The sequence below is a fragment of the Scleropages formosus genome, chromosome 11, assembly GCF_900964775.1.
Source record: "Scleropages formosus chromosome 11, fSclFor1.1, whole genome shotgun sequence".
In the NCBI taxonomy this organism is placed as follows: Eukaryota; Metazoa; Chordata; class Actinopteri; order Osteoglossiformes; family Osteoglossidae; genus Scleropages; species Scleropages formosus.
Genome location: NC_041816.1, coordinates 3238891 through 3383069, shown reverse-complemented (window position 1 = coordinate 3383069; position 144179 = coordinate 3238891). Strand labels below are relative to the sequence as shown.

At 45.3% G+C, this 144179-nt stretch overlaps 3 protein-coding genes across 10 annotated transcripts; 1 reads left to right on the top strand and 2 right to left on the bottom strand.

Annotated features, from left to right (window-relative positions):
• Positions 1-33504: 33504 nt before the first annotated feature.
• Positions 33505-60937, top strand: LOC108934704 (homeobox protein aristaless-like 4). The gene is made up of 5 exons (XM_018752751.2): positions 33505-33751; positions 33938-34288; positions 47536-47849; positions 56210-56338; positions 57886-60937. The coding sequence occupies exons 2-5, from the start codon at positions 33940-33942 to the stop codon at positions 58201-58203; spliced, it is 1110 nt and encodes a 369-aa protein (XP_018608267.2). The 5' UTR covers positions 33505-33751; positions 33938-33939; the 3' UTR covers positions 58204-60937.
• Positions 60938-62869: 1932 nt separating this feature from the next.
• ext2 (exostosin glycosyltransferase 2) lies at positions 62870-86236 on the bottom strand. 3 transcript variants are annotated; one of them, XM_029256368.1, is made up of 15 exons: positions 86033-86236; positions 83609-83950; positions 82594-82817; positions 82129-82218; positions 80495-80611; positions 79731-79926; positions 78976-79115; positions 78720-78813; positions 72326-72457; positions 68863-69052; positions 67802-67968; positions 66422-66565; positions 66170-66298; positions 65181-65263; positions 62870-64247 (listed from the first exon to the last, which is right to left on the bottom strand). In XM_029256368.1, exons 1-15 carry the CDS (start codon positions 86105-86107, stop codon positions 64109-64111), a joined length of 2262 nt encoding a protein of 753 aa, XP_029112201.1. In that variant the 5' UTR covers positions 86108-86236; the 3' UTR covers positions 62870-64108. The 3 variants fall into 3 exon arrangements, with proteins under 3 accessions (XP_029112201.1, XP_018608226.1, XP_029112202.1); XM_018752710.2 differs by having other exon boundaries at positions 85991-86115; XM_029256369.1 differs by having other exon boundaries at positions 86009-86115.
• A 1073-nt stretch (positions 86237-87309) lies between these two features.
• Positions 87310-125262, bottom strand: LOC108934526 (tetraspanin-18-like). 6 transcript variants are annotated; one of them, XM_029256042.1, is made up of 11 exons: positions 124944-125262; positions 117954-118044; positions 116701-116764; positions 104444-104540; positions 95475-95570; positions 93448-93642; positions 93167-93241; positions 92989-93087; positions 92580-92762; positions 88356-88439; positions 87310-87971 (listed from the first exon to the last, which is right to left on the bottom strand). In XM_029256042.1, the coding sequence occupies exons 4-11, from the start codon at positions 104444-104446 to the stop codon at positions 87924-87926; spliced, it is 783 nt and encodes a 260-aa protein (XP_029111875.1). In that variant the 5' UTR covers positions 104447-104540; positions 116701-116764; positions 117954-118044; positions 124944-125262; the 3' UTR covers positions 87310-87923. The 6 variants fall into 6 exon arrangements, with proteins under 6 accessions (XP_029111875.1, XP_018607940.1, XP_029111876.1 ...); XM_018752424.2 differs by lacking the exons at positions 116701-116764; positions 117954-118044; XM_029256043.1 differs by lacking the exons at positions 117954-118044; positions 124944-125262 and having other exon boundaries at positions 116701-116859.
• Between the last annotated feature and the right edge of the window lie 18917 nt (positions 125263-144179).

Genomic DNA, 144179 nt, shown 5'->3' with positions numbered 1-144179 from the left:
AGAGCCCCCCCTCCCGTACGGCCGCTTTCGCTCGGCCTTTGACTGTAAACACAGTAAAAAAATCCCGTTTGCCACTACGTGATAATTGTTTTCTCTCCGGGTGCAAATGTAGTAAATTATGGCACCAAAACTCATTTAAAATATTTTCAACAGCTATTAGCTTGGAAACAAAGTCTCTGCAGAGAGAAAGCAGAAACTGATTTATCGCTGGACAGATGAGAACGGGGGAAGTCGGAATAGGAATTTTTCCGTAGCATTAATAAAGTAATGAAATCGGCTCGTTGAGCTGGTTAAGGAAGTGAACCTACGAGAAGACGCGAAGCGGCTGAAGCACCACGCCCCTTCGAACAAGTCGGCAGATCAACGGCCTGGCACATCAACGAGGCGCCCAGGTGTGCCACATCCGTACCCTCCACTTGTATATGAAGGTGCTATATTCAGGGTGACCTCGCGGTGTCTGGCCCTGCCAGAATTCTTTCCACAAGATGTTTCTTGGAAAAAATAAAACACAGCTCTCATTATTCAGGACCGGTTCCCCGTGTGATTTTAATTAAGCAATTAGGAGGTAATTCAATCAGCAATCGTGGGGCAGAGCGCATGAATTTGAGGCACCAAGTACAAAAGTGTTGTTGTGCACTATCTCCTGCCATCCCCAACCTCAGCAATGGTCTCCACCTTTAAGCGAGTGTCATGGTCACAAGCCTTGACTGGCAGGTGGCCAGAGATTCAGTGGACCACAGTCCTGGCGGTCAGCCTGTGCACATGTCCTTTGACTCTTATCCACTTAATATCCCTCTTTCGTTCCTCAGCGCGGTTCACGTGCCGCACATGTCCCATCTGGGTCCGCGACTCTAGCCGTGCTGCAGAGCCAAGGGCATCGAAGGCCAGTTTTGGAGGTGGCACGGAGTTAGTGCTTCTTCAGACTCCCTTGATGTTTGATGGGGGTCATTTATAAAAGTGTGACGCAGCTCGGTTTCAGCAGCTCCTGGAGTGTGATGCGAGATACGCGTACGGAATATGTAGTAGTGCAGAATAAAGAATATAAATCAATGCGCATATTAGTGCAGCACAGATGAGTCAGGGTCCCGTGTCAAATGTCAGGCTTGCACCAGAGTCAGATGCCCAACTTTTCATAGTTTCATCTGGAGGGACAGTAGGGACATAGAAAAGTGGAAATTGAATTACCGTGTACCGATAAATCTCAGAGGGCAAACCGTCATTGGTCGATGTTCTTTTTTAGCAGATGGCTGAGATCATACTCTCAGAACATGTGTCTGATCTGTTTGCTATAGTCTGTTCTCACTTTTAACAACTGCACTGTAAAGTATGGCATCACAGCAGGCGGCACTGATGCACCTCCCAGGCTTCAGGTTTACATGGGTTCGAATCCGCTTCTGCTCGTATGTTTACCCAGTGTTCACATGGTTCCCCCAGGTGCTCTGGTTTCCTCCTGCAGTCCCGAGACACGTTTTCCAAGTGAAGTGGTATTTCCAAATTGTCGGTGGTGTGTATGTGTGATTGAATGAGTGTGCGAGGACCACTACGTCAGGACCGCTGCAATCCGGAACGGGACAAGCGGTTGCTGAAAACGGAGTGATGGACGGATTTTAAGGTATGCTCCGTGTGTTGGAATATAGGAGAAAAGGGCCTGTTTTGCATGGCTTCAGATTTTAAGAATTTTCAGTGTTGATTTTTCTCCAACCTTGCAACAAACACCCGGCAGGAAAGTCCTCAGAAAATCCCAGCTCGATCGGTTGAACCCGGGGCTTGAGGCCAACAGGACGATCCGGACCCTGCAGATGCGGACAAACGCAGTCCCTGAATCCACACAAAGCAGCTCCTCACACGGCTCTAACCAAACATGCTAACGTGCTCGAGCGAACGGCGATGCACCAAAACGAATTAAGGCCTGTTAATATTTTAATTCAATCAAGTCCTCAAGCTGTGCTAACAATCCAGAAGGAATGTGACCTTTCCACACAACCACTTGACCACTTGCTACCGCCCCAAACTGCTGGCATTTGACTTGGCGTTCGCTGCCATGTCCGGTCTTGGCTGCGCTGTCATGTGACACCCTTGTCACACTAGGCCTCTGTGTGTTTTCTGTCCTTTCGGATGTGAGGGCATACAGTCCTGCAGGCCTTCTCGCGGGGCCGTTCTTCCGTCGACCCCTCTTCTTACTTATGGCCACGTGAGACAGGCCATCCCAGGTGAGCTTTTGCTGGGGTCCGCATGTCCGGTCCTGTTTTCAATACGCCGCGTCCCACGAGGACGAACACAACTGAAATCAAATATCCGGGACAAAGCTCTATTTTGCATTTTAAAGTGTCGCCAAGAAGTATGTTTTTTTGTTTCGATTACGCAACTTTCACTTTCAGGCCCTGCTATGAGGGAGCGCATCTCACTTCTACAGCCAGGCACAAAGCAGAAAAAAAGATTCAGGGCCTTAACATGAATTTTATATGCTGCGTTTATCACTTTTGATGCCATTTTTATATGCAGTTAATTGCATGAAGTCCAAATTATACCTGATTATTTAAAGAAGTGGTGGATTTCTTTAGTATTGCCTTTAATTTTCCCGAAACGAACTGCAATTTGGTGAAGAAGGCTTTGCTTCAGTCGGCCATCGTTTGTTCACATTTTTTTAGGCGATGCTTTGCTCCAAAGCAATTTACAGTTATTTACCTATTTATACAGCCGGGGAATTTTACAGAACCAATTAAGGGTAGGTGCCTTGCTACTGTGTACTACAGCTGGAGGAAGGGTTTGAACCAGCAACCTCTGGGTGCAAAGGGAGCAGCCCCATCCACTAGGCTTCCAGCTGCTTCCTTGCCATGTTTTATTTGCCAGTATCATTTAATTTTTGTAGCTATTGTTACCATTTTCATTACCTGACCTATCTTTATGTGTACCTTCTTATAAAGCTGGATATTTACTGGAATAATCTTCACGCAGTTCCAGTTCCAGGAGAAGTGTCTTGCTGGGGGTCCTACCGCAGGGGCGTTCCTGTAACATGAACCACCAGCCTTCAGGCTGTGTCCTCAACCATCGTTCTACACATGACCCTACATGACGGCAACAGTTCTACGCATGAAAGGCAGCACCAGAACAGGAGCTGACGCGGAACCTTGTTCAGCCTTGTTACTTGCGACCTCCTTACGTCTTCTCTGATCCCTAAGCCCTTTCCCATTCCCGAGACCCTACTCCTTTGTCCTTATGCCTCCTTATGATCATCGACCTCGTGCCTGTGTATCGACCTTGTTTTTTGGATTGCCCCTTTAACGATGTTTGCGCCTCGAAGACCTTTTGCCTGTCCTGTGACGAAGTCTCTTGGATTTCCCATAATAAAGCATTTGTTCCGCTCTACACTTGGGTCCGTCACTTCCTTCTGGGACCAACCATGACAAATAATAATAATAATAATAAGACAATGGTAAGTCAAAAAAGTATCTTCAGCAAGGTTTATATAACAGTTTATAAAAAAGTTATGGTTCTAAACACATAGTTGCAAATACTTTTTGACTTACTTGGAAATAAGGAAATAATAATCAGCGTGGGGGGGGGGGGCTGGTGGTGTGGTGGTGCAGTGGGTTTGCCTGGGTCCTGCTTTCTGGTGGGCCTGGGGTTCAAGTCCTGCTTGGGGTGCCTTGTGATGGACTGGTGTCCCGTCCTGGGTGTGTCCTCTTCCCCTCCAGCCTTATGCCCTGTGTTGCCAGGTGAGGCTCCAGCACCCCTGCATGGGACCAGCGGTTTCAGACAGTGTGTGTGTGTAATCATGGAGAGGTCAGTTGGATGGCGTCCTTGTGTACAGCCATTGCAATGTAAGCATGGGGTGAAACATCTTGCCACGTGTATCTTGAATTATTATGGATAATAATGTTGCTGCAGGAATTCTTTATCGCAGCTTCGTTATTTTATTGCACTGACTTTGACATTATTTGCGGTTCTCTAAGTACTTCACAGTGCGGCATTTTGACACATGCGCTTCTGGGCCAGCAAAATGTTGTAGAGAGCAACAAACCGGCCTGGCAGTCATGAATCACATGAATTATAATGTTCATGTCAATACGTTCATTGTCCAGAAGCAGGTGCATTGCCAACAATTAGCGATGGAAATTACGATGCAGTCAAGGAGAACAGCGTTAACAGGGACATTATTCAGTTCCTATATTCTGGTCGTGAGCACGCGTGCAAAAACTGCTCTTTAACCCTTGTGTGCTGTACAAATGGTGCTAATGGAATCTAAGCTTTGTAAATTGTCCTCGGAGAAGGGTGTCTATTAGACACTTTCATGCGACAGTCGCTATCAATGCTCCAGATGGATGCTATGATACTATCATCATGGTTTATTTTGGCCTGGTGTTGGGGGGGCTGGAGAGGGGTCACACTGAGGTTCGTTGTTCTTCCTGCCCTCCCTACACCGGCAGCACCCCTCATTTTCCTTTCAGTTCACGGAAGCTGCAGCCTGCCACAGAGAATCGATTTCTCCCGCCTTTTTCGCTGCTCGACCCCTTGGCGGTTTGCTCGGCTGTCGCAGTGTTTACGATCTTGGAGCACGCCGGGTGTGTGTTTTCATTTCCAGCAAGGAGGATGTGGGCTGGGAGCGCTCTGTCTTTTTCCGAGCGCAGGGGTGAAAGGGCACACGGATGAAGTCAGAGACCCTTTCGAGAATTTTTTTCTATTTTCCTTATAGGATGTGGTCATCTTTAGTTATCGCACAGCCATCAATTGTATTTCAGTAAATCTTTAAAGAGTCTCCCCAGGGAATTTCAGTGCGGTTAAAAAGAAAGACCTCTCTTAGTTAGCTATGAAAAATAGCTCTAAAAAAATCTTGATGGCTGAGTAATTTCAGAATGGGAAAGGCTGAATGACTGCAGTCCAAAACGGGAAAGCGCAGTATGACATAATTGTGTAAATGATAACTGAAAATGACCTTCATGGGTGGTGGTGGGGTAAACACCACATATGAATTATTATTACTTCACAATTATTTCACAATAAGTATGTACTGAGGGCCAGAAACCATCAGTCACCATTTTCATCATACTGTTATATACGGCACATTTTGCATTTTTGGTGTAAAAAGCTTGGAAATGCAGAAACTACCCCTCTTAAAAAATTCAGAGCATACTTTGGACAGAATCTCCATGTTGTCAATTTCGAAAGTCAAGTTTTTAAAATCTTTCAGTACTTAACTTCCCAGCTCGTAGCTCCAAAAAAGAAAATATTTCTGACTGTTTTAAATGCATTGACAATAGTGATCGTAGACATGATACGGTAAAAACATTTTTTCCACCAGAAAAAGCCCAGGGAAACAGACCCAGAGACCTGTTTGTTACTTTGATGATCAGAACCCCTGTCCTCCTGACCTCTGCCACAGCAAACACAGCACACAGCAGTAATTGAAGTCACTTGCACCTCAGTGGGATGATGAACGCAGCTTTGTTTTCACTGCCTGGGTACATGCCCTTCATACCAGGCTACGTCCTCGGACCCATACTTTTCCCAGTGATTCGGTCTATAGGAGAGTTTGAGTGAATCAGAAGTAACTTTACAAATGCTAATTAAAGCAATAATGGCATAAGAGTATCTACACTGTGCTGCTACTTGCCCGAAGAATTAACAAAAGATCCAGTTTGAACAGCAAAAATCACTGTAGTGATTTAGTGTCCAAAAAGGTTTAGGTTAAAGCCACCCACCAAAGAAAGGTTCCTAATGAATCCATTCATTTTCATTAACCACTTGTCCTCTTCAGGGTCACGGTGATCCGAAGCTTGTCCCGGAATCACTGGGCTGAGGGGTACAACCTCGAGAAGACGCCAGTCGTTCGCCGGGTAAACGTTCCTAATTCAAAATGTATTCAGTTCAAAACCATTAGCTAATATATCTAGGCTTTACTTTTCTCTTTTTGTAAACCTTTTAATTGGACTAATGTTCAGTTGAATTAGAAAGTATCGCACATTACACCAATTCCTATTTGCATTATGTATCTCACCACCTCATTTCTCTCCATTGGCTCTCTGTAGCTGCCTGTATCGAGTTCAAGACTTTGGTTACACCCTACAGGGCCATCGGTGGACCTGCTCTTCGATGCCTGCTGGACCTGTTCACTTGCTATGCCCCAACCACACTGATATACTCCAGCTCTAGCTGCTTGGTGTTCCCAAGTACAAGAGATTCAAAATCAAAAGCACGAAGGTTCTCGGTTCCACATCCAGTTTGATCTCCCTCTGTCCCTCAAAACTGCTGAATCCCTCTCACCATTGAAGAAGGGTCTCAAAACACCTCTTTTGGACTCAGTTCTATCTCTCATCTCTCATTTGCTCCATAAACTTGCAAGACATGATCTGTTTTTTTTAAAAAAAAATTGTACTCTGTACCAATTCTGTAAGGAGCTACTTCTGTGCTGTATGCTGGTTAAACAGTGGTATTGGACTAACCGACTGCACTTTGAGAATCGCATGTTTGCATATATGGCGAAATGTGATGTAAGTCGCTTTGGAGAAAAGCATCTGCTAAATGAATAAATGTGAATGTACATATAAATGTGTTATTGATGCTGTTGCACCTCACTATCTTATTCAATCTTCAATGTGTGTATAAATTTGAGCGGGAGACTGTCACATGAAGCTACAATACACGCTGAGCAGTTAGTTTTGCTTTCTGACATCCTTAAATAAGTTCATCAACAGAGGGTGAAGGGGGGGGGGGGGGGGGGGGGGGGGGGGGGGGGAATCAAATCTGTCACAACCGTGGGGGCAATTAGACCAAAGTGGGGTTAAATAGACGAGACCAATAAGGAAACAACGGCCTGTGCCTGTATTCTGCCCCTTGGAGCCCTTTGAATGAAAGCGCTGTGAAGATCCTGCTTCTCCTTTCGATCTGCTGCCCTCCCAAATCGAATGAGGAACATGACTCTTATTAGAGGCTAATTGAAAGGCCTCCTTTCTTGTCTGTTCCAGGACATTCCGAGTCATTAAGCGAATGAGTGGAGGTCTCTGTTCCTTCCTCCCAGCTGCCGCAGCCCTGGAGGTCAACACTGCCGCAATACCTGAGGGTGCTGTTTTGACGTAGGTGGGGAGCTCTCCCACCCACCATCTGCAAGGAGCGGCAGATATATCTGGGACTGGGTGCCTGAAATAGAGCTCTGTGGAATGCCGGTCCCAAATCCGCCATTGCTCTGCTAGTCTGACAGGTTTCTCACTTCTGACTCTTAAAACTCTTCCCTTTTAGTCTCTCTTCTCCCATGATCCCACTCATGTGATGAACATTGGTTCATAAGGTGGAAAGTAACTAATCAACTGTATTTTAGAATCACACATCTGCATCACAGTCTCTCTTTATCTTTATGTAATGCACACATTGTATTTTCTATGAGATGTACATCACTTTTATATTTATTCATTTAGCTGACAGGGGTGTGGTGGCACAGCAGGTTGGACCAGGTCCTGCTCTCCAGTGGGTCTGGGGTTCAAGTCCCACTTGGGGTGCCTTGTAACAGACTGGCAACCCATCCTGGGTGTTTCCCCTCCTCCAGCTTTTCACCCTGTGTTGCCAGGTCAGGCTCCAGCTCCCCATGACCCCATATGGGGCAAGCAATTGCTCAGAGAGTGTATTTAGCTGACACTTTTCTCCAAAACAACTTACAACATTAAGGTCACAGTTATTACATGCTTACAATCATTTACCCAGCTGGGTAATTTTTTTTTTACTGAAGCAGTTCAAGGTAAGTACCTTGCTCAAGGGTACTACAGCCAGAGGTGAGGATCACACCTGCCACCTTGGGGTCCAAAGGCAGTAGCTCTAACCACTACGCTACCATCTCCTAAATGAATACATGTAAATGTAAATGCTGCCCCAGCACAACTGTTACGACTGTCAGTCTCTAAGGAACTGATTTCACCATTAGTGACTGTACTTAAAGAAACAGTACAGTTTGACTCAATGTAAAATGCAATGTTGTTGGTGCTTTATTTGTTTCCATGCTTTGTAATATAAGAACATTGATAACTGCTGCTTGAACACTGTGACTCTAGGCGTTTTTAGGACTCATTTGGGCACCATAAAGAATGGGATTTTACAGCCATGTCAACTGGATCTTCTCTCTAAATTGTGTTCCTTCTTTGGAATTGATCAATGCTTGGAGAAAACCACCAACCTACCCTCCAAACACATTTCTGCACAAAGAAAATATCTCCAGAAAACTGCTGTCTTATGCAAAAATTCTTTTCTGTTCGTGGGGCTCTTGTTTCACAGAAACTGAACAGAGCAAAGCCTGGTGTGCCTGACAGGTGAAGCCCACCAGAGCGGTGCTACAACACCCGCCACCCCCTCGGGGACAGCACCGGGCAGCCTACTGAGTCATAGAACCAGATGAAAAGTCTCCCACAAAGCCGAGATGGAAGCAGAATCCCCACAAGGGGCAGGAAGCGGCACTGAAGGGCTGCTGACAGGCCTGGAGCCCCTGGAGGAGAGTCTGCTGTCAGAGAGTTTCCTGCACGAAGAGCCCAGGTTCAAGTGACGTCTGATGCGTGCAGACGGTTCAAAAGAGCTCCTTCTGCTCTGAGCTCACGGATGCAAAGAAAGAAAGAAGCAGATCTGTTTGTGATGTTGGGGATGTTGTTTTCTCAGATGTCACTGTTTAATCACTGAGGGACAAACGCCACTGCGGAGCATAAAAAGGTAGACATTTTCATGACACCACCACAGACCAAATTCCGGATATTGCTGTTTGACCCTAAAAAGCCAAAACCACAAAGGAAGAAAGAAGGTTTTCTCTTGCTGGTTGGGATAACATTTTGTGCTGGGCTGCTGTTTGCGCCCTACACTTAGGGAGGTAATTACAAGCTCCTCAGCCAATAAACAGATGCACTGCAAATGACAGAGATCTCTGTGACCTCCGGTTTCCATCTAGATCCCGTCTGTGGACTTGTTGTGGCCGTGGAGTCGACGGACACACAAAAAAGGAATCTTTTCCCAGATAAGATTCGGGCTGAAACAAAAAACTCCTTGGGAAGTTTCAGTCACTGTCTCCTGTTTTTACAAACAAACCCTCTGGTCCCATACGGCTCTTTTATAAATAAACAGTCCGGCTCCGTAAAGCTGGCTTATTTACAGACGAGTCCCATACAGATGTTTGATAAATTGTCCTACAGCCTTATACAGCTGTTTTGCAATCAGTTGGTCCAGTACTGTAGAGCAGTGACAAACACAAAAATTAGGTCCCATACAGCTGTTTTAAAGGGCCGGTCTGGTCCCATACAGCTGTTTCACAAGGACTGGTCGGGTCCCATAGAGCTGGTTCACGAGGACTGGTCTGGTCCCATGCAGCTGTTTTACAAGGACTGGTCTGATCCCATACAGCTGGTTCACGAGGACTGGTCTGGTCCCATGCAGCTGTTTCACAAGGACTGGTCGGGTCCCATGCAGCTGTTTCACAAGGACTGGTCTGGTCCCATACAGCTGTTTCACAAGGACTGGTCTTGTCCCATACAACTGTTTCACAAGGACTGGTTGAGTCCCATACAGCTGTTTCACAAGGACTGGTCTTGTCCCATGCAGCTGTTTCACAAGGACTGGTCTGATCCCATACAGCTGGTTCACAAGGACTGGTCTGGTCCCATGCAGCTGTTTCACAAGGACTGGTCGGGTCCCATACAGCTGTTTCACAAGGACTGGTTGAGTCCCATACAGCTGTTTCACAAGGACTGGTCGGGTCCCATAGAGCTGGTTCACGAGGACTGGTCTGGTCCCATGCAGCTGTTTTACAAGGACTGGTCTGGTCCCATGCAGCTGTTTCACAAGGACTGGTCTGGTCCCATACAGCTGTTTCACGAGGACTGGTCTGGTCCCATACAACTGTTTCACAAGGACTGGTCTTGTCCCATGCAGCTGTTTCACAAGGACTGGTCTGATCCCATACAGCTGGTTCACGAGGACTGGTCTGGTCCCATGCAGCTGTTTCACACAGACTGGTTGAGTCCCATACAACTGTTTCACAAGGACTGGTTGAGTCCCATACAGCTGTTTCACAAGGACTGGTCTGGTCCCATAGAGCTGTTTCACAAGGACTGGGCTGGTCTGGTCCCGGTGGGGCACGGTGGCGCAACAGGCTTGGCTGAGTCTTGCTCCCAGGTGGGTCTGGGGTTAGAGTCCCGCTTGGGGTGTCTTGTGACAGGCTGGCATCCCATTCTGGGTGTGTCCCCTCCTCCTCCAACCCTCTGCCCTGTGCTGCTGGGCTAGGCCCTGGCTCACTGCAACCCCGCTTGGGAGAAGCAGCTTCAGCCAGTGTGTATGTGTATGTGTGGTCTGGTCCCATTCAGCTGTTATGCAAGGACTGATCTGGTCCCCTACAGCTGTTTTACAAGGAATGGTCTGGTTGTATACAGTTGTTTGACAAAGAAACGGCCTGGTTGCATACAACTATTTTACAAATACACTGTATAGTTCCGTATAGCTGTTTGCAAAACAAATTATCTGGGCCCACTCAGCTGTTTAAAAAGAAATGATCAGGTCCCATATAGCTTTTTTAAAACAAAGTCTGGTCCCATACAGTTGTTCTACAAGAAATAGACTGGCTCTATGCAGTTGTTTGCGAAACAAATGATCTCCAGTCCCATACAGCAATTTTACAAACAAATCACTGGATTCCATACAGCTATTTACAAAAAAATATCTGGTGCCATACAGCTGCTTGATAAACAATCTGGTCCCTTACAGCAACTTTCCAAACAAATGGTCTGGTCCCATACAGTCGTTTCACAAAAGAAACTACACAGTCCCATTGTATCTCCTTGTCTTGAGCAACTGATGTTTTTTTTAACTTACAGAAAATTATCAATTTTCTAAATTTGCTGCATTTCCGTGATCATTTTGTGTTTGAAGGAAAAACCACTAAACATGCCAAACATGATTTTTTGACAACACTCACGCAGTTCTCCAACAAGAGCTATGACGAAAAGATCTTGCTGCGGCAGATCAGGGAAAATATAATTTGTACATTTGTAGCTCACATATCTTTAATGTACTGTATTGTGTTACAGTTAAAGTTTATAGTCTTTCTTCAAAGCCACTGAGCCAATGAAGCTCTTATTGGCTCTTTCGCACATGAGGCCTCCCCCAGTGTGTTTTACTGCAGTGCAGTGTATAATGTGGAAACCAATGTAAAACAAGAATGTTAATGAAACTGTCCCTCTTTTTCCAAATAAACTGCCACAGCTTCTTGTGGCTTTGGTTATTTTCCATGAAGGACTGAAACTCAACTTGGAGAGGGATGCGCAGAGGTCTATGATGAGGTTGAGGAGAAGGACAATTCTGGCCTATTCCACTTCACCACAGGCAGAAGCTCAGCTCTCATTTTTGGCTGAGTAGTAATCATCTATGGCATTGTTTAGCAGAAATGTGCATTTTACCCTTTCTGTGTAAGGATCACTAGCTCTTGGGCTTCCGTCTCAACATGTGCCTCATTACATACAGATGGATGTCTTCTTCACCTTTTGTGGAAAAATGAGTTCAAAGTACGCATAGAAGCGTAACGACACTGATTTGGCCTTCGCATGGAGTTGAACCACTTTACATTTTTATTTTTAGATTTCAGGCAGAACAATTATCTGTTTGATTAAGTTCAATTGATTCCATGGCGAAGGCTGGAAGAAAAGCCTGCACGCTGTTTTGATCACCAGGCCAAGCGCTGGCACCCGCGGCCGTGGAGTATTAAAAACAGAGTATTAAAGGGCAAAATGGCAGCACAACGAGGGTAATTGCTGTGATAATTAAATGTTGATGTCGATCACTTTAGAAAAAGGATGGCTTCACACAATATTTGTTTCTGAAAGCTGGATAAATCTGGCTGTTCTTGGTATTGTGTTTAATCCTGATACAAAGACAACCGCAAAGATCTTGCAGTGTCCAAATCGCTGGTGTCTCATCATTAGGATAGAATGTTTGTGGGAAAACTGTTCATTACCATGTGAACTGGCCTAAATTCGCTCGTGAGCGGAAGGTTGTCTGCTCGAGTCAGCTGTAGTTCTGTAGCAGCAGCTGTAGTATCCTTGAGCAAGGTACTTACGCTAAAATTGCTCCAGTCAAATTGCCCAAGGGGGTGTGGTGGGTTGGACCGGGTCCTGCTCTCCGGTGGGTCTGGGGCTCAAGTCCTGCTTGGGGTGCCTTGCAATGGACTGGCGTCCCATCCTGGGTGTGTCCCCTCCCCCTCCAGCCTTACGCCCTGTATTGCCGGGTTAGGCTCCGGCTCCTGTGTGTGTAAAATTGCCCAACTATATAAATGGGCAAATAACTGTAAGTATCTTAACACCGTAAGTTGCTCTGGAGAAAAGTGCCAGCTAAATGACTAAATGTAAAAACAAATCCCAGCAAGAGCCTTTGAGAAAAGTTTCGAACTTTAATCGCTGCTGCAAAATATCCATTTGCGTACATGGGTGAAAATGTAAGTCTATGGAAGAAGGAGCGAGACAAGCGGTGAAACAACAGCAGCCGTCAGGACTGAGGAACACAGAGCCGACAAGGCAGAGGTTTTCTGCAGAAGGAATCAACCGAACGGTTTAGTGCGACGGTGCGCTTTTGTTTTTGTTCCGATTCCAAGCTGTCAGGACACGCTCACGGCTCACCTCCCGAGAAGACTAATTTTAGCTTCAAATTAAAGACATTCCTTTTCCAGTTTGCACACCCCCTTGATTTTCAGATCTAAGTATACGGAGTACAACACAAGGCTATTAAGTATCATCTAATTGGTTTCTTGTTCTCATTAACGGGGGAAAACGCAGCCACAGCCCAATGGGGCACGTGAATGAAATGGATTTACAGAGCCATTTAAACATCCCTGAAAGTAACTTAAAAAAGGAGCACAGAGACAAACTGTCGCACAAACATAAGACAAAAAAAAAACTTTCTGGGACATGCATAATCCTCTTGGTTTCTTTCACTGCAGGGTATATGTAATTTTGCCAAAAGGATTTCTTTAAAACCAGTCTTCATTTCTGTTAGGTCCAAAAAGCACAAAGAGTAATCAAGTGCAGAATGCTGACACTGAAACATATTTCCAGCAACTGACTCTCCACGAGACCCAAACGATGTCCATTATTTATCATATAATAATAATCAGTCCTCATTTCACTCCATCACATTATAGAGTGAGATACCTAAAGAGAGACAACTGATATGGCTCATAATTGGGTCACATAAGAAGATAGTGTTCTCTGCTGGGACATTCTGACCAGCCAATGGCTTCCTGCTGGATCTCCCCTAAGAAAATGCGTAATTGAATTACTGTCGTGTGGTCTGGACGTGACAGGATAACATGCTGACCCCCACCAATGAGGAGGGGGCTGGGGGTGTTTCCACTTGTGGTGGAATGTGGGAGGTGCGTGTTGTGGCGATGAATTCTGAGGGCAAGGAGAGGGCGACGGCAGTGTGAGACACTGAAATCTTGCTTGCGCACCAGCCCGAGGGCAAAATCTCCGACCCGGGGTTCACAGGAGATGATGGACACCATATTTGAGGATGGGGGGGGTCCACATTGCGATTGGATGTGTCACCGCTGATGTGGTGAGGCCAATGTGGGGGATGAGACTGGAATGGTGATGGCAAAAGATGATCTGAGAAATGATGTAGAGCTCATGACCATTGTTGGTAGAGACAGAGGTTACTCTCCCTTCAAAACCAACCTTCTGATCTCTCCTTGTCCAGCTTCCAACAAATGTCAAAATGGACTTGCAAGGTTTTTGTGATCAGATTATAGGCTTCCACCCTTTGAGTGTGGTCTTCCCCAACTATATCCTGTTAGTCTGTGCAGATATTGTTGGTTGTCGGAATTGCTTTGCTTCTCATCAAAAGTCCCTTCATCTTTTTTTTTTTTAATTGATTAACGGAACAGCTCTGGGTCACAGAGCACCGAGACAGAAACAGTACATCGAGAAAATGCAAATGCATGCACACACGCACAAAACAAGGGTAAGAGGTTTCCATAGTTCAAAGGTGTGATCGCATACCACTAAGCTAAGAGGATCTGAAAAGGTGTCAAGTGAAGGCGTTCTGAAATTTGACTGAATTATCCACAATAATCAGATGTTTATTTTTCTAGAGGAAACAGCCACATATTGTCTTTATGGAGGGAGCATCACGTATGGACTACGACAATAAAATACATTCCTTTGCCAAGTACGTAAAAGTAATTTGTCTCCTTTAAACGTGTAACTCATCACTATAACACCCAATCAGTCACCATAATGAAATCTGATGTATACACGCTGGCAAATGAGATTATGGTTGACATTAATCTTATTAAACGTGTCATACTGGGCCTCGACTCGTGTAATTACAGACGGTACAATGCAGCCAGTCCCCTAGAGATCCGAAAAGGAAAGCAGAAAGTAAAACCTTGTAAAATAAGATGAAAAGGTGTCATTGACTTTCTTGCATGCGGACATGCCCACACCCCTTGACCTTTGACTCCGGTGAGTGTCTCTGGGAGATCAGGCCCATCTTTCTTCTCCGTCGGCCCCCATTTCAGCAGCCTTCACTGAAGAAGCCCCGGGGATGGGTGCTGGGGCAAAGTCAGAGGTCACCCCAATAGCAGCATGAGGCACAACCAAAACACAGGAGGGGTGAGGGGTGGGGACGGGCCAGCCTGCCCGGTTTGCCCCAGCTGTCCCCCCTGCGATCCCCCAAGATAAAAAGCTCAGGGTCTGCTCTTTCCTTGGAAAAACACGGCCAGGGCCGCGGGTCAACCTGCGAGATCCCCACGCACTTTCATCCCAGCCAAGCTTATTTACAGGGCATGTAGCTTCAAGCTGACGGGGAAGGCACAGTCTGTTTGCCGACACCAAAGCCAGGTCTCAGGCATGTACACCTCAGCCCCTGCTTGTTTTCTTACTCCCAGCCTTCCTAACACACGTCCAGCCCAATACACGCCAGCTCAAAACCCCGTGATGGTTTCCCTTACAGTCCAAACACCGAGAGGAATAAGAGGGTATTTTCCCTCAGCGTTTCTCTCTGGAGCCCTCGTGCAATTGCTGCGTGTGTTTGGTTTCCCATTAAATGGAAACGATTACTTGTCTCTGCTTAAGACAACTGTGAACCGTCCCAGGATTCAAAGTAGAATTTGAGGCTGGTGAGAAGTCTGCGGCGAGGAATTTAATGGGACATTTGAGAGACCCCTTTTACTGCTGTATTTTATGGTTTTGGGAGCAAAGTAAAAAGGCAGCGATGCGAAGGGGAGCGGAGCAAAGAGCAACTGTGAACTTCGTACGAAGTTTGCAAACTCCCGACTTCGCAGCGCAGTTTGAAATGGAAACCACCCAGAGAAAGATGCTTTTTTTACGACCCACATGGCGAAGCTGTGCATGCCGCTTGGAGCCAGAGAATGTGGGGCAAAACAATAAATCAACAAAAATATTCCTTGAGTGTACTTCAGTATTCAAAAGACTACGATAAAATATAGCTGTGCACAAAGTGAGAGTGTTTCAGTGGGGGCCAAAATTTCTAGCGCTGTACTGTTCAATCACTATTTCAATCACAGAGTATAAATCAAACCGATGTACTAGAACTGCCCGACTTCGAGCGGCTGAGTACGTTGAAAAAGTTCTTTAGTTGCATCTCTAAGCAGCTAAGAAGTTGCAAGATCAGCCTTCAGCTTCACAATTATTAATCATCATAACGCCTTAAGGAAGTCTCAACTCATTCTTGGGTTTTTAGACATCTTTGTTCGATGAACCACGCAGTGATTGTACTGGGAGAGGTTCTTCAGATCCGAGGTGGTCAGCAGAGAGGTGAAATGAACCTGGGGTGATGGGACGGTTGTGGAGCGCTGGTCTTCGTAAGCCCTGCTCGGGGGAACACGAGAGGGATGTGCTGCGGTCTGCCTTTTAACGCTGCATGTGAAAAGGCGTGGTGAGCAGTCAGGAAGCTGTGGGTTTGGAGCTGGGACTTCCCATGGTTGTCAGTCTGATCCCAATGTGATCTGGACACATGCAGCATAAGTCTCAAGGCCTGGGGAGAAATAAGGAAGTGTCCAACCTCAAGACGTAGGAGAAACTGCTAAACATGTGGAGGCCTCAGAGTCAACATTATAATCATCAGTATTATCACAGTCGGCGCAATTTGCTTTTGATTTAAAAGTGGGCACATGAGCTAATGTAACTGGGTGATTTTGCTTAAGTAAATCAGGTTAAGTCCCATAGCAATGTGTGCAACAGCAAGCCCCCCTTGTGGAACTTAAATCCACAAACAATTGGTAACACGTCCTGGTTCTTTACGGCTATTCCTCCACCATCCCCGAAGGAAACTGAAATGTCTGAAATGCACAACATAGATAAAACCAGGGGAGGGGAGGGCGAAGCTCATGTGGGATTATACTTCAGTCTTAGGGTTATGATGAAGCATTATGGCTATCCAATAACAGATGAAAAATGTCCACTATCAATAGGGATTGTCTTATAGATGGGAAATGGGACAGTTTTGCACAGAAAGTGAGGAACACACAGACACGCACTGTCTGAAACCACCTGTCCCGAGCGGGGTCACGGCAAACCAGAGCCCAACACAGGGAGCAAGGCTGGAGGCGGAGTGGACACACCCAGGGCGGGATGCCAGTCCATCACAGGGCACGCCAAGCAGGACTCAAACCCCAGACCCACCAGAGAGCAGGATGAGGAATACACTCACACACACTTTCTGAACCGCTTTGTCCCATACAGGGTCGCGGGGAACCGGAGCCCAACCCGGCAACTCAGGGCGCAAGGCTGGAGGGGGAGGGGACACACCCAGGACAAGACACCAGTCTGTCACAAGGCACCCCAAGTGGGACTCAAACCCTGGACCCACCGGAGAGCAGGACCTGGTCCAACCCACTGCGCCACCGCGCCACCACACCCCCCGATGAGGAACACTGCTTTTATAATTTGTCTTCCACGTGCAAATGTTAATCATTTCAGTTTAAGCACGGCTCTGCTACGGTGCCTTCGGTGACAGGCAAGTGCGTTTTTAGAGCAAGGACTACACAGAATATCAAACACTTGGGATTTTGGGAAATCATACATTAAATAAGCACACAAGAACAGTAAATGTGGTGCCATAGCTGAAACTTCAGACAATAAACACGGCTTACTATATGCTATCATTTCCTTTTCTTGGGATGAAAAAGTGACCTGAAAATGGTTAACAGATGACGATGCAATTACGTTAATCTGAGCATAACAGCCACAGTTAAATTCACAAATATTCGGTGCGCTTTATAGGCAATATAGATCAAGGCAGTCTAATTCAAATGAGACACCAATGATAGTCAGGCCAAATAAGGCATCAAAAACATTTTTATTTCAAACTTATTGTCCTTTAAAAGAAGGGGAAAAAAAGAGACTCCATATGGCTGTCAGCTGCAGCTCAAATTAAATGTACGCATTTTGCACCGTCCCCTTTGTCCGTGGTAACCGTAAATGTGCAACGATTGAGAAAAATTACAGGCCGTGCAACCAGTCACATTGTTCAAGTTGATATACAAAAGCAGCGCTATTGTGGAAGAGCAGCTTCGTTCTCGAGCAAATCCGCAGAGTGAACTTATTTTTCTGCGCGGCTTTTTCTGAACTTCGGTTAAGTTTAATTGGACCATTACGCTGTATAAATGATTTGTATTGAATTAAAAGTAGCGATTTTTTTTTTTTCCAGCGGAAGACGAAAATTGTGATTAACTTGATGGTTGTCAAATCAATTTTAAATTCAGGTGTTGCATATTTCTATTTCCTCGGAGGAAACCAAAATAATGGCCAACTGTCTCCAGTTGTGTTTGGGATGGGGCCTGGCATAGTGAGACATGTGTGTGTTTACTTTAAACATTTCGAGCAAGGCTTCAACCTATGATTACTCCTTGATCAGATTACACTCCTAATTTCCACTTATATTAAAGCACTTCTGTCGCATATTTGAGTATTTAGATGGAAATTTCATTAAAGCCATTATCTAATAAACAGGAAGCCTGTCTTTTTTTCTTCACTTGTGATTCGAGTGTCGCTGTTGTGATGAAAAACCATTTAGTCACCTGTTACCTGGCAAGTTGGCACAACCTACACTTTGGTTCCTAATTTATTAATGTATTTTTTTTCCAGTAAAAAAAAAGATTTAACCCCTTTGTTAAAACAATGCTTTTCTGAATACTTTTCCCTCAAGACAAGCTAATTATTATAATAGCAGATTTGTTAATATGAACATAACAGATCAACAAGTAGAAAACGGTCATTCTAAATTACTGTTTCATACCAGTTACCAACAGTTACATTTTTGAGCATAATGAGAGGAATATAAAGGAAGTAATGTTTAATATTTGTATTAAAGGCTAGATATTGATTGTCTTTATTTACATTTACATTAAATTTCCGTTTATTCATTTCACCAATGCTTTTCTACAAAGTGACTTACAATGTTAAGGTATTTCACCACATCTAATGAACTAATAACGCATTCTAAAAATGTATTTTCAGAGGTTGTTATCATAAAGATTTAAAGACTAAAATAAAAGACATTTTATAGTGTAAACAGGTTTTTGCATAAACCTTAAACGTTTTAAATACTACACAGAATCGATTGTGTTAAGAACACCAAAATGCTGTGAAAATTCTAGCAATCTGTGCTATTACACAATGGCTGCACTTCCTTTCCCTACTTTCTTCATCGCTTGACCTGTGTATCCTAGGTCATAAGTCCCTTAAACCTTGTAGCATGATAAGGGATTTCATGAAATGCAATTAAATACTGTTTTTTTGGAAAAACATAACTAAAATATGACAATTCAACAGAGGAGAAAAAAGGGAATGTGCATAATTATGAATGAACTTCAGATAATGCTTGCATTAAATGGAGCAATGGAGATTATCAGTCAGAGGTAAGAGGAAGACCCAAACTGACTACAATGGGTACTTTTCATCACTCAGACATTCATTTCAAACTGGCAGGTCAAACAGATCCCTGTGTACTGTATTGCAAGCATCTGGCTTCCAATTAGATGTCCTTCAGTGTGAATCTGTGTTTAAAAATAGGAGTCAAAACACTGGCTGCTCTGCTGTTACCATCTATCTACTGACCCTTCCTACCCTACATTCAGGCTATTTTACATCTTTAAGAAGCCTAATTTCAGTTGTTCTCAGAAGACAATCTTAGGACACTTTCCTTTCTCCATAGGGACTAACGCCTTGGTTCAAAGTCTTTATGACAAGCACCATTGGACCTAGAGGTTTTGAACTAGTTACTTGGAACAAGCTCCTTAGGACTTGATTGTTTGGAACCAGTTTTTTTGATGCTAATTCCTTTAAACTAGCTCCCTGGGAGAAGTTCCTTTGGGATTAGCTCCTTTGGGACAAGTTTGTGTGAAGCAGCTCCTAGGGACTAGCTCCTTTGGGACTAGTACCTTCAGGATACATTCATTTGAGGCAAGCTTCTTTGTACTAGTTCATTTGGGCGAGCTTCTTTGGAACTAGGTCCTCTGGTATAAATTTATTTGAATTAGCTCCTTTCAGGACTAGTTCTTTTGAGACAAGCTCATTTGAACTAGCTCCTTGGGACTGGAACCAGCTCTGTTGAATTAGTTCTTTCTGACCAGCTCATTTGGGGCTAGTTGTTTTGGACTAACTCCTTGATGTGAAGCTCCACTAAAAGTAGTTTCTTTGATTTGCAAATCCCCATATCCCTCTTCCCACATCCATAAAAGTAATTCTACCAAAGACTCTGCAAAATATCAGTACTGAATATGCAAAATAAATCCTGTACATCTGGCTTTTTCCAACAGTTGAAAAGTATGAATGGATTACAAGGAATCCGTGCAACTTAGGGTACTGTTCTGATTGGTATCTGCAAGGAATTTGCACAATATACACAGTGTGAGGCATATGACAATTGGGCTCCTGAGAATCCTCAGCCTGGTGAGGTGGCACTGGAGCAATGGTTCTGCATGGATACATGTTTCCCAGAGTGCGCAAAACTCCCAGATTGAAGTTACTCTGTAGCTGGTGAATCGAGTGCTTGTTAAGCATGATTGTAACAAGCACATCTACATAGGAGGGGACATCGTAGAGAGGGTCAATAGCTTCAAATTCCTCAGGGTCACCCTCACTGCCAAACTCACATGGACTGAGCACACAGCATCAACTATCAAAAAGGCCCATCAACGCCTCCACTTCCTCGCGTGTCTGAAGAAAGCCAGGATGCCCACTACAGTCCTCACCACTTTTTACAGGTGTACTGTGGAGTCCGTCCTCACAGGGTGTATTACGTCCTGGGGTGGCAGCTGCTCCATACAGGACAAGAAAGCCCTACAGAGGGTGGTCAAAACAGCTCAGGGAATCATCGGCAAACAGGTACCAGCAGTCGAGGACACCTAGACCACACGCTGCCTCAGAAAGACGATGCGCATCATGAGAAATCACAGTCACCCCACACGGGCACTTTTCTCTTCCCTGCCATCTGCAAAATGGCTTAGGTCTATTCGAACCCGCACAGCTAGGTACAGGAACAGCTTTTACCCCACTGCTGTAAGAGTATACAACACTAACCAATGTGCCGCCTTTAGTAACTAGAGTTGGACTGCTCCACCCAAGCACATTGGTAAATTACACTGCCACTTTAAGCATTCTCATTCTCTCGTTCTGAGTTCTCTGACTGTCAACTGGCATTATTATTACTACTGTTACCATTATTTATTGCTATTGCTGTTGCACTACTCACTGTCATTGTCACTGTGTGGTTTGTGCAGTATTTCCATTGTCTCTGTCTTTGTCCATAGACTCTGGAGAAGCATTCAGGAAGATTTTCATGCTACGTGTACATGGTACTTGTATCTATGACAATAAACTTGAAGCTACATGAGGACAGTGGCCCAAATGGATTTGAAAGGTTCAGGGAACATTCCAGCATTTTTGTATAAGAAGCAACAAATGATTTGCATAATTCCTAACACTTGTACTTTAAGCATAATGAAGGCACACAGATCAAGTAGAACTATCTTTATTAGACAATTGGATAGATCTCAAGCTAAGTGCCTGGGTGGTGCGAGAGGACGTGGGTTTGATCCCCGCTGAGTCTATGTGGAGTTTACATGTTCTCCCTGTGTCTGTGTTGGTTTCCTAGAGGGTGCTCTGGCTTCTTCCCACAGTCCAAAGACATGCTCTTCAGGTTCCCCCATAGTGTGTTAGTGACAGAGAGAGAGAGTGTGTTCTACTGATGTATGGATGAGTGACCCAGTGTAAGTAGTGTATCTAGCAGTGTAAGTCACCACGGTGAACAAGGTGTGTGGGCTCATAACACTACACAGAGTTCATTGGAAGTCACTTTGGAGAAGATATGTAAATGTGTTGCATCATATATAAACTTCACTTAAACTTACAAATTATGACTTTCTCCAAGGATCTCAGTTAACTTGTAAGGCCTCCTCAGAAGAACCATACTAAACATGATACCCACTTTAAGAAGAAAATCACAGAGTGAAAAACCACTCTGCATATATAGCTGCCAAAACGTGTGAAATATTAGTAATTTTCATACCAGTGGCTGGTTGGGGAGAAACAACTGACACTATACTCTAACTCATTCTGTTTAATATGAATCCCATTCCCAAGATGTAAATTAGGGCAAGTGGGAGGGCATTGGTGAAATCAATAAGATGTTACCGCTGCAGATATGTATCACTGGTATTCTTACCTAAACTTCACTGACGACACTGCAAGTTCATCCCATTCTTTAAAACCATATGAACCTGAAAGGAAGCCATTGGCATTATTTTCTCACATAGTCTACAACCTGGAGATGGTTTAGCAACTGTGGGTGTTGTGCGGTGGGGGAACATTGCTTCTCCTCAGCCCAATCGCTCCTCCAGAATGCTGGAAAGCCCTCCGGCATGCTCCATCTTCCCATACCCACCTTCCACTGAGGCCTGGACAGAACGTGCTCGGAATCTGATGAAGTGGGATAATTTGGCCCACCGATTGTATCACTAAAAACGAAGAATCCTCAGATCAAGGCCTGATTCTGAAACCACTTGCATATGGGACACATTTCCACTGATCCCAATAAACTTTCATCTGCCGATTAGGGCACCCAGCCCAAGCCCCCTAAACAAGTTCCCAAGATCACAACACAAGGGTTTTGGCACAGTGTCTGAGGAATATTGAGTCAAAATTACGACCAAGGACCAGCAGGTTGTCAAACTCAATACACACCGTCACATGCCAGCCAACAGTAATACTCCATGGTACCCACTTGCTGCTCTAAGAGACAAATTAGTCTCTGTACTGAGCAACCTAAGAAGTTGGTTACCCATCATTGTAACATCAGTTAATGTCGGCTATTCATGGTTATTTTTCCACTCCGCGACGAAGGGTTAAAGTGCTTCTGAGCAAAAAAAGAGAGAAAGAGGCAGAAGATGAGTTTTGGTCTCCATGCTTGGTCCTGTTTATTGCATTAAAGATCAGTGGAACCACTGCCTTTTTTCCCCCTCTTGGTTTAATTTGATCAGAAAATCTGCTGACACACATTGCCCCCTGCTCATGTGAAACCAATTTCAGCTACACATAAAAATGTAGGATTAAAGAGGACAGATGGGGCAGTAAGCTTAACCTTGTTTTTGGGGACTGGCGGTATTCGCTTGCGGACAGGGGCAGGTACTGGATACATGAAACCTGGATTGATCCAAGCTGAAATGAGTAGAATTGACGGCATGGCGCAGTCAACAGCAAAGAGAAGCAACCAAACCAAAGTGTAGCACACAACAGTTATTTTTCAAAACGAACGCGTTTGCGGTGAATACTGTGCTTCATGCGTCATACAGCTAGGGCCGCAGTGTCTTCGTGGTGGAACCCTGCCATTGTTTGCGTCACTTCACTCAGTCTCCTTCTGTTCACCATTCGACCCATTCTGGCGAATGGTATTTTGCTTTAAATGCAAGCTATAAAACATTTTTAAAAATTAATAAGAAGAAAAAAACATGCTACAGTAAAGGTCTTTAAAAGGCTCATTTATGCTGTAGATAATTTGCATATTACATTTCTCTTTATTTGAGACAAGGGTGGAAACAGCTCACGGTTTTTCTAAAAGTACCAGCTAATGTTTAAATGGAAACCTGCTGGGTCTGACCACATGGCTCACAGAGACAGCTGCCTTGTTGAAAAGAGGGCAGAAGGATGAAGGCAAAAAGAGTGGCAGCTGCGCACAGCAATCCGAACGGCATCATCGAGAAGCCTTATTAGGCTCTATCCCCGAGGGTCCGCAACAGTGAGAGGCAGCGGAACGAATCGGTGACAACATGTGCAATAAGAAAAAAAAAAAAAGTGGAGACAAAGTCATGGACTCATGACAAGTCAAGTCATGTAGCACTTGACACGCTTTCATGTTGACAAAGCGATATGGAAATGAATGGCATCTCTTCCTCTCCCTTCGGCCCGATGACCAGCCTGCATCCTCCGCTATAACCCCCAAGACAATCCAAACCCTTGTTCCACCATCGAATTGCAATGTCCCCAGGCCACAGCATACAGCTAACAACTCAGAGCCTACGGCTACGAACCGTCTCCTCCATATCCTTGTTTTTTATAACTAAGCACACAAATAGCTGACCCCCAGATCTTCTGGAGTTAGGCATTTCACGAAGATGTTTTTTTTTTCTCCAGAGCCGCCTGGAGCGATTTTGCTAGGGGTATATCCGCCGGTTCAGATGACCTTCTCTTCCTGTTGTCTTGTGACAACATGAAATTAAAAATATGAAAGAAAACCAGAAACTTGTTTGTTCACAGCGAAAGGAATATAAAAATACATTCAATTCAATTCAATCTATTTTTATAGAGCTCTCGTTGCAGCAGGCTGGTGCAGAGCATAAAGGGAAAGCAGTTGTCGGTTCAATCCCCAAATATCCCAAACTAACCCCAAAACACCAAGATCCACTAAAATATAGAGAAAAACAAATATAGTTCTCATTATATCATGCAGTTCTTAATTCCGCGATTCCTATTTTGCGTATAAAGCCACAATATTATTGTGGTCAAGGGTCAGGGTTGTTTTTCTACTGATGAAGTAAAGTGAAAGTATACAGATATGAATGTATATACACACACACACACACACACACATTTTCAGAACCGCTTGTCCCTTACGGGGTCACGGGGAACCAGAGCCTACCCGGCAACACAGGGCGGAAGGCCAGAGGGGGAAGGGGACACACCCAGGACGGGAATGTATATACAGATATACAGAATTATGTATCCATACATATATAGAAATATATATATGGAATGATATTTACAATGTACAAATGCCAAAGTATTACTATTATTATTACCATTATTATAAAAGTACAAAAGCAGGTGCACCCAGGGTACTTGGACCTAAAACTCACTTAGCGAAAGTTATGTTCTCATGGTCTACTATCTGCTGCTTCAACATGCCAACCACTTCCCTCTGTGGAACTATACACCTAAAATGCCTGAAATACAATTTATTGCAGCCATTCTTCTCATGCTATATTTGTCACTTTTTCACAGGGACAAGATTACATATTAGAAATAAATTTTTGAGTTTTTAAGAGAAAGAGATGCCCCTTCTTCAGGTGTTTTATGGATTTTGGGTTAGCTTTCATTACTTTATGTCGGGGTGTGGTGGCGCAGAGGGTTTGGCCAAGTCCTGCTCTTTGGTGGGTCTGGGGTTTGAGCCCATTTGGTGTGCCTGGTGATGGCCTGGCATCCTGTCCTGCATGTGTTGCCTCCTTTCCAGCCCTGCGCCCTGTGTTGCCAGGTTAGGCTCCAGCTCACTGCAACCGCAGCTTCAGTTAGTGTGTGTGTGTGTGTGTGTGTGTGTGTGTGTGTGTGTGTGTGTGTGTGTGTGTGTGTGTGTGTGTTTTCAGTATTTTGTTTCTTGAACTTGACTTGAATGCTTCTGATGAGGTAATAAGAAAGAACTGACTGACATCAAGGTTTGCTCTCTAGTTTACAGGTCTGGGAGGATGTGAAAGCTGTAGAGGGACTTTGAAGAACTTTGGAAATTAATAGCCCACATCTGCCAAAAAGCTGCCAGAGGAAAATAGAAAAAATGTTCATTTCATTCTCCCTAAATCATTGAGGGAACAACTCTTCTAAGATAGAGAGGCTTCAGTATATTCACTCTGTTGAAATGATTTTATTTATTTTTTACAAAACTTTGTGACAGGTGGCGTCAAATCTGTCAAATCTGTCAAATCAAGTTCACTGGAAAAACGACTATTCAGTTTTCTCTTTTAAATGTGAAAGAAAACCGGTTGTAAACTGATTTAAAACTGATAAATTGTCTCTGTGAATGGGTTGGACCGGGTCCTGCTCTCCGGTGGGTCTGGGGTTCGAGTCCCGCTTGGGGTGCCTTGCGACGGACTGGCATCCCGTCCTGGGTGTGTTCCCTCCCCCTCCGGCCTTACGCCCTGTGTTGCCGGGTTAGGCTCCGGCTCCCCGCGACCCCGTATGGGACAAGCGGTTTAGAAAATGTGTGTGTGTGTGTGTGTGTGTCTCTGTGAAAGTGGCTGAAAAGTGAGGAACTGAAAATGATAACAGTAAAAGAACAGGCCTGACAGTGTCTTTTCCTAATCGCCTATTTTCTTAATTAAATATTTACATTACCCAAGTAGCTGCATGAAAGTTTATCCGTTATTCAACAGTATTGATCTCAAAGTTAAAGAGCAAGAACATTCACACCTTACATGAACTTAAGAGATGATGAGCAAAGTGAGTCTGGAAGAGGTGAGTTTTCAGGTCCTTTTCAAATGTGGACAAAGATTCAGCAGCTCTGAGTGAGAGGGGGAGGTCGTTCCACCACAATGGAATCAGAACCGAGAACCTCCATGCTTTACCTTTTGTGCGTGGGACCACCAAGTGGGCAGAAGTAGAAGAGCGTACCAGTCTGGTTGGGGTGTAGCGAATGATCAAGTCTTGTAAGTATCTGGGAGCAGTTCCATTGATGCATTTGGAGGCAATAACCAGGGTCTTGAATTTGATCTGGGCAGCTACAGGAAGCCAGTGCAGAGAAACAAGTAGAGATTTGATGGCAGTAGCTTAATCCCTGACAGAACAGAGCTGCAGTAGTCCAGACCAGATGGGATGTCACCATGGCCTGGACCAGGAGCTGCGTGGAGTCTGTTGTTAGATAGGGACGGATCCTGCGCATGTTATGCAGGATGTATCTGCAGGCCTGAGTGGTGGCTTCAATGCGCTGAGAGAAAGACAGACTTGAGTCAATCATTACTCCTGGAGTCCTAGCCGAGAAGGGAGGTAAAATCAGTGACTTGTCCAGTTTGATAGAGAAAAAGAGACTGACAATGACAAGGTTGTATTTAGGGTTGTACTGATGTATGGATGAGTGACTCAGTGTAACTGGTGTATCTAGCAGTGTAAGTCACTGAGGCGAATAAGGTGTGTGGGCTGATAACACTACACAGAGTTCATTGGAAGTCGCTTTGGAGAAAAGTGTCTGCTAAATAAATAAATGTAAGCTTACAATTATTACAGTTACATGCTTTTTCTACCCATTTATAAGCTGGGTAATTTTTCCTAGAGCAATGTATGGTAAGTACCTTGCTCACGGGTACTACAGCAGGAGGTGGGGATCAAATCTGCTACCTTTGGATGCAAAGGCAGTAACTCCAGCCACTACGCTACCAACCGTCCCATGTATCTTGATAAATGATGTAAGGTGAAAGGTCAATATACTGTACATCTGCGCCATTCAGAATGGATTGCAGGGAAACCACACCCTAGTCTAAATGCATCTTTTCTATACATTTACAGACATACATGGCATAAAATATTTAAATAAAAAAGCTGTTAAACTCTTTAAATGTGTACCATGGGAGTGGGCATAGCTGTAGATTTCTAATAAAAGGGTTCTTAGAAAAAAAAAACTTTTATCTTCATAAATTTCAGAACTATGCCGTAATGAAACTGCGATCTGCCGATTTTCCTCTTTTCTCCTTCTGAGTTTGCAGCAAAAAACTAGAATGAGTTATGAAAAACTACACACTGGGTTATCATATACAGTTAAAAACTATTAAACACAAATAAATATAGGTATAAACACCTTTTATGAAGCACTTTATACTTGAAAGGCCTTGTGATGTATTTTTAATATATTTTATCACTTTTTACTGCAGTAAATGTATGCAATTCTGGTACATTTTAAGATACAAGTTTGCTTCTATTTAAGACTCATAGAAATCTGAAGACATAAATATGTGAGACAACTTAAATGCCTAACCCTAGAGAACACCAATATTCAATCCTAACTCACTGACGACACATTCCAACGGTCGTCTTCACATTGCAATGATTCTAATGATGCGCAAACTTGTCGATATACTGTTCATAAAAAAACAAATCATTATGCACAATTTAAGCAGTCTACAGGGTGCTACAGTTAGGGGTTGATGATTTCACTGCAATCCATTCTGAACAGCGCAGATACATAGTAAACTGACCTTTAACCTTACACGAATGGTTTCTTGCAACGACAGTTACGTGAGAAAAAGTCGTCGTGATTTCTCTGAGCAGAAATGGAAATTTACTCCTCGCTTGGTGACTGTAAAGTTCCTGCTCCGTCTTATAAACGCAGTGCTTATGGCCGATGCAGTACATTTTACACCGGTTATACCAATAGCTTCTTATGCCAAGTTTTTATGCGGTGTTTGTTTAATAAAATACTTGACTCAATAAATTTGGACCCATTATTGGAACCAGGTGGGACTGCGGTTGGAAGGAAGCTTTCAATAACCTGCCAGGAACGAGACACGTGAACCGCATTCAGCAGGCCAGGCAGCGAGTTGAGTCCACTGCACCTGCAGAACATCTATTCTGAGCTCCAGTATGAGGACCACAGAGCAGCTGCGTGGTTCTTGTAATAAAACAATTACTCCACTGGAACTCCATTCCACCCGAAAGTAAAATGAGCTGGAATCAGGCCTGCGGCAGAAGGAGAACCGCACTCTTGAGCCTGGCGGTGAGAATACAAACCATATACAGTTTTCCTTCTATATGCTTAAAGCTGTGCAGTGTGTTGTTCTAAGGCTTAGTGTGTTTACAGACCTTCCGCAGACCTTCACGGGCTCTACTGCAGAAGAGATTGGCTCATGCCTTCGAGATGCAATTCCTCGTTGGAAGTCAGCGGGCTCCCAGCCATGCTGTACCCTGCCTCATACCCCACGTTTCCGGGATAGGGTCTGAGCCACCATGAAACAACACTGCGCAAGCAGGCATTGACAACAGATGGATAGATTAGAAGTCATTCAAACAACGGCTCTTGGTCAATAGAAGGTTGCTGAGATCGCTCTAAGGTGTCCATGGTAGACGTGTCCATTTGTTCCACAGTTCAGACCCAACCGTTCTGAAAGGGGAGCAGGTACATAGTAGCTAAGGGTCAAGATGAGTCGCCTTAAAGGTGCCCGGCTCTAGTCGGTGAGGCTATGGCACTTAAACCAAAGTGACCTCGCAATCTACCAGCTGTGTAAACGGGTCGAAAATGAAGCTGCTGGATGCATGACGGGCTGCTGCCGCTTCCAAGTTCTGCATCCAGCTGCCCGCACGGGAATTACGGAGCCAAACTATCTCACGCCACACACGTAGCGAGAGTACCTGGCATCCAGGGGGTGTGGCACGTGCCTCTCTGGAGACATTGTCCATCGCCACCCAGTCCTGCTCTATGTAGGCCACCGGCCAGGACCGCCAGGAGTGTGGTATCAATTGTGAGGTCAGGGCCTCAATGTCTGCTCCTGAACGTCTTGGCTCGTCCCCCCCGGGGCAACTGGGAGCAGCTGTGAGAGTGCCTCTCTATGGGAGCGGGGTCAGTCAGTAACAGGTAATCCCTGCCTTGTTTCAGCACTAGGCCTCTTGTCTTCGTCCTGGTTCTGACACCTCTGCGGTCTCGTCTGGGATGACTTATCCTTTGAAAGCATAACAGCAAACACACAGCTCACCCCCAACTGTTGAGAGGAGCACAGGGCTTTCTCTTGATTTTTTTTTTTTTTTTTTTTCCTGCTTCCTGACAGTCACTGAAATGTTGTTCATGTGCTTTTTTTAAAAATCTTGTTCCCTAATTCATTTGCAGTTCCAAAACTGGGTCCTGTCATCGACAAGAGGATGTTTATCAAATCAGGTGATTCGGATATATTTCTCAATCTAACGGTTCTCCAGCAGTTTCTTCAAAAGAAAAATGATTCCTTTAGCCGAAGCTATTACCTCATACCAGCGACCAAATAAGAGCGATGCTACCATTTACTGCTCTCTGTCCATTTCCTGTTAATTGTATCTCACTCAGTAGGATATCAAGTAGGTGCAGGGTTTTTTCGTTCATTTTGTTTCTTCCCCATCTGGATCCGCAACCTATGTTTTCAACTGGAAATTTTATGCAGGTGCGGGCGTAGTAAATACAGCAACTCTGCACGTTCAGGCGGCTACCAGCAAATAATCGTCCGAAATCTCAGCTGTCATAGAAGAGAGGAGGTCTGACTTGTGTGAGGCGAGGCCTGGTTTTACCAAAAATCACGAAGGCTGATGTAAGGAGACAGGCCCCTTTGGCGCCAGGAGAAAGTACCGGCGCGCGACCGCAGTCCCTGCGCTTGACCGCCCCGATCCCCCCAATATCCACCTCACGGCCACGCAAGCCCTCCAAGCGGGTCTCCTGTGTTACCGTGTCGCTGCCCGCCTGAAGCGCTCTTCAATTCGCCATCTATTTCAACCCTCATGACACCACAGGTCTTCTGTAGCTGTTTTCCAAAGCAGTTATTTCACTTGGTTTTATTTTCACATTTTCTTCCACATTTTTCATTTCACTGCTAGGCAGTGTTTCTAACCGCTGCGCTACCTGCTGCCCTTGCCTATTATTAAACTTTCAACTGTTCACTTACAATTTTTCTTTTTTTAAAAAAAAAACAATTTCCAAAGCCTTTTTCTGCAGGCTTTGCAGCGGGACTTTCGGAATATCGGCAGAATGGTGAGAACTGTCCAAATGCAGGGTTGTAGGATGTTTATCAGGGGAAGGCAGTTTGTGCCACATCATGTCCAAGGAGGTAAACACCGTGGGCACATCCGGCAGGAGACCACCAAAAAAAAAAAAAAAATTGAAAAAATAAATAGAAAAAAAAAAAACAGGTGTAAACCGGATTTTGGGTAAACTGTGTGAACGGTCTAAATAAGCGTTGTTCCTTCAGGAATATCTGAAATAAGGGACAGGGCAGAGAGAGGAAGAGATGATGTGTGAGCATGACATGATGAGAAGTCCTGCGAATTGCCAGAGTCTCCGTCCTGGAGGGATGACACTTGTGAGCGAACTGAAAACGTGGTGGTGCCGCCTGTCCCTCATATGTCGGATATTATTGCAAAATAAGGCCCAAAAAATTAATTCCTTTCTTGCCTTTTGCGTTTTTTTGCTCTGCCAGTTCCACATGTCGACAATCTGTTAACCTGCCGAAGAAAGACAAGGAACTTCACCCACTTTCGTGAACGTCTCTCTGTCTTTTCATTTTAGAAGTGGGAGCCGTGCGCACATTACGCGCGTTTCTGCGCGTTTCTGCGCGCGTTTCTGCGGCACCAAGTGACTGAATCCTGACTTGAAGAGAAACTGGCAAATTGCACCGAACACATAAAACGACCTATTGTATTCATACCATCTGCGCCATCGCTTCCATATATACAACATTTTTTACACAATTTCTGCAATCGGGTTTAAACTTAATTCATTTAAGGAAATCGGAAATCATATCCCGTTTAAACGTGATTAAATTTAGGAAATGTGAAAGCGAATGGAAGTATTCCAAATACATTTCTGTGGTACCATATATATACTTCGCTACTGCAGTTAATAATAATAATAATAATAATAATAATAATAATAATAATAATGCAAAAGAATGAGCGTATTTGTTTGAACGTTGATGAGTATTTTCACCACAGTATTTTTATATCCGTCACCTTGATCTTCGATATGACACAATAAAAACTGGGAAAAAAAATAAAATTAATAAAATTTCTGTGTGATAAAACTGATCTTTTGCGCAAATGTAATGCAAAATTGTTAGTCATTTTACCCCCCCGCTTAAACGCAGTGTTACCGAAATTATAATGCACACATTTGTATATTTAATAATGTTTTATGAATAAATGTTAAAATCATAGAAATGTTACCCGAATACTACAACAGCAGCAACAACAACAACAACAACAACAACAACAATAATAATAATAATAATAATAATAATAATAATAAGGACCATACAAACGCAAGAATAATGATTGTCCGGTGTTTGTCTCATACATGCTACAGAAATTAATTAATGCATAGTTAATTTTTATGTTTGTTATCAAAAAAGTCACAAATCCTTAAACCCTCAAACTAAATGAGTCTTTAAATACTTACAAAATTAATTACTTTTTAAAATGAGAAATATACCATAAATAAATTAAACCACGCATTTTTTTTTTACCAGCAGTCCAGAATATATTTTGTAACACATCGGATTTTTTTTTCAGAGACGACAGGAATTTACTTTTCTTATTTTCACAAGCTGCATTTGCTCTGCAACTCTTTTATCAAAAGTGGCTAAAATTAATTCTTCCGCCTCTTTAAACACTGTATAATTTAGTGCAGGAATATTACTGCTCCCCTTACGCTTCTTGAACCTGCAACCCTGCGGTTACAAGTCCCATTTATTGACCATGAAAGCACCGCTACCCACAAAAATTTGATTGATAAATCTTAAGTAGAAAAACTGGCCGCTTACACTGCTTTCATATTTAGTAGAAAATAAGAGAAATGATTTAAATGAATAAGAGTTTTAAATATTCTCGTCCCTGAACAGGTTACACTCCATGGTAATTAGTATGCGCTGCATTCACTGTTTTTTTTTTTTTTTTTTTTTTTTCAGAGACAAATGGTAAAAGACGTGCGGGAAAATAGCACAATGATAAACGTGTCATTATAATAAGGGTAAAAAATTCATTATAGGTGAACATAAGAGAGGCGTGATTGGTAAGAGTGAAGGCAGTGGGAATAAACACAGCGGGTACAGTGGTTTCACTTTTTGGTTGATTTATAAGCAGTTCTTCCACTAGAGCAACACATGGGGATGTCGGACTGTCTTATTAATATTAACTGCAGATGAACACATGCACTTTGCCTCCGTAGGCTTCTCATTCATGTCTCATTTATTTCATTACATTCTGGATGAAACACAATCGGGGGGGAGCGGGGTCGGGGTGGGGGGCTCACAATAAATCTCAGCAGTCACGTGTACTGAGGGACTATTTATTATTAGGTTCACCTTCACGGCTCTGCCCCCTCCGGGGGGTGTCAACTCATCTCCAGCAAGCCCTTCACACACCTTCGAGACACATTTAACACACACAGCAGCTCAGCGCTGACGTTTACTGGCCGCATCTATACTGTATGCAGCAATATTATATTCATAAGAATTGTTCGGTACAAATGATGGAGCTGCCAGGGCCATTATGTTCAACTTCCAACAGACAAAAACTTCAGCCATTCTTCAGATGCACACTTGTACTTATTAAATAGTAAAAAAAAAAAAGTGATGCCTCAATAAAAGCGGTGGATATTATTTTTCCGCGTGACACAAGTACAGCAAATAAAACAATATTACTGCTGATTCATATTTATATTCATATTTACATTTATCCATGGAGCAGATACTTTTCCCCAAAGCGACGCACATCTCAGAGAACAGCGCAAAAAGTTATGAACAGAAGGAGAGATTTGGACTCGCGATTCTACACTTAAGTCCATTTGTCTCTTACCACAGTATAAACCAGAGTACGTCACGCGAGCAGCTGCATAAAGGTTCATCCATTACTGAAGAGAAATTGCTATTAAAAATTATTAAACACTCACACGTTTGTGGAGTACTTACGAGGTCAGGGGAGAAGTGGGTCCGAAAGAGGTGAGTTTGAGATCCTTCTAAAATCTAGAGAGGGATTCATATATATATATATGGTAGATTTCATAATTAATATATTCTGTAATATAATCGCATTTTTGAAAATTGGTGTTATAACCGAGTCCTCATTTGGGATCAAGTGCTGTATCATAGACACACACGTGTAAATCAGGGGGGAGAAAAGTAAAAACACACGTACAGGTACAGGTGTTTGGTCATTATTGTATAACCCCCCCGCCCCCCCACGGACTGCACAAAAGTGATTTAATGGAAATAACGGTTTTTGCAGAGGATCTCCAGGCAGCAGCGGTCACTGAGAGAGAAATCACTAAAATGGGATTAGATGTTATTTCTCAGCAGCCTCCCCCCGCCCCCCGCCCACCACTTTATGCACCACTGCGAATCAACCGTTAAATTGTCCCTTTTGTGTTGCCCTTCACATAAAATCGGTTATATATTCATATCCTAATTACATTAATGTCATGTGTTACTCACCCCCTCCCCCCCCACCCCACATATTTACAGCTAAAGAGATTTTTTTTTCGTTTAAAGTGGAGGACTGGCCTCATCCCTTCATCCCCATCTACAAAAGTGGTCAGAAGGTCCCGACAAACATCCGTCTCACACACTTCACTTCTCAGCTCCGTCCTCCGAAGAGAAGCAGGGAACCTTTCGGTTACTCCTCTGAAAACCTTAAGAATTTTCCGCAAAAAAAAAAAAAAAAAAAAAAAAAAAAAGAACGTTTTTGGTCAGGCTGCACTTTCTGGAAAACATCTGAATCATTTCTAACGAGCCCCAGCTGCCGACCCGGTGTGTGCGAGAGGGTGTGTGAGAGTGTGCGTGTGTCCCTAATCTGCGTGCGGAACTGGGCAGAGTGTGAGAGCGACTCTCTTCTCCACTCGAAGGAGGAAAGGAAAAAAAAAGAACGGGACCTTTTTTCTTTCCCCTGAACATTTTTTTTTTTCTTTTTTTCTTTTTTTTTTTTTTCCCGCTTAGGAATGAACGCCGAGACGTGCGTCTCATACTGCGACATGACATCCATGGATTCGTACTACGGCGCAGGGGCGGCCGCGCAGGGCAGGGAGCACCAGGCGATCCCCTTCAGGACTTTCCCGCCCGGCGACTCCAAGTACAGCCCCACGTTCCTCTCCAACAAGCCTGGGCAGCCTTTCGGCGAGAAGTCCCGGAGCCCCTTCCAGCAGGATTGCCCCTCTCTGGATGCCTCCTCTGGAGAGGGCACCTTCAACAAATACCACCTCTTCATGCAGAGATCCTGCAAAACCCCCCCGGAGGAGAGCAAAGTCCACCCGGAAAGCGCGCACACGGGAGCGCTCATCTCTTGCTATGGTGAGCGCGCTAGATCAGCGGCACCTTCCGTTCTCTCTGTGCGCGTGTGCGCGTGTGTGTGCGCGCGCGCGCGCGCGCGCCTGTTTGTTTTTGATACATTTACATACTGAGCGCTGCTAAGTTGTGTGTGCGCATGGGATGGGGACCGCACATCCAAATGTCCTCAGAGCTCCTCTGTGCGGATGTGCCTCTAGGATCTTGGTTGGTTGGTTGGCTGGTTGTCCCGCTCTTCTGCTCGCAGCTGCTCATCATCATGTCTTCTGTGCCGAAAGTCCGAGCTGAACGTGTCTGCTGAGGACACGTGCGGATAGACGCACTAAGTGGCGCGTTTAAGAGCAGATCTGGTTTCTGGTGAGGGAGTCCTTAAGTTTATTGCAAAAAATGTCTAAGGAAATATAGCTGAAGGACTTGTTGCTTCCAGAGGTCATCTTCAGACAACAACGCAAATGAAACTCCTGTCTCTTGTCCCTCTTTAACCCTAACCCTAAACCTCACCTTAACCCTAACCCTAACCCAGTTACAACACGAGGACTAGTAGTAACCCAGCAGTAATCCAAACACACCTACGCAAACACATGAGCAGCGTATCTCTCGAGTACTTTGCTGCTCCAACTCTGGATGTTTGCACTTAAAAGTTAAAGTGTGTGCTGGACTTCGCAACCCCGCTGCCTGTGTAATATTGCAACCGCAGCTAGCATCACCCAGGCAAAAGCATAGCCTCGCTGCCCATTAAACCTCATCTTTAAACAGGGAATTCAATCATGTGTAATGCGATAATATGCTGTGTGTTAATACTGGAGTCCAATCGGCCAATTAAATTAACAGGTTTGCAGATAGCAGTAATAAACAGAGCATACCAAACCTAATTGTTCAATGAAATTTACACATAGACCAGGGATTCCCTTAATAATTGTGATAAATGAGCAGGATCGCAGAAAGCACTAGGAAACATGGGCTTTCTTTAAGATGGTACTGTTTAATCAAGTTCACACACACTGCTATCATATGTGAGTTTACTCATATTGCGGTTGACACCTTTCATTACGTTTACACCAATACTTCTCAGTTAACATAAAGGACCCTAATAATTCGGACAGTGTTATGTGACAGCTGAGCAGTAGAGTACAGTTGCGTGAGGACTACAAACCCTTACTAGGAATGCTGCAGTGAATTACCAGGTTTTATAAAAAGTTCAGGCTGAGTCGGATTGAAACTCATCTTTTGACAATGGCACGTGAAATGTTTGGTAAAGTGGCTCTTTACTGTCAAAAGATGAGTTTCAAACTGCTTAATGTTCCGGTTAATGAAAAACCATGCACATTAAAATCTGATGATGAATATGAAAAGATAAACACTGTTCATACACCTGTGACGTTTTACATTCTAGATTTAAATAAACTGAATGGCTGGTATTTTTTTTTTACTGATATTCAGCCACATTTTACTACGTTTAAAACTGTACGACTGCAATATGCAGGCTGACAAAAAACAAACTAAATGCAGTAATGATAATTCTCCACCCGGGACCACATCTGTTCATTCATCTCATAAATACTGTAAGGTTAAAGATGCTGAAGTACCATGGTATTTAAATGTTTATATGACACTTTGCCAATTATATGCACCAATTGTTCATATACATATATAAATGAACATAACTGTAAATCTATATCTTGTTTGTGATGAATTAAGCATTTTGTGCAGAACAGGCCCATTTGTTTAAAGTGCAATGCTAGAATGTTTACAATAACCTGCAGTACACAGAAAGTCAGCAAATCAGGTAAAGTTAGGTAAACATAAATGTGACCGAAACAGTGCTGGAATAATACGAAGTACCGCTTCTTCATAACACCGAAATGTGAGAATAATCGGTTTCATTGTATGTCCCGCACGATCACATGGTGACCTGTCAAACTGTAACACTGTGCATTGACATTTAAAAAATATAATATGTTCTTCACAGTGGAGTCTTTTCAAAAATGAGGTGGCACACAGTAACAGCAATAACCCATTTTACCACAATAACAGTGACTCAGTTCCAAAAACTGTAACCCACGGGGTCTCAGCTTGCTCTTTGGTTAAACGTTTTAATGTGCCCGTAAAACTTTTCAGTAAATGTTTATTTTCTTTGCTTTTTAAATTGCAAAAAGGGGAGGCATTGAGACTTTCGGTCCTCCCGGATGGAACATTCACAACTTTTTACGTCTTTTACTGGCTGTTTAATATATACTTACATTTACATCCTCATATCTTAGCGTTAGTCTCATTTTTAACATTATTTTTTCCTTCATTTACTGTTTACTGTAGGGCTGCTTACAACTGACGCACATCTACAATAAACGTTTCTGAAGAACGGAGAAAAGGCATCTTCGGTGACATACAGTATATACAATACATATAAGATTAAGGCATGAATATCAAAATGATTATGACTAGCAGAGATCCTCAGGACGGTCTGGAAGGCGCTTGAATTTTGTATGAAATTTTCGGCGAGCGTGAGAAACAACAAACTGGCCTTTCAGAACGGCAACCTTTGCTATGAAGAAGGAGTTATGAATATGCATATTTACAGGTGTTATGGTGAAATGGCAGGTGACTGTCTCACACACACACACACACACACACACACACACACACACACACACACCTATATGTTCTTCTGTGTGTGACCTTCAGGGCCCAACCGAGGAACCTTGAGTGAGACAATGGAGCAGGACAACAGCAGTAACAATAATTACTAAGGCAACAGTTTTTTTTTTTTTTTTTTGGATCTATATATAGATATAGATATATTCTTATTCTTATTTAAGGCCAGAACTTGTTGATGAAGCCCGAAAGGTGACCATACACGGACTAGAGACAAACAGAGGCCGCCCTTTCACCCTTTCCAGGTGGAAACATGAACGGAAAGCCTGGAGGTGTCAGTGAATTCGGTGTAAAAACTGCAAAGCGGCGCCACCGACTTTACCACACACACAAGGTAAATTGTTGGTCAATCCATTTCGTCGTTTCGCTGCCGCTGGTGCCTAAGCTAAAATTGTATCTTTAATTAGACGTGAAAGAGTTTGGTCATTTATTTTATTCCCTGTGTGCCGCGGACGGAGCTTCGCTGTTACTCTAGAGTGTTAGGGCCGCGTGTAGCGCACATGGTACGGAACAGGGTAAAAACGCGTCCAGGCTCGAGCGGCGACGCTGCAGCACTGTGGTGTGTGTTGGCTTTCAGTCTCAGCTTGGAAACATAACACACACACACACACACAAGACAAGAGCGGATCGGACAAAAGGGAGGTTCTACAAGCACAGGCAGTGTGTGTGTTTGTAAACATGGTAATACTGCTCTCTCTGTTAGGGCGGATGATGTAAATGTTCTTTTTTATGAAGAATCATTAGAAATATTTTAAAGGAGCAATTTAGTATATCCAACTGTCATTTTTAGACCCGGGGTAATAAATAGACTTGGAAATTTTTAATAAGGCCCTCTTCATTACAATTTTTCAGACTGTAGGTTATTTAAGTGTGCGGAATTTAGGGTTATTTCAGCAGTTACGGCCCGGGAATTAATAAAAATAAAAAAAATTCTAAAGACAATATTATACAATAAACAATGCTCTTTTAAATAGCATTTCGAATTTTGTTCGCTTCATTAAAAGCGAACGAAAAATCCAACGGCGCATCTGCACGGATTGAACAAAAATTACAGTATTAAAATCTTTCAATATTCATTTTGAAATATCGTGGCGGTTGAAGGCAGGTTAGAAAATTATGCATTTTATCGCTGTGATTATATACTTTCATGTCATCCCTCATAGGAAAAAACGTGAAGTAGAATTAATGACCACAATTTTTATAACTGTGATCAATTTTAGCCGCTCATGATTAGTATAAATTCATTTAATAACCCATGTATGACTCAGTAATTAATAATCAATGTATAAAGTTTCCCTCGCAATTCCGAAAACCTTCAGTTAATTTAGTCATGGAACCGAAATTTAAAGAAACAAACAAAAAAAAGAGAAAATTTTGTGAGTGTGATGTATGTATGAGCAAACACTTTTACTAAGTACCGTTTCTTGTAAATAATCAATAATAATAATACTTAATACTTAACACAAAAACCTCTGAGATGTTTCTGCACTGTGGTACCGTACAGTTACCGAGTCTTACCGTACATTTTACTCCGCATTTCCCTAATAAATATCCGCAGTGACGTATCGGATTTTAAAAATAATTTAGAAATGACGACACGGGACGGGATATTAAACAGAATTTAAACACATAAAGTGTAAACGGACTTTTAAGTGAGCGGCGAACAGCCAAATCTCGGAATTAATATAATTCCGCCACTTCGTATCACGATTTTTGCCATTTCTGTCGTACCAAGAAAAAGAGAAAATACTGAAAAATGTTTGCCACTTCTAGCTAAGAAGCACTGCAGTGATTTTGCAGTAAAAATGTACTCATTTTCACAGTGACTCTTTATGCGTTATTTTGCGCCGCTCCAGTTTTGCGCTCTTTTCAATCCGCCCCACTCGTGGTGTAAAAAAGCGCTCAAACAATATATCATTTGTGCTCAAAAGTACAGGTCAGGAGCAGGACAGAAAAGTACATCTTATTCCCTCTAGTATTTTTTTTTTTTTTTTTTTTCATACCTGATAATAAGGTAAATAGGTCGGGTTGTGGGCGGAAAAATCACATCATCAAACATCAAGCTCATGTCATTCTTAGCTACCTTTGATGACTGTATTGATGTTGAATAACTGAATACTACGGAGTTATTAAATGAGAAATCACAGCCGACCTAGCTGTAAAAAGTCTTATTTTTTTTTTAGTTTTCATGTAAAATTGAAATACTTCATAAAATATATTTGTTTTAATGACCCACATGGGTTATTATTATTATTATTATTATTATTATTAAGCGTAAGGACACTGAGGTGGTTAAATTACTAATGTTCAGGTGGTGAATGAAAATTCTCCTTGTTCTGAACTTCTGGACAAGGACCAGAGACAAACTCTGAGAAGTGTTCATTTGCCAGCTCTTCCAGGAGATGCCAAAATATTCCCATAAAACAGTGGGATTTTCGTGACTCTCGGCAATGTGGGTCTGGCCTTCATTCTCAGGGTTGCAGAGCTTCTCCCCCATGGCTGCATAAATGTTGAACCCCCATTGCCCCGTGGATGCATTAATGTCCAACCCCCCTCCTTTTTTTTTGTGCCAGATGAGGACAGAGAGCTGGAAACATGGCAAAGAAGCAATTAACTGAAATGTAAAATAATAAATTGCCACCCCCCGCAGAGGTACGATTTTGTACAGTGCAAACGTAGAGCCTATATGTGGGTGCGACCCGTCATCCGGCTCCAAGTGAAATGCTAGTCATGTTTTACACACATAAAACATCTTATATGAACTCATCTGGGTCACATGGCTTAGCATCTACTTTTTACTTTTTAACACTGCGAGTTTCTTCTGCACTCCTGCTGAGGAGAGAATGCGTTTTCCCTCCCTGTCATTCGCCCGTGTGTCTGACAACGGGCTGTGCATGAACGCTCTGGTTACACACACAAAGGAAAGAAAAGTCAACAAACCAGACCTGATCCCGTAACGGCTCAGCTAACGGCTGTCCAAGAGGGGGAAGCCATTCCCCCGATCCCCCCCAAAAAAGAAATGTCTTTCTGACATTTCAGATGAAGAACTTGTTTTCTAAAGTCAGACGGTTTCTGCTGAACAGTGTTCCTGTCTCCATTTCTTTACAGATAAAGGTTGGGACACTCAAGGGAAAAAAAAAAAAAAAAACAAATATAAAACAGATACGGATAACAGGGATGAAATATGTCCACGCGATCGATTAGGAGAGAAAATGAAGGAGCTACTCATCTACACCAGCGGAAATCCAAGCGTAATAATACAAAACAAAATCCACTTTAAAAAATGAGAATAACTAATGCCGCACCAGTTGGGTTTTACAGCCTCCGCGCAGGTAGGAGGACCGCGGTGCTGAAACTAAGGCTCCCTGATTGATTGAGTGTTAAAGAGACGGCAGGAATGCGCCGACACCACAGGGGACCTCTTGCATTAATACAAGGCAGATGCACACCACCGGTTGCCGAGTTATTTTTCATACTTTAAAAGACAGCCCCCAAAACCGTAGGGAGTCCTTGAAAAGACAAGAGGTGGCTGGTTTGAATAACCTAATTTTACCAATGCCCCGTACAAATATACTGCAGCTCAGCGATACGCCGCGTTATGAATGACCGAAGGCATCCATGTGCGTCTATGTGGACGCACGGGGAGTAAACTACAGCTGTTGTAGCGTGTGTGAGTGCTGACATAAATCTCTCCTCGCGGAGCAGATCTCCCCAACGCGCTGTAGCTGTCTATAACTGGGGAGGGCAACCTCAGCCTTGACTTTGATGAAGTTAACGCCGTGTGTCTCGCAGACCCTGCTGAGAGAGAAAAGTGATATTATAGCGATATGCCAGAAGGCACATCTATATGTCGAAGACCATCCCGTTACAATAAATCTGCTCTCTAGTCGTGTGAAATGAGCTGTTTTGCGTAACCAAGCTACCAAACCAAGAGTACGCCAGTCAAGTACTGTCAGGGCCCATGCGGGCTCTCTGGATGAGTCCCGGGCCACATGTGATGGGCCACATGCCTCCCGTTGGGAAACGGGGGACGAGGGAAACGGCCTTCTCTCGTTGCCAACGCCGCAGGCGGCTTCGCGGCAACCGAGGGCGGGGGCTCCGCCGAGCTCCGAGACGTTCGGATACCGTGGGGCTGCCGGCCCACGATCGGCGTCCTCTCCCGCTAAAAGCAGGATATTCTGAGCCCTGGATCTAGAAGTTTCTGGGAGTCAGCCCAAGACCGTTATACTAATGCAAAAAGAGTGGTGTCTGCTTCTTTGTCCCACACAAAGCTTGGAGGCCCCGGAGGGAGGTTTTCTCTTTCTAAAATGATTCTCTTTGACATAAAAATGTAACTAGCACCAGTTGCAAAAAGGCGAGCGATAAAACTCTCCATGGGTATCCTATAAAATCCTAAAATATGTCCTTTCCCATTGTTCGAAGGTTTTTACAAACTCACCCTATCATCTTTTTCTCCCCATGTACAAGCTTCTAGAGGAGAGCGTTGGGAAGAACCACAGGCCTCGCAGAAGTTAAATACCTTCTTCACCCTGTTATTGCAAAGTTGAGAACAAGGCATGGTGATGGACCGGCTCTCCACGCAGCCCTCACACCCCGTGCCTCCAGAATAGGCTCCAAATCACCGTGACCCTACGCTGGACTACTGCTTATTGATGATGTATATTGGAATAGATAAGGATGCGTTACAGACCCCTCAGCTTACACGTGCAAGTTATTCCTTAGCATCAACGTCCGCTCATCTGGCAGCGGTCCCACCTCAACTTTTTTGCCATTAGATCATTCAAGTGCAGAACAAAACAGGGGCTTTAATTTTAATTAAAACTTCCCCCTGCTATTTATGCAGAAACAATTCACAGGATTTAATTAACAGTTCTCTTAAAGCAGGGAAATCTGAATGTGTCTTTTACCACACGTCAAGCAGAGAGGCAACCGGATGCATCACAGTGCTGGATACACGCTGGTGGCCGATTATGAAATTCCACCGTTTTTTTCCCTCCCTATTGTTTCACATAAGACTCCATTAAAGCTTCGCTGCGGTTTGAAGCGCCAACGTCGAGAGCAACTCCTTCGCAAGAAGAGAAAGATGTGCGAGTGGCCATTGTTGAACAAATAGAAATCATTCCTACTCTCACAGGGTCACGAAACATTGTGGCGGTGAAGAGAATGGAACAGAACACTCAACTTTCCTCGAAATTTACATTGCATTGAAATGTATCATCAGTGAACGAGCTTCAACGGGAACGCGTATCTAAAAGTCCGTATATTGTCTGACATGAAAAGAGCATTTATGTTTTTATTGCAGTACGCTACCCTTATTATAGATATATCTAAAACTTATATAAGTTATATATATATATATATATATATATATACACACACACGTTTTAGATATATCTATAATAAGGGTAACTAAAAGTATAATTGTAGAGAAGAATCGGGTAAATGTAAATTGTTGTAATTGTGCATCTAATTAAATCTAAACCCTTTTGTTCCAGAAGCAAAGTGCCACATGGAGGACATTGGAACTGTCTTTTTACGTCGCAACGGGCAAATAAAAATTCACAGTTAATTTATAGCACGAAACACCCGTTGGTCAGAAAAAAACTCGATGTTCATCCTTGTCGTTAACTATCGTGGTACAGCTTGGTCATATGTCATCATTGGCTCAAATGGTAGGAAATAACAGACGATGGCTATAGTCACATTTAAAACACGTTTTTGATTCAGTGCTGCGAAAAGCATCCCTGTGCAACTGAAACCTGAATGACATCTTTGGAAACATCCACGAAAAGCACCAAAGTGCCCAGCCGTCAGTTTGGAATCTGAAGTTGCCTGGAAATACGCTCATCGCTCCCATCGCGCGAGGCCTTTGTGCGTTCGCTGCCGGGACGTAGGAAATAATCTCAAACAGGTGTCTCGGGTTCGCCGTCAGCCTGCCGGCAGGATAACCTGCTCGAGCATCTACTGTGCTCGTTTGGCCCGGCTTTGGCTCTTTTTCCACTCTCTCGAGCAGTTGCCGTTTCGTTTTTTTTTTTACGTAACTGTAAATACGCGGTGAGGTTTATGTGTTGGCTTGGGTGGGTCCATTACCGTTCCAGTGTCTGTTTTCCATACATGAATTTAAAGGGGGGAAAAAAGCGTAACGGTGATGCTTCCAGTTGACCTTGGCTTCTAATAGCCGGGGTGTGTTTGTACCGGTGTGGTTTGGTGAAGGTTGCAACGCACACCGAGAGCCCTGGAGCCAAAATGTTTCCATTTCCCTCACCGCCACTGGTACTTGTGCCTTTGGATATGTGATTGTTTATGGTTATGCAAACAGCACTGCGTGGATCTGCGGTAGGAAGCTTTGTAATGACACCCCCCTCCGCAGATGTCTACACAAAGGACCTCTGTCAGTGCTCCCACTCATTGTGAAATCGGGGCAAGAGTCGAAAATTCTGCCCGTCAGTCAAACGGGGCCCAAACCCCCGTCCAGGTGTTAAATCCAGCAAGATGTTTTTGTCACGGGCAGCAAAGTTCACAGTGTCGCCCCGAACCATCAGTGATCAGACATGTGGTTGCTTTCAATTAAATAAGTTTCTATTAAATGAGTGTTTGAAATGGAAAATGGAAAAAGATGCGGAAAAATAAAATACTTTTCGTATTTCTTTTTTTTGGGATTTAACTTAGTCTCTCATTTTCACATATGGGTCTATGAAAAAAAAATGTATGTACACAATCTTCAGTTTATGCAACTTAATTAGCTTTCTGATATGTTTTTTCCACCATTCTGAAATATTTCCAGATCAATATTTCCTTAACTTCTAGTGTTTTTACCCTTGCTGACCTTACCTGTAACATGCTTTCAGAGAGAGCTGAGCTGATGTCCTGCCACTTTACCGCTACTTGAACAGCACTTTGATGTTTCCTCCTTGTGTCTCGAAGGCCGGAGCTGGAGAACGTCTCACCGGTTCTGATTTACGGAGTCTGGTGAGCAGAGCCAGCGTCCATCCGTTAGTCCACGGTGTCGATCACCGAACCGTACACTGAAAACATGCTAAACGTGAGAAAATGATGAGATCTTTGATTGTTCTCCTGTTGTCCATGGCTAAAACAAAGACCCTTGGGGAATGCTAGCGGAACTTTTTGCCGTTGTCGTGGAAGATATTCCTCGTTTCAACACGATGATGCCCTATCGCTGTCCTCCGAGAGGTTCCCTTGGTAATCCTAAAGCCACTTAAGGTTTACAAGCCCCTCTTGTGCTTTGCAGGAAGGTGCAAATGCACTTAGGTTAAACTACCAATTAGTCTTTCTTTCCCGTTCTCACCCCCTGGGGACCTCAAGCTTTGAAAGGCCTTTTTAAAACATCACTTACTTCATCCCTGCCGTAATTCTGAATGTTCACTAGAACCATTCAGTCACATCAGTTAAATTGTAGGCTGTTTAATATTATTACGACTCTTAACCGTACCTAAATCAGTGTCACCTTTGAAAGCACAGCTGGGTTCTTGTAGACGTCCGCATGCTGTCCCTCTGCAGGCCTTAGCTGCCTTGCAATTACTGACTGATTTACACCCGGAGCTCCAGGTGTCTTACTGGCGTTTCACTATCCCAGTAATGACTTCAAGAACGAACCTAAAGAAGGAGCACAGCTCTACCTGACAACTCTCAAAGAGCAGCGTTGGCCTGTCCTGTCCTTAGGTGTATAATATCAGAAAATTACGCTATTTGTCAGTCTACCGGCTTGATTTGATGTTGTAGAACCTTGGCACACAGGTACAGAGTCCAAAACACCACCAGAGACCAGAATCAGCTAAAAGAGAAACACACAAGAATGCCGGGAGAAGAAGTGCAGATACTTCTGAATGTTGACGATTCGTGGTTCGAATGGTGTTGGTATGAAGCAACGTAAATGACAAGTGGGGATGGGTACAAGTTTGGTCATAGTGTTTAATGATGACCTCTCCAACTGCTGTACAGTAACATGGGCTGGCTGCTCTGCTGCAAGGCACCATATGTCTTGACTCTGCCAGTGTGTCTATCAGCGACTGCGTTTTATTCACAAAAATGTTGTGTTTACAGAATGTTTTCTTTCTCATTCTGTTGACGTATATTATTGCTACTATTAATGTGGTAGAATGATCTCCCTTTCTCGCATTTCAGACTGACTTCCCTCCAGATCTTCTATTCCCTCCTTTGTATTTCTTTTGAATTATATATGCTGCTACTCATGTAATTGTACTCTTAGTGTTATCTGTTGTAATATTTTGTACTCTCTACCAATTCTATACGCAGCCACCCATCTAAAGCGTGTTGGTTTAAATGGTGACAGACGATCTGACCGTACTTTGAGATCTGTGTCTACATCTGTGTCTCTTCTTCTGTTGGGGAAACACACTTTGGTTTTTCGCCAAGCTCTACATTACTTTGGATGAAAGTGTCTGCTAAATGGATAAATGTAAAAGTATTCTGTATTGGGGGATGTGGTGGTGCAGGAGGTTTGGCTGGTGGTCGCTATGTGGTGGGTCTGGGGTTCGAGCCCTGCTCGGGGCGCTTTGCGGGAGACTGGCATCCCATGCAGGGTGTGTCCCCTCCCCCCTTGGCCTTGCACCCTCCGTTACCCCGCACGGGACCAGTGGTTGTAGCAATTGCAAAAAAAAAAAATGGATTAGTACTATTTTAACATGAATAAAGTGTAAAATTAGTGAAAAAAAATAACAAAACCCCTCTTATACAACATAGATGGTAATTGTTTATATATCCTTATGGTTATGTGACTTATGACAGCGTCGACTTACAACGAGGCGCCCGGATCAGAGCGGTGCCATAAGTGGAGGACCAGGTGTATTTAAACACCTTGGAGTAAACAGTGACCATCCTAAAAGAGAGAGCGAGTCCAATACGCATGAGTGTTAGCTCACCCTCTTACTAGAGGATAAAAATGAAACGTCAGCTCTAAATACTGTGCGGCAACTCACTTATCAAGATGCACAAAGGTAAATGCGTGCGATTGAGTAAAAGCTTGACAGATTTAAATTGGGGTTGCAAAACCATTTCCCAGTTACGTGTCTCGGGCAAACAATGGCCCGAGTGTTTGGCCGCAGCGTTGCTCGGCTGCGTTCGCCCGCTTGGCTCCCCAGCTCGTCGCCGTTCTGACAGACGCAATTTGCACTGAGGCCTTTATAAATGGCAGACTCTATTATCCGTCCACATGGCCGGTCTCTGGTGACAGCCCGCTGCTGGTGTGCCGGACAACCTGAAAGCCAGGTCCAATTACACGTGCCACACGTCAGCAATGGTCCCACTGCCCCCAACGCCAAAACCTATCAAGGATCAGGGAACTTAAACTGGAGACTTTGATCGGTGATTTTGGACGGCTGGAGAACCTTCTCTCCTGAAGGCACCAGGCGTAGAGGCTCTTGAGGGAATTGTTTTGGTCCTATTCACATAGCAGGACATGTTAGTCCTGGACAGCAGGCAATGTGTGACCCATTATACCTCCATCTTTGGTCTTCTCCCGTCAAGCGTTGCGCTCAGCTCTGGAAGTTGGGTTAGAGTGTGTGGGTGGGAGAGTGGGTGCTGCCCGGCGCACAGCCGGGTACTCTTCACCAATCCATCACAAAGCTTCTTTATTCCACTTCGCCCAAATCCAGGATGGCTGGTATGGTTCTACATTCACAAGACCGCCCACTCCAGAAACAATATTTAAGATAGCTCAGTGCTGGCGCTGGCATGTGCTTCCCAGTTATAAAAAGTTCTTTGCCAATGTCTCAAAAAAGCAAGAAGAAATCTGAACCAGGTCTCAAAGCAGAACAAAGGCTTAATATACAGTAGCTCTTGACCTCAGAGGGCTGTGACTCTCAGATGCTTGTGGCACCTCTAGACTGAGTTTAAGGGGACATCCAGTGCTTGATACTTCTTTTTTAAATATTACTTTTATTTGTATGAGACTTTAGCTGTTGTACCCTAGAGGTAGGTGGTGGCAAAATGGTATGTAACATTTGTACGATGAGTAAACTCCTGCTGAAGTTTAAATAACACTGGAACATGTAAAAAAAAATGGAATTGGGTTTCTCAGGTGGCACTTTGGGTGTAAGAGTAGCTCAACATGGGAAATGACTTGAGGTTTATACTTTGCTAAATATTGGGTAAACCTGTCATTTTTTTCAGTTTGCAATTAGGTCTGGAAGTAGCTTTTTCTCATGATAGCTTAATTATGGGGGGATTGACTTCTGTAAAAGGGGGTGGTCCTGTATCAGCTGAGCTTTCAGACACAACTTCTAACACACTTTTTAGACTGGTACATGAGGACTGGTACATGAGCCACGAGAGAACTCTGAGGGTGTTTTCATGAAGACAAGTTGTGTTGTCATGGAAAAGGATTCCGATGAAACCTTACAGGAAGCTCTCCTTGTTTCTAATTACGGTACCGGTTTGTTGAAAGATCCCCCGAGTCAGGTCCGTTGGTTTGCATGGGTCTTCTGCTGCCAGAGTACAGCGGACTGAAGAGAACCAGTTCTTCTGCTTTATTGTCTCACCAGTAGGATCAGCTCTGAAGGTTGAAGTTGTATGGCTCATGCAGTAGATTTCAGGTGTTGATTCCTTCTTTCTCCTTCCTCCAGCCAAAGACAGCACCGGTCTCACAGAGTCTGAATTGCCCCCGAACGCTGACACTGCAGGGATGGAAGCCAGCTACGTCAGCGTGAAGGAACCGGGAGCCAAAGGACCGCAGGAGCGACCAGGCCCCGAGCTGGCCGGGCCCCTGGATAAGGTCGAAGGCGAAAGCAACAAGGGCAAGAAAAGACGCAACCGCACCACCTTCACCAGCTACCAGCTAGAGGAGCTAGAGAAGGTGTTCCAGAAGACGCACTACCCAGACGTGTACGCCCGCGAGCAACTGGCTCTGCGCACGGACCTGACCGAGGCTCGCGTGCAGGTAGGCGCCCATCAGTCTCTAACGCTCTCTTAGCTGCGTCTCATAGTTTTACACAACTGCATTGTCCAAGACTTTGGTTTCTCAAATGCATGCAACTATTTTCATCAGTATCTGAAGGACAGATATCACAAGTATTTTGACTGCAAATAATTTTACAGATTCATTCATACCCACTCTGTTTTTTTATGCCTGTATGCCACTGCAGTATAGAGTGCAGCGTAAGCATCGTTGCTTAACACCCCCAACAAATATAGCCACGAAACGAAGGGGAACATGACAGGCAATCATAAACACACTGATGGTGGGTAACCAAACACTGTGGGCAAAAACACAAAACAACCCATCTCAGTAACACAACAATCATCACCACTGTGAACCTTAACAAAACACTATAGGATAGCTCATAAACCTTGCTGAAACTTAAAAAAAAAAAAAAACACTGTGCAACAAGGGATGATGGGAAGGCTCCCCCCACCACAGAACATTATATTGTAATGCAATTCTGTTAGATCACTGATAATCAACTCCTAAAATATACTGTAGGACTGCACAAATATGAAAGGCATAAAGCAATGTGTATTTTAGACATAACATCATATACCACCATGTTCTGTTTGCTTCGTAGCATCGTAACAGCGCTATAACATGACCAAGCGTGACCTGTTTTGGCATGCAAATAGGACTTTGTTACAGAATGGAATAAAATTCTTCTGCTTGTCTATCTGAGCTCCGTGATTCCGCTTTCCTACATCTGAGGCTCTGTGGATCTGTGGGGTTTGCAGTATAGAGACCCTGTGGGCCCATGTCTTTGGTGCTCAAGGGAGTTACATTCAGCTGTTCAGAGACTGCAAGAAAAACTCAACTGGAGTTCCTGGCAGGAGAGCCTCAACTCAGCCTCGGAGTTTAGTTCGATCACCACGTGCGTGGAGGTGCTTTCATCCGCCGCTTCCTGCTCCCGAGGCCCTGAGCTCAACCCACGCCTCCCAGCCCACGATCTGGGATGCCACCTCTCCCTGACCTACTGATCTGATGATGATCTGCCCGCATGATAACAGCTGAATTCCAGCGCTGATGGACAGACAGAAAGACCCCCTTCTCAAGCTTTCCCAAGAGCCCCTGGATTTGTACTGTTTGTTTTTCATTAATAGCGGCACACGGGGAGCAGCGCGTCCCTCGCAAGGCAGGTGCCGCACGCCGCAGTCACATCGACACCGTAAATCCACCAGCTGCAAGGAATCATCCCGAAGTATGAATTCTCAACGGCAGGAAAGATATTTTAAATCAAATCCAAACAAAAAGTGACATATTCCAACGCGTAATGTTCCCTTTGCGATACCCTTCCTCATAACCATTTAAAACATAGCTCTAAAAACCAACATGGTTTATTACAATCAGAACATTTACAGTATCTGATCAATCACAAGGTTTTTTTTTCAAATTTTTCATGAAATATGGAATTCAAATTAATGAAATGGAACTTTTTTTTTTTAAACAATTTCACTTATTTTGTCATTTTTTTTAACGGCTGGTCATTTACTGTTATTATTCCGGTCACAGTTTTCCACTTATGCGGATGAAAATTACGAGTACTTAAGGAAAGTACGGAAAGAAAAGGCCTGAATTGTACTTTTTTGCTTTCAGGATGCAAATGGTTTAGACGGAGTTTAAGACCAATGAGTCCACATTTCGATCGTGATGAAAGCCCAGTGTCGGGGCACTCCGTCAACGTGCTCGACACGACTGTCACATTACTGTCCTCCTGCGCAGCTCAGGAGCAAGACGACAGTCACGCTTTGGGGCGCTTCGGTGTTCCAGACGCTGCTCCGAGTTTTTCAAAACTTCCTGCCATCTCACAGAAGGACTTGCCGTGCAGCTCCAGCAAAACAGACCTGCATCATAATGGGCCGACCTGGGAATTCAGAACATTTTTACAAGTCACTTCCAATTCTGAAATCCGTTCCGAGACGCTTTCAGGACAGAGTTCCTCAGAAATCACAGCAAAGTCCCTTGATTCATTACGAATGTAAATGGAGACCTTTGTTCCTCCAGATGAAGTCTGTTGAAGGTCCACTTTAACAGCACCGCAATATTTTAGCGTTTGCCGCTTTTCTCTCCTCCTAACTAAAAAATTAAAAAGTGCACAGCATCTAAATGGAGAAAACAAAGTTGTTATTAACTGGTACGTTCAGTGTAATTTTACATTCTAATACATTTCTTTACCCGTTGCTGTTTGTATTTAGAATACGCATTTCTTTTTGTAAAGAGGCAAAAAATATATTTCATTAACTAGCAAGACGGACCACTCCTTCGAAGATCTGTTCTTAGCTGGAAAAAAGTTTGTCCCAAAGTCCTGCAGTTCTAAATGGGTTATTTCAGTTTATCGTACTCAGGTACATCACCTGCAAAAAAAAAAAAAATTAAAAAAAAAAATCTACATACAATTCGGTTTTTAACCTTCAAAACCAGTTTACTGTGGTCAGGCTTTCTCGCTCACTAAATCGGTGTTGGTCGCGGCATTATTTGCGCGATCGGTTGCGCTTTGGCTTCCTGCCGCCGATGTGAACGACGGTCACGGCCGACAGCAAAAGCGGACCGACCGTCCTTAGGCCGAGAGGAATTCGGTCAAGGGGCTCGACTTCAAAGCCTCCTTTTCCCGGCTGGCGCTGCGGGGCCGAGTTTAGTACGTCTGCCCCGTTTCTCACTGTGCTGGAACATAAATAAAGACCTTTAATAGGCCCGCAGGCTGCTCTAGCTGTCAACGTCTTGACCAATTATGGGGTCACCGCCACGTGTGTAAAACACAGCTACGTGTCCCAGTGAGCCGCTTTCCCCTGCGGTGGTTTGCAGAGTAAAATTACTCTTGACCGATGCAACTTGCAGTTTAACCCATTTAAAGACTTTGATGCAGTAGCGGAGTCCTGCACGTTTGGTTCAGTGGACGTCAGCGCTCAGAGCGGGTCGCTCTGTAATTCCGCGAGTTTGAGTCTCTCCTCCCGTAGTACTGCTGATCGAGGTAACTAGCCTGATTTCATACAGTAACGTATACCCTGCTCTTGTACCCTTCAGCAGAGTACAACTACTCACCTTTATCTGGTTCAAATTTCTTTCTGAAAAAGAGACAGAATATTAAAAAAAAAACTGAATAAGGTAATTACTTATTCCATTATTTCTTACAGGGAGAAGTTTCAAATAGTTCCAACCCCGTTCCAAGTTCACCATAAAAAAAAAAAAGTCACCCTAAATGATTTCTAATACCGTGAGGAAAAGTTTTATAACATATTCAAATAGTTAATAAACACTAGTAAGAACATTATGCATTAAATGTATAAAAAAAAAAAAAAAAAAAAAAGTTTCATAAAGGAAATTTACCGTAGTAGTGTACGTGGACAGGCTGGAGGAAAAGGAAGGCTACATGTCACATTTAAATAAACAAAACAGAAAGCAAACACAAATATGTGAGTAACCAAAGTAGATTGTAGAGCACCAGAATGCAACCGAGAGCACGGGTACACAGTTCCCACAATGCAGTGCGTCTCAAAGTCCCTCTTACGGTGCCGCTTGGCGCAATTTTCAAATGCTGTCTCAGCTCACCGCGCTCTGCCAAATGTTACAGAGCAGATGAACGAAAATCTGGGCTGATTGACGATAAACGGTATTAATAATTGCTGGCTGGACACGTGAAAAACCAAATATTGTGAGAGTGAGTAATAAGGAAGAAACCCTGAATTCTTCAGTAAAAATTCCCAGCTGTATAAATGGGGTTATCATCATAAGTGCCTTACTATACGGGCAAAACCTTTCAAGCTGCCTTAGAAAAGAGCATCAATTAAGACAAATTCAAATTTCAAATTTTATTTATCACATACACAACCATACACAGTACGACGCGCAGTGAAATGCTTTATACAACCGTCCGACATAACAGTTTAAAAAATAAATAAATAACAAGTAGTAAAAAGTAAAAAAGTCAATAAAATCTATTTATGCATATGCAAAAGCAAAATATATAAATATCTATAAACATGTGCAATGAATGATAATTTGTGCAGCATAAGATGCATAAGATTAAATAAGAAATAAAATAATTTTGAAAAGTTCTTCTTGGATGAACAACATCATTAAGGTTATAAGCCTGAGTCCCGTTGTAATTCCTGTTGCCTGACTTACTACAGTACTAACAAAGTACTTTCGCACCCGTGAAACAGCTGCTGCTTTCCGCCGATGGGAGCGTTCATCATTTTATCGCGCTGCCCCGAGTGGTTTGGCCACGATCGATGGAAGCAGAAACGCTTACGGCCGTGCGGCAGCTAGGGCGAGGCCGAAGAGCGAGGAGCGGGGGGCCGCGATCCGGTCGGCCTCCCTCGGACCGCGCGGCTCTCTGGGGCTGGTGGGGGGGGGGGCGCAGCTGAAAGCCAGGGGCTTAGGCCTCAGGAAATTAAACACGAAATGAAAACAAGCTTCAGTTTGAACAATCTTCCATCCTGCTTTCTAATTTCCTAAGTTCTCCCCTTAGATTTGAGGAGAACAAGAAGGAGAGGGGAAAAGTCAGATGAAGGAGGATAAGGAGTCGTATTTTCCGTCTCGCCCGCGCGCTCCGCGTTTTCCGACATTCGCAAAAATGTCACCGTGTTTTTACACGGATTACCGTTATAACGTCGCTTGTCTGACGTGTGCTCGTGTAAAGGCAGCGCCGCGCAGTTGCCGACGTGTCCCGAGCGTCCACGGTCGCACCGTCGTGAAAGCCGGCCGTAGGACGATTTAAAAAAGCCAGCTGGATTTTTATAGTAACGGTAGAAACGTTTCGGCCGAAAATGCAGCTTTAGGTAACAAGGTATGATGCGGCGACGCTTCTCTTCGCACGAAAAGCACAGCCAAGCGCTCGGGACGTGTGACGTGACCTAAAAGGACACTGATGGAGGTTTAGAAAAGGGTCACGGAAAAGACGGTATCGGGTTACCCAAATATGCGGAAAGAGGCTTTCTGATGTCCGCATGACTAAACGATAGGATCTCGGGCCTAAACTCACACCGCTTCATTGCTTTTGTTTGGATCCCTCTGTCAGGCTTCAAACATAATAACGCAGTTGCAATAAACATCTCCAAGCAGCCATTTTCAGCTCACGTATCAAAGGCAATTACCATGAACTTTAATCACGTGAAATGCGCTTTATTCCTGGCACAAAGTGCAACCGCCCGCTGACCCCGAGGGTAAGAAAGCCTCTTAAGGATCCGCGAATGTTATTCTTGGGGTCGGGGACACCCCGTCCGCGCGGTCTGGGGCAGGGGGTCCCGCCCTCTCCGCTCGGACAAGCGTCCCTTCCTGGCCGTCCCGAGCTTCGCTCCTTCGGCGGGCAGAGTTCGCGTCGACGGGAGGGGGAAGCTCCCGCTGGTTGACCGGGCGTGCATTTGCTGGAGGAAAGTTCATGGTCGCCGCGATGAGGAAGGAGAAGGACTTTTGTGAAGACGCTACTTCAAACACGCAGTAACGGTTTATTATTATTTATTCAGCTGATGCCAAGAGTACCTTAAGAGGAACAGGGCTTCAAACCCACATCCTGTTATGTCAAGGTGACAGCTCTAACTTCTACACTACCTTTTGTCTCATGGCATATAATCAATAGTCAATAATCAATACCATTCTTTGGCACGAGTGGTACTGAGCAGTCAGTAATTTTACATTTTTACTTATTTTCAGGGGGTGTGGTGCGGTGGGGTGGGGTGGGGTGGGGTGGGGTGGGGTGGGGTGGTGGGTTGGACCGAGTCCTGCTCTCCAGTGTGTCTGGGGTTCGAGTCCCCCTTGGGGTACCTTGTGATGGACTGGCGTCCCATCCTGGGTGTGTCCCCTCCCCCTCACGCCCTGTGTTGCCGGGTAGGCTCCGGTTCCCCGCGACCCCGTATGGGACAAGCGGTTCTGAAAATGTGTGTGTGTGTGTGTGTGTGTGTATACTTATTTTCATCCACCGCCTATTTTCCCACCGTTTTATTTTTTTTCCGGTCTTATTCTAGTGTCTCAGACCACTACGCTGATGTGTGCAAGTTGCTGCAGCACAGTGCGATTTCCTTCGGCGTCAGAAATAATGCTTCCGTTTCTATCAAACGAGAGGGAGACGTCGCCGTCTTATTTCCATTATTATGAATATCTTGTGGGAAAAATATGTGCAGAATAATTTGTACTGAACAATCATTACAGTGTATAGACATGATACTGGGAATATAAAGTATATTTATTCATCTAGCTGGCACTTCTCCCCAAAGGGGTGCGGTGGGCTTGGCCTGGATCCTGCTCTCCGGTGGGTCTGGGGTTCGAGTCCCGCTTGGGGTTCCTTGCGACGGACTGGCGTCCCGTCCTGGGTGCGTCCCCTCCCCCTCCGGCCTCGCGCCCCGTGTTGCCGGGTTAGGCTCCGGCTCGCCGCCACCCCCGCTTGGGACGAGCGGCTTCAGCCAGCGAGTGTGCGCGCCTTTTCCTCAAAGCAACTGATCACGTTACGCTACTTACAACTATTGACCCATTTATACAGCTGGGTAATTTTACTCGAGGAATTCAGGGTAAGCACCTTGCTCCGGGGTACTACAACGAGACGTGGGATTCAAACTTGCAGCTTTTGGATCCGAAGGCAGCAGCTCTACCCACTACACTAGCAGTTGCCCCACGTACAGAGCTCGCCGGTGGGAACACGGAGCTTTTACGGGGAATATGCGAATACGGCCCGTGAAGCAACCGGCAAGGCCTACCGGGCGGTCAGCGAGCAAAAGCGGGGGGACGCGTGGGCTCCACGTTGCTCCGTGTGACGGCCCGTAGCGGGAGGAGCGAAGGAGAGCATTTATGAACATGACCGCCTGCTGTCAGAGGGGTACGGAGAACAGAATATTGAGCTACTCAAGGTCAACGTACCAGCGCTGGTCCGGTCTATAAAAAGGGTCAGTGGATTAAGGCGCATTAGTGAACTGCAGCGTCTGAGCACTCGCTGCACAGGGCTACAGAAATACACCGCTTTGTACACTGCTTTCACAGCGGCACATCATCAGTCCCACGATGTTATCAGACAAATAATACCCACCTGTTTTCAATAACGGCTTGTCCAGTCCTGGGTCGTGGTGGTCCGGAGCCTATGTTGAAAACACAGGGCACGAGGCAGGGTACACCCTGGACGACAAATGAGTCCAATATAACGTAATTAACAAAGAAAGGGAAATTGCCCCGGAAGCTGTCGGGAAGCGGTCGCCAGGGCATAGTGGCCGGACCGCGTTCGGTCGTCTTTCCAAAGGAGATTACGTCTACTTACTTGCGGAATGTGAGCGACTGTGGAAGGGACCGCTGATCTTCAGACCTGTGTTGGTGACAGCTGGACGGTCTAAGTGGGACCAGTCCTGGTCTCCTGGGGGTCCCGTTATACCTTCCTGCGCATGGGGTGACCTCGCAGGGAGGAATTGGGCTTCGGGACCTTCTTAGACCCCGACCCCCTTCCCACCCAGCCGCGCCAAAAGCGGACGTCTTCAAACGGGACCTTGGCCTTCTCCCGTCGCGGCCGCACTCGGGCCACGCATACGCACGCAGCTCCGCACCTCAATCGTACGTCCCCAGAGTACCTATCCGTACGTTTCATCGTGGCGTGGATCCTGAAGCCTTTACAGGGAAGTGTTGAGCAGATCCTCAGGTTGTCCGTCTCCCAACAGCTCATCCGCTTCCGTACGGCTGCGATCGAACCCTGTCCGTAACATCACCTGGCACCAAAATATTGGGCCACGAATAGCCATGAGGAGGGGGGGGGAGTCAGTGGAAAATGTTTCCTTAATTGACATACATTATGTCACACATTATTTAGAAAACTAGTGTGATTTTAAACTGTTAAGTATTGCTATTTGAAGCGTGTTGGAGAAAGTTTAACGTCACTATTCAAATTACCGGTTTCGGAGTTCATAGTTTTCAAAAGCAGATCTTGCCTGAAATCCATGGCAATTCATTCAGATTCATTCATTTTCATTTGACAGCTCTGGTCTAGAGCAACTTGTAAAGTTGGATTTTGCGCACTGAACTACTTAAAATTACTTACCCATTATCCAGTGTGGTCTTTTTACTGTACCAAATCACAGTGAGCGTCTTGATCAACGATGCAACAGAAGGAGCGAAAATCTGAACCGGGGAAGTGGCGGCTCCGACCGCTACGCCACCTGCTGTCCCATGATAAGATTGAACTTTCTTTGGTTGCTATAGTTTGAATTAATATAAGGGCATCGCTCACAAACTGGATGCAAGTCCTACTACGGATCCTGCAATTATACACGTCGCTTTGTTGGTGGTTCCTCGCAGCGGCGCTCAGGTGGTCGTGGGTCTTTACTAACCTCACATTCCCCACGTCGCAGGTGTGGTTTCAGAACCGGAGGGCGAAGTGGAGGAAGAGGGAGCGCTTCGGCCAGATGCAGCAGGTCCGCACGCACTTCTCCTCGGCCTACGAGCTGCCCCTGCTCACCCGGCCCGAGAGCTACGCACAGGTAGACCTTCTGGCTGCTGTGGGGGGGGGGGGGGGGGGGGGATGTGTGTGAGAACTGGAGCTGACAGTTTATTCATGCACTTATTGGATCAATCAAATCAGCCAGTCAATATCAGTCTCCCATCACCCAGCGCAGGGACCGGAGCGTATTCCGGAAGCACGGTTTGAGGCAGGGTACAACGCTGGACGGGACACCGGTCCGCAGCAGCGTATTCGCACATACTAATTTACATCTTTATTTAGCCGACACTTTTCCGCAAAGCGGCTTAGCGTTAAGCTACTTTACCTGTTTATACAGCTGGGTAATTTTCAGCAGAGCAATTATTAGGGTAAGCACCTTGCTCAAGGGTACTACAGCTGGAGGTGAGACTCGAACCTGCAACCTTTGGGTCCAAAGGCAGCAGTTCTAACCACTACACTACCAGCTGCCCCCTCTTTACTCCAGTTACTCTCTCGCACACACGCATGCACCCACCCACCCATCACGGGCAACGTAGAGTTAGCAGTTCAACCGAAGGCCGTGTAATAATCGCCAAAGAGAAAAATATCAGACGATACGAACAGCCGTCGGTCTGGTGGTCACGACGAGGGTGACTGGGCATGGCTCCCAGCTGCTCTCAGATCAGACGTAGAACTGGGAAGAATTAACTCGGTTCTATAAATATGTTACATAGAGCCAGATGGCTCAGTGCTCCCCCACCTAAAAAAAGGATGCATAAAAGTACAGTGCGCTGTGGAAGCTGTAAAGCACTCAGTCAGTACGGCCTATCGGCTCAGACTGTGAAGCTGGCTGGATACTTTAATAATGCAGGCAAAGGGCAAAGGTCAGGTGAGGTCAGGGATTCCGGCAGACGGAGACATGTACTGTATCTCCGTGAACCAGAGTACGCTTCCCCGTTTGAACGCTTGGCTATGAAAGATGTCCTTCTGCCACGCCTTCAGCCCCCATCAGACTCGGGACAAGGGGGGAGGGGCTACGTGCAGACAGACACAGGTTCGCTGGGGGTCAGAAAATCCCCAGATTTATTATGAATCTTCCGTGAGGTCGTAGGGTGGCGGGCTGCAGCTGTGGAATGTGGCACATCTGGGGATCTCCTCTCCCCAGACCAGGCTTTCATCTCGCCGAGCAGGGGACCAGGCATGTAGGCCTGTCTCGGCGCCGCCAGTCCGTCCGACCGCTGAGCGGCGGCGTGCCCGTTCGCTCGAACGCGTACGCACGTTGCTCGAATGGACCAGGTTTGGAGAACGTGGTCCGAGCGAAACGGAAAGGGAACGCGAACGGTGCCAGTCAAAAGTTTGAGTACACCCAGGCAATACCTCAATAGGAGGAACTGCTGCAGAAGAGCTGGGAAGACATACTTCTCATGAGCAGAAAGACACGTATACGAAAACTTCGCTGCGACTACAGCAGTCGGGTTTCAGTACATGCCATTCGATAGTAATTCCGTACCGCACATCCCCCGAGCCCCGTCTCCATCGTTGACTTTGACGACCTCGGAGTTGGGGGTCTGGTGTAGAGATGAGTGCCATCTTCATTCTGTTTTCCAGATTCAGAACCCTTCCTGGATCGGGAGCAGCAGCTCGGCCTCTCCGGTGCCCGGCTGCGTGGTGCCCTGCGACACGGTCGCCTCCTGTATGACTCCCCACCCCCACACGGCTGGCGGGGTGTCCGACTTCCTGGGCGCTCCCAGCCCCAGCGGCTCGATGGGACAGACGCACATGGGCGGCCTGTTCGGCGGCCCCGGCATGGGAGCCGGCCTCAACGGCTACGACCTCAACATGGACCCTGACCGCAAGTCGTCCAGCATCGCCACGCTGCGTATGAAGGCCAAGGAGCACAGCGCGGCCATCTCCTGGGCAACATGATCTCGGGGTCGGAAACGTGCGTTTACCTCCCCTCCCTCAACCCCCCACCCGGACCCCCGTCAGCGTACCGGCCAACCCGAGAGGAGAAGGAACGGGTCATTCGTTGACCCAAACAACCACGACTGGTTGACCGGCCACCCTAAGGAGTAACAGCATAACGACTGAGTAAAGATAGAAGAGCAAAACAGACAAGCTGAGCAACATCCCACGAAGACCTTTACTTTGGACTCTTTGAGATCCTGCTCCACTTTGAGGGAGTGTGTTTCTTTCCAGACACGTGCTCTGAGGCGTCAGAGTTGACGGAGCCACCGATCCAGACTAAGAGTGAGTGGAGGGCCGGGAAAGCCACGCCGTAGAGTGGTCTCAGACATAATCATAAGCTCCCGACAGACATTCAACACACAACAGAACTGCGGTCCTTTGCTGTCAAAATGGACAAACTCTTTGACTGGTGCAAATAGTTTTGCCGAAAACTTGGCGGATGACAAAACTGCAGTTCGTTGCAATTTATTTTTTTTTCCAGTACGCATGTAACAGTTTTAAACATCTTCTTCATTTAGCATCATCTATTTTCTCCTCAAGTCCTGATGCCCCTCAGTAAGGTGTGTGTTAGTGTGTCTTACCTAACCGAGGAGTTGACCAACTCAACATTAAATCTCAAGCACAAAGACCTACCTAAATGGGTTTTTCTTCAATAAATCCCATTAGCCATTTTCCAGGCCCTGAAATACAAATAAGTTGAGCACTATCTCTAGACTTTAATACCCCTGCTGTAGTACCCTTGATCAAGGTACTTACACTGAGTTGATACACTAAGAGTACCCTGACGTAGAAATGGGTAAATCGTTGTAAAGAACCTTGCCTAACGTTCCAATTCATTTTGGACAAATTATACCAGTCAAGTTCGAACTTAAACACTGCATCTCTCCACAAAGGACACAATCTCTCGCAGAATCTTACATTGGTAATTTTTTTTTTTTTTTTTTACGACCGATACACTGGTTGCTCCAGTGCCCTGTAAGACTGATCTCCGGGAGGTTGGCGAGTTACAACGCAGCAAAACATTTGGGTGGTTCGAACCTGCATAGCGAAGCCCAGCTGGTCTTTTCTCAGCATCATTACTCTGTTCCTGCAGTAACAAAAGCTTTGCTCCAGCCTTCCAAGAACAGCTCGCTTGTTTTCTTCTTCACAGTTGGGGGAAGCTACATTACAAGCCCAGTCTGAATCCAGGTCCAGAAACTGGGTTATTCATTCCTACATTTACTATCCAGACCACTGTGACCTCACAGAGGTATGACACAGTATTAAGTCAGTTGGGTATCTGTGACTCCTACCAGTCCTGGGTGTGTCCAACCATGATGTGCAAATTAGTCACACTGTGGTAGCATGGGGGGGGGGGGGGGGAAATCGAAGGAAAAAAAAAAAATTAAACCTGTTCTCTTCCTTTCTTCTGGAAAAGTAGAACGACATATCAATATAAAAACACATGCTTTGCGTTCCACTGGGCCTCTGATCTGAACACCTGGATTTCAAGTGAACGACAGTTATTACGGCAAGAACTTTTTAGTCCATGACCAGTTCTTTGATCTGCAGTGCATATTTACCGTCACTTACTATACTCCTGTTGTAACAAAAGTTGGTGTTTGTAGCTTGTTTGCTTTCATTAACATTATATAACCAACGTCTCTACCCTCCCCAGTATGGACTCCAAGGAAAGGGGGTGCCTTCACGCTCTTAGTGTGGCCAGCCTATCTCTCTGTGAGGACTTTACACGTTCTCCAGGTGCTCTGGTTTCCTCCCGCAGTCCGAAACACACGTTTCCAGTGAATTGGTGACTCTAGATTGTCTCTAGTGACCGTACGTGTACATGTATGTACTGCTGCCCTGCAATAGGCCTGTTAGCAGGTCAGGGCATACCTTCCCTCAACCCCTATATGCTTCCAGCATATGATCCCAATCACCACAATCTTGTATGGTGTAAGTGGGTACCGATGATGAATGAATGTCTGCAAATGCTGATCCTCCATATTCCCATGATTCCACTCATCAAATAAGACAGCAGCATGCACCCACATGATGCAAAGAGGCAATAATCACACAGGTCATTTCTGGAAAGAGTCGTGGTCTTGACACCCCCTCAAAACAAAATGCTCTTACAAGCTTCTGATATAAAGACATTCATTCAGACATTAACAATATGAACATCATTTCCAGTCACATTTACTAAATGTATATGGTGCATATCTCTTTTTCCCCATCAGTGCAAACCCTTTAACTGATCCACAGAAATTCAGAAAAAAAAAAAAAACCAAAGAGGAGGTTCTGGAAAAGACTGCACACCTCACCTCACTCTGACTCCACAGCGAGGATCCCCTCTACTTCTAGGAGAAAAACTCTTCTTCCCCCTTCCACTTTTAATACTACTGAAGCAAGGCATAAGTTCAAGAGTAATATTTTTGTGCATTTTTTTCTTACAGTGCAGATGTATTGTTAATGATTCTCAGTGTTAAACTAAGACCCTTTAAAATGTAACTGATATGTTGTAAAGTATTATTGTGCCTTTTGTCCGAAATGCAATAACGTGTTCCCGTTTATGTTGATTTAACCAAGGCTTCAATGGCTTAAAACTTTGTATATGAACACTTTAAAAGAAATTTCATGGCTGTAAGCTGGATTGTACCGCATTTAAAATGTTTTACATTTAATCTTATTCATGAACTTAGATTTCTGTGTGAATTACTGCAGTAAGTTATTGCACTTAAAAAAAAAAAAAAAAACGTTTGAGATGGAAATTAAACTAGGTTTGCTTAAACTTTAAACTAGACTGCATCTGTTGCCTCAGTAAGTTGTTTCTCTGTCACACAGCAAGTATCACACTTCTGTAATGCAAGACTGAGCATGACCCTAGCTTTGAACCTTGACACACCATTAACATACAGTGCCAGTAAAACAAACTGAATACACTTGTTTCAAGACAAACTTGCCTCTTCAAGAAAACATATACTGGACATAGGAGGAGTGCAGGTTGCTAGCTCAAGCACCAATGAGTAAAAATCTGAAATGCTTGTATCCAACCAGTTAGTAATACACAGTGAATGTGAGAACATGAGTTCTGCCTGTATACTTCCCACTGTCCAACATGGAGGTAGCAGTGTCATGACACGGGGAAACTTCACTGGTCAGAGGGATGGTAACATTAAGTCCATAACAATCTCACCCGGCTCGGTTACTTTAGCATACTTCAGAACACCATTCCATCAGGATTACGGCTGGTTGGGCAGCCCTTTGTTCTTCAGACAGTGACCTGGAAAACAATTCAAAGTTATGCAGTATGTAGCCCAAGAAAAGCAAAATGCATTTCAAACTAATGACCTCCATGTAAAACATCAATTATGAGGGAGAGAAGGAGGGGGGGGGAATTTCCAGCAAGTATACTCTAACTTTCAACTGGTACTGTAACTTGTTGAGAAAACTGTTGTTTTTTCTACATTTCTTTGATATAGGTTTTTAATTTTTTTTTATTTTAAAAGACAAAACCAGAAACATAACATTTATGAGAAACCATTCAGCAGCCTTTGAAGTACAGGGACTGCTCTTAGGTCTCTGGCAGATCAGTGTTCTCTACATGGAGTGCTGTGTAATCTCCCAAACTGGGAACAGTGGACCACAGAAGGGAGGAGAACACTGAGCATTTGTCTGAACTCGTCCGCAACGGGAAGACAATTCCCACTGCTTAGTTTGGGGAGTGACGTACCTCCATGATAGTTCCCACACAACATGCCACCAAACTATTTTAGTTTTTTGAAATGACAGAGCCACATATAATCCTAGCTCCTGCCTTTAACCTCACGGCTTCCAGGCTTCCGCAGACACCCAAGCAGAACAGATTTGGATGACATCTCAAGCCAAGGTGGAGCTGGAAGCAACGGTTGAGGGACAAGAAACCCAGTGACATGTCCTCAGCATGTGGAGCGAAATAGTGTGTGTCCAGGGGTTCCACTGATGATTTTTGCTGAATTGTGTTGAAAGTGTTTCTAAAACATAGAGGTTATCAATAAAATTCTAAAACATTTCACATTTCCAATTCAGGATATCATGCTTTCCCTCACATTTTGCTGTCTGATTTTTTTTTTTTTTTGAGGAAACGGATTGAATATATATATATATATATATATATATACCAAATATAATGCACAATAAGCCAAGCTTGAATGTGCTTGAAAACATATTTAAGCTTTCATCTTCTCATTTTGAACCCTTTTTTGATTGTAGTAAAAGTTTTTTCCTATAAAAATGTTTCACATATGCGTTTCATTCATATAAATAAAAGCATTCAAAAACTTCAACATTAAGCCCCACATGAAGGGATGATGTTTGTGTGGATAGGTCAGTTGGTACTCTTAAAACATAAGAAGCATGTAAGATACTTATTCACTCCTTCCATTGAAATTCCTTTTCACATTCTGGTATTTACCTGGTATTCTGGGGGTACTCAGGGCTCTCTCAACCTCTACATAATTCGCATATTTATAAAAATTTCTCTTAACTAGTGGAAGGAGTAAATTAACATTCAATTTGTTGGCATACACATTTATTAAATTTACACAGATTAATAAAAGTAAAAAAAGAAAACAAAGATTTAACATCGACATCTTAAAACAAACAAAAAAAAAAAAAAGAAACCAAACATCAAACTGAATTAATGCACGTGAGATGTCTGCTGAAACCGGAGCATTTAACTGTGATATATACTGTATGGAAATCCCAGGTGAACAGCAGTGCAAGCCAGACCCAAGATCTCATATTCCCATCACCATTTGGTTAATTGAAATGAATGACTCTTACATTAACAGCCCATACTGAAAACTCTGTGTTAAATGTAAGGTTGCATTGGAAGTAGGCATCATGATAGAATGTAGCTATAATAAGCCTTGTCACCTGCTGAAGAAATGTATTAGCTTGTGGCTCAACAGGCAAGTTGTAAAGCTCTGCTAAACTACATCTGAAGTATGAAACTAAAACCTTATATACATTTCCAAGACAAAAGAATGGATCTGTTTAATACTTGTTCCTTAATAGACTTTTACTCTCATTCTGAGCACTGAGAAATGTTTGAGCTGCTTAGCAGAGCAAGACACTCCTTGGGGGAGGACAGCATTCAGACTTTTGCCATTTTCACTTGGACAGCACTCGTTATCGCAGTAAACGGGACATCTACTGCATCACATGTATTGTAGATCAATTATTTATGCCAAACTACCTCACTGGTAAAGTCTGACAGTAGTTAAGACACAAAAAATGAAATGTCACTGCATGTGTTTTCAAAATAATCCACCACCCGCTAATTCTACAGCTAGGTCTTTAAATGTGCATTTATCAGAATAGTACAGTAAAACCAGGTATGACACAGAATATACTACCTCCAGAGGCAGCAATCACTTGAATTGCAGTTACCCTGTCACTAACATTCTCTAACACCTGCAGATCTGATGACGGAGAACAACAAACTCCAGCATTTCCACTGGGTCTTTCAGGGGTCTTTGAAAGAGGGCAAACCCTGACACAACCACCATGAAGGGCGCAAAAGCCTCAGTTGGAGCAAACCCTTTAGTCTAATACTTCTCTCGCCTCACTCATGTCCACACTTTCTTGCAGAGTACTTGGGAACGGTTTCCAAGACGAATGTCACCTTGAGCCTCGAAGTCCACGGTCCTTACTCTGTGGAATCTGGGAGTCAGCATTAAATGGACAAGCTATCTGTCACCCGAGTTCAGTCTCCCAGTACAGTAAGGGAACAGAAGGAACTGAAAGACGCTGGAATGGTGAAACAGTGATTGGAAACGGCCTGTATTGAATTCCCTGGGTGGGGGGTATGATGGGGATGGATAACGTTGCACAGTCCCGCTCAGAGGCTCCCAATGTTGGGGAAGCTCTTGAGCTTCTCTGGGAAGTCATCCTTGTAGAGGACTGGATCAGCCCGGTGTTCCACCACCTTCAGCGGCATGGTCCCAAAAACGGAGGCAAACTTGTTGATGCACTCGGACCTGGTGGAGCGAAAGGGGGAGGGCTTGGTTAGTATAATGTCCACACCCTGGAAAGCTCTAGTGCCATAAAAAGTAAACCTTGTCATCCGAAAACATTACCAAACAACCTGGCGACCTAAAATAAACACAGCAGAACTAACAAATATGAAAAAAGTGGGGAAAAAAAACATGCACTGTGGTAGAATCATAGTGAATATGTGTATGTAATACAAGTATAAAAAAAGGAAACGTGCACAAAAAATTTGTCTAATGGTGTTTGTGAATATGGAGGGTGATGGGACTTTTGGGTAAGGAAGATAAAAAGGAGATGAGAGAAACGAGACTAAGGATGACGAAAAGTGAGCAGCACAGATGGAGGAACGTGGAGCTTCCTCCTTCCGGAAGTACAGCAGACTGCAGCAGGGCAGAAGCCATGAGGAGGGGGATCTCAGCCCAGCTGCTGCTCCCAAAATCAAGACACATGATGGTGGTCACAGGTCAAATGCAGAAACGTGTTACCTTGATGGGATTAGGTCTGCGTTTGTTAAAATGCTGTAGGTTTTTGCTTGGACTTCCACTTCCAGTTCTTTGGTTCGTTTTATTTTAAGCTGTGCTAATTAGGTCATTTTTCAGGAAGAAGCTTATGACAAATCAGATGGGTGAACGCAGGAATTGAGAACATGAAGAGCGAAGATGTTGAGAATACGAAGACTGAAACACTTGGGTCTTAATCTGGTGAGGCCTGTGGGTCTTGAACTCCGACAGCCCAGAACAAAACCACTCCCATGCCTTACCCACAGAAAGAAGTATCAGAACCTACAGCAGGGCTCAGAATTCGCACTCCTTGAACAACGTAGAATGGAAAGAGGTGAAACGACGGCACAGGATAGTGCCGTTTTGTTACCGAGCGTTGCTTGGTGTTGGTGGGTGCCACGCTCACGGCGGGACACCTACCTCTCTACCATGTGGGTCTGGTCCAAGGAGAGCCCATCGATAGCCGTGCACTCGGGGCACTTGAACTTCTTCCGAGGGGTCACCTGAACACAGCGAGCCAGACGCTATAATCCAACAGCGCACCTCACATACGCAAGTATGCAATGCTGAAGGTTAAATCCCTTGCAGGTTAACAAAACGGAACCCTTCCTGGGACCTAACAACTACACCCCTGAGACTGAACTCGCACTTCACACACTCTACATTAAGAGCAGTAAGTGAAAGCTCTTAGAGAGCAAAGACTCCAGTCTGAATGGAGGCTTGAGGTGCTTTGGGGGGGGGCGGTCTGATTGGCCCAGTAAGTCTGTGCACCCACATGCTCCATGTAAACAGCCCAGTCTGCCTTGCTCATAAAGCACATGAATTATGGCTTGACCCCGTCACACCCCCCCGTTTCCCAGAGGCCGCCAGATAAGAAGAGTGAGGGGGAGGCAGCCAGGCAGTCCCTGGGATAAATGCATACCTGCTCTGCTAAATGCACTGTGGCGAAAAGAGCACTGCTCACACTCTAAACGGGTACCTTCAGCTCAGCTTTACCAGGAAAATATGCACCACAGAATAGGTCTGGGGGGGGGGGGGGGCAACATCAGAGAGCAAGCCATTAAAAACACCTATTGAAACATCTGCGCTCTTCAACAGACGCCCTTCCTTTAATCGTTAAACGGTTTGAACCTTCTGTCGGCTGATGCGTCCCATATACCCTCACGGCGTCGGACAACTTATGATAACGTTCTGTCGGTTTTTTGAAAACTGTCCAACATTCTTGCGGAGCTTCCCGAATTACGCAAACAAAGCACGGATTTAAAAAAAAAAAAAAAAAACGGTCGACGGAGCCGCAGATGGACGCCAGATGATTTAACTGCACATCAATTAACCTGTACCTTTGCTACACTACGGACATTGTTTTCTGCACCGCTGGCGCACGTGAAACTGCTCTCAGAGTTGCAGACCTTGATGGGCGCTTTGCCAGTGATGTTGGCCACGAGGAAGTTCATGGCGATGTCCTCACAGTTCATGTGAGCATCCACCCAGTTCTTGATGTCTCCTGGCATCTTGTATGTATACAGGTAGTTAAAGTACTAGAAGAAGAGAAGATCAACCACCGGTTTCATGAGCACAGTATTCACTAGTTCAGAAATCAGTGCGCGTTCCCTCTAAATGACCAAGTGCTATCGAGAGTCACGGTGCGGATCCGCCGTTACCTTGTGGTAGAAAGCCGCCCCAGTCAGTACCATGGACACCTCGTTGGTCCACTCTGACTCGTACTTCCACTTGCCCATCTCATGGTCCCACAGGTGCAGCCGGCCCGGGTACCCAACCAGCCTGTCTGGGAACTCGCGCCATACCTAAGCGGGGGTCAAAGACAAACGTCAAGGTTGACCGTCGGTCAGATGTGAGCTGGTGCCCTCTCTTACCGTAACTGGGAGTCGCAGCGTGGCAGAAACACTGTGAACCACTGTTCCAATGAGCGATGGAAGGGTTACACCGGCCAGGAGACCTTGGCTGAAAGCCGCACACGTGGTTCCTACGCACCCCACAGGGTGACACTTTGGAGGTGATACGAATACAGTTTTAGAGAATTTTATTTATTTATTTATTTTTTTTTTAAATACCGCTTTCAAAACATGCAACTATTTATTTGAACACAAATTTGTACGTTCAGCTGACAAGATGTACACTCCCGCAAGTGCTCGTTAAAAGTTTTTTTTCACGAAAGCACACGAAGACAATATGTCAGGTCGCATCAGGTGTGATAACATGCTGGCTCCAATTTCTGGTTATTACTCATAAATTGTTCTCAACGGTTTCAACGTCGCAGCGTCAAACACCGAACTGCATTCTCCACTAAATGCCTCCAGGTTAGCAGTTGCTACACCAGCCGTCAAGGTGGGTTGGCCTGGTACTTCGGGTGGTAAGAAGACACAGACCGCAGGCCAGGAAGCCCGCTGAGGCTTGCGATAAATGTGAGGAAGTTTGGCCAAAGCCTTGGAGAAGTTCCAAGGACAGGATCACACGGCAGGACAAGTGCAATAGTTGTGCACAACTGTGTGTGTAATAGTTTGGGTGTGCAGTACTTTGGACAGCGTACCTTGATTTCTTGTGTTAATGTGTGTTTTCACATCAAAACACACATTGTTTTATTTACCCACTTATTTATTTATTCTTTTTCCCCCCATATTGCGTGTTCTTGCTCTCGATGTGCAGTAGGTCACGTCATTGTTGACGGACAGAGCTGCTATGATGCAAAAACTATTTTCAGAGAAATCTGACAAAGTAAAACCATATCAAGCGACAGCTTCAGCACAGGAGGAAAAAGAACTTCGACTCAGAGCAGTTTTACTTTGAAGCAGCTTGGAAAAGCAGGCAAACCCACAATATTCTGCTGGTAACCAGTAATTTCTGGATAGATGGAGCTTTGCTTTACTGAACAGATAGGAGCAGTTCAAATAATAAGGGACTACCACCACATGACAGTTAAACACTAAAGCTGGTTTAATTTCCAAAAAAAAAAAAAAAAAAATGTATTAAATCCAAACTTTTTTAAAAAATAAAACGCTTTTCAGGGCGAACGATCTGCTCACCTCGTAACCAAACTGCAGCTCGTCAGAGGTCAGCATGATGATGTCATCGTCAATGGCCAGCACGGCCTCCGTCTCGATCTCATCGTAGGGGAAGAAGCGGTTGCTGAGCTTGTTCTCCTTGGTACGCACCACCTTGAGAGGCACGTTGATCTTCGGCCAAAGAGACTCTGAGAGGAAAGAGAGGAATTCTGCTCCGATCCCATCGATGAACGGCCCAATAGATGGCAGATGCCATGACTTTTGGCACGGTAGCCCCTAGCTGACCCACAAGTCTCCTTTGTGAGGGATAACGGGTCACGCCGCACTGGCCAGGCTGTGCTTACGCTGCTCATTAAAGGCAAAACGTTCACTCGCCCACTTCAAAGTCGCCCGTATATAAGTGCATTACTAAAAAAATGTAGAGAGGATATATTCAGTTGCTCCCTCTCCGGCCTTTGTAACACAACAAAGCTGTCAGAAGGCTGTGTAAACAGAGCCGCCGAACACTGAACCACCTTATTAAGTGGTATCATTAGTGCTGGAAGGAAAGCCCATTTGAGTTACGTAAACTGAACTTTACATCTCTATTAGACCATAAATACTGGCAAATGCATGACAGGAAGCCAATAATGAACCAGACGGAGGCGTTGCGCCCAGAGACCAGAGGCAGGACACATATATCAAAATGAACGAGGTACAAAGTCTGTTGCTGCCTGTAAATTACTATTATTACTATTGCTCTGGTTACTTCGTAGACGAAAATTGAATCCGCCATGTCTTACACAGAGCAAGAACAAAAAAAAAAAAAAAAAAAAAAAAAAAACACGTACTCTCGCCAGCTATTTCTTTATTTCTATTCACTGTGGATTTGTTATTGAAGAACTGGGTTTCTAGGCAAGAGCTCGTAGGTTCAAGTCCCAGGAGCAGCCTCGCTGTCGTGTCCGTGGGACAAATCCAGAACGGTGTCTGTGTAAATGGGTAACAAGCGTTTGTGGAACGGTAACGGGTCAATAGTTTAGGACAAAAGCATTAGCCGCCTCCCAAACACGCAGCACAGATGGCGCTACTGCTCCTGGACTCACCTTCAGGTGGACTTTTGTTCTGGTTGTTCCACACAACCAGCAGCTTGGCAAGGCTGGGTACCTTGGAGATCTCAGTGATGACGCGGAAGAGGCTCTCGACACGGTCGTAGGTGAGCACCACCGCGGTGAAGCCAGGAGATCGAGGTGGGATTAAGGGCAGGAAGAGCGGGCTGTTCACACTTGACCACTGCTACAAGTGGGCAGAGAGAGAGAGAGAGAGAGAGAGAGAGAGAGAGAGAGAGAGAGAGAGAGAGAGAGAGAGAGAGCATCACTGCAGTTAACATCCACTGTCATTTCCCCACATCAATGGCAAAAACCCAGCAAACTAACATTCATTAGACAATTCAGTGCTACATTCAGCAATAACCTACATTTCATGAACTTTCCATGCCAAGAAAATGAGTGAAAACCATGAGGGCTTAAAACTGCTGTAATAAAGACACAAGGTGTGACTTTCCAAACAAAGCTATCCCCTCTCCTCAAGGTCCTCGAAAGCAGAATCCTCTCCATGCAGGTAAGCAGGTACGGCCCAACCCCTCCCCAGTACTTGCATCTTCGACAGAGCAACGGGATGGACATGCCCATACGCCAGTGTTGTTATGGCAACGCCAACACAGCATCAGTGAGCTGGAGGGGATTCTCTCCCAACCCAAACTCCGCAGAGTAAACTGTAAACACCAACCCAAATGGGTATGGGCCATATGCAGTAGTTTGAGAAAAAGGAATTAGGTTCAGGAATCTTAACATGACAGATTTACACGACTTAACTGTACTTTGTACTTCCTTTCACTGTGTGAATGCAAAAAAAAAAAAAAGTCTACTTTTGCATCAGTTCAAGTTTAGGTCAACTACATTCTGGAAACCAAGACAGGTCTGCATATGAATCATGGTGGCTGGAAGGGTATTTAAGAAGAGACTCCAGAAAAAGGGTTGCCCGATTACCTCATGTGTGCAGACACACCTTTGCTGTGGCCTTTTACAGTGTCAGCTGGACATGTCACAAAGTTTAACAAAGTTTAATAATACAGATGTCCCTTAGGGAATTTATACTTTTGTAACAACCTCAAACACAGCTACAGTGAAGCTCTAATTTTACATTACTGTTTTTTATTAACTTTGAGCTTTATTCAAACTAATTTCAAATCACTGAAAGTAAAAATACAGTATGTTCTCCCCACAATCCTGATTTTTGACCAGAACATCCCATAAGCGTTTCATCTTGCGTCCACTTTATTACCTTTGGTCTCCACAGTTTACATCTTCTCCCTGGTGCTATTAGAACCAAAAAGTCATGAACACCAGATGCGAGCTCTGAACACTGTGGAAGAATTAACGCTCTCCTACACTCCTACCCTGTTTGGGTGCAATTTACAGCCATCCATTGGCTTGGTGGGTAAATACAGGTTATTTGCTCCAGTACACACAGAAACTTTACATTTCTTCCCCATTTATAAATAACAAAATGTTTTTTTTTAATCATACTTAAATTTCCAGTACCTTGATGTAACTTAGATTTGCCAAAAAAAATGAACATAATTACACGGAACCAGACTACAACCAAGACCGTGTTCATGTTCTTCTCCACCTAACGTTATCCACACTGTCTTATCGTTGTGATAAGTGGTATACCAGAGTCAATTTGGGGGGGGGGGTCTAAGTTTGAAAGAGGAAATTAAAGCAACACTGACTTCTACACAGTATGACAAAGGGGAGACATAAGACTGGACAGCAAAACATCAAGACTTCCAACAAAACAAAAGCCTTCTCTCTCTATTCACTTTCTCAATGTTCAGACCATAACAGGCATGTTATTGAATATTCAATGACAAAAAAAAAAAAAGTCCTTCAAACATCCATTTTATCACCAAAAATGGAAGACCGTGAGTGAACACGACTTGAGAAGACTTTAATGCATCAAGATTCCTGGAAACAAACAGACAGGTGTCACATGTGTGGACGTGCGATGCGGCCTCTGACAGAGCGGAACCCGAGTCCGTTTCATGCGGCCTGGGGTTTTGCCAGCGGTCCTGCGATGATCGCTAAGGAACAGTTTTCAGGATTTAGTGAAAACGGAATTCAGATGAAGGGCCATTGGGATTAGAACGAAAAAGACAGAGGTTTTAGAGAACGGTGGCACTGCTGCACCCAGAGAACAGGGCTGCGTTTTAACACACTGGCTTCCTGCACACAGCTTCGTACCCATTCTAGTCTCCTGAGAGCGGTAACGTTAACGTCCCTGTATGCACCAGCCAAACGGGAGTTGTGCACCTCCAGTTGCGCAATGCTCTTCAGGGGTCCTACCGTACATAAGAGAAAATACCGAATCCCCTCCTTGGAGCTGGAACCGACACAACGCTTATCGTGCGGGTCTCTGAAGCGGGAGCCCTCGACAGCCAGCTGTCATAGACAAAGAGCAGGAACCAAGAGGGGTGTACGCTTCTATGGGAGGAAGATGATGTCATGCGTAGCAGCTCCCTGTTCTTCACAGGGTCCTACCGACTGATGGGGGAGGCCACCAACCCCTGACTTCTGAGACACCAACATGAGGGCAGGACAAACATTGCATTTTGCCCCGATGTTCTTCCCGAAGTGGCACTACAAGCAAGACCTCTACACTCAAAAACACACACGCACACACACAGAGTATATTGACGGGATGACTTGCCAGCTCTGACAGACTCAGAAGAGCTGGGGGGGGGGGGACCAATGATAAAAGTATGAAGCGTTGCTGAGCGTGTGCAGCAGATGCTGACCCGACGGGCCCATTTAGAGCTGGAGGCGAGCCCTGGGGGTGACACCAGGGGTGATTTACAGCCCCGGCACCCCGGTCCCAGAGCCTGACTGTCTGCAGCCTCAACCACAGTGACGCTACGGCTGCTGTCACTGCGCTACACTGGGGTGCTGACACATGGACCTGCCCCACATACACACACACTTCTACTCCTCATTGTGGGTTCCCTTCTCTACAGAGACAAACACATAATGCCGATAGCAGAGGAACATACAGGCTAAAAGACTGACTCAGAGCTCTTAAAAGGGATGTGGACAAAAACGCCATGTTGTCTAGAGGGCTGCTGGCGGTACATATGACAAAGCTGATCAACAGGGACACTGCAGAGGGAAACGCTATGTCCCATATGACACTAAGTCAAGACTGGCTGTCTCCCGGAGAGGGAATCAAACGAAAAGTTTTGTAAACGAAATGCAACTAACGGTAGACACTCAAATGATAAGAAATACGGGTACCTGCGGCACTGCAGCTAGCTAACGGTCCCATACAACAGATTGAGTGGTCGCCATTACACAGTACAACCAAAATTAGGACTCAAAAATAACATAAGTCTAGGTTGTCGTAAGTTACATATGTTGTAACTCAAGGGCTTCCAGCAGAATGAGAGAACACCAGGTGTGAACTGTAGGTTAGCAGGTTTCAACTCTGGAGACCCTCAAAGAAAGAACTCACCACCACTGGAGGATTGTTCCACTGCTCATATGAGCGGGCAGCGTAGGGGTAGATGCGGTCATTGATAATCTGCAGTGTCGTCAAGCCAATGGCCTTCATGGAGCGGAAGTAGGCGTCCCAGAACCAACGGGCCTAAATATTACACAAAAAAAAAAAAAAAAGAGACAGAGGTGGTTTTAGTTCAAAAGAATATTTATATACATTTTTCTTTTTTTTTTTTTTTTTAAGAATGGACTGCTCAGTAGAGCACTGGGAAGTTGCTAAAGAGAACAGTGATTATGTATGGCTAAGATGGTCAAGTAAGCTGGCTAGCAGTTGAGGAGAGGAAAACAAAACTGCAATGCAGGACAAAAGGGAGAAAAATGAATCTCTGATTTATTTAATCTCATCCCATTCCTCCTGGGCATTCTAACGGGGTTACAGGATCTTCAACTAGTCATAACCAGTCCTTCTACGTCATCGGAGACTGTCTCAAAGCCTAACTGGTCAAATCAATATGAGACGGGTTTTTAATGCTTGGTCTGGGTGCTCACATTTTCTGTCATTCTTCAAACGCTCAATGACACTTTTTGAAGAAAACTTCCGGACTACTCAGAGGACCACGACTTTAGGCGTCAACACTCTTGCGTCAAGAAGCTACTAACATCTGTTGAACGGACTGCATTAGGTAGGGCAGGGAAGGTGCCACTGAGTCAATCCACTCTTGGAGACCACTTACATAGGGTGCATAGTAGGGCAGGGTATGAAGTTGGTTTACCGTTGCTTTCTCCCTGAAAGTCTTTGGGCTGTGGGAGGAAACTGAAGTTCCCAAAGGAAAGCCACATGAACATGGGATGAACCCACATCTGAATCTACAGTCTACGAGCTGAGGAACCCACGCTACGCACTGTGCCATTTACAGATATTGCGTCAAACTTGGAAATTAAGTGCATTATTGCGAAATTCCTCCAACAAATATCTGCAGTAAACCACGACCGAAAGTTACAATACTTTTGGCCTCAAAAAGCCTGCGGTGATACTGCACATAGTGGACCCAGTAAAAACTGTAGCTGGGGAAACATGAAAAGCACTCCGAGATGGGTGTTGAGGTATGATGGACATCCCTCCCTGAACAGAAAAATAAGACCAGCTGTGACATAGAGCAGAAGGTTGGGATGGACGCCTGCCTGCTGGAAGCCCAATTAGGTACAATTCAGAACAAGGCTTTTGGTGTACAGAAGGGCAGTAATTCAACAGTGGGGTCCATAATGCTCAAGGTTGTCTCTGCTCAACTCTTCCGAGGTACCGTAAGCCTGGACGGTTATGGGAAACATGATTATTGGTTTCATGTGCACAAACAAAGTTCCTAGACGGGGACAGAGTACTCAACGGGGAGAGGGGACACAATTGAGAAGATGCGAACGTAAACTACCATGAAAATAAGACATACAACATGAAATGATGTATTTTCCCCCATCATACCCGTTCTTTCAGAAGAAGGCATACAACCACAGTATCTCTCAGGACATCCACCGATCTGCCAGTACTTGCAGTTTTGGTGTTCTGGCCAAAGGAGCTGACAGGAGCGTCGTACGAGAAGCAGCTGTGCGCTATGTTATATGGTCTGGAGCCGCTCCTTCTGGCACTGGGTCCAGGGTTCTCGCACAGTTCTCTCAGCATTGACTGACAACCTCACTTCTTCACCCTGAGTTGCACTTTCCTTTGTGGGGAACATTAGGTTTTCTCTTACTTTATTCGTTGTTCAGTTTACGGGGGGAGCAGGTGGACTAGCGGCTAGAGCTACCGCATTGCAATCGAAAAACTCAGGTCCCAATCTCACCTCCTCCTGTAGTGCCTTTAATTAATATACTCATCAAGAATGAAAAAAGTAAAAATTACCCAGCTACACATGATAATAAATCACTGTAACAAGCTTAGTGCGCAAATTCAATTACTTCGGAGAAATGCCTCAGCTAACGTAATCAATATTAACAGCAATATTGACTTTCAATAATAACAGTAATAGTATTTCATCCAGGTTTCATTAACAAAGTACTGTTTTTAATCAAGGGGGGGATGCGCAGCCAGTTTGGCCAGGGCCCGCTCTGTGGTACGTCTGGGGTTCAAGTCCCACTTGGGGTGCCTTGTGATGGACTGGCGTCCCATCCTTAGTGCGTCCCCTCCCCCTTCAGCCTTGCGTCCGGTGTTGCAGGGTTAGGCTCCGGTTCACCGTGACCCTGCTTGGGACAAGCGGTTGTAGACATTGTGTGTGTGTGTTTTTAAATCACCATAACACTGAATTTGTTGTACATTAAAATAACGATACTAGAAAACAGATTAAAACCTCTAAATACAGAGGGCTAACACTGACCGAAAAAAATACCGAGACAGAAGAGTTGTATCGCAGACCGAAAGGAATCTATGGTCCCTCAGACCATACAAATGAAAACCCTCACTTCAACCATCCTACGAAAGTCCCTGATCAAGAGGTCATCGGGGCCACGCATCTGTCCGGAAAAAGTCCGGCACTACGGTGGAGAATTGCCACTTGGTGTTGCGGTGCAGGAACCCAGGAGCCCAAACTGGTGTAAACACCCTGTAAGCAGAATACAACTGTAACATAATGAGGACAGAGCGCTTATGCACACAGTGGTTGTGAACAGGGCTGCCAAAGTGTCCCTCAGCAGCAGCACGGGGGGGCTGATTTATTGTCCAGTACACTCAGCGGCGTGCTCCTCACAGGCTTTCCTGCCGATACCCCTCCGCTACACCTTGGGAAAACAAGACAGAAAACAGCTCTTGCGTTGGGTGCACTTTAAAAAGACTGCGGTCCCGGGGGGAGTCCGGCCGTCCATTAATCAGCGGGCGACGAAAGTTCCCTTTCCAGCCGGGAGGAGGTGAGAGCAGCAGGTCCCGCTAGGTGTCTACGACACGGTCGGCGTGGGAGGAGGCGGAGCCAAAGGGGAAGGACGGCTGTTCGCTTCCCTCGCGGTGAAATATCGGGTGCCGGGTGATGCCGACGTTCAAATATTAATATTGGGAAAAAAAAAATTAACATACAAAAGAATTTTTAGCGTCATGATGATGCGAAGCCACTCCTTCAATAATTCGAAAGTGGAGGAAACACTATTACTTAGTGTTACTGTTCCTATTGATTATCTAACCTGAAGCTTTTCTCCAAAGTGACTCAAACAATATCTGGTTTGTACACTAAGCTCCTTAGGTGATTTGCCCGTTTATACAGATGGGTAATTTTTACTATATCATTTCAAGGTAACTACCTTCATCAAGGGCACTATAGCAAGAGGTTTTTCTTTTTTTTTTTTTACTGCAAGGAAGAGATTCTAACCACCACACCACCTGCTGCTCCATAAATGTTATCGCATCATAATGTTTATTCCCTCAATGAATCACTTGAGCAGTCGGCAACAGCCAGTGTCTGAGCGACAGCCGTGAAACACGTCGATGCCTTAAACTTGTCTGTCAACTTCAACTGAACGGGCGCGGCATCGCCCGCCTGTTACCATAACACTCTCCGGAAGGTACGGGAGAGTTCCGCACGGAGGGAACCCACACTTTTTACTCTGCATGTCACACAGCTGCGCTTCAGAAGTGACAGGCATAGGAGTGTACCCTAATGATGGAAGGAACTCAAAGTTATATAGCGCCCCCTGTTGTTCAGAAAGGAGAACTGCACCACAAACCCCAAGTCTCAACAGTGAGTCAGTGCAAAGCAACCCCCATAACACAGCAGTCCCTTTATTTTGGGTGGGATCTGAAGGAGAAACCAAAAGTGAACGTTTCTATTTCTATGCGTCACATTTAGACGCGTCTTCGGGGAGGTAGATGCACCAGATGGCGCTGCCCTCCCTCGACAAGCTGTCAGCGACCGATGGGAGAAAAGCGGCCTACACCTCCCACGCCCCTGACCCAGCACGGGTCCCACACGTCAAGCTGAGCCCTAGGGGTTGGGAGAGATGTCCAGATGTGTGCGAGTGAGGACTAATGCCACACCTCATCAATCCTGGACACGACAGCTTTTTCTACCCCAGCCCGCCCTTGGAATGAGGGTGTAGGGCCATCGCTCGCCTCACCCGCATGTGAAAGTGATGTAAACTCCTTCACATTTTTGCATGCAAACTCCATTACACTCCACAGCATACCTCAAAATAAAGACCTGCTCAAACCACAGGCCAAATTCTGTTTTGGATGAAAACACAAAGGGTATGTTGATTATTCTTGTATATTTGGTAAGAAACTTCATCTTAAAGTCCCACCCAGACGCTCCCTACTCAGATACATGGTTGACTCAAGAATCCAATCTACTTGCATGACAAAATTAACATTTCATATTCATTATAACTCCAGTATGTTTCTGAGTGTCAACTTTTTAGATCTTTTTGACAGATGATCACCCCGCTTAAAAAAAAAAAAAAAAAAACCCCACAATTTTGTGCCCTTGTTGCCCTGTATGTATTTAGTCATTCTGTCTCCTGTGTCGAGACCCAGCTCTTTTCTACTGACAGAAAAATTGTAAAGTGTTTTTTTTTTTTTATAAATGTCACCTATAACACAAGTGAAGAGCCACAAATGCCCCAGTGAGAGCTCCGCTACGACACCCTGCATTTCTAGCACCGTCAGGATGAAGAGTCACACGCGTGAAGAGATATGACATTACGTCCGGCTGAAAGAAATTTCAAGTTCAAATCCCACAGCACGGCTGAGAGCAAATGACATCGGACAAAACGCGCTTTCGCCCCGACAGATCCGACGGCAGCGCTCCTCAGAAAACGCCGAAAGCGAGGAACTCGGGTCCTGCGCGTTCCAAAAAAAATCCATTACTGGAACAGAAAAATTGTTTTCAGTTTCCCCAATCGCAAAATCCACTTAAGAGCACGATAAATGGACAGATAAAAAAACACATCGCTGCAGAAAGTGTAACCTAATGCACTGCCGTCTGACACGTTATTAGACCCCAATACGCAATGAAGTCCTGCTTCACCCCAGAAAGCGTAAGTTAGGAATTAACACTTTGACTGCCAGCGAGCTACTCAAATGAACCCCATCTTCTACCCTCTGACCTTTCAGGAAAAGGGCCAGCAGGTGGCATAGTGCTTAGAGGTACTGCCTTGCAATCATACCACCTGGGTTTAGTCCTGTTCCCGCTGCAAGACCCTTGAACAAGGTATTTAACCTAAATGGTATAGAAAAAATTACCGAGCTGCATCAGTAATTGTAAGGAGCTTAGCATACAAACCTAACACTAAGCTGACCTGGAGAAGAGCGTCGGCTAAATAAAAGTTTAGGTTGTCTTTGATTTACAACATGTGACCCAGATAACCCCGGTGTACAACTGACCAGTTAACCTTGCGTTATTTTTGAGTTCTGTCTGGTCTGCTGTGCTGCCGCAGGGCACCATTAATGTTTTTTTTGTTTTTTTTTCTTTTTCTTCTTTTTAAAAACACTAAAATGTTTTTGTTTAGTTTGTGATTCCATTCAAGTTACATGAACCATTGCTATCCAGTGAAAAAGTGAGTGTTCTGGTGGTGCGGAAAAGAAAAATGTAAAGAAAACTGATTTAGAAATAAAAGCGAAAATAGTGCGGCACGAAAGTATAACACTACTGCATTTATATAACCAATTTAACATGATTAGCGAAAGAGAAAAATGTAACAAAGCCCTAATTGCACAAAACAGCATTTATGCATGTTGACTGTTCATACTGTATCTTGTTCACAAAATACAGCATAAGGGATTTGTGACTCACGATGAGGTCGGGGGAACCCTGTCGCAAGTCGAAGACCACCCGCGTATAAAACGTGCAGAGTTCAAAGTTGTCCGCAGAGCCGAGCGACGGCTGACAGGAAGGGAAGAGAGACTTCTGAAAGAAAGGCCTGTACGGAGCGGAGATCCTGCAAAGGCTCAGACTCGGCCTGAACTGTGCGTTTGGCCACTTTTTCGAAACGCAAAGGCCCTGGGCTCTCAGGGGAGGAGAAGGAGCGCAGGGATCTTTCTCACAGTTTTACATCCGTTCTCCGTGCTTTTGGATGTGGAAGTTGGCTGGGGAGCAGTCCGTCATTTGTTCCAGCGAAGCCGAAGCCAACCAAGCGAGCAAAACCGAGGGCAAGGCCAAAGGAGCCTTATTGAGAATCTGGCAGACAAGCGTGGAATTCACTTACGCTTCATTTCTGAGGGCGCACACAATTTCCCCAGATGAGAGCTAATTTTTCAGATGAGTTCGCGCGGGAGATCGGAAGCGTAAACACGGGCAGCGTTCGCTCCGTAACAAGCAGAAACGTTAGTAAACAGGTTTAGAAAATGTAAGTTCGAGCAAATGGAAAAATACTTTTTTTGAAATATCTGAAAATTCGTAACATTCGTTACACAGACCAGCATTACGCCGCCGGTCCCCTACCTGTCTCTGCATCTCCTCCACCTGTCTGTGTGGGATACCCTTGAGGATGGTGTATATCTCTGGGAGCTTGTCTTCCGGAATGACCACAGACGCCCTGTGCGGAAACACACAGACACCCTCACACACCGTTACAACACCCGCGAGGATTAAGAAAGATCAACCGTGAAATGAGAAGCAGCAGCACATCCAGCAGGTGGCTCCTCCATCCGACCACGGTAGCAGCACCGCACAGAGGGCGCATCCTGGACACCTGTACCTTTTCCAGTCGAGGACCTCGGAGAAAGGCAGGATGTAGGAGTCAGCCAGGATGACGGGGACGCAGCCCGCCTGCAGCACGTCGCTGAGGATCGCCTGTCCGAGCCGAGCCCCCCGCAGAACCACGCAGAAAGACGACTCCTGTTCGTATACAAGGCGGCCGGAGAGAGGATGCAGAATATTGCATTTATTTCCATAAGTCACCGTAACAGAGCAACAAATGAACTCGTGGCACACGGTTTTGTGGGATATCTGGGACACCGAGAGGTCAAAGGTGGAGTGTACGTTAATACCCTGTTGCCCCGGTTGGAGGTGCACCCCTCTCCAAAGGTCCCCCAGATGAACAACTGCTGCGATAAGTACGTTTTCTGCCTAGATGTGGGCCTGGGGTGGGAAGGATAGCTCCGGCATTCGAATAAAAGAGCCATCCTGGGCGCATCATCTCACTCCCGCTTTACACTCAGCCCCACCCGGTGCAACCTAACACTGCAGCCACATGGACAATTACTAGCTGCCTTCCAGCCTCGAACCCATCAGTAAAACAGGTCACCAACTCTATATGCTGCGGTGACCAACAAGAGCAATTCAAAATTATACTAACTCTAAATACAAGGCGGTCAGATGTGACAGAGGAAACAGGTGTTTAAAACAAATGTATGTTTTAAGAGACTCGCAGCCCCTGCCCGAGTATACAATAGCTACGGCCGCCACCACACCCCACCAGGCACCGGAGTCATCCAGCGGGCAGCGGCTCACCTGCAGGATCTGGGGATAGTCGAACACCTGGCTCTTGTAGCAGCGCTTCCTGGAGGACACCGCGCCCTGCGACAGGTTGCTGCACTTGTCCAACAGGAGCACGGCTTCCCCGTTCTCCTCCTTCAAGCGCTCCAACTCGCCCCGGTACTCCCGGTGCAAGGCCGTCTGCGACGACAATATGAAGTATCGCCGGGGTCTGCGGGACAGAGAGCAGAGGGGTCACAGGACACAAGGTCAGGGAATAAACCGACGCTCCGGAATTCCAAAATCCCAAATTAGAACAAATTAAACAAAATGCAGAACGAAGAACTCATCAGCAAGTGAAAAGCAATGGTACACGGTGCAATACACAGTCAAAATGATGAAACAAAGGCATCTTAAAACCTGTAACGTACAATTAAGTAGACGGAACACGGTAAACCTGACAACCGTGTAACTGTAAAGATACTAACACCTCTTGACTTGTTAACAGCATTTTTCTACACTTTCACTTTTTATTTTCTGTCATTTTAAATTAGTTTCAGCTTTATTTAAGAAAAAAAAAAAAACTACAAAAGTTATTTATTACAGCTATATCCAACACCTTAGCAGAACATAACCAGAGAACAAATGAAGGGATGTCCATATCTGAAATAGAAGCGAGTTTGGATTTAGAAACGAACACGGTTATAAAGAGACTAAAAAGGTCACATTCTGTTTGTGGGGGTGTCTGCCACGGCCACGGAGGGCAAATAGGGCGCCGCAGGAGAGGCCGCGGAGCTCACCCGGGAGGTCTCTCCGGCAGGTCCACCTCCGCAGAAAGGGGACTGTAGACAGGGATGCTGACATCGTAGCCCTGGCGGTACGTCCACGTGGAGAACCCTCCTCCAGCAAGCAGAGCCCTGGAAACACACAGAATCCACGCCCACACGTCATATCACTGACGCTCATCAAATGCTGGAACATTAAATTAAAAAAAAAAAAAAAAAAAAAATCAGAACACCGAAAGACAACTGTACACCTCAGCTCTTCAGTACCGATTCGTAAAGCGTAACCTGCACATCACGCTGGAATATCACAGCGGTGCAGTCCGGTGTTATTCACATTAACATTTATGTATAAAGCAAACTCCTTTCTACAAAGTGACTTCCAAGTCAAGCAAAACGAAGGATCGTTTCCCCAACTGACAGAGATACGCACACAGGATTCACGAAGCACGATTAGCCCAACGCAATGTCGTTTGTATCGCAAACTGCATCTTCGCCAGCGTACGTTTCACAAGTAGCTGTGAATAGAGAGGACGCGGAATATTGCATGTATTTCCATACAGGCAGAGTATTTTATGCATTTCCAGACAGGGAAAACTTTTTAAAAAAAAAAAAAAAAAAGTAATGAATGTTCATGGAGTAGAAACCAGCGGGTGCGTAACATATGCGCTTCGAGACTCTTAAAGCCGTCTCCCTGACCAGCTCGTGCGATTAAGGGCGAGGCATGTATTGCTTGTCAAGCAAAAGCGACGTGTTCGTTTCTAACAACTCCGGGTGTTGCTATTCCCACTGCATTCTGGCATTACGTGAATCGCCAGTAATTCGTACTGAATGTTTACTTGGGCTGAAAGTGGGTGCGGTGGGGCGAGTGATGTAATGTTTGTCTTTAAAAAGGACCGCATGCCTTTCTTCATACTGCACGCACACTTAGACCTGGCAATTCGGTTAAAAACGTACAAGGTCATATATTCTGCTTTTTATGAATCATGCTGCAATCATTTCATTCACACCAGCACATGAAAGGGCAACTTTTCTATAGCATATTGTGAAAGGAACCCAGGCAGGCAACTGTAGGAAATCCAAAGTCCCTCTAATGTTCCCAGTACAAAATCCCAATTTTTTTTTCCCCCACCCAAACAGGAAATGCTGTTCACAGTTCACGGGGTGATTTATTCAGTCTAAGCCACCAACGTGACACGAACGGGAATATGACAATCCGGAGGAAGTCGGCAAAATTCGCATCGCAAAGAAGTGCCGTATGAGCAACTCTGAAAAAGAAACAATTAAGGAAATGATCTCCAAAGTTAACAGAGAGCTTAGTGCAACAGGTAAGGGATATCAACAGCAACAAACAATGGGGAACAAGGGCAGCCAAACAGGAAGTGGACATACAGACTCCACTGCCACCTAGTGGTCAGTCAGACAAGTGGATTTTCCCTACAAAAATTTCATTGGAAATTAGTCATCCTAAAAAAAATAATAAAAAAAAAAGCTGCTTTTTATTGGGAACCATCCTGAACAAACAACCTAGACCTGTTAGGTGAGGAACAACTTCCCACGCTCAGTTACTGCAACAATTGTGCACTTCCTGTTTTGCAGCGCGATTCATTCCCCGGCCCTTTCGCGCGAAGAGCAAAAGTCGGGGCGGGTACTTGTCTCTGGGTACGTCCAAGGCCGTGTTGTAGTCGGGGGGCCCGCCCGGCAACATGTTAAAGAGCAGATGGTTTGTCCCTCTGTCCCACCTAGAAATAAACAAACAAACAAACAAACAAACAAACAAACACACATCACTCAGTAAACTGCATCACAGATAAAGAAAGGTAATGCAGTTGCGATAGAAACAAGAAAACTATGAGAAACAGCACACCACCATATCAAAGGAAGTTAATTATTTACTTAAAAAAAAGCATATTTTTACATCACCAACTGTAAAACTCCAGAATTTTACATTATGGTAACCGGAGGAAACATCACAGGTGCAATGCGTCACCCAAAAGTACAACAGTAAGTCCCTCGCCGCATTTGACCTTGAAGACCAGTCCCCACCAGTATGGCACCGTCTGCCTGGATTGCACCACATGTAACTGAGGCGCGGGCAGCAATATAAGGGGGCATACCTGGGCAGCATAGCCAGGGCCTGGGCGGTCTCGCGCACTCGCAGCGAGTTCTGGTTCAGCACGTCGATGGAGGGAACGAGCAGGCAGGCGCGACTCACGTCGTCCGTGTAGAAGTCGCTGTCGGAGATGGCGCTCAGCAGCTCGTTGTACTCCCGCGACAGACCTGTGCTGCTGATGGGGGTGCCCAGCTCGTCCACGTAGCGCTGCAGAGGGTAGATGTACACCTGCGGGACAGGTGGAGGCGTCACCACGATACGAAACACCCAAAGCTCATAATCCGCACTCATACCTTTGCATTCCATCTTGAGCAGAGGAGATTCGATTTAAGACTTAGCATCACGTTGAACTTAGAGGTTAAAAAATTATTTGCTGCAGGTCATTACGTGCAAGGAAACATCAAATCAAATTCTTAAATTCCACACGCGCAATTACGGGTGATCCTCGGCTTACGATGGGCTTTCATTCAACTGAGAGCTGACAATCCCTCTATTACTGTGCGAGCCATAAGAATATACAGTATTAACATACAAAAATATTACGTTATGCAATGTGACTTGCTAATTATACATATTATTCACGTTAAAACAATACTGACGCACAACAACACAAATAGGGTAAAGCAGTTAAAAACCGAACCGAAGGGATTCGCAAACGGGCTGTGTGAACAGAATGCAATCGCCGCTTGGCACCCAGGCACCGAGTGAGACCCAAACAATAAGAAATGTGCTGTAGGCTGATGTTCGCGTACAGCACGCGACAAGCTGGCGTCCGACGTTAAGATCAAATGTCGGGACTCAAATATAATACAATTGCTGTAAGTCGAATGTGTCATTAAGTCGAGGATCACATGGTGTTTTGTTTATACGTTTGTGTATGTGGAAGGACTTAAGTGCTACAACCATCTTCTTTAGCAGCTGTTTTAATGAAAAAAAAAGATATATAACAAAAAATAACTTAAAAAAATGCCCTTTTAATGCACAAAAAGGTCGGAATTTTTTTGTTTCGCGAGTCCCACCTTGATGCGGTTCTTGGGGTTGTACCCGCAGCTGTAGACATTGAAGCAGGTGTGCATGCGGCAGCTGAGGTCTCCCCTCTCGGGAATGGGGCTGTTGGCGGGCAGGCGGACGAGGGGCGCGTCGTGCACGCTCCGCCGGTCCACGCTCCACTCGGCCGCCGACTCGATCGAGTGCGGCCAGAACTGGAAGGCGCCGGTGGCGATGAGGCCCAGCAGCACTACGGAGAAGAGGGCGATGTAGTAGACGCGGTGCTTGGTCTTCATGCGCGGGATGAGGGCCGGCCCACGGGAGCCATACTTCACGGATGCGCACATGCTGAATCCGACGATTCGGCTCAACCACTGCGCGTATCGAGAGAAACGCCCCATGGGGGAGGCAAGTGGGGGGAAAAAAAAAAAAAAAAAAAACACTACTTAAAAGACAGAAAGAGCAGGCAGGCTTCCAATCAAGCAAAATGGACTATGGAGCTATGGACTGTAGGGGATTTGAACTAAATGAGACCAGCAGAAACAATGTAAAGCTATGAAATGAATGCTGGAATATGAAACATCATCACTTCCAACAATATGTCCAGCTACATATCAAACACAGTGTGATGAAATTCATGGGGGCGGAATCGGCACCCTAGTTCAAATGTCTAGAAGGATTTTTCAGATGGCTTCGGTCTTTACGGACACGCGACGTGGTCTGCTGGTTGGACCCGGACACGGTAAAACGCAGAGGCGTACGCCGCACTGGTAAAGGTCTCCCAGTAAAGTTAACCCGTGCGTTTTCTGCGAGCACTAGAGAAATTTCATTGCACACTGCCGTTACACGTTTACATTACGGAAGTGAAGACAATCTCCATTGTGTTACAATAATTCATCCCTATGACAACTGATAACTGTAATACTGCTGAAATAAAGCTTTACTTCAAAACTGTGATTTAAAAAGAAAAAAGAAAAAAAAAAGCAACACAGTTTAGGTTACACAAAGCCAAAAAATGCTCCCTAGTCATCAAAAAACAACCCAAATATATGGGTAAAGTTCCCCTGGTGAATTAACGAAAGAGGTATGCAGGTTTATTGTGCAGTGAACACACGCAGCCCCCGCTGTACTCCCGTTTACACGTTACGTCACTCCTTATGTCTCTTTAATGCCACAGACACATCATGAGCCACACACAAAAAATACAAATAACGCTATTTACAAATGTTTTGTCTTTTATGATTATTTAATTCATTCTGAAAGTAATATACCAGTGCAAGAAGTAGCAGGTGTAACGTCCATCACCAGAGCGAGAACCAGGGCCGTGGAGTCGACAAACAAAACCTTCGACTCCGACTCCACAGCACTGCACAAAACAAAAGTTGCACGTCGACTTAGCCGGCAAATATAGGTCTAAATCTACGTTACACCTCTTACACCCGACTTACACGCCGGCACGTACGGTACAGTCGATCAGAATTGGCACATTTTTACCAACTCCGACCCCAGTAACGCAATCACTGCTTCTGACTCCAACTCCACAGCACTGGTGAGAGCAGAACTCAAAGTGACGGTACAGCCTTAATATCAGACAAAGAAAAAGAAGCATCCCGGAAAAAACTCAGTGTTCACATTCCAAAAAGTAGCGCCTGGCTATAAATCAAAGTAAAAGTCTTTTTTTAATCTAGGATACCTGGGAGGGGTGGGCAGCCACTGGAACTTGGACCCCCAGAGGTTTTTCTTTTCTCCCTTAACTTTCGGTTCAGAGTTTTTTGTTCTTTTCCTCCGTGGCCAGTAGGCTTATGAACAGATTTAATAATTACATCGCTTCGTAGTAATTTAATGTATAGCCAACCACTTATTTGTATTATTATGCCTCTGATCTTTTGTTCAGCGCTGTGTGTCACTGATGGGGACCTACAGGTGTATCCCTTACGCACCTGCGTGTGTACCTTTGCTGTAGAGAAACACACTATGGTAACACTGTCATAATACACTACAGCATGCCATACAGTATGGTAACACATAATAATAATACTAATAAATATTCTACAGTAACAGTATGGTACACCGTCATAATCATTATGCAATGTAAATAATATTCTACAGTAACACACTAGTGTTACTAATGTAAAATATTATTACCATATTATAATTACCACAGTGACTGTGTGGTAACACTGCTATCATCATATGATGCGATAGACTGATGCCCAAGAGAAGTTGTAATCATCATCAGAGAGAGTGAACATACAGCGTACAGACTGAGCTGCACTGATTTCAACGACATCATTTTCACTACTACACAGTGATGAAATCACAAAGAAGCAGGCAGAGAGTGCGAACTACACATAAAAAAATATTAAGAATAATTACTATATATAGTAATAGTAAAAAATATTGCGAACACCCACCCTGTCCATGGCGCTTACTTAGGCTAGGAGACACTGACTGACCTTCGCCGCGGGGCCGCCGAGCGCGCGCACACACGCCGCCGCCGCGCGCTCAGAACTCCTCCATAGCGCGCTCATTCAACACGGACGACGCGGCGCGAACATCGCGTCCACAGACGGGATTAGCCGCTGCGCGCCCACGAGCAGAACCTACGGGGCAGTAAGACTGCGAACGGCGGAAACACATGCCGGAGGTACCATAGATTCCAGAGGTGCGGCGAGAAAGCGGGGAGAAATCCGAAGAGCGACACCTAGCGGCGTTGAGAGCGCACCTCGGCCACTGCAACGTCACCGTGACGTCACTGCAACGTCACTGCATCTCGCGTTCAGTCGGGGAGGGCGTGCCGAACAGTCGCAGCTCTCGTATTCATAAAGGCAATTTATTGTGAGGTGAGACCTTAACTAATGTCAACCCGGTCGAAAGCGCAAGAAACTTCAGCAATGATCAGTATAAGTTGATTTTGTGCGTGTCAAATTATTATTTAAAAAAAGAGGACGAAAAAGAAAGCTAACTCTAGATGATCTTACATGTCATGATGATGTTTGTATTTCATGATGTGGCTGATGATGCTCTTCTCCAGAGCGACTTATGCAATGAATGGTTTGATCTACTTACAAATACTTACCCACTTGTACATCTCGCTCATTTCTCTTTTTTTACTGGAGCAAGTACCTTGCAAGTACCTTGTTCAAGGGCCTAGATGGATAGATAGATAGATAGATAGATCACTGAGCCCCATGATGGTGAGCTGGAGCCTAACCCGGCAACACAAGCTACAAGGCCGGAGGGGGAGGGGACACACCCAGGACGGGACGCCAGTCCATTGCAAGGCACCCCAAGCGGGACTTGAACCCCAGACCCAACAGAGATCAGGGCCCAGTTAAGCCCCCTGCACCACCATGTCCCCCCCCCCCAAAAAAAGTATTATTATAATTAATAATTTGGTTTCAACATTCTGTCCATTTCCATGAGCAAATCTGGACCAGATAAAGGGAGATAAAGGATAAAACTTGAACAAAGTATGTGTTAGCTGGGGGAAATTTTCCACAATTTTTCGAAAATAATCTAAACAAGATACAAATGTAGAGACTAACACAGAAAAGATATCTCATACTTTACCTGGTTTTTATACTTGCAGCTTTTTCATTTTTACATCAAGGGAAATATCTTTTATGATATAGCTAGGTGATTGAATCATTGAAAGTGCATATTGCTCTTCACATTTGTTTTATTGCGATAACACAAAGAGGCGGTGCAAATAAAACTTTTGAAATGTTTTAATATCCCTTATGGATTCTAATACAGATGTACATCAGTACAATTCAAGAAACCACAGGTGAATGATATGGTAATGCATGTCACTACACCATTATAAAACAGAATTTAGTTCCCAAGCTCATAACAAAACAAGCACATACACAGAACACACATACATTCATTCCATCTTATATACAGACAATCAACTGAACAATGCCAAAAAAGTGTGAATCTGGTGCGAGTGTGTAGGAGCGTAAAAGGTATACAAGTTAAGAAATACTTGGAACACATCTATACAGTTAACTCCCTCAGCATAAATATTAGAAATAATCTCCGTCCAAAAGTCAGTGCAGTGTGTCTTCGTTCCCCACCTCCAGAAATGCAGCAGTAGGCCTCCTGTGGTCACTTCCCTTCATAGACGTACCATCAGCTTCACCCTACATTTCCAAAAATTTCTTCGTTGTTTTTATGGCGGACTCAATGCACCAAATGCCCTGCTGCGGAGTACGAGTCCTTTGGTTATTACAGTTCCTCCAATTAGGGCAGTAAAAAAAAAAAAAAAAAAAAAAAAAAGGAAAAAAAATTACATTTTCTTTCACAAGCAACTGGACTTTTTAAATCTCCGGCTGACCACATCTACTGAAGTCCTCTGAACAAACACATCGCAAATACCATGGCGAAGAGCTGGGGACAGAAACAAGGGGGGAGGCAGGCATTAGCTGACTGTTTTCTAAATGCAAAATATATTTTAAATAAATTGAGTTTCCACAATTATACAAGAGGTGAGTGTATAAGACACATATATACTGTAAGACACTTGTAATGCATGCAGGGAATAAAAGTCCTATTAAATAGACGCTGCAGGACTGTCCGCAGGATGGCGCTGTGCCCCACTGCATGGGAGTATCAAGGCCGTATCTGTGGAGCTTCCATATTACAGCTAAGTGCTCAATTTTACTGCATCTAAACGACACTTTCAAACTCATTCATTCATTGTCAGCCAGGCTGGGGGACCACAAGGTTCGAAGCTGATGACACCCTGAGATTCGTCAAAGCAGATGTCCTTACCTCAATAGTTAAAACCACGATGGCCAGCGCTCCTGTCAGGTAGATGTACATCTCGAAGTAGTCCACCGCTGCCGAGTAGCAGCCCTGTCCGTACACAAGGACACGTATGCACGAGTATGAGTAGGACAGCGAATGGATAGGATGATACTTTATTAATAATCACGCAGGGAAACACACGCGCACAGCAGCTCAACAGGACGCGTAAAAGGTGCACAATTATGCCCAAACAAAATCAGTAACAAATAGACAGTTAAAGGTCATTACATTTACATTTAATCATTTAGCAGACGCTTTTCTCCAAAGCGACGTACATCTCAGAGAAAATACAATCTGTGCATTGCATTAGGGGAGAGAGAGGGACATAGTTGCAGACATGTGATTCTTAAGTAAACTTAGTTTGTCTCTTTCCACTTTATGCATCGATATTCACCGCGTGAGTAGCTGTATAAAACTCAGAATAGACGAATTCTGATCACCTTCTTACAGTTTTTTCTTTTTTTTTGAGATACAAACATTTCTGTAGTAGCGGCTGTGTAAAGGTTTATCTGGGCAGGATCATAAAGTTACGATGCGTGAACATTTACACCTTACGTGAACTTAAGAGATGATGGGCAAAGTGAGTCTGGACAAGGTGAGTTTTCAGGTCCTCTTTAAATGTGAACAAGGATTCAGCAGTTCTGAGTGAGAGGGGGAGGTCGTTCCACCACAACGGAGCCAGAACCGAGAACCTCCATGTGCGGGACCACCAAGCAAGCACAAGCAGACGAGCGAAGGGGTCTGGCTGGGGTGTAGCGGTTGATCAAGTCTTGTAAATAGCTGGGAGAACTTGTATTGATGTATTTGTAGGCCATAACCAGGGTTTTAAATTTGATCTGGGCAACTACAGGAAGCCAGAAATGAGTAGAGAGGATACCTGGGAACGCTTCGGAAAGTCAAACACAACTCGTGCAGCAGCGTTCTGTATCATTAAGACGCGGGTTTATTTATTCAGCTGATGCTTTTCTAGGAAGGGACGCACAGTTATTTAACGATTTAAACAGCTGGTTCGCTTGTACTGGAACAATTCACGGTTATTGCCTTGATTAAGGGAATTACAGTAGGACATGGGATTCAGACCAGGGCTCTTGCACTGTGAGGCAGCAGCTCCAAGCAGTGTGTCACCTGCTGCCCTAAGTTACCCATGACCGCTTGTGTGGATGAGATGTTTGAAGTCTTTTACCACACCAGTACCTTCATAATGGCGCTCGTACATCCGTAAGACCTCCACCCGCCTGGCTGACGTTATCCTTGCTATCTATCCTTACGTGTCACGTCATGTCATGTGCCATCAACTCGGGTTCGAGTCTTGGTGACTTGATAGACCAATGAATTAAAAAGGGCTCGGTTTTGCGCTAGTCAACTGAGAATATGAGAGTCCGAGCTAGCCTTAACTTTGTCTGCAGTCTGATGTCCTTGCTTTTGAAGATTCCGTCTAGCGACTTCATGGTCGACTTGCCCAATGCCAAACGACGTAATATTTCCCGAGTGCTGGTCGAATCGGTGTTCGCAAGCGCTCCCAAAAGATTCGTACTAGAAACGATCTCAATTTCTTCTCTATCAAGCTCGAATTTATCAACGTTATCAGCTGACATGATCTTGGTTTTCTTCATGTTCAGTTCTAATCCCATCCTTCGACTTTCTTCCCCGAGTTTCTTCAACAAACGCTCCATGTCTTCCTTTGATTCAGTCAGCGATGTTGTGTCATCGGCATACCTCAGACCGTTTATCGGTCTTCCGCCTATACGTATTCCAATGTTATCTTCTTCTGAAGTAGCCTTTCGAAATATGGTTTCAGCATACGGATTGAATAAATATGGTGATAAAATGCAGCCGTCGTACACCTTTCCTACAACTTACGTACAACTCGAGAAATACATTTCCCTAAAGAAGATGTATTATTCAGGGTAGACAATGCATTTGGCAGCACGTTTCACACGAGAATAGACAGAGACGGAAAAACAAATCCTCAAGTTCCTCAATTATAGTTTCTTTATTCTTATTTCAATGGACTTTTTCCTTAATTTTTACATTCCCTGCTGCCATGAGTGAGCAAACATGTAAAGCAATGAGAATCATAAAAATCATACTTTTTTTTTTCGTCCATGTGAATGACAGAACTGCACTAGGACACCCCCCCCTATTAGGATGAGGCACATGGGAAATTTCTTCTGTATCATCTTTGCTAACCTCAATATATAAATAAATATGAATTACCCACATAATTTCCCAAAGATTTTTTTCCTGACAGCAGTAGGCTGACTACGCTTAAATTATTCAGCACCCCAGGGCCTTTTGCTTTTATATAGTGACGTTCATATTAAGTGTATAGCGCACGGCGCACCAATCAGTCCTGTCAGTCACGGGATCCATGTGTCCCACATTATAAATCCAATGGAAATGGAACCGGTATTTTTAATAACGCACGGCTGCACTTGGACTTAAGTGTTAGTCTATCCACTCGTGCTCACCATCAAACCACGCTCTACTGGTTCCGCTAGTGACCTTATTTACGGCGCTGCCTGCACATTCGTGGCACGGAAACGTGGCACTAAGCGCAAATTTATTTTCGATTAAAAGAGCTAAAATTTTTATATGCTCCAAAAGTTTACAAATGAATAATTATAACCATATCCAGTCAAAGATCTGATGCAAGTCCTTCAAAAATTATCTTAGCAGTGCTGTATAGCATTTAAGGATTTAAATTTTCGAAATTTCATATAGAAATGTTGACTCGGTCCTCATTAAGGCACGATTTGCATCCTTGAGGCTACAAGGGTCTTACATAGGGCCCCTTACCTAAAGTGTTACTTGCGATAACCAGAGCGGTACTTCCCCCACTCCCTGGTCTCTTAGGAGCCGCCATAAATTTAACAACATCCCATGTCGAACGCTCCATCCCCGTGTTCTCCTCATTAGCCTTTATGTATTTCAGCTCTTCCTCCTTAATCTTCTTTTTCATCTTCTTTCATACCTCCTCCACATCGCTCTTCTCCCCAGTGATGAAATGCTGCTTTCTTTTTGTTTAACAATTCTTTCAGGGTTAGGGTTATTGTTGTAGATTTCAGGGATGCTGTGGTACAGAGTGGGTAAAATCAGCCTTGCAAACAGTGTCTCTCTATAAGATGGGAAGACAGTGGGGTCTTGGTCACCTGCGTTCAGTGCCACAGGAAAACGCAGCGGGTGGCGTAGTGGTTACAGCTGTTGCCTTACAATCAGAGGTGCTAGGTTTGAATTCCACCTCCTGCTATAGCACCCTTGATCAAGGTACTTAGTGTCAATTGATACAGTAAAATGAGAAAATGTAATATGTGGTCGCCAGCGGGTCCAGGAAAAGGTTTTTCCAACTGGTGCTGAATCCTCCAAAAGAGCTGAAATTAAGTGTTAGTAGGCCAGTGTTCTCAGATGTGACTGTTTGTTTATTACAAGTGGAATTACATTTATTTATCTAGCAGACACTTTTCTCCAAAGTGACTCCCAATGAATTCTATGTAGTTACGAGCCCACACACCTTATTCACCAAGGTGACCTACACTACTAGAGACGCTACTTACGCTGGGTCACTCATCCATACATCAGTGGAGCACACTCTCTCTGTGACACTCACACACTATGGGGGAACCTGAAGAGCATGTCTTTGGACTGTGGGCAGAAACCAGAGCACCGGGAGAAAACCCACACAGACACAGAGAGAACATGCAAACTCCACACAGACTGAGCAAGGATCGAACCCACATTCTCTCGCACCACCTAGGTGCTGTGAGACAGTAGCGCTACTCGCGGTGCCACCGTGCCGCCCGTAAAGCCACAATTAAATGACTTAAACCACAGATGCGTTTCAGCTACATGTCTTCCTCATCATGTCGACAGCCCCGAGTGCAAGTGAGAGTGCTGATCTCACTATGGTTCATTACAGTGGAAACAACCCAGCTGTATAAACAGGTGAATCTTTGTAAGCAGCTTAATATACAGACCTAACACTGAGTCTCTAGGGAGAAATTTATAAACAACAACAACAACACATAAATGTCGCCTCTGACATTTGCGAGTAACTGGGAACCTGCATGAGATCGGCTATGTGATGTAAAGTAGAAAAGAATCGCCTAAATTCTGACATTTGTTTCTCTGCTTGCAGGCTTTTCTTTACATGGGGTCTGTGCTTTTAGTTTAATTTTTGGAAAATCTCACCTTGTTGTTGCGGAACAACATCCTGCCCATCAGACACTCCTCCTTATTAATGTATCCCATGTCTCCGGGGTTACTGTTACTGTTCCTCTGGCAACAGGCCTCGGGAACCATATCGTCGGGGTGGAGGACTCTGAAGCGGCTGCCCTCAAAGTCCTCAGGGCTGTTAACCCCGCAGCACTCAAACTGAGAGAGAGAGAGAGAGAGAGAGAGAGAGAGAGAGAGAGAGAGAGAGAGAGAGACCTGCTGTCACTCACTACTAAAAGGTTTGTGTCCGGATACTAACGATCCTTCAATTTATCATGATGCACGTATCCCTGACCACAGCGAAGCCTTCGCATCCTCAGCGTCTCGGTCTTTACCCACAGTTTATCTCCATTTGCAACGCTTAACACGTTTTGATTGACATTACCGTGGTCATGATGGCGTTCCAGGTGGACGTGAAGACGTGGCTGTTGTTGTAGCCCTGGTAGTGCCTCTTCAGCTCCTTGGTGAAGTATTCCCGGGTCAGCTGTGCAAATACACACTTGTCACACACTCTGGGAAATACACAACCGTGGAAGAAACACTGCGCCCACAAGGCCACTCACGTGCTCACGGAATATGAAGGCCAGTATGGCCGCGGCCAGCTCTGCCAGGAATATGACGAGTATGAGCATGAAGAACTGCACAAGAGGAGAAGGGGGCAGTAGTTAATGGCCTGCCTGCCTGTACCCACTCCGATCGGGATAAAAGATTCATGGAATGCCGCTTTTTCCCTCCAAATTTCCACACAAATCCCTCCGAAAACCGAGATTATACACTTAATAAATAAGTAAAAACCCCAGGAGGTTCCACGAAATGCTTTTCGGCCGACGGAGCGCGCACTCACGGACAGCAGCAGACACTTGTTCTCGCGCACCGCTCCGCAGCAGCCCAGGAAGCCCAGCAGGAACAGCATGGCACCCATGGCCAGCACGGCGTAGATGCCGGCGAAGAGGAGCGGGTTGGCCGCCACGATCTCCCGCACGCCCGTGGGGTCCACCAGCACCCAGGTTCCCACCCCGAGAAGGAAGGAGCCACCCAGCTGTGGGGGAGGAGGTTCGACATCAGCTACCATCCCGCGCAGGGACACATGTCCGGGTCTAGCAGGAGCACCACTGGTTGAACAACACTTTTCTTACACAATGTAATGAATTTTACTATACCGATTTTATTGCATTTTCCATTCAGTTTTGTTAGATTAAGCATATTTTTTCATGTTAGTTCATTCTATAGGTCAGTTTTTGGAACAATATGCCACGTTCTTGAAATTAGGAAATTTTAACACCGGGATCCAAGGACCTTTTCGGATCTTATGCTTTCTAGAAAGGTTTGGTACTTTCTAGAATGTTCTGATGCCTTCTAGAACATTGCAGCGGCTGTAAAGTACCAAACTAAAACTGATACTATGGAAGAACTAGTGGTATTCTTGTAGTCAGTCAACTTTAAAAACTGACATAACTTTTTTGTTGTGTTATTTACATTTATTTATTTAGCAGATGTTTTTGTCCAAAGCGACTTACTTCCAATGAACTCTATGTAGTGTTACCAGCCCACACACCTTATTCACCGCGGTGACTTACACTGCTAGATACACTACTTACACTGGGTCACTCATCCATACATCAGCGGAACTCACACACTCCGGGTGAAGCTGAACAGCATGTCTTTGGACTGTGGGAGGAAACCAGGGCGCCCGGAGGAAACCCACAGGAAGAACATGCAAACTCCACGCAGACAGAGCGGGGATCGAACCCACGTCTTCTCGCACCACCCAGGCGCTGTGAGACAGCAGTGCTGCTTGCTGTGCCGCCCCTTATTACCTTCTGTTTATCTGACTCCTTATAATGTCTGGCTTTTACATTAAGCTACTTAAACAATTCACTATACAGCTGGGTAATTTTTACTTTCAATTCCGGGTAAATCTCCCGATGAAGGGCCCTACGGCGGCAGAAGACACTTGAACCCGTTTCCTTCAACTGCGAGGTGACAGCTCCACTACTGCACTACCCGGTGCTCCAGTACACTAGTCGGTAAACATGTGACGATGTAAATTTGCTCGCTCCCAAGTATTTTGTGTGTGTACATGTAAGATAGCGTGGATTTCCTGACGCTGTCGAGTTACTTACTCGGGAGCGTAAACACAATTTCACACCATAATAGCTCTGAATTGTCTACTGATGGATCGCTGAACCTAATGAATATCTCAGAGTTCCCAGTTGCAGAGATTACCTGTGGAGCTGCGATTCCCCGATCGTAACTCAGAATAGCCCACAGTGCCATTCTGAACACCTCTAGTGCCACCTGCCTCCTGTGCCATAGTCATTCCAGCATCTTTCGAGTTAAATGGCAGCAGCACCGTAACAGAACTACGCTGAAAAAAAATCCGCCGATGAAATTCTGTAGTCGGCCGAAGGAGAGACAGCGACGAACAGACAAAAATTTAACTCTTTCCACCGCTGTCACGCACCATCGTCGACGTGGGTTTTTCTCGGAATAGTACGAACGGCGGTTGGATTTTTCGTGCAATGCAAAGTTTTCAAGCTGGACTGCGTGCTCTTTTTGAAAGCGAGAGCGGGGCTGATGCTGCTCACGCCCGGCGACCTCGGAGCGATCGCGCCAGAGCCCACCTGAGCATCGCGATAGGATGGAACCCTAAGCCGAGCCTTTAAATGTCAAATTCTGCTTTAAACCAGAGGGTAAAGAAATATGCGCTTTGGTTCAAAGGCTTGGAGGGATGGGGGTTGGACTCGGACCATGCAAACCCTACACGAAGGTTCTCGAGCGCTGCTTTGTAGGGCAGCCGGGCTCCTAGGATTCGGGCCGCGGGACGGGCTTACTTCGGCGAGAGCGGCGGCGGAGGCACGCGGTACTCACGAAGATGAAGAAGTTGAAGACGAACATGAGGTACTTCACGCAGCTGAGGCAGTCGCCCTCCATGGCCGTCCCCCTGGTCGAGGTCTCCCCCTGCCCCTGAGGGAACACACCGCGGTCCATTAGCGTCGGTGGACGGACGGATGGACGAACGTCGCCGGGGAAGGAGACTCGCGTCCGCTCTCTTGCTGGTCACATTAACACATGCGGTCCCATGCGTGCGATCACCCAGTTTCGGAAGAGTGGGAGGACACATAGGGGAGGGCTGTGGCTGCCAGAGGGGAGGAGACCAAGCCTTAACTATTTTAAAGAGGCCGCTCCCTCCAAAAGAGAACCGATTCTGGGCTACAATGACTGACTTAATTTAATAAATCATAAGCCGTGCGATTGTGCTCGCGGTGTATAATCAAATACGGCGTGGCAACTCCAGGGAATCTAATCACGGTGATCAAGGACCGCACACTTATTACGACACTGAGTCAGAACTTTCTGGAACTGCTGCCTACAGCTGTACTTAATGCACACTGACACCCCCAGAGTATTTCATTGTCTCTGGCTTCGGTCTTTGTCGCCTCCAACCGTACTGGATGCATTCTGTGTCCTTAACACTCTCCGTCAACAGCAAAGTGACACTTTCAGTACATTTTACATCAGGGACAGATGTCGCTAACCATTCAATCCTTGTAACTGTGGCATATTAAGGGTTAAAGGTTAACAAGAGACACTTTTCATTTAGGTTGCGAACTGGGACCAGTTGTCAATGCCCCCCAACTCCATAACTATCATTTGCCACAGGCTCCCCCTTAGTATAATTATATATTAATTTAGTTCCTGCTTCGCTCTAAAGCAACATATAATAATTCAGCCAATTATACAGCCTGGTCATTTTTACTGTATCACTTCAGGGTATGTACCTTACTCAATGGTACTACAGCAGGGTCCAAACTTTAGCCCTTTGAGTGCAAAGCGGCAACTTTAATCACTATGCCACCTGCTGCCCATAAGGCTGAATAGAGGATATCACCTGTAAACCAATAAACTTGGCATTATATTTTAGTAGACACTTTTCCTAAGCAGCCTCTCATGTCTAACAGCAGGGTCATTTTTACCAGAGTGGTTTAGGGTAAGTATCTTGCCTTTAGGTTCTACAGCATGAAGGGAGATTGATCCTTTAAGTCCAAAGGTGGTGGTGACCACTATCCATCGGTTCGATGCAGAGGCGGACGACGCAACTTACACGCACTTCTCCGAGACGCTCCATTTTTTAAGTACACCTAGACAGCACGTCAGTTTTGCACATCTGCACCAAAATGGACGGGACCAAAAAAAAAAAAAAAAAAACGACGATTTCCCAGCGGCGCTCAGAACGGCCTCGTAAATGCCTCTCCTGCAGTACGTTTGCGTGAAACTGAACCCGGTGTTGCCGGTTTGCCGTGCGTCAGTTGTCCTGGGCCGTGCAGGTGTCTCATAAACGGTACGAGTCTGAAGTGTAAGCACACTAGCTGGAGACTAGTTTTTATTCACAATTCATTCCGTTAAGTCGCGTGAGAACAGGCACCGTGCCTTCTCAGCTCAGTAGCCCACCTCTGTGTTGCTTTGCGATTACCCTTCTGTCCAGATTGTCCCTTCAAGGTGATGCCCGGGTGTGCTCAAACTTTTGACTGGTTCTTGTAAAATGCCGTCTCAGATCATCTGAAGCGGACGCAGACGCGGTCTTCAACACGTCGCTTTTGACCAGCTAAGCCGAGCCGCGCCTTGAGCGACTCGCCGATCCCACAAGCGGGCCAGTCCCGCAGCGCTGCGCAACAGTACCGTGTTTTCGCATTCCGTCAGCCCCCCGGAAGACCCAGCAATCAACCAGGGCTTTAATTAATTACCGCTCTGGAAGACTCAGAGGGCGTTTGAGAGGTATTAATTGAAGATTAGCATGCATTGCTACTCGCTGAACGAGTGTCAGAGGGGTCATTTTCATCATGTTCATCCCTCTTGTTTTCTCCCATTTGTTGTTGTGCCTCTGCATACGGAGGAACCAATTTGGACCGGAGGGGGAAATCAGAGATGCTCTGGGACCCGAACTAGGGTCAAGATCTCAGAATGCATGGATCTTCTTCCCATCTTTCCCTCCTGGGGAGTATCAGTGCAGAACACATTTCCTTTTATGCATCAGACGCTTTGCTTTTTTCCTGCTTTTCTTACCGAGACCAACTGTTTCACATGTTTGAGCATGCAGTGCACACGGTCAGCATTAATGCAGGGTTGTGGGAATCTTGAATCTAATTTTGGTCTCTGTGTACAACAGGGACTCCACAGGGCCTGGATGCACATCTAATAAAACCCAATAGCGGGAAGCAGTGTGGAATAAATCAGGACTGTCGCGGGCGTTGGAGGGAGCGCGCTGCACAAGCGCAGGGTTTTCCCACCGCTCTGGGAAAGCGCTGGATTCGGACGGCTCCCATCAATCAGGACGCCGTGTTTGTGCCAAGAGCGGCTGGGTGCAAAGTAAGTGAAAAGTAACTCCCCGGCCAGCTTTGAGTTTATCCGTAGAAACTAATCAGTGTATCGGCGCCGATGCCTTCTGCGTAAGGTTCCTCAGCTGTCTTTGTGTCCAATGAGGATGTTCACCATCCTCCAAATCTCTCAGCTTGCGCAGAGGAACGGTCAACTTCTTTCTCATATTCTTCATCCATCCCTTCGTCCCACATCCAGCCATTGTCTGCTGTGATAATCCATTCAGTGATGATGCCTACAACTAGAATGGGCATCATGATAGAGTCGTGGGAATTTATCATTTCTCCCCGTAGGCTGGTGCGGATCGGACACAGGCGTGATCTTTTCCCGCGGAGTCAGGTGCCCAGAGCACCCTGCAGGACACGGAGCGTCGATCGGCCGTGCCGCATGAAGGACGCACCACGTGACCCGTATTACGACAACCGGCTTAAAATAAACCACTGACTGAACAATTAAGTATATAAAAAAAAAAACAAAACCCCTGAAGAAGAAAAAAAAAAAAAAAAAAACACACTTCATGGAGAAATGCGCACTGGGTGATGTTTCCCACACAACAACACATTCCATTTAGTGACCCAAGTGAGGGAATGTGCTTTTTCGCTCAGCCATGTGCATGCCCACTTTCTCACAGCTTAGGGTTTCTCGTAACGTGCACCGCAATACAGCAGCGGGCCTAAGGGAAACAGTGGGACTCTACCGGTTTGCCGTAGTAGCCATCTAACGCTGCATGACCCTGTTCGGGGTTTCATCTATTTTTCCCTTTTGTCGCCTTTCTTGTACCAGCGCGAAGCGCTCCGTGGGAAGCCCCGCGCAGGGAGCCGTCCTAAAAATAAGCCGCACGGAGCTGGAACCCAGCAAGGATTCCCAATTACCCCTCACAAAAATGTTAGGCTGTCTAATCTGTCCATGTCGCTGCGGCGTGCCGAAAGATCAAATACTTACTGCTGCCATTTTTAGAATATGGAAACAGCCGTTCCATGTTTTTTTTTTTTTTTTTCCCAGCGATTAATAAAAATCAAATCTTTTTATCCAATTTTTCCACTGGGAGAAAAAAAAAAAAAAAAATGCACACAAATGACAGTTCGAATGCAAAGACTGAAGAGATGTGAAAGCAGCCCCTTAAAAAAAAAAGCCCTGGAGGTGCAGTCATCGTGGCTACGTCTTCGCACCGAATCGGGTAAACTCTCCGCTTTACGGACAGGCGCCGATCGCGTGCGGCCCACGGATGAACCGTTGAAGAGGAAGAATCTGATGGGTAGTGAGAAAGGAGCAGAGAAGGAATGACGACGTTGAAGGGGAAAACCGAATGGGAAAACAGGAAACGAAGAGGAACGAAACAGGAAGCGCCACAGGAAGCGCCGTGCTGTGCTACGCTTAAACGCGTTTTAAAACAACTCGGGGAAAATAATCTGTGGTAAAGCTGCGACGAGTCTAAAATTGGTCTCAGTTGTGGACATTTCTGCAGATAGATATAGCTACTTCGCAGAGTAATACAGCTCCACAAAACCGAGAGCAAATTCGAGAAGTCACTGCCTTGAACAGCGTCTGTGAAAGTATCGCTAAAGTTTGTTAATTCTTCCTCTCACTTACAAGTACAGTAATACCTCACCCTACGTCGTTAATTGGCTCCAAAGGGTGCGATTTAAGTCGAAAAACGACGGAAAACAAAATAACCCCTAAAAAACTGATTTAGACCCCCTATAAACCCCTAGTAAGGATCCCCCTTAAGTGTATACACTTCAATTAATAGTAAAGAAAAAACAAAAAAAAAAATCCAAAAAATGGCAGGTAAGTAAAACAATTCTTTTTTATTTTTAAGCTTTTAATTGATTTTATAGATTACAATATTTTATTTTCAATATTTTAACGTTTATTTTTATTTGGTTTTACACTTTAAGTGATTTTTAAGTTTTTAACAATTTTTAATATTTTCAGCTGACCGACAAAGTCGCGTCAGCCGACTGAAGACGAATTGTATTTTTCCATATATATTTAACAAAAAAACCGACGTAAAGTCGAAATCGACGCAACACGAAACGACGTAAGGCGAGGTATTACTGTACCTCTTTAACATAGACGTAACTTTCTGCATTGGTCAGAATAATCACAATACAGCTAAAGTCAATTACAGAATGTGTTTATCAGTGACCTGGTGCAATTCAATCAGTTTGAAGTTTGATAAGTAGCCAATCACATATAAGGGGCAGTGATTTATTTAGCAGTTGGAGGCAGAGCTTATTTGTGTATGCCAGCTGACCTGGTGATTCTGGCTACGAACGATCAAAACCTTTCTCCCACAGCTAATATTATTTGTGCTCCTTGAAAACAAGTTTTATTCCACATCAACCACAGTTATATTTCCTCGAAATCCTTTTTTAAAGTGCGTGATTTTGTTCAATTAAGGTTCTCTGGAACGTGCGGTGAAGTGTCCCAGAGGTGACGGATGAACGCTACGGTCTTGTGAAGCCAGCTGACGAAGATGTGAACATAAACATGTGATTAACATTCATACTTAAACTCAAAGTAGCAGGTCAACTTCAGCGTAAAAGCAGAGAAACTAGCCAGAAAGCTAGGCTTATGCCTCAATTGTTATGCGTTACACATTTTTGTCATTTACATGGTGGTCTTTTCCAGGACTACTCCACTCATTCCAGCTTTCCCTCTGGTTGTCTCCTCAACAATTTTTTCAGATTCAAAATAAAAGCGCTGGAGTGTAAATAATATAAATATCACTTATAACTGGTTAAATAAGGCTGATGCCACAGTAAAAACTTGGTGTGCCTTGTTGACCACAAGTTAGCTCATGCAAAGGAAATTTTCACAATTACACACAGAACGATGCTTCCTGCCCGTGTATTTGGATCAAGGTTGTGCCAAGTTAATGGCACTCAAAATTCAAAGGCAGAAATGATGGCTGCAGGCGGCACTTAATGCTGAGAATGAGGCCTAGTAGAAAAATCATGTGAAGCCGCTCACTACAAAAGAGCAGCTGGAAGCAAAGCAAGCACACGGATATAAGGAGATATTAAAGTTCGTGTATCGTGAGCCAAAGAATCCTCTGTAGCCTCACCATTAAATTGTGCTCTTTGTGGGGGTTTATCCCCTCGCAAAGCATGCGTGAAATGGAGCCTCGGGTACATCCGGGGGAAAAAGATATCGGCTGAAGCCCGGCTCAAGCACATTCCTCCGCGTTCGGGCCCAGGTGGTTGATGGGTAAAGAAGTTTGGGAGAAGATGCCTAATTGGAACTCGCTCTGGCAAGCAAACACACTCATTACCGCCGTGGCCCCGGATCAATGCGCACCTCAGGGTGTTGATTAGGCACTGATTGATTGCCTGCTCCAACTCACCCCTGCAATCTTTGTAGGTCTAAAAGTTGCAAAGAAACTGCTCAACCGGCGCACACACACATGCACTGTATTCTCTTTGGATTTCTTTGGGTGGCGACTGGTAGAGCGACGGGAATGACAAGGTGCGTGTTCTGAAAAAAGAACAAGCATCAAGTAAATCTTCTGATCACTGTCAAAGTGATTCCAAGACCCTCAGGACATCATTGTCAAAATATAATGCAATGCATATAATTATTATTTTGTTAATTTAGCTGAAGCTTTTCTCCAAAGCAGCACTGTACACTTTCGGTTTGTACATAAAGGTTCTTACTGCGATTTACCAATTTATACAGCAAGGTTCAGTTTAGCTGTGTCAATTCAGGGTAAGTACCTCGATCACGGGTACAGCAGCAGCAGAAGGTGAGATTTGGCCTTTTTCACTGCAAGATGACATCCAAGATCGCGTCTACGCTACCTACAGACCTTGATAAAAAAAAAAAAAGTAGTTTAAATATGTATATAATAAGATATAATTAATGACTAACAAAGCATTCTAAAAAGGTTTGACACCAGGGTAGAGAGGGGCTCACTGTTGAGATAACTGAGGAATAGTGCAATCTCACACTGGCTTGAGAATACAGGCAGAATTTGCAGCCCAGAACAACAGTGATCTACAAATGACTTGAGAATGAGATGTCGTATTGGAAGTGAACGCACTGTGTACTTCCGGAATATTCTCTCAAGAACCTTCTGCTGCTGCTTAACATGCATAGAGCTTCCGTCTCATCAGCTGCCTTGACAAAAGAGAGAGTGGGAGAGAATGGCCATGGTGTTTTTGTCGGTATTGCCAGATACCACTGCCTGTCAAGTTTGGGCCACGTCAGTGTGCTTACATACTGCTGCATGATAATTATAATAAGTTAGAATCACTTATTCTTTTGTTATGCAGGAGTTTCTCTCAACAACGTGCTGTTATGTTGATGAAGTCCCTGGCAATATCCTTCGGGATCAAGAAAGTATCTATCCATTCATCGGTCTTCTACAACAACATGAAAAGCACTGAATTTGAAAATTTTGCATTTTCATTCAGAATGGGGAAAAAATCTGACCCAGCAAAAAACATCTGATATAACTGAAAATTTATCACCACTTTTTTTTTTCCTAATAGAGCTGTTCTAAATATATGATGGCACTTAAACTGAACGTGTGTTTGATTGTCACGCCCCCTGACCGCCTGCCCAATTGACCACACCTGCAGCTACTCGGAAGGTAAGGGATAAAGAGGCAGCTCAGATGCTCCTGAACGTGGAACCCCGTCTGAGCAAACCGCAGCGCTCCACGTTCAGCTCATGACCCTTCCCTAGCCCTTGTGCGTCTCCTGTTTGGCTCCCTGACCTTCTGCTTCTGTCCTCCTGGTTTCTTCCTCTGCCCATCCCTCGGAACGACGTTCGCAAATCGACTGACCCTTGCTTGTCCCTTCGAATAAAGAAGCACCTGCGATTGAGTCTGTCGGCTGGATTCCTGTGTTCGCAATGACATTGATATGTATGAATTTGGGGAATTGTGCTGCTTACATTTTTTCAGACGCCTTGATAATTGCCACCTAGATTCACACACATGCACATTGTCTGAACCGCTTGTCCCATTCGGGGTCATGGGGAGCCGGAGCCTAACCCGGCAACACGGTATAAGGCTGGAGGGGGGAGGGGACACACCCAGGACGGGATGCCAGCCCGTCGTCACAAGGCACCCCAAGCGGGACTCGAACCCCAGACCCACCGGACAGCAGGACCTGGTCCAACCCACTGCGCGACCACGCCCCCCTCACCTAGATTTACATTTACAATTATTTATTTAGCAGATGTTTTGTCCAACGTGATTTCCAATGAATTCTATGTAGTGTTATGAGCCCACACACCTTATTCACCACGGTGACTTACACTGCTAGATACACTACTTACGCTGGGTCACTCATCCGTACATCAGTGGAACACACACTCTGTCACACCCACTAGGGATGAACCTGAACAGCATGTCTTTGAACTGTGGAAGGAAACCAGAGCATCTAGAGGAAACCCACACAGACACGGGGAGAACATGAAAACTCTACAGGGACTGAGTGGGGATCGAACCCACGCCCTCTCGTACCACTTTAAACGATACAGAAAAAAGGAAATAATCATATTTAAAATATGTACTTAGAAACCAGCGTTACTGGCACAGCACCACATACCACATATGGTCTTTATGTCAACCTCTGGACGCTCAAACGGAGCTTCAGTTACTGAGCAGTTCCTGCAGCATCCAGCTGCTGTGTCCACAGTCCCATCCAAACAGCTGAAACGTTGTTTTTTTATCCCCCTCAGGAAAAGGCACTAGAAACCGGCCTCCTTTTTCGAGGTGAATTATCTGGTTTGGCTGCCAGCGGAGGTGTGTTTTTCTAGGTAATCTAGCGTTCTGTTTCAGCAGGTCTCCGGCTGCCCTTTGACCTTTTTGAGCTCGACTGTAGCCGTCTGCTGACTGGGAATTTCAGTCAATACAGATCTAGGTGCTGAAGGTCCCTGAAATGGACTAACTGGTGGCATATCCATACAGGCTATAAAACCCTAAATCATGGAAACATGACAAAGGCACCGAGGCTCACCTCTCAGTAGCATGTGACAGTAACCATCAGATGTGAAAATTATCTTTCTGATGATGTAATGCACTGTTTGTATTGTTCTCAGAGATGTGCTCTCCTAAACAAATACATGTAAATGAAAATTAATAAATCATCATGTGGTTGGGAAGGGAGAAAAAAAAAAAAAAAAAAAGAAATCAAGGTAGCTTTACACCTACAGCTTTAGCATTGGGCCTGCAGGTTGCATAGTGGTCAGAGCTGCTGATTTCAGAGGCTGAAGGTTCAAATCCCACCTACTGCTGCAGAACTCTTGAAGGAAGGTACTTCCCCTAAAAATTTTCCAGCTCCCTAAATGCTTAAATCATAAGAAGTCGAACACTGCGAGTTACTTTGGAGGAAAGCATCAGCTAATGTGGAATTCACACTTTTGTCATATGTTAGGTCTTACTTTAAAACTTCTCTGCTATAATGTGGTAAAAACTGAAAAGTTGCGGTAAATAAGAAAAACCACAATACCATATGTGCCGGCAAAATGCTTCTCTTCCAGAGGCAAAACCGAAGACCCTCTTCTCAGCCTCCACCTCTCCAGCCTTCACATCGGCGGAGGGATGAACTGAAAGAAGACAGAGACAAAGGTTAGTTCTGGATTACGGCCAACGAGACGGAGGCATAATCTGTATCGGAGCGGTGCCACACGCCGCGATCGAACCCTGCCGAAACGGACCGTACGGATTCAAACAGCAGCCAGAGTAAATCCCTTTTACGTGTTCCTCTTGGCTTATTCACCGCACAGCGAGAACGTGAAATGACATGGAAACGTCATATCTGGCCAGCTTTGATTTCAGCCAAACGACAGATACGGCTCAGGCAGGTAAAATATTTATGGCTGCCACTAGATATTATCCTGTGTTTTCATCTGGGATGGTCATTTGCTTAATATTATAATTTCCAGCACAAACCTTTATCATCATCTGCTTTTCAAAACCAGTATTTAAGGGCAACTGATTCCTATTATCCTTCTGCTCCAGATGTCCTGCAATGGAGAGTGAATGTTCTTTCATTCATTTTCACCGACCACTTGTCTGGGTCAGGGCTGCGGCAGTCCTGAGCCTCTCACAGAAGCGCCGAGCACTAGGGTACACCCTGGACAGGACAGAGGTCCGTCACAGGTTTGCCCCACACCATACTGGCAATTTAGTGCGACCAATTCGCTTGAACATCTTTGGACTGTGGGAGGAAACCAGAGCACCCAGCGAAAACCCACACAAGGAGACCGTGCAAACTCCACACAGACTGGACTCGAACCTATGCCCTAACAACGCTACGAGGCAGCAACACTACCTCCTGTGCCACCGGGCTGCCCTTGAATGTTCTCATTATGCTATATTCGGTTTTCTGCATATAATAATTTAGTAAAACATCCCTGCGGCGATTTATGCAAATCTGTCAAAGTCTGGTCACAAGTTCTATCATTTGACCACCACACTTTAGCTAACTATATGTTTTTTTTTTTTGCTGGACATTAATAAACTTTTTAGGACACTGCTATCATTCTGTGTTTTTCTAAATATTGTGGATAAACCACATATCAGTCTATATTATATCGGGATGGTGATCAAAAATGTGATTATTATATCATTTGACTGCCAGAACCCACAATGTCAGGTTTGTACAGAATACTGAGCAATGTACTATTATTTTCCATTTATATAGGTGGTTATTTTTTATTCTGTCAATTCAGTTTAAATACCTTGATTAAGGATACCGCAGCAGGAGATAGGATTCAAACTTGGGTCCTACAAATGGAAGGCATTGGCTCTAACCACAACACCACCTCTTGTCCCGCATGAAGGTCGGGAGGAGAATTCGTGACATTTTGACGACAGTTCAGGTCCCTGTGGATAAAACTGAATATGTGCAAAAGCTCAAAATGTTATCTTAGTTCCATCTTTTCTGAAAATGTCACTCTAAGCATCATTTCTACATCAGACAATGGAACTGTAATAATGGTGTCTGGGAATCAGGAATCTGGTGCGCAATACAAAAAAAAGCCATCCCACTTCTAGGCTAATTTAGTGTCATTCCTTACGACTAATTTACATATTATTTTTATCACGCTTCTTTGCAGACAGCATCATCTCAGTTACTGGAATTTGGTCTTCTCTTTCAGAAACGTTCAACCTCAAGCTGTCGATTTTGGAATTGGAGGTTACAGGTTCAGATCCCACCTCCAGCTCCCGAACCCTAGAGCAATGTCCTGACCCTAAGCTGCTCAAGTAAAAGCTGCCGAGCTTTACGTGTGGGTAAAGAACTTTTAGGAGACCGAGCGTTGGTGGCGGCTCTGGAGGAAAGCATGAGCTAAACGAATCAATGGAAATGTGTCTGACCCGGCAGTCCACACGAAACTGATCACAACACAAAAACGCACAGCTGGGCACAGCTGTGCTCTTTCCTCATGACCCCGAGCCTGACCCACAAAAGGCAGCCTCCACTCATCGTGGGGGGGGAGCGCAAGTGCAACGGACACAGCTGCGGATGTGTGGAGTGATACATCCTCCTCTCTTCACTCCTCTTCCAAAAGACCATGAGCTGAGCCCCAGGGGTGCCTGGGATCTTGGGATGAAGGAGAACCAGGTATCCAGCGAGCGACTGACCGCCGTGAACTCGGTTCTCGAGAGCTGGATCCTTTCTTCATTCTCGAGGTTGCTTAGCAACCACCGTAAACAAAAGCCCGGGGTGCCAGGGAGGCGGTTCATGAATTTGGAACAATAACCCAGGAAAACGAGACACGTAAGCCTTCCCGTAACTGTGGCGACCCACTTTCATCAATATCTGCGTACTCCACACCTGCAAACAAAACCAGACCCCCCCCCCTCCCTCCCTCCCTCCCTCCCTCCTCTTTCCGAATTCACCAAACTTACAGCCTGCCAGTTTCTCTTCCATAAATCCAACCCTGAACATTATGGAACGATGACACATAAATGAGTTACACCGCGACGCTCTGTTACTGCAGGATGTTGAAGAGCATGCCTCCGGTTCTAGGTTCGAATGCAGACACCAGCAGGTCCCCTTATCCCAGCGCTGAGTGGCGTTTGCGCCCCTATCCGGGATCCGCAGCACGGTTCGGTCGCCGGCCGACTGCGAGAGCTGCTGAGCCGATCATCAAAGAGCCGCGATAAGAGGGAGATGAAAAGGCGAGAGCCAAAGATGAGTTTTTAATCTCAGTCTCTCCATCGCTCCACGTGCGGGGAACAAAAGCAGAGAACCCTCATCTCATGGTGACCTTGAGGAGCGAGACAACCGTGGAGAGCAGCACCAGTGTGCAGGGTCTGGGGTCGTCAGGCCATTACAGGCAACCCCCTCTGGAAGATGACATTTCATTATTTGAATTAGAAATTATTTAAATAAGTCATGTGCAGTGGCCTCAAATCAAAATGAAAACAATCATTTTTTACTCTACAAGTGGGTATAGGGTCCTGGCGCAACAGGTGGTGACAATCCCTGCATTCTTGAAGTAGGAAACCTTCACCAGGAGAGCACACAGACACTCCCACATTCAGCCTTGAGATATTAAAGAGTATTTATTTCATTCACACACACACACACACACACACACACACACACACACACACACACACACACACACTGTCCAAAACCGCTGGTCCCAAGCGGGGTCACGGCAAACCGGAGCCTCTCCCAGCAACACAGAGCGCAAGGGACACACCCCGGACGTGACGCCAGTCCGTCGCAAGGCACCCCGAGCGGGACTCGAACCCCAGACCCACCGGAGAGCAGGACCCGGCCAAATCCGCCGCCCCGCCGCACTCCCCTCCCATTTATTTCATTAGTTTCACAATTTCTTTACTGATTCTGCACAAGAGGAACTGCCACCTTTTCGTGATTTCATCTGCATCCCGAAACTCTTGAGAACCCTCAGTACCACAGAGAAAAAACCATGTCACTTACCTGACTCTTCCCCCCACAAAGGAACTTACAATTATTTATCCTGGGTACCACAGCGGGAAGTGGGAATCCACCCTGTGACCTTTGGCTCCAAAACGAGCGGCTCTAAGCACTATCCTACAGCCATCCTCATCGGAGGGTATCTAGTCAAAACTTAAAGAAGGTAAATCATTTTACACCAATGTTGGAAGTCACTGTTCTCCCCTTGTATTATATTAACTAAAGAAATTAATTTAATTAATAAAACTCATCATTTTGTCCAAGACAGACCAGCTCAGCTTGAAACAGTCACATTGCAGGCTGTCGACTTGTGCGGCGAACCTGTAATTGTGCGCATTTCCGACTTTTCGACACCGCTGGTGTGTGAAATACCTGTAGCAGTTTCAATAAACATCTCCATTCACACACACACACACACACACACACACACACTTTCAGAACCGCTTGTCCCATATGGGGTCACGGGGAACCGGAGCCAACCCGGTAACACAGGGCATAAGGACGGAGGGGGAGGGGACACACCCAGGACGGGACGCCAGTCCATCGCAAGGCACCCCAAGCGGGACTCGAACCCCAGACCCACCAGAGAGCAGGACTGTGGTCCAACCCACTGCGCCACCGCACCCCCCATCTCCATTCAATGAAAGGATAATTAATCCAACGGTAAAAATATAACAAAAAGGTAATTACGTCGCTGATGCCACTGTTGGTGCGCCACTTCAAACGGTTTATCCGCGTGACGCGATATGCTTCTGCAGCCTGTTTCCCGTAGAGAACGAATCAGTCATTAGTGGAACTGGTCGTCATGTGTCAGGACACCCTTCCTGGCCTTCCCCGTATCTCTTCCCCACCCTACTGTCTTCGATGTCCCCGAGGACCATAGAACCCCCCCCACTGCACTCTCCCACCCCTCAGGAGTAGGAAGGCAGGCCTTTGAAGAGGATGCGGTTAAAGACGATCAAGACCTGATGAGACCGGCAAGAGCTAGGAGCACCTGGGAGTCAATTAAGAGCTAATTCAAAAGGGACTGGAGCCAAACTGCCGGGGGGGTTTTCTGCCTGGTGTCTCTCGTGCAAGCAGGGTGTCCCCCCCAAAGAGGCACGAGGGGGCAGGCAAAGGGAGGCCCCGATCACACCTGCCGCCACCTCACCCTCCGTTACTAACGTGATCACTCCATGCATAATGTCCCATCCGCAGTCCATCTGTCCCTCAGAACTGCTGAATCTCAAGATCCATATCTCTCTGGATCTACTCCATAAACGTGCACTACGTTATCTGTTTAAAGTATTTTAAAAAAATGCACTACACCAATGGTACGTGAAGCTGTTCGTGTGATATATGTGGTCAGATGTCAGATGGTCGTATTGGATTAATGGAATCCAATTGCGTCACTACATCTGTATCTCTCAATCTGCTGGTGAAATGGACTTTGCGTTCGCCGAGCTTTACGTCGCTTCGGGGAAGAATGTTAAATGGATGAACGTCAGTGTAAAAGTCAGTGATACTTGCTGGGGGTAAAACGACTGCGTTGGATTCGAAGAGCTTGACGTGTCACGCGGGATTTGTCACGCAAACGCAGAGATATGGGCAGCTTGGCTAAGAGCCAGCATCGCCGCGAAAAGAAAGTGGCTCTCGTCTGCTCGGTCGCTCCGACATGACGGACAGAGCCCCGTAGCCGATCTTCCAACAGCCCCCCAGGAGTAGAAACGCCAGGATGATAACAAGGCAGCCAAAGGTAGCTAGTGGTAATCCCGTTAATACCACGGTGCCTGATTTATCTGTCTCCAGCGGAATGACACCAAATAAAATGTGCTTTGTTCCATTTTTATGAATCTGCTCAAAAGAGACAAACTGAAAAGAAAAAAGACCTACGTGTTTTTTTTTTTTTTCCCTTTGTAAATGATGAGTCCTGGGGTCTTTTTACGTCAATTCTCATGCACATGCATAAAGGAAATAATTACTTTTAATGCATTTTGCATGACATTTTCATACCGCAACGCAAAACTTCTTTAGAGCAATGATTTGTTTAAACTGCTTTTGATGATCAAAGTACACATTCATTCATATTTACTATGTTATCACAGTAAAATCCATCCACCGAGGAAGAGCAGAGCCAATATACACCATTATTAATTCTGTCAAACACATTCATTTATTCATTCAGCTGAAACTTTCTCCAAAATGCCTTATAGTATTAAGCTGACAATTACTTACTGATTCATAGGGCTGAGTAATTTTTACTGCGGCAATTAGGGGTCAGTAACTGGTTCAAGGGTGCTAAAGCAGAAGGTGGGATTGGAACCTACAACCTTTGAGTCCACATGAAGCATCTGTAACCACCAGCAAAGCAAACAGAAATGGAGGAACCACGTTCCCAGCATTCAGATGGGTGATTTAACACCATGGACTGAAGGCCCTAGCATGTAGGAACTCCTAGAGAGCATCATTTACATTTATTCACTTAGCAGACACTTTTCCCCAAAGCGACTTCCAATGAACTCCATGTAGTGTCATCAGCCCATACACCTTATTCACCGCGGTGACTTACACTGCTAGATACACTACTTACAAGGGGTCACTCATCCATACATCAGCGGAACACACTCTGTGTCACTCACACACTATGGGGGAACGTGAATAGCATGATTTTGGACTGCGGGAGGAAACCAGAGCACCCAGAGGAAACCCACACAGTCACGGGGAGAACATGCAAACTCCACAGAGACCGAGCAGGGATCGAACCCACGCCCTCTCGCACCACCCAGTCTGCGATTTGTCACAGATTTACCACTGTATGGGGTCACACTACAGCACTTCCTTCCCATGTTTCCCACGAACACACAGCCTCAGCTCTACACCCACCACAATACCATGTGACATCGCTCACACAGAACTGCACTTGGCTACAAGGCAGGTTAAATACTTCGGAACTGCTAAAAGCCCCGGGGCACAAATCTATTTGAATCTGAAAACATGTCCTTTTTTTTTTTTTAAATTTCTCCTTGATTTTTGCTCAATATTTGCTATACCGTTTTTTTCTTTACGTCACGTGCCCAGCAACAACGACTTTCCCGCCCGCCGAGACCGACCGCGCGTGCGCTCCTCTTCTCCTCAACCCAGAAGGAACTCTTTCCGCGCAACGGACCGCTGACGGGAGACCGAGCGGCGCCCCGCGCTGAGGAACCGCGCGGCACCCGGGAGGGCAACGAGAGACGAGGCTGCGTTTTCGCAGCCAGCCCGCAGCCGCTGATCGATGACTCTGCTGAGAAAGGGCCGAGGTGACCATTCGGGCTCCCATTTGCAAGCTCAGCGAGACGCAAGCTCAAACACTCAAACGCACACACCCAAGTTGTTACATGACATCATGCAACTTTTGGTACAACTTTGACCAAAGGCACGGTTTTGACTTCTTGGTTTGGCTCGCCGCCGAGTATCCGGCGTTAGGGTTAGACACAGGCTGACACTTAGAGTTAAGGCTCCTCTCCCATTCCCTTTTCAGTCCGACTTAGCTGAGCAAAGCGCGTAAAACCCAGGAGTGTCTTTCTCCTGATCTCATAAACATCTCCGAGTGTTCCGAGCTGCGGAAAAATCCCGGAGGGGCCCGGCTCTTCGCAGCACTCTGCGTCGCGACCATAATCAAAACCAGAGCAGGAATTCTGCACCGCCTCCCATTCCCTCTGAGCACCTTCGCTTACAGTTTATTTCCAAACATCGCCCCTCCGTCGGCGCTTAATGCACCTTTTCAACGCCAGCAGCCTGACCCGACAACCACCGCCGTTCTCGAACGATAATTACACACACCATTATGGCATTACTGAAAAAAGCCACAAAATGCTTCATTGGGCCTTTTAGAAACACTTAGCTTTGAGTCATTAAGCAGGAGAGCGGTTATTAGAGAGCAGTACACAGCTGGTAGCGTAGTGGTTAGAGCTGCTGCTGTCTTGAGACCCAAAGGTTGTAGGTTTGAACCCCGCCTTCAGCTCTACCTAAAGGTGCTTACCATAAATTGCTCCGGTAAAGTTACCCAGATGGGTAAATGATTGTAAGTATCTTAAGGTTGCAGAGTCCCTTTGGAGAAAAGTGTCAGCTAGATTAATAAATCTAAACACAGTAGAAGAAAAGAGAACAAAGTGAAAGTTGCATGTTATAACCCAAGGTGAACTTTGGCGTTGTCCGAAGTCACCTTATTGTAGGCAACCTTGGAGCTCTCGAGCCGATCGGACAGACACTCGTAGGCAGGATCTATTCCGGACCCTAAAGGGTTTGGGTTGACGTGCCATTCGGAGACGTTTTCTTTTCGGGAGAACATACCGGCACAGCGTGAGGCCACGGGAAAAGAGCCTTTAATGTTTTAAATAAAGCCCTTTGTCGAGAAAACAACATGATCGAGATACAACGTGTGGTCTTTAAAAGCAAGACTGTAGGAACGCAAATCGTTAGGCGTCCGCCACTGAAAGGGGAAGAAAGTTAACCGTAAAATAAAATTAATAATTGCAAAGGAAAATTAGAACCTCAAAGTGTGTTTCAATCAAAGCCCGTCCTTCCACAGAAAATACACCACCCGTTCACAAGCGTGCCCACAATTAGGACCCAACAGGTAGCCAGACCCCGTCACGCGATTTCTATGCTGACATTAAATCAAAATCCCGGAGGGATCAAAGCGTTATGAAATTATTTGGCGGCCGTATTTGACAGAGGAACTTGTTAAATAGATTCCTTGTGTTCTCGCTCAGGCATAAGAGGCAGACATTTTAAAAAAAAAAAAAAAAAAAAAAAAGTGAATCATATCCATTTCCAAAAATATTCTCTGTTACCAAGATAAGTATTAAGCAGCACATAGAGCACATAAGGCTCAATACGGTTACTAATTAATCACGGTGGAATGATGAAATAGAGCGTAATCTGCCAGACTCATGGCTTTAATGGAGTTAAGCACCACTCCTTACGGGGTGCAACGGGTGATAATTGTATTGTACGCCACCCCGCTGTACATCACCCCTCAGAGGAAGACAGGACCACAGCGAGAACGCGTCACATTCCATCGCTAATTCCAGCCGAGCGCCCAATACCACACACCGTCTCCTGATCTGATGAGGTTTTCATCTCAGATTTAGGAGAGATCCTTCCTGGCAGGGCGCAAAAGCAGGATAATCTCCTTTTTTATGCAGAAGCAGCTCACATGTCCACTAATCTTGTCTAAAACACATGTGTCACCCCGACCCCCCCCATCCCACCCCACCCCCAGCTATGTTTTCCCCATGCATCACTTCCAAATTGGGAGGTAAACAAACCTTCTCCAGATGGTAAGGTGCAGCCATCCCTTTTCCCAATAAATGCTCCAGCATGTGCTGCCAGTGGAAATTAATTACTGCTAAATTAAGATTTAACTAGGGTACTGCATTCATGTCGTGTCACGCACAGTTAAACCGATTCGGGGGCAGAGCACCGGTCCCTTTAACGCTACAATTGTGAATTTAAATCCTTAATTTGACAAGCGACGAGATGTGGGGTCGAAGCCATGAGCTGAGCGCCGAGCGCAGCTGCACAACGGTGTGTCTCAGATGAGAAAGGAGACAAAGGGGCGACGCAAAGAAACCCACTAAAGTGCGTTCTGCGAGTCGGATGCCTCTGTCTAAGGCAAGTGACAAAGTTAGTTGTGAATGCAAAGCTTAATTATCTACCCCTTTACAAAACTGGGTAATTTCGTACTTTTTTTCTACACCAATTCAAGGTATCGTACCACGGTGAAGGGTGTTACAACACGAGCTGTAGACGCAAACCCAGGGCCTTCAATTGGAAGGAAAGAGCTTTAACCACTATGCAACTACTGCTCCTTGCTAATTATTCTCATTTTTCCCTATTCAGGTGGTTACTTGATATCATTTATTTTTGCACAGGGGTATAAGAGTAGCGTCTGTCCTGTCCCTCACTGCTACGTCATTTCATTAGGCATTTGTCTTCATTTTTTAAAAGAAGAACTGCTTCTAATAACGAAGGCAAACAAAAGCTCCGATGGGCAAACACGCAGAACAACATTACGTCATTCGATCCATCCGCACCTGGTACGAAGCCAGTGCGGCTGTTTTTTTTTTTTTTTTCCCCTCAACTCCAATATTTTATTATGAAGCATATAGAATGATTTGAGCAGTAATGGCATTTTTGGCTGCCACTTGATTCAGGTCCTGTGACATCATGGGTTTCACAGTAGCATCCAGACACTGAGTGGGACTGACTCGACGGGCGTTTGTAAAGGTAGGGGATGGGGGTGGGGGGGTCCGCGGGCCACGGTGGCCATCTGCTTTCCATTGCATTTGAATCAGTGTTCCTTCCAGGCACCCAGGCCTCACATGTGTTCAGCCTTCATGCAGCTTACATCGATCTTCCAATTATGTTTTTGTTCCCCTCATAATGTCCTGCTTGCCAAAGGTCTGCTCTGTATAGCAGTACACTATCCTGTGTCGTGTGCATTTGTTTAAGATTATTTCCCTATTACTCACTTAACCTCTACTGAACAGGCAAAGCAACACACCCGAGTGCGTAGCTGGTATTGCTTGCTGTCGGTACCTTTGGGTGTTGCTTCGTTCTCCGGGCAGGCGCTTGCGATTTGGTCGAACCCGTGTCTTTGCTAGCGGTGTGACGGGTATCAAATTCCCGATCGAAGCCACCGGTGTCAGCCTGAGAATTAAAACCTGTCACTGCGCTTATCTTACTCAACTTGTCACACTACAGTATGATTACCAGCTGTACCTGTGACCCGACCCTCAGCTACCCATAATGCCTCTCTCGTTCACCGGCCAACCCTCTGACCGATGAATCCAGCTGCTTTGCGTGCACCGCAGACCGTGGAGCAGGCAGAGGGACGGTCCACGCGGAGACCTTGGGGTCACCGTCGTTCCATCCCGGGATGGTAGCGCTCTGCTCTACAGGAGCTCAGACGGATGCGTCCCAGGGAGCCTTGCAGGATGGGACGTGAGCCAAGGTTCTGTACTCCGTACTGACCCACAAAACCCTTCTCGAAGCTGCTCGCTCTCAGACCGGGGTCTGGCTGCAATTTTGAATGCGTTACCTACGGGGATCGGAAGGCGCCCTTTTGGAATCTAGATGTTTGTGCAAGTAGCTCTGAAGCACTACAGGACTGGGGAATGAACTCGTGGAAACACCAGATAGAACTGTACACACAGGACCTCCCTGTACCCGAAAAGCTATGACCAATCTTGTGTACCCCTCACATTTAATGGTGCTTTTCTCCAACGCAACTTACAATGTTAAGCTACTCACCGTAATTTACCCATTTACACAGCGGTGCAACTTCTACTGGAGCAATTTAGGGTAAGTACCTTGCTCAGCGATACTGCAGCATGGGGTCTGATCCAAACCTATAGCCTCCAACTCCAAAGGCAGCCGCTCGAACCACTAGACTACCTGCGACTACACACACTGCGATTACTCCAGTACTCGGAGACGCTGGAATGGAGCCTCCAAGGACATCTTTTCGCCTTTGGCCCTGCAGTTTTCACTCTCGAAACAGAAAGACAGGCAAAAGCTGTTGTGTGTCTTGTGAACACCTTCACGCACGACCGCACGAAACACTTGGGGTGTAAACGTTGCTCGGCTTCAGCAAATCAAGCGAGGACCCGTGACGTTCGAACCGCGGCAACCGCGAAGCACCGAATTGATTCTGGATGGAGGGAAAGGCGTCGCGGTGCCCACGGGCGGAGGGAGGGTTTCACCGATCTCTCCCTTGACACCTATTCTATGCTACGCCTGGCAGGCGGAAAGGAAGATTTTCTTCTAGGTTGCCAATGAGATCTGGAAGATCACACAATCCTGGTGGAGCAGATGGAGGACCGGTGGAGACGCCTATGAGTAGATTGCTTGTGGACACCATTAGAAGATAGAGACCTGCACTGCATAAAGCTGAGCCCGCCCAGTAGGTATTTGGGTAATTGCCACGATAGTAATTGAAAATTACAAGGCAATCCAACAGAGTCTTATTGTTTTCCATGCGGGTGCTGCGAGACGTCAGACCTATAAATATTTATGACCTCGTTTGCATAATATTTAAATATGTGGGCGTATATATCTCATCTGCACGCTGTAAGTAAGCGCAACGCTCTGACCCATTTACATCTCGCAACGTTTACCATAAACTCGTTTTAGAAACAATCTAAACCGTGCCGGTTGACGACGTGCTCCTCTGCCAGCGTTTGCCATGCCCTTTACTGGAAGAACATCTCGGTTTCCAAAACAAACGCAAAATAAACACGCTGCGATCTAATTATCGAGGCTAACTGAATCTGGTGTCTCCATATTCAAGTTCCCATATAGAAGAAATTGGGTTCCAAAACATTTTTGATGCCTTGAAATATTTTGTATTCCCTAAGGATAAAAAATATGACAGTCCGAAGTCAGAGTTGGACTGCAGTAAATTCAGGAGGCTTATGTTCAGACCTAGAAAATATCATTCCTTGCACCGCTGTTATTTACCCTAGTCAATGAATGATTTTGCTGGAAGATTATGGACTCTAGATGTATGGATGATGTATGGATGAGTGACCCAGCGTAAGTAGCGTAACTAGCAGTGTAAGTCACTGCGGTGAATAAGGTGTGTGGGCTCATAACACCGTATATGTTGCCTTGAAATAGAGACATTAAATTATTGCCAAGATGGTGGTTCTTCCCAAAAATCTAACTTTTATGGTGATAAAGATGAATGGCAATAATAGGGAAATATCATTTGTAGCTGAATGTTTAAACAATTATTTGTTATTGTTCTTATTTTTACTTTCTACAAAACATTTTCTACTTACCACTGCTTTCTTACCGACACTGGAGAGGAAATGCAAACACATTCTTCCAGCCTTCTTTCCAAACCTGTGACACATTTCAATAGCACAGTGGTCACCTTCTAAACGTGATGATGGAGAAAACGTCTAAGAGCTGACAGAAAGTGACGGTGATAAAATCTGTGTGCCCCCATCTTACCTGTGGGTAACTCACTTAGGGTCAGCATAACCCTAACCCTAACTCCGAGGAAGCTTCACGTTTCCATCCAAAGGTTGCAGGTTTGAGTCCCAACTGAAGCCCTTGTCCTGTAAGCCTACTCTTAGGCTTCACCTAAACCATAAACAGAACACTGAGCCTAACCCTGACACTAAAACTCTCACTCATACACACACACACACACACACACACACACACACACACGCTGTCTGAAACCGCTTGTCCCGAGCAGGGTTGCGGCAAACCGGAGCCTAAGCCGACAACACAGGGAGCAAAGGCTGGAGGGGAGGGGACACACCCAGGACGGGACGCCAGTCCATCGCAAGGTTCCCCAAGCAGGACTTGAACCCCAGACCCACCAGAAAGCAGGACCCGGCCAAACCCGCTGCACCACCATGCCCCTCAACAGATTACTCTGCTGAGTAAACAGGTAACTCCCCGAACCCTAGACAAGTAATACAATTATGAAAGTACACTGAGCAGCTGAGTAATGACAACAACAGTTTGAGCATATGTGGAATAATACCAGGTTATGAATGAATAAAGGGACAACAGGGGCACAAACTTGGCACAGTATCTGTGTGGATGCCAGGGAACTCAATTACGTGGTGTGAAAACACGTGCGCCGTTCCACGTTTCCCCTCTGCACCTCCTCCGGGGGGATTGGGGGGGGGGTGCGGCGCGCAGCTTTCCGAGGTGGAAAGAGACGATTTCATCATTTGCTGCTACAAGAGCACTTCAGAGGCGCAGTTCTCCGGCGTTCACGCGCGCGCTCTGCACGCCACGGGAGGGAGAGAACGCCGTCGCCGCCTTTTTCCGATCCAGGCTTTACGAGTTTGCGGGGGCGGCGTGCTCCTCTCAGATGACGACGGGGGGAAATGCCGAGTGCGATATTTTCAGTTTACTTAGAGCAAAAGCCTATCGTACACTGTAGGGTGCAATTATTTCAAAAGAGAGCGGGTAACAGATAGCGGGTGCCGTCTCGAGCTCTTAATGCAGCTTATGCTTTTGCGCCGATCGCAGGCGAGGTATCAGGGAGCGTTATGAACACACGATTTACCGTGAGCACTCCGCACTCCTTGAAGTGTTGCCATCGGCGTTACACTGGAAATGGGGCCTTTCTCTGCTAGAGCCGTACAGGTCACCGAGGACTGAGGAGAAAAGCAAGAAAATGGAAAGTCAATGTCATGGTGAGAAGGACAGGGACAGTGATGGGAGGAGGAGGGAGAGAGAGAGAGAGAACCCTTGACTGTTCGGGGTTCGATTTCGGCGTGCGTAGCCTTGTGTAGTTTCACTGAGAGATGTACAGAGGGGTAAACACCAGTTGAGTTACATCAGTTGACATGATGCACTTTCCACCACACCAATGCTGAACCGTACGGTTGTGAGAAGCCAAAGGAATAATTCTTTCAAGGTGGAATTATTGAATTTTTTTCTTACATTTTATTTTGACGTTTTAGTTCCATTGTATTTCTGTGTCTTCGCAGATGTCTGAATCTCAGTTTTTTTTCCTCCTTTTTCTTTAGCTTTCCTAATTTTTGTCTGGTTTTTAAGCTTTCTCCCCTCATACATTGGGCCTAAAATATTAGTCTTCCTGCAGTATCATAGCCTAACCCTAACCCTAACCCAAACACTCATCCTCCAGAAAGGCCAACCACAACTCTTTTGGGCACCAAACTGACAGGTTGTCTTTCACCACAGAGAAGAGAGCAACCTCAGGTAACCCCTCTGTGCACCATCGCATCCCTTTTAACCACCAGGCACAGGACGTCCAATGCTCTCAGCACCTTCCGAGAACCTTTCGCCACCATGACAAAGGCTGGGATGGACAGCAAAACAGATCGTTTGAGAACGACTTCCCTCCGGTTTACAAGTGGATCTCCCCAACATTTGCTGCCACAGCAACATCCAGCTACTTCGGTGGAGGCTTTAGGGAAGAAATGACCAGACAAAGTGAAACACGAGCACTTGGATCCACTGATGACAGTCTGTTTCCTACTGATACTAAAATCAAGTTAGCCTGCCTGACCTCGAACCTTCCACCCAAAGTGCACTGTTGACCCTGAGCTCCCTGGAAACAAAAGCCCTCGACTCAACCGGCGAAGACGGACATAAGACTCAAAGTGATAAACAATTGTGAATGAAAGCTACCAGAGGATATCTGGAAGGTTAATTATCCCTCTTTGTTTCTGTGTGTGTTATTGTTCACTGAAGTGAGCAGCAACCCATTTGATGACTCGGTAGTTACAGACAACAGCAAGGAAACAACTAGCCGTTACATGTAACTTTGCTGCTTATTTTCACTGTTTGTCACAAACCGCGTTACTCTTTTGGTTTTACTGCATTGTTTTGATAACCTTTCATTTATTTCAACTAGTTGTTTCTGTATTTTATTCTATTTATTCTGCATAACGCAGTACTGTATATTCTGGATTTGTATGATGCGTCACATCCTGGAAGTTGCAGACACCGAATGTCACCGCACCTCTGTAGCGCTAATAAAAGTGGATTGAAACAAGGGGGATGCTCACTGGTACGAGACAGTGTTCTATCTTCAGAGACAAATGAGAAGACCCTTTAAAGAACCCTAGAACGGGAAGCTACTGATGAGATGAAATAATTTGGCGACTTTTCGCTTGTATTTTAACACTAGGAGCACATGTTCCACCAGTCATTTTATTATTATTTACTCATTAAGTTAAGGCCTTTCGCCAATACAGCTTTGAGTGTCAGCTTTGTACACTAAGGTACTTACTCTACTGACACGTTCACTCATTATTTACACACTGATCCATCTATACAGCTGGGTACTTTTTACTAGAGCAATTCAGAGGAAATACCTTGATCAAGGGTACTACTGCACAACTCAGGATGCAATTCTGGGTCTTTTGATTGCAAGGTGGGAGCTTTAACCGCAATGCCACCTGCTGTCTTAAGCATATGTATTTGTTGAGGTGTTCGGTTGCTTGCCGAGCTCAGCGAACAACCGAACACCTCAACCATCAACCCAAGCTACCAAGACCACCAATATTCTCTATGATCTTCATACGTATTTGTACACATAACTAGGAATTAATAATGGGTAAATAATGCACTCAACGTCTCGAAATAGTGATCCTGCAACGAGCCACATAGAAACACAGCACTGATGTCCCGTGTCTCTGTGGAAGACCCACAAACATGAAGCAGGTTTCCGTTAAACCGCACATGGGGACGAAAGGCAGATGCTGAATGCGTGTTACACGGACAGACGAACCCACGTTCAGAACCGGCGGATTATGGCTTTCGAAAGAGCCGCCAGCTATTTTTCCAAGGCTGACTGTGTGAGATGCTAACAATAGCTTGTGTTTTTTTTTTAAAGTTTAATGAATTAATTTTGTGGAAAAATAAAATTACTACAAGGCACATTTTGCAGTTCAAAATTTGTTTACAACCAGTTAGTTTAAAAAAATAAAAAAAAAAAAAAGCTCTGCATTTCACCCAGAGATTTTATTCAGCACTGTGCCACTCAGCTTTCCCAATAATTACTCTTCTTATTCGCCTATAAATACCTGTGAAAGGCTTGCTGTTGACATTAACATGTTGTTATTTTTTGGAGGGAAAGGTTATATTGCTCTAATCTTGCGAAACAATAAATTATCAGGTAACCGTTAAAAGGTGTTCGTGGTCTGGATTCGGCTGAACACATCTGCCATGTTTCCGCTTTGTCCTTCGTTATTTTCATTCCACCACGTTTCAGTCCATCATCGCTTCCTGTGCATGCCTTAAATGTTCAGAGAGCACCATGTGATTGTAAGGGGACACTTCCTCTGCATGACTTTGTACCTTGGATTTTTCACGTCTGGTTTCATCTCTTCAACTCTTATAGGACCCGCAACTTCACAGAGATACTATTTTACACATTTCTACATAATCTTTGACAACTCCGCACATGTGCAGCAATATCACTTTGCACAAATAAAATACAGAAGGCTATTTTTCTAAAGAATTTTTAAATTATTTTAATTTACAGATTTTTTTTTTTTTATGTATAGATTTAGCATTGTTCGTAAAATCTGCAACACTTACATTTATCTGACGCTTTTCTCCAACACGACTTACAGTGTTGAGGTTACAATTACTTATCCATTTATACAGCTGGTTAATTTTACTGGAGCAATTTAGGGTTAGTACCTTGCACAAGGGTACTACAGCTGGAGGTGAGGCTCAAACCTGTAACATTTGGGTCCAAAGGCAGTCGCTCCAACCACTATGCTACCAGCTATCACTTTGCATAAGCAATTTTTTTTTTTTTAAATCAAAATTATAGCTTCAATATATAAAAATAATTTGTTCAGAGAAATAAGAAGCCTGTGTCCAATTTGTGTGTTATCGTCTGAGGGCAGTGATAGCAACTGAGAGTCCGGGGTGAGCCATAGCTTCTACAGTCAGTACGGTACAAAAAAAAAAAAAAACTGGACATTGCTGTCGCCCTTAGAAAAATCTGTGCCACTGCACTGCTAGTAATGACCTGGCCCAGTTTCCCGCTGCTAAACCTAACTAAATGTCACTAAATACTGATACAGGACTGGCAGGGTGGCTCATACTCTGAGCTATTTTAGGGTCCCCAGCATAGAAGAGTGGACCAAAAAAGTGGTGACAGCCCTACCATTTAGTGCCACGTCACTGAACGCTGACACAGTCGGTTCGATACGGCGTCGCTGCCCAGCCAGTTTTATTCTCTGTGTTATTAGCTGTGCCATTAGCTCTAATATTAGCTGCAGATCGGCCCGGATTGCACCGGAGCAAAATCAGTGGTAAGCAGATGAGGGAACATCTGGAGCGCACACGCCTGCAAACCCAGTGGGGGTATGGGGGAGAACTGGTGGGTTGGGACCGGTGGGCTGGGACCAGGGCTGCGGTGGGATATAAGCCAGCCATCAGCTACGGCTCGACCGCACGTTTGTTAAAGCAATCATGGTCATGGTGCTGCAATGATACAAACACACATAAACGCTAAGTAGAAGGACAAAGATAGTGGGTTGTTTACGTCTGCGACCCACCGTGATCCGCGGGCCGGGAAAACGCGAAAACGCGAAAGGGGACTTCACGTGCCCATCGTTGGACTGGCACCGTTATGCTGGAAGGAGCTGCCTCCTTTGGTCAGAACCCATCCAACCCTAGAGACACGCAGCCAACACTCGACACAAACGGTCCAACCACCTGTCATCGGATCGGGGGTACGCGTCCATTACGGACAGACCCAAACTCCATTGGTTGGGGCCTGCCCAGCTTGCCAGTCTGGGCACTTTCCCTGGTTTGGAAACGGAGCAAAGAGCCAGTATTTGCCCCTCAGCCATCTCCACGCTTGCCAACTGAGCAGGAGTGTATGATTTCTCGGCACTTGGAGAGAGGGGGGATGCCGTTGCGACCAAAGGCCACTCCACACTGCCTTCTGGTATCCCACAGCAGAAGCACATGACTGCGGGTTCAGCTCTCGGGAGAGACCGATTACTCGGACAAATATGGCATTTTCTGTTATTTAAACTCCACTGCTCCCCCCACAGACAAAATAGATTCATTGTACCAACAAGAACAAGAATATTCCACACCGTAAACACTCCCACTGCTATGAAAGAAAACAGTTGTGTGGCTTTAGGGTTTCGTCCTTTTGTTTCTGTCTCTCCTTATTACACTCCTTCACCATCAGAATTTTTTTTTTTTTTAAAAGCAAAAGGTCACATTTAAATTTAAAATAACCGCCACAGCGTTCTGGTGCATCCCTTGACTTCGCACTAAAGCAACAGCTTTCAGGAATTTGGTTTAAACCAGAAAAAACTGCCGATTTGAAACTGAGCAGAACCAACTGGCAACAACAATCCGTAAAAGACCGTCTATCCAAACTGCGTTGACATGCAAACTGCTCTTTAAATTAACATATGATATGTCCCTCAAGTCTTTTTTTGTGTTAAATTTAGTCAATAAGGTTCAAAGTTTCCTCAAGCCAAAAGACAATGACAGTATCAGTATAACCAAAAAAAAAAAAAAAATCATGCACAGCCAAATTTTTAAAGACAAATTTTAGGTTCATTTTTACATGTAGTCTATATTATATCGCCATGTATCACGTAACTCAGCTGCACACAAACGGAGAGAACAGCTCATGACATCTGTATTCGGCTACGCTCTCCAGGGTATCCTACCTCACATAAATAATGAGATCGGATCCCTCAGAGCCAACGTCATCATTCTAAAGCGGCTGTTCAATTAAGTCCCATCTTCCCGGGGGCCTCCGGAAAGTGCGGCAAACTTTCAGAAACTTGCAGGTTTGAAAACGAAACCTCTCGTTACAAGCCGAAACGCATCGAGCTGAACCCTTCCGGAGACCATTCATAAGTATGATCCAGGACGAAAATTAAAACGTAGCTCCTCTGTTTACTTGGACTTTCAGCCGCGTCAGTCAAGACTGCATTGCGGCGAAAGAGCCAAAGACCCCACGCCTTGAGCGAAGATTATCAGCAGAGATGATGGGGTGCAGAAGGTAGTGATGAAACAAACAGGATGCATCTCCACACACTCCGTTTGTGGTGTTATCTGAAATGAAGTCGGTCATGCGGGAGCAACTTTTATCTCTCCCCGCACTTGGGTAAGAAGAGAGGTGTGACGTCCCCGTTCACGGATGCAACGCGGAAGCGGTAGAGACGGTCGTCTGTTGATCTCTGACGGGACTGGACTTCCTCCGAGGCTACACGACCGATGCCTCGAGCAAGGGAGACGCTCTGTAATACTGTCTTCGAAGGCAAGGCTCTTTGTTGCCCGGGGTCACTAGAGCCGATCTAAATTTAATTAATAAAATTACATTATCTGTGACCCAGTGGAATTCAATTAGCACACATATGTGTGGATATGCCGTGCCTCTGTGAACGCAGATGCTCTTGCTCACTAATCAGAGGCCAAGCGGGGGCAGCTGGTAGCGCAGCGGTTACAGCAGCTGCCTTGAACCCAAAGGTCGTAGGTTAGGATCCCAACTATAGTACCCTCTAACACGGTATTCACCTAAAATACTCCAGTTAAATTATCCAGCTCTCTAAATGTGCAACTGCTGGTGGTGTAATGGTTAGCACTGCTGCCTTTAGACCCAACGGTTGCAGGTTTGAGTCTCACCTCCAGCTGTAGGACCCTTGAGCAAGGTACTTACCCTAAATTGCTCCAATAAAAATCACCCAGCTGTATGAATGGGTAAATAACTTTAAATTGCTTTGGGGAAAAGTGTAAGCGGTCAGTACCCAAAACCACACCATCTTTCCCGGACAGACACCAGGGGGTGCGGTAGTTAAGGAAATAAAGGACGCTGCTTTTTAACCTGAAGGCTGTTGGTTCACACCCCACTCCCCACTCTTGCTGTAGTACCCTCGAGCAAGATATTTACGCTGAATTACTGCATTAACAATACCGTGCTGTGTAAACTGAATGAAAAAAAAAAGCCAGCTAAGCAACAAGTATTTTAACAAGATTTAAATCGTAACTGCTGAAAATATGTACTCGTCCTAAAATAGAACGCGTGCAATTATTATAAGAATGTATTGATAAAAAGCAGCAAAAAATGATTTTAATGTAAATAAGGACAATTCGGAATTGAACAAACTCCGATTTTGATCTTCTGAGACAATGAATGTTGTGGAAGGGATGAGGACTTTAAACTCCTGAATTAAGTGTAATAACCACCAACGTGTGTAAATTGACACGACAAACTGTCAGATGCAAAGTAGCAAAAAAAGATCATTAGAGAAACTGGGAGAAAAACCCTATTATATAAACATGATGAGCGCGAGACACGGTCACACGTAACACTTAGCGGTCCATTTTCCACGATTCACACTGACTCGACTGACCAAGTAAAACGGTCCATTTTCAGAACAACCGGCGAAACTCATGCAAATAACCAGGGGGATGTGACCATACTGAGGGTGGGAGTCGCCATCAAACTTCAGTCGGCACTTCTTCCCAACCTAAGGAACAGGAATTAAGCCTTAAACTTAAAAGGTTTCAAGAGAAGCGTCTCGCGACTTACCACAACTTGCGCTTTTTTTTTCCCGCCGGCGGCGCGCGCCGGACTCCGCGAGAGCGCAGCGACACGCGCTTCAGAGCGGGCGAAAGAAGCAGGGACACGGGAGGAGCTGGTGGTGGTGGGCAGCCCCGCGGGAACGCGCCCCAGCGTCGCTCATAGATCCCACACGAGAAGCGCGGGTGGGCGGCCGGGGAGCCGCCGTCTTGCTGCCGCGTGCTTCCGGGGATGGGAGCGCAATGAGAGCGCACTAGGAGCGCAGTAGGAGCGCACTTCACTCTTCTTTGCGCGCGTCCGCGACGAGCCCGAGCGCCGAGCCCCGCAGGGCGGGATCACCGAGCGCGTCCACGCCTACTTTTAACCCCTTGCTTCTGTCTCGCCGAAAAACAGCCGTTGCCGGCTTGAAAGTCTTGATGAGAGATAAAGTGCTAACGTGGTTCACTGGTTTGCTGCCTCACAATGTGGACTGGTTGACTTGACTCACTGGTTCATGGCTACATCGGCCGACTGACTAACTGGTTAACCGATTGTGTGTGTGTGTGTGTGGCTGATAGGCCGCTTCACTGCCACTGGTTCTTCGGAGGACTGATGGACCGGTTGATGGAAAGACTAGTGGACCGGGGGACTACTTCATTGCCTGTGGACTGGTTGACTTGAGGACTACTGAAGGACTAGTGGACTTGAGGGCTACTTCACTGCCTGGACAACTGGTGGACTGGTTGATGGAAAGACTAGTGGACTGAGGGACTACTTCATTGCCTGTGGACTGGTGGAGTGGTTGACTGGAGGACTACTGAAGGACTAGTGAACTGAAGGACTACTTCACTGCCTGGATGACTAGTAGACTGGAGAACCTGAGGACTCCTGAAGGACGAGTGGACTTGAGGACTACTTCATTGCTTGGATGACTAGTGGACTGATGGACTGGTTAACTTGTCAACTGACCGGTTGACCAGCTGATTGAGTGTTAACTACTTGTTTTATTGGTGGACGGATTGACTGATGCTTTATTGCTTGAGTGATTGACTAGTTTATTGACTGTGACATTGATGGATGACAAAAACACTCAGTCTCTTTCATAACATATCCATGCCAGAATTTCCAGAGGGCAAATAAAATAAAATAAAAAAGAAGGTCCATCAGGAATCATTTGTTATACATGGACGTAGGTAGTGACTCGGTCTCTGGCTTATCTTCGAGACACATAAACGATGTTTGTGGTGTGGAAGTATACAAAAATACATTGGAAAACGCACATTGTAAAAGCGACTGACAGATAGAGCATGAAAATTTTCTTTTCACACAACCATCTTGAAGGTTTATTGCTGTAGTGGCTGAAGAACAAATCTGCGAAAAGTGAGTCTCAGTGAGATATATGACATGCAGACCTATAAATAAATGTTCATTATTGCTGCTGGAATAAATGCAGATTATTTTGAGTTATACATACATATAATATTTTAAAATATCCTTACATTTACTCTATGATAAACACTGGTATATTGTAATGTATCTGATATATTTTTGCCAAGATGTATTATTCACCTTTTCTTAAATGGACTTTAATGTTATCTCAAAACATTAGGCAATTGTTTTTTGTTTCTTTTTTATTTTTTTTAATTTAATGTTTATTTTCTTGTAAATTCTTGTCCCCGAGTTTTGCAAAGACTAACATTTCTCTTTCACTTTATTTTTTCAGCACCAGAAACTTTTCGAGAACTGATTTAATCACAACCTTGGCTGCTGACAACATTAACACATGAAAGGATTGCAAGTGAAGTCACTCTTTATCTGCGCTATCACCGCTATTGACCAAAAGGCAGCAAAGTGTGTAACACCTAAATTGACAGCCAATTTAAAAGCAAAAACCTACCACAGAACCCAGCGGCACTTAAAACTGGCTGAATATTTAACTTGAGAAACTCCGGTGAAGTACCTTGCAGAGGGGTACCACAGTAGGAGACTGTACACCTTTAACAACCTCACTGCCCCTCATCCTTTGAGAGACCCTTCATTATCCAGGATGGACTATAAATTAGTTGTATAACTGTATTTCAAAGTGTCTTGAAACTATACGTCATGAAATATAAATGAAAAATGAAAAGAGAAGTAAGTTCAATAAAAAAAAAATATAAAAAGGAGGCAAAGATTAAACATGAATCCAGTCAAATAAAAATGAAAAACTGATTAAAAGCAGCGGCATTGCACGCAGCGCTTACAGTAACATTTTACCTTCGGTACTCTATTTGACAGTGACATTTACACAAGTATGAAGACTGTAATCCACTGATAATGTCAGCAAAGAGCGCTGTTTGATATATAGAAGGGCCCTTTCTCATGTGGCGCCTGGTCCCCCGTCTGAGGAAGCGGTATTCCCCGTGACGTTCGACGGGCGCGTGCCGCACCTCCGAGCCGCGGTAATTGACTGATCTGGGGTCTGCCAGGCCCGACGGGAGCAATGTGAATAATGGCCCCGGGCAAGGTGACTCCGAGCTACACCATTACACGCTCTATTTGAGGCCTGATGAAGATATTTATAGATGTGACTGCACATACACCGCTCTGCCACCTTTTATCTCTGCGTCCTCTAATAAAAGCACGGGACGCATCCCGGTCCCTTTGAAGGCGTGCAGTACGGCAACAGGAGTTCCGGGGAACGGAGGACTCCCGGTTCCGAAAGCATACGGCACCTTCAGGTTGCCATCAGGTGCGCAGGGAGAATGACCTGTTTTACCGTGTTATTTGTCTCTTCCTTCAGGCTTCCCCACCTGCTGGGACTCCTTGACCCAGGAAAGTGTAAATGTACATTTACTCAGTGTTTCGGAGTAGCCCAGTATAGCTGTAACCGCGGTATTCCCCATGCAGTTAGCTGCTGAGCAAAGGAGGAGGCCAAGGATACACACACACACACACACACATACACACTACTGTATTCTCCATTCATTTTAATCTAATTGGCTGTGGGGGGGGGGGGGGGGGGATACTTGCTTCTCTCGAGCTGCATTTTTTTGTCTTCCTTAAATTACTCCGATAATGAACTGTGTCTCGTCGCCACCCTTCCTCGCCTTCTTCGCTGCCATTATGTTTTCTCCCTGCTAGGACTTCCAATAAAAAAAAAAAAAAAAGCTTCAATTGTCCATGTAACTTAGTAATATTTCATCATTTTCATGTAAATTACCTACCAGCAGGCTTTATGTGTGCCATTTCTTTGCTGTAAGGGTACAATTGCAATAAAACAGCAACGTTACCTATAATCAGACCCTCCTATAACCTATGACTGCGAGGAAGGTGAACAGCAATTGCAAGGATGATCGTAAAACCACATGACTAATAGTGTGTTTAAATAGCAAAATGCGTATAGTCATTTTCTCGATGTCATTTACTGTATATATTAGGCACTTCTTAATTTGATACTGAAAATCTCTGTTGGGTGGTATAATGGGTCATATTAGTGTTTCTCAGCTCCTGGGCTGTGGGTCTTTCAGGTGAATTGGTGACTCTAAAGTGTGTGTGTGTGTGTGTGTGTGTGTGTGTGTGTGTGTGTGTGTGTGTGTGTGTGTGTGTGTGTGTGTGTGTGTGTGTGTGTGAGATCGCCCAGTTATGGACTGAGATCCCCTTCAGGGTGTCCCCTCTTTCTCCTATAATTCCAAAAGAGGCTCCAGTTGAATATATTTATAGTTATTCATTCTGCTGATGCTTTTCTCAAAAGCAGCTTGTAATGTTAACCAACCCATAGTTATTTGCCCATTTATACAGAAGGAAATTTTTTTTTTAACTGTAGCATTTTAGAGCAAATACCTTGCTCAAGTGTGGTATAGGTAGACAAGGATCTGAACCAGCAACCTTTGAGTCTAGAGGCTATAGGTCTTACCATTACACTACCAGTGGCTATATAAGTGGTTGTGTTATTATAAGACATATGAATGATGTATTATTATTATTTTTTTTTTTTTTTTTGTCTTTCAGCAGCACAGATGCAGGCCAGCAGGTCATTGCCATGGTTGGTGACCTGGGAAAGTTTATGGTCTCTGTGACCGTAACCCTAAAAGCAACACCAGGCCCAACCAGAGGAAACTGTTCTATTACATGTGACCATAAACACAATCTTTCTTCCACTCCAGTGCCAAGTATCCCATCAATCATGCATTCATCAGATCAATTACGATTATAACCGCATGCGGAGGAGCGCAAATGTTTAAGGTTGGACTTGTTTTCGTTGTTCGCGACTGCCGTTTCGGTTTCGCGGTTTGAGGAACGTGAGCGAGTGTTCGGCCAGACTGTTTGCAGGAGGAACTGGAGTCATCGGCGGAGTTTGTTGACACAACACGGGACCCTTATAGGTCAAGCCTCTTGCTAATGTCTTCGCCCACCACCCTCACGCTCGGTGCAAGGTGCTGACAGCTCTCTAATTGTGTCCGCAGAGTGTCGCCCCCCCCCCGCCCCTCCTTTTTACAGGCACGCATATATAAAGAACGAAATATTCATTTCTGAAGTTATGCCAGCACGCCTCCTATTCACATTCTCCTCGCATGAACCGAGAAAGCGGTGAGCGTTAAACAAAAAAACTAAATCATGATTTTCTTTTAATTGCTTCTACGCAGCGCAATAAATAACAATCGCACTCACAAAGCCTATAATATTAAGAATTCATAAAAACCAAACAAAATATGATGAATCATATTTGGCAGGTTATCTGCAAGATGAGTTGGGACAATCCTGATGCTCGCAGAGCGGATTGTAGATGCATTATCATTCACGTCACGGGTGTTCTGTCACCGTCCGTCAGGCCATTATTCATCGGTTACATTTTTCCAGTAACTGCAGGCACTATTTTGTTTCACTTCGCTATTTAGAAACATCAAACCTCAGTTAAAAAGGGCAAGGCACTTACCTGAATTGCTTCAGTTAAAATTACCCAGCTGCATAAAAGGGTAAATTCACTGTAAGTGGCTTAGTGCACAAATGTAACATTGTACATCACCATCACATTGGACAAAGGTGCTGAATAACTGTTAATCAAAAAATATATAATGACATGCAGTAATATATTTTATAAATATTATATATAATATTATTAATTGTCAATTTCTCCTATAGTTACATTTAAATTTGTTTATTTGGCAGACACTTTTCTCCGAAGCAGCTTCCGATGAACTCTTTGTGGTGTTACCAGTATATCTGAATATTATATGTAATAATACATTATTACGTAATATGTAACGATAAGACCTATCTGGAAAGTGCTATATCAGGACAGTGCCAAATTCCTTGGCAAAGAAAGGGCAAGTACTATTAAAAATGTACAAATTAAAAAGAATATGTCATTTCTGATTTTTTAGTGTCTTGACTGCACGGGGTATCTCAGAAGCCTGCTGTGATTTATATTTAATACGGTCCATATAATAAGGCAAGGCGATGCGAACTTTTTACGAGTCCAGTGCTTTAAGTCATTAGCTTGACATAAAACTGCGCAAAGATGCAGCTTAACGCAAGCGGCCAGTGTCTGCGCCCTTCAGCGGGGTTGCGCAGCAGAGGAGTTACCGGTAAGTTCCGGTAGCTCCTCCGGCAGGTTCCAGGAGAGCCGCTCGTTCTGCCGGGCCCACGGCTGTGTCGGTTTCTTTCAAAGAAAGTGACAGGGGAGACGCGCCGAGGCAATTATTTATCCCCGCAAAGTGACAGGCAGTAAATTACATTCCCCAACTCAATAAAAATATGCAGCCCGTGTTTTCAGCAACTCACATGTGGCCGTCTCGAGATAGGACTCCCGGTGAAATACTGTTCCGTCCTACGCTAATCAAATCCACTTGCACTGATCAAGCGCACGCCGCATGTGTAAGGATGCTTTCTGAAAAGCTGCTTCCTGTTCCCCATGAAAGGGAAAAGAATTCCACCTCGGTTCCACATATTATAACCATTTCTGTTTTTATAAAGATTATTCTAATGGAAGAAATTTGTGACAATGAACCATCCACCCTCCCCCTAAGGCTTTGAGGCCGTAATTAATTTCGGCATAATGACTACTTCATTCTTGCAGTTGCCGCATTGCATAGCAATTTGAACCCCCCTCCCCACCCCCCGGCTTCATGCCAAATGATGAACAATAGTAGAATAAGTATTAACATCAGAGTCATTAATAAACTCATGTGCGGTGTCGTCTCACGTGGTGCACGTGACGGCACAACGGGATGTCTAGCTCATGAACCAGAACGCAACCATGTGATGAGCTCACCTTCCACGCTGGACGCAGACCATGAGCTCTCACTAAATCATCTTCCATTTCCATTAGCATGTAAGACCTCTGCTCAGATAACTGTGCATTTAAATCATCTTCATTAAGGAAAGTCGTGTTTAAATTACCATCATCAGATGTGAAAGTTCAGGTCATATTTAAATGTACTGCTTTGTTTAGAACTTCCGACTCATATAATCTGAGAAATATTGTCCATTTCACATTTATCGCATGCTTTTCTCCAAAGTGACTTCCAAGGAACTCTATGTGGCGTTATCAGCTCACACACACCTTATTCACCGCGGTGACTTACACTGCTAGGTACACTACTTACACTGGGTCGATCATCCATACATCAGTGGAACACATACACTCTCTCTGTCACTCACACTATGGGGGAACCTGAACAGCATGTCTTTGGAGTGTGGGAGGAAACCAGAGCACCCAGAAGACTTACACTGCTAGATACACTACTTACACTGGGTCGATCATCCATACATCAGTGGAACACACTCTCTCTCTCTGTCACTCACACACTATGAGGAACCCGAACAGCATGTCTTTGGACTGCGGGAGGAAACCAGAGCACCCAGGGGAAACCAACACAGACACAGAGAGAAGATCCAAACTCCACACAGACTGAGCAGGTATCGAACCCACGTCCTCTCACTGCGCTACTCGCTGTGCCGCGATGTCGCATTTTTTTAAATTTTAACCTGTTTCAGAAAACGGTGCTAACAAGTAAGTATCTCCTTTCCTTTCTGTGTCTTTCATGATGACTTTTAAAAAAGCACACATACTGTATAATATGTTGAATGTTTTGCAGAAGTAACAACAGGCTGTGTGTGTTCCACAGCTATGAAAATCGCACAAGCTGGGTGTGCAGTCTGATTGTTGCAGTGCTTCCCGCATTTGAAGCAAGAACTTCAGATTCAAGTTTTCAATCCAGATTAGAAGACAGTGCATACACACACTGTCTGAACCGTTTGTCCCGTACAGGGTCGCGGGGAGCCAGAGCCTAACCCGGCGGCACGGGGCACAAGGCTGGAGGCTGGAGGGGACACACCCAGGACGGGACACCGGTCCATCTCAAGGCACCCCAAGCGGGACTTGAACCCCAGATAGCAGGACCAGGCCAACCTGCTACCCCACCTCACCCCCCTATAAGTCAATGAAAATGAATAAAAGATAAATGGGTGAAATTAAGCGCTGGACCCGCAAACGTAACTGCGACCGATGACGCACCGAGAGACGAAAACAGCAGTCCTGCAGCGATCGGACCCTCAGGCCAAGGAACGAAAATGATGGTGTGAGTGAATTCCAATGTACACCCTTCTCCTGGATTATGAGCTCCTGGTACATGAGATTTTGATTTAAAAGGCAAATGAAATTTCTGCCTTAAATTCAATTTATGCTCTACTCATTCCAGTTCCAAGAAATACCTTAAGGGAAAAAAATATAACTCAAAAATTGCCCGAATTGATAATACGCAGGAATAAAAAGGGAATGTTAGTGATTTTAGAGCCATATTTATACTTTTCTTAAATTTCACGTTGAGTATCTCACGTAACCCCCATCAGACCCCCTTAAACTTGAGATTTCTTTACTAATTTGTGCTTTGATAACCACTGCTGTACTCTATACTGAAGTGATTTTCTCCGTGATTACATGATGTGCTCATATTTTAAATTTACATTTATCTATTTGGCAGATGCTTTTCTCCAAATTAACGTACATCTCGGAGAAAACGCAACAGTGCATAGCATCGACAGAAGGAGAGATCGGCATGCAGGAACGTGATTCTAGACTTCAGCCCCTGTCACTTTCCGCCATACGAACCAGTGTACATTACATCAGCAGCTGCTCATTGGGTTTTTTAATTGAGAAAAAAAAAAAAAAAACAGATAACATAGTGCATATTTATTTAACACACAGCAGATCAATTTAGCGTAATTGTGTGAAAAATGCGTGAATTTTTTGGACTCGCACCCACCTTATATATTTTTCTATTTAATTTTATCTTTAATCTTTATTTAGGCCGCAGTTAATAAAATTTTTATGTGTATAAGCAATTTCCAGAAAGGTATTATGCCGATAACTTCGGTGTATTTATATTTAATAAGACATAATCTGAAATGAAATACTGAGAAATAATATTTGCCCACAATGTAAGCCCCCTGCATCTAATTACATCGTCACACCATGGCAAAAATTCATCTAAAAGCTGCATATGCCTACACTTGGTGTCTTTCTTGTCTACGGTTCCAAGTGTCACTCCGAAGATTTTATACGTAAATCGAAACAGAATTGAATTCGTTCTTGAATGTAGGGTACCTTTGAAAAGGAGTTTTTTTTTTTTTCACGTGGCTGTGATGAAGGGGAATTTATTCTTTAAGGAACATGAAAGGTATTAAAATCACAGTTACAGTGCGGCCGGACTTCAAAATCATGCAAGGGGGTCATTATGCAAAAATCGTGCGGCTGCGAGGCAGAATACATCCTAACGGCTGCACGTTCCACAGTCTCGCCCCTTCTTAGAGCCGAGCGACTGAGAGCGATTCCTTTTCCCGCAGCCTCCCGGAGCTGAAATCGAATCTCCCTTGTAGTTGACGGAGCAGAACACAGGGTCTCGACAGGATGCTTGTCTTTGGAAGACTCCTACAATAAAGAACACGCTACAGTGGGATGTGATGGGACGAGGTGGGACGAGGTGCGAACAAACAGAGGGCAGAAGCACAAAAGGGACCGGAGGCAGAGGGGACGACAGCCGAGGACACATGAAGCACTCATTTCTGTGGTCTGGAGAGGTTCTCAGAGGAAGGTAATACAGTGAAGCATGTAAGCTTCTCTTCTCCCGAGCTCTTAAAGCGAAAACGAGAAGAGAAGGAGCAAAGAAAAGAAGCCCACGTCTGGCTCTTAAACAGAGAGCTATGAATGCGTTAAAGGCGCACTGACTCATTTCTCCCATTGCATTGATTGTCTCCTAAAAACGTTCTTCTCAGAATGATAGAACGTCATGTTTGCTGCTCTAGGACATTTGTCAGTACATCCCGAAGATCTGATGAACTCAGTTCCTTTACACCCCGAAAATAATGTATTATGCAAGCAGCCTTGCAACATCCTGCAACTGAAAAGTTTATATACAAATCAATGCAAATTTGTTTGTTTAGAATTTATATTAATGAATAATAATTCACTGACAGTGCAGCTAGTCACTGACGGAAACTGTATAAATATTTATACGCACAGAAAGTTGCACAGATTTCAACTGATCTTGCTCCACACATGCAGCCGAGTTCGACACCTCTGTTGCCATGACAACAGATGTCGGCGGGTAACGACCTGTGCTCTGCAGAGTTCACGCGCTGGAGGCAGATAATGCGTCATGATTCTTGTGCACATACGCTGGAGGACCGTTCCGGGAGTTGGATCTCGGCGTGGATCACAATCCATTAGAGCAGCTCGTCGGGACAGCAAGCCAGGCTCAGCATTCAAGTAATTTCCTCCTCCGTCCTAAGACACGGGGCTCAGCCCTGGGTTTTGGGGTCAAGGGAATGCGAGAGTGTCGGCTTTGCGGGATTCCTGCGGGGACGCCATCAAATCTGAGCGTGGCGTGTCCCGGACCGCTGGATGTAAAAGGAAGGGGACTAGAAGAGCCACAAAAGCCCCACCTCGGTGAGGTAGAGCAGTGATTAACGCGTGATGGAAAGAACAGGTGGACAGTACCAGCTAAGGCACCAGTACCAACAGCTCTTCTCATAAAGTTCTCCTGCCCTCCTGTCCCCTTCCTGCGCTCCGGCAGTAAAGAACACGGTACATGACGGTGCTTTTGCGTCGCTGTGCAACTGTGAGCGAAGGTCTGTTTGTAACTCAGTTTGGTTGTAACTCCAAAGTCACCTTCACTTTTGTCACCATCAGCAAGAGCTGAATTATAGATACGTCTCGATATACTTGCTGCTTAAGCACATGTAAAAATCCTGTATCTCGTTATAACTGTAAAATATTACTTTGTGAGAGTTTTTCAATATTTTTTAGTAATTTGGAGCTACGTACTGATTTAAAACCGTTAGATTGAAAGCAAAGAAAAATTTCCATTCAGTGGCGATCGTTGAATGATTGGCATCGTATTCTGGGTGTGCCCCCTCCCGTCGCGCCCTGCGTTGATGAGTTAGGCTCCGGCTCACCGCGACCCCGCTCGGGACAAGCGGTTGTAGACAACGGATGGACGGATGGATTTTCGCATCATTCAAAATATGTCACTAATCTGTTCATAATAGGAGGACCCAGTGTGTGTGTGGGAGGGTATCATATGACTCCCAGCGTTGTTACCTCGACCACCGGTTGAACCAGAGCTACAGTCTGCACATTAACGGGAAACCTAACCAGATTGTTCCGGTCAATATTCTTCTATTCACCCTTGTGGAAAGTCCTCATTAATCCCCCACTTGTACTATAAAGGGAAAGATAATGTATGTATGATCGTATAGCCTAATCAATAACCGAAATGAAGGACCTAATTGCGTATCTACGAAGTTTCTTGACACAGAACTGTCAGCAAAAAAAAAGCACAGCCCCACATCTTCATCTACCATGATTATTTCGGCACATGCTGTAAGAAACACATCTATTATAATGAAATGAAGTGAAACTGGAGACACGAAAGAAAGAAGTGGCTGGACAAGGGCAGAAAGGACAGAAACGATTTGTTTTCATGTTCGGCTTTCGGCGAACAGGTCCGATGAGGAAACGAGGCGCCATGTCCTCCCAGCTCTTCTCCGGCACTTCCCAGAGATGTCTGACACCCGTGTGTAGCTCTGCTCTCACTCTCTTGTCCAGTTTGTCCCATACAGTGGTTGCCCACGCCGCTCAGGTGTGCTCAAACTTTTGACTGCTGCTCTATATTAAAGTCGCCCTCTCCTACTGCTTCAGGCGACAGCCGCTGTCACCGAACATTAAAGGAGCTCCCTTTTTTTCATTTTTAATAAATCATGAGGTCTCCTGCGAGTCATTCGAACGAAGACGACACGTCGCTCGATCGATAGGCGCATTTAGAATACGCGTCCAGCGACGAGTTCCCCTTCCCATATCTCGTGCCTCCATGTATGTTCACACCCTACAGGTCATCGCACTGCTCTGAGATGAAGGTTTTCCCACCCTTCTCAGCGCTCCGTCGAAAAGGCAGCAGAGGCCTGACGGGAATTTCGGTCCGTTGCATCCTGTCGCGTCCTTTCTAGCGGCGAATGGCCGTGGAACAGGCTGTCAGTTACCACGCCTGTCCCTGAGAGAAAGACACGGGCGACGGGGGGGTTGAAGGCCCGACCCGTGTGTCGAAACCTCTCGTTACGATACGTTTCACAGGGCAGATGCGTTCCTCCGAAACAGCTTCCCATCAGAGGAGCCCGTGTCTTCAAAAACAGACAAAGAACTTCATGCACGAGCAGAACCTCCAGAAGTTCGCTTTGTTTGTAACCTACCGCTATTCCGCTGGCACTTATTGATGACGAAATTTCTCGTAAGCAAAGCACCCGTACGGATTGCCGTCTACAGAAGCGCTTACTCTTATAGATATATACAAGATGGCGCTTTTCTCCAAAACAAACGGTAATGTCGAGTCATTTACGATTACACAGTGTAAGAAATTTTTCAGAGTTCTCAGTTATGTCAATTTTTGCGCTCATTATGGTTGGCAAAAGTTTACTGATTACAAAAAAAACCACTTGTTCTTCTGGAGTGTCACTTTTAGTTTGGTATTTTACAGCCATGGGAAGATTCTAGAAGGCACCGGAACATTCTAACCAACCAACGCCTACAACCACTTGTCTCAAGAGGGGCCGCGGCGAGCCGGAGCCTACCCGAAAACACGGGGCGTAGGGCCGAAGGGGGAGGGGACGTAGCCCGGACGGGACGCCGGTGTGCCACAAAGGACCCCGAGCTTGGCTCGAACCCTACACCTGCCACGCAGCAGGAACTAGCCAAACTCCCCCACGCCCCCGGAGCATTCTAGAAAAGACCTAAAGATTATAGAAAGCATCAGATCCTGAAAGGTACTTAAATATTCGGTGCTTGGAACTCGGTGCCAAAATTTACTAATACATAATATCTTTCTAAAAATATGCTACAAACTAACGGCAAAAGTACGCTTAATCTAACAAAACTGAAAGGAAAATGCGAAAAGATCGACGTAACATTTCCGTTATGTCGTGTTATTCATCCCTTTATCTCGGCCTCTAAGTGCCGTTGAGCCGATGCCTCCTCGTGGCGGCCCTGCAAATGTTGTCTTGACCTGGGCTTGGTTTTCAGACCGGTGGCTAATCGTCGCCAGAGTGGCATCCGTTGCCGCCGTTACGGCATCGATCCATCGCTCTATCCGGTCTTCCTCTTTAGCGTTGACCTTCAACCTCGCCAAGCATGATGTCCTCTCCCAACGATCTGTCTTCCTGCACGATGTATCCGAAGCATGAAAGTCACTGCCTTGTTATTTGCGTTTCCAGGTCTCCGTCGAGACCGACCGATTTGTCTCTCGGCCGTCGGCAGCGTACGCAAATGACAAGGCGTCGACTTCCGAGCTTCCGACACATCATCCGAAGAGTTGGATCGCTAGAAAAAGACGTCGCGCTTCCTCGCCAGCACCGTAATGCAAAGGTGTCGATTTCCTTCCCGTCTTGTTCCTTCACCGTCCGGCCTTTCTCGATGCGATGCTCTCATGAACGCCATTGCGTGAAAAGCCCAACGCTCACTTATGCAGCTGGGTAACTTGTACTGCATCTACTTCGGAGTAAGTATGCTGGAGGTGTAAGTCAAACCCGCTGCCTTGGGCTGGATCTGGCTGCAATGCTTCCTGCCGCCCTGTCCAGATTTGCTTGTATTTTTAATCTAAGGGAAAAACGAGGAGAACAGAATATCTGTGTAATGTGTTTGAAAAAATGTCGCCGTGACAGTTCAGTAATTTTACAGCTGAGCTTCAGCATCCAAACAACGATATTAGAGCGTTTTCCAGGGAGGCCGAGCGAACGCCGAGCGAACGCCGAGCGAACTGGGTGCCTTGGGGCGATGTTTTATGAGTCCCGGGACAATGAATTCCGGTCGCCGTTTTGCATCAGAAACGCACGCCTGCGGCCTGGGCAAGCAATGGAGAGAGCGACGCTCCTAATGGAACGCCTTTCGCTACGAGACGCGACATTTGCGTCGCCCATGCAGGTCGGAGACCCACGTCCTCGAAAACGGAGGCTTCGCTCGCAACCTGTCGCTCCTCCAGCTGCTTTCCTTTTTGCAGCAAGTCTGATTCTCACCGTGCGGCTGCCGATGGTGCAGATAGTGCCTTTGGATCCAAAGGTCGCAGGTTCAGATCCTCCCTATTGCTGTAGTACCCTTGAGAAATGGCTCCGGTAAAAATTAGCCAGCTGTTTGAACGGGTAAATGAGTGTAAGTAGCTCACCTTTGTAAGTCTCTTTGGAAAAGAGCATGAGCTAAATGAATAAATCTAAATGAGGTTAAAAAAAGCTGCTTGGTCATCTGTCACGCTGCCAGATTTTACCGCGGGACCCTGTCATGGTGCCTGCCGAACAGATCCGAAGGCCAGGAAGAAAGCATTCTCACGTTAAGTAAAAGCCATAGCAGTGACCTCCAGAGGGATTTCAATAACACCCATTAATTTGCACCTCTTGAAATGGAGTTATTAGAGAAGCGAAGAAGGAGCTTTTCATTGTTAGTGCTGCTCAGCGCACTCGAGCGGCTGGTGAGTTCATCCGGACGTCTTGCGCTTTGCTGGAAGGTGCGGTCGCAGCACTGCAGTCGAGAGAGGACCAGCGGGTGCCCGTTGCACGTCGAAGGCACATGGGTCGAGATGGTGGCGTGGAGCTGTCTCCTTGCCCAGGTCTTGGGTCCACGGGCCCACGTGAGCTTTGCTGATCTCACTTCTACTGGAGGGTGGACATTGTCCTGGGGCTGGGCTACTATGAGTCAGTGCAGCTGTTCAAACAGCCCCATCTCCAGCCTCTTTCTCCATCCGTTTTCCTTTCCCAGCTTCTGGGCCCCAGTCCGGCACAGCCCCAGCGACCCAGGTGGCACCCAAGGGTCCAGCTCCAGGCTTTGCCCCTAACCGCTAACACACACAGGGCTCGAGATGGAGCAGGTGCCAGACAGCAGGTTTCAGCTACATCACCATTAATGGAAAATAATGATGGATTTTAATGATGCTTCTACTGAATGTTACAGCACTTTATAACGTGTGGATTTTTATACATATATATGATTTTGTGTTTGGCTTATAAAAAACATAAAGCTGCATTTCATCAGTACTGCTCCTGATCTGCTCTTGAGCTTGAGCGATCCATTTGTATTTATTTGTGATGACCAAGTGAAATAGCGATCCGCTTCATCCAAGACACAACCCTTAGGTTGTGTTCCGGTCAACTTTGAGCCATTTATAGCTTTTATGTGTCATGAATATGATTTCTGTCCATCCGATTGTCATAAAACTTTGCAACATCCTCCAAACTAGGTATCTGAAGATATCATTATGGGTTCTGTAGAATTTTATTCGCATTTTGTATAGTTGTGGTGTCTGCTCAGATCCGGCCAGCTGCTGGAAATGAATGGGTGAGACTATAATAAAGGCGCAAGAGTTTCAGTTGCTAGATCCAAGGGTTCAAGTACACACACACACAACTGATACCAGTTCAGATAAATCTGGTCTAAAGACCATAAATTTGGTGAGAGAGAAGAGTGGAAGTTGCGATAAAAGGTGTAACACGGCATTAGGAGATCATCCACGTTTCCTAATTGCTTTATAAGACAATTGCATAGGAGCACCAAAAATAGAAAGCAGTTCCTAACACAACCCAAGGGTTAGAACAGCCATTTATACAGTGAATAAATTCATGTTGGGTACCTTGTTGAGGAATATAATAAGATGGCCACAGCTGGTGAATGAAGCCATCCTATCAAGTGCAATTCCAAGACAGTTAACTGCTCTGCACTGCTTATTTGATCTGGAGGCTCCCTTAATCCAGGCTGACTTCCTTTACCCTGTTTGTACACCTTGAGATTACTTAATCAGTTTCGGTTAAGTACCACGTGGGAGAGCACTTTCTCCGCTGGGATTAGAACCCGAAACTCTCTTCTCCCTGTCGGAACACATCTCGAGGATTCTTTCGACCAAATCGAGTCCCAGGGCTCCCGAGTGCTGCTTTTTGGACGCTGGTTTGAGGATGTTGAGCGTCAAGACAAGACGAGAGAAGATCACGTTAGGATGGTTGCTCACGAATCGGAGATGCGAAACATCATACCCTGCATACAAGCCTTGCAGTTATCCGTGTCCTGCGATGACAGGCTCCTGCATTTTACGCGCAGTGCCGTAGGGAAACCTCACTTCGATTCCGTCCAAAGGCCTTGGCCGAAGAGCCAACACGCCATACGAGCTCAGCCAAATTTTGAAGGCTCGGAGCGGAGGGCTGTCGAGGCCACGGGGGATCGAAATGCGACACGTTCCGCAGTTGGATCGCTCAAGCCGCCGCTGAGCCATCTTCGCAATCCAGCATGGAAATCTCTGCCATGTCACTACTGGTCCGTCTGTGCCTATTTGGCAAGAAAGGGTCCATTCTGTGTCTTTTGTGGCCTAGGCTGTCGACAAATTATTCCGGAAGCTTCCGGCGGGAAAGGCCCACTTTGCAGATCTCTGTCTGGAACCGATGCGCAAGGCCCCGGCAGTGAGAGAAGGGAGGAACGCGTTGGCCTGGAAAAGGACTTACAGGAGAGTGGGAGCAGACATCCCGAGCGGCTGCCCACTCATCCCCCCTTCCTTTCCCAGGATGCCTAGCGTAAACCCCTCGTCGCCTTGTGCGTAACCTCAGAGCCCTGGCAGAAGAGCAACCCAGAAAATTTTTGGCACTCTTGATGCAGACCTCTTTAAATTCGGCACACGGGTTCCCTTCTGGGGCAGGAACCGCGGGTTCGAACCGGGGAGCTTGTTATAAAAAAGGGTCATATTCGCTGCACACAGATGTCCTGATGCTATCTTTTAAATTGCTTTAGTCCCGTCTTTGATGATAAGCCTGATAGACACTTTTGTCCACAGAGGTCCTTGGCTCACATAAATGTTTCACTGAGCGTTCGCCGGCCACTTCCATAATTTATCTGTGGCTGAGGGCGACTTTGGCGTTGGGGGGACGACAGGGATGAGCCCGCTCTGCTGCGGCCCATCTTGGCCGTAGGCACTCGCATAGTACGGTTTCCAACTGCAGTCTCTCATGCTGCCAAGCTGGGGTGGGGGGGGCTCTTCTGCATTGCCTGTTGTGTCCCTTGTGGGTTTGTGGTTTGAGGGGCCAAACGGAGCACATCAAGGTTTCGGTCCCTTGGGGAAGCATTACGACCCAACGTTCTGAAGAACTTCTCTGAGCAGCATTACCACACTTCCATCCAGACTCTACCAAGTTAGGTTGTTGTTAAAAATATCAACAAAGAATTTGAAAAAGGCACCTGGTACCGTAGTGGTTAAAGCTGCTACATTTCAACCTGAAGGACACAGGTTCAAATCCTAGCTATCATACCCTTAGGCAAATAACTTACCCTAAATTACTCCAATAAAATTACCCAACTGCATAAAAGGGTTCCGTTTATTAAAGACTGGATTTCCGGTTGGTCTGATGACTACTTTTTTCCCTTTTAAAGGAAAAACTTAGCTCAAAAACTTGGACTTGAGAGGTGCGCAGGGAAGGAGCTCAAGTCACTGAAAGCCAAGCAAAACTCTCATGCAGAAAACCGCCAGGAAGGAAAACACGTAACCTTGTTTCCAGCAGTTCTTCTGCTTTTTATTCATAAATTCACATTAATATTTAAACATTAATCATTACTTTTTAATAATTGTGTTCCACTCTGTTTTTCTGTGAATATAAAGAATGCCCGAGAATATTTCATACCATGGAAAGAAAATAAAAGACTTAATTTACTCCAACTTATTATTGCTGGTTCTAGAAATACTGCAGATGCACATTAATTGTACTTATCTGTCTCTAACATGATCTTTCGTGAAAAAAGATAAATGGTCAATTTAGATTCTAATTAGTTGTGCTCTTTATTGTGAGATGCTGCCACATGAACAAGTTATGCGCGTGGGCTTCCAGTGTCAATAAACAGTCAGAGCTGGAGGACCAACAGCATCCTTTGCAGAACTTTCTGATTCCTAAAGTCCACACGTTCGCGCACATCAGAACCTGAATCCGAACCCTGACCGACGTGTCCCTCCACATCCCAAGTGAACCGTAGCGCTCAGAAGCACACTGCTATGTGCTTTTGTTTTACCACAGTACCACAGTATGCAGTGAAGCACTGTAAAGTACATGCAATTTCTCCTGTGTGGGGGGTCTGGGGTTTGGGTCCTGCTTGGGGTGCCTTGCAATGGACTGGCGTCCCGCCCTGGGTGTGTCTGCTCTCCAGTAGGTCTGGGGTTCGAGTCCCACTTGGGATGCCCTGTGATGGACTGGCGTTCCGTCCTGGGTGGGTCTGGGTCCCCTCCAGGCTCCGTCTCCCCGTGACCCCGCGTGGGACAAGCGGTTTCGGATGATGTGTGCGTAACATCCCAGGTGAATTCTAACTGGAAACTCAGTCCTATTTTACAATAGTAACCCCAGAAATAGAGCCGCTCCCGTTGGAAGAGAACTAGAACACGTGACCCAGTGAGGTAGAAAACAGAGTAACAGAGTGCCTCCACAGAGGACGGACGTTTCCATTCTGACGATGTTTCTTGGCCACACGTGTGGGACTGCTAGTCCTCACAAACTTCACGCATCAAGTGACACTCCTAAACACCCACATTTTGGTCTTCCTCTTATTATTTATTCATGACTTACGAAGTTTGCGGTACAAAGCCTTAGGAGTAAAAAAGTGAGAAACTGCAAAAAGTCTGAAAAAAGCCACGTGTAATAGACCATCAGCATAAAGCGAAATGATTTTTTTAAACTGTAAGCTGTAAATTGTTAATATCGAAACGTTTCAAATAGCTCAGGAACCTTTGCGAAGCAAACTAATCCCCGACCAAATGCATTACTGTCTGTGCTTTGTAAGCCCAGTCTGGAAACCAAAGGATTAAAAGTGAGGAAACGGTGCTGAAACGATAAAGAAGTAGAAAAGAAAGTTGTCCGAGCCGGCATAATTAAATACCATATACACGAAGGCACAAAGAAAATTAAAAAGCTGTGAAATTGAAACTTAGAAGACACTTGGAGGCAAAGCATCGCAGACTTCACTACACCTTGAAACTTTCAAGTGTGACTAATGGAGTTAGTGGAGCATCGTTGCCGCGGGCGATCACCGCGAAGCCCGACAGAGGGTCCGCCTCGGTTTTGGGTATAAATAGACAGGGGGTGTCAAGGTACATGATTCGCGTATATTACAGCAATATTACAGGTATGCTTTCCGGAAGGCACTCGGCTCCGCTCGTTTCCAAATATTTCCACTGTGTAATTTGGAAGGGGCGAGACGTGCAGAAGAAGGTCCACTTCCACTCGCAGCCACTTAGCCGTAAACAAACCTGTCTTGTCTTTTCCTTTTCTCCTCGCTCACAATTTGACAGCGCAATACTTCTCCGATGTGTAAATTATGTCAGGGATGCCGTCAGGATTGTTCAATGCTCCGTGATGTGCGTGGGATAGCATTAACCGGGATTAGACTAATTTAGGGGGTTGCGAGGATATTAGGCCACATTGTGTGAGCAATTGTGACTAATTGTTTTGTTTATATTTTGGAATTTATCCATGAAGCTGGCTACAAAAAAAATGGATAGAAGGATGTGCCATTGAGTTAAAGCTCAGTCACAGCGAACATTTTTATTCTCTCCGAGGCAAGTGAGTGAGTGGAAGTGGCTGAACCTTGCCTTCTTCAGTGCATATCTGCAGGGTCCAAACACAGGGAGCAAACCCCATACCCACCAAGCAAATCCGCAAGTGTGAAGCACCGACGTTACCCACTGTGCCGTAGTGTCCTGCTTACAAAGAGAAATTAATGCGCAAACACATTTT

Bases quoted from the DNA above. Each gene is read 5' to 3' on its own strand.
- LOC108934704 (XM_018752751.2), top strand. From the start codon at position 33,940: ATGAACGCCGAGACGTGCGTCTCATACTGCGACATGACATCCATGGAT. The intron at 34,289-47,535 runs GTGAGCGCGCTA...TCCTTCCTCCAG, and splicing joins AGCGCTCATCTCTTGCTATG to CCAAAGACAGCACCGGTCTC. The intron at 56,339-57,885 runs GTAGACCTTCTG...TCTGTTTTCCAG, and splicing joins GGCCCGAGAGCTACGCACAG to ATTCAGAACCCTTCCTGGAT.
- ext2 (XM_029256368.1), bottom strand. From the start codon at position 86,107: ATGAGCGCGCTATGGAGGAGTTCTGAGCGCGCGGCGGCGGCGTGTGTG. The intron at 79,927-80,494 runs GTGAGCTCCGCG...TCTGTCCCGCAG, and splicing joins CTGCCGGAGAGACCTCCCGG to ACCCCGGCGATACTTCATAT. The intron at 65,264-66,169 runs GTCTGCAACTCT...CGCTGTGTTCAG, and splicing joins CTGGCAAAGCGCCCATCAAG to GTGACCCCTCGGAAGAAGTT.
- LOC108934526 (XM_018752423.2), bottom strand. From the start codon at position 95,594: ATGGACCGCGGTGTGTTCCCTCAGGGGCAGGGGGAGACCTCGACCAGG. The intron at 93,088-93,166 runs GTGAGTGGCCTT...GTATTTGCACAG, and splicing joins CCTTCATATTCCGTGAGCAC to CTGACCCGGGAATACTTCAC. The intron at 92,763-92,988 runs GTAATGTCAATC...TCTCTCTCTCAG, and splicing joins GGAACGCCATCATGACCACG to TTTGAGTGCTGCGGGGTTAA.